This window comes from Hemiscyllium ocellatum, chromosome 23, assembly GCF_020745735.1.
Source record: "Hemiscyllium ocellatum isolate sHemOce1 chromosome 23, sHemOce1.pat.X.cur, whole genome shotgun sequence".
NCBI classification, from domain to species: Eukaryota; Metazoa; Chordata; class Chondrichthyes; order Orectolobiformes; family Hemiscylliidae; genus Hemiscyllium; species Hemiscyllium ocellatum.
In genome coordinates, this window is record NC_083423.1 from 46,502,832 (window position 1) to 46,647,010 (window position 144,179).

At 41.6% G+C, this 144,179-nt stretch overlaps 1 protein-coding gene across 5 annotated transcripts; it reads right to left on the bottom strand.

Moving 5' to 3' along the window:
- Positions 1 to 17,107: 17,107 nt before the first annotated feature.
- rerg (RAS-like, estrogen-regulated, growth inhibitor) lies at positions 17,108 to 100,293 on the bottom strand. Of its 5 annotated transcripts, none has more exons than XM_060843200.1 (5): positions 100,158 to 100,293; positions 99,314 to 99,495; positions 44,589 to 44,645; positions 30,223 to 30,296; positions 17,108 to 19,234 (listed from the first exon to the last, which is right to left on the bottom strand). In XM_060843200.1, exons 2-5 carry the CDS (start codon positions 99,372 to 99,374, stop codon positions 18,827 to 18,829), a joined length of 600 nt encoding a protein of 199 aa, XP_060699183.1. In that variant the 5' UTR covers positions 99,375 to 99,495; positions 100,158 to 100,293; the 3' UTR covers positions 17,108 to 18,826. The 5 variants fall into 5 exon arrangements, with proteins under 5 accessions (XP_060699183.1, XP_060699182.1, XP_060699185.1 ...); XM_060843199.1 differs by having other exon boundaries at positions 99,314 to 99,499; XM_060843202.1 differs by having other exon boundaries at positions 99,314 to 99,499; positions 100,150 to 100,293.
- Between the last annotated feature and the right edge of the window lie 43,886 nt (positions 100,294 to 144,179).

A 144,179-nucleotide genomic window follows, 5' to 3' on the forward strand; every position in this document is an offset into this window, starting at 1 on the left:
ATGGGTACGTGAATGAGAAGTATTAAGAAGGATATGGGCCAAATGCTGGTAAATGGGACTAGATTAATTTAGGATATCTGGTTGGCATGGAAGGGTTGGACCGTGCTGTACATCTCTATGACTGAGTGATTTCACAGGTCCCTAATATACTATTACAGTGCCCATTATCCCCTTCTCAGGCATCTTCGAGGTGATCATCCATCAACAAGCAGGGCAGCTTCAGAAAGCCATGGAATGTCTGGATGCATAGTTAAAAATCACACAACATCAAGTTATAGTCCAATGGGTTTAATTGGAAGCACTAGTTTTCACAGAGTTACACCTTCATCAGGTGGGTGTGGATGATGAAGGAGCAGCCCTCCGAAAGCTAGTGCTTCCAATTAAACCTGTTGGACTATAACCTGGTGTTGTGTGATTTTTAACTTTGTACATCCCAGTCCAGCACTGGTATCTCCAAATCAAAGATGCATAGTGTTTTTCCAAGCTGCTGCAGGAACTTGAGACATTGGTCTTTCAGCAGGTGTCCAATTTAGTGGTGATTCGATCTGGGAGAATGGGGCGTGTGCCAGTGGGAGAGACAGAGTAGATGGTTAATAAGTTTGCTAAGATGGGGCAATAGATCTCACATGCCCTTCATGGAGAGAAAGCTTGTGTGTAACTCAACAAAACTGACAGCCAGAAAAAGATTCAGCCCATTTTATTTGCAAATAGTTATTTTCCAACGAAATAGCTTGTACACTGGTATCTTCATTTGCTTTAGCAATGTGGATTCACAATCACATGTGACATGCCACAAATTATACCAGTTTTATTCAATTAGATGAAAATAAAAGCCCTCAGAATTTATTAAATTAAATAGGGTAATTGGTTTTGAGTTTATTTTACACAATGACTGGAACAGTATTGACACAGTTGACAACATATGAAAAATTCAGCTCATAACATAATAAACCACAACAGGAAATGTCCATTGATGTCTACACTGAGTTTAAACCCATGGCTTCAATCTCAAATAACCTCTTAGATGTTCTTCCCAGCTTTAAATACTTTTAATCACTTTCACAATTTGTGTCTCAGAGAAATTTAACCAAATATTGTAAGTTTGCTCTTCACAGTGAATTAGCCTTCAGATAATTTGGGGTAACTTTACGTCACTTAATTTTCTCTGGTTCAAGCTTTGGGATGCATTCTATCACTTTTCCTCTTCTATTTACTTATCTCGTGATTAACTTTATTTCTCCAGCATAATAAACAATCTAATACAGCTCTTATCAGAAAGTGTACACAAAGTAAACATTATAGGCGATGCTCTATACAGGGGTAAATGTTTTTGGTTGCGGTTTATGTTTCTTTTTTGCTCTTCATGCTACTTCATGAGAGGTTTTTATCTCCTAATAATATCACATTCATCTGTTCACAATGAAATTCTATGGTAGCGATTTGAAATGAGCAAAGAACAAAACTCATTAGACCGGACCCACCACTGATATTCTTAGTTTACTTTTTCTATCGCTATGACTTCTGAGAAAGAAATTTATTCTCATCTGTTCAAATAAGAAAGCAAATGCACTTTCCGTTCTATACCACCAGAACAAACTTTAAGCATTTTGTATCTGTCATGTACCTCTGAAGTGTTTCCCCTTTTGTAGTATAGGAGGCAAGGCAGCAATTTAGCAGTGTAGGAAGCTTCCACAAATAACAATGAAATAATTGCCCAAGTAAGCTCTTTACATCTTTGACGATGAATAAATGGATCGTGGGGGGATATCCCTTTTTGATTAGCACCATGGTGTCTTGAACATCCACCACAGAGTTAACAGGAGTTCAGATTAACATTATACCAAAAAAGCTGCACCTTTGACAATGCAGCTCATTTCCAGGGTCAAAGAAGTGACACCCTATCATGTTATCAAATCCTGAAGCTGGACTTGAAGAAATTATCTTTTGACAACAGTCAAACAAGAAACTAAATGAGTGTTTTGCATCAGTGTTTACTGTGGAAAAGAACATGGAAGATATAGACTGTAGGGAAATAGATTGTGACATCTTGACAAATGTCCATATTACAGTGGAGGAAGTGGTGGATTCTTGAAACACAAGTGGATAAATCCCCAGGACCTGATTAAGTTTACCCTGGAACTCTGTGCGAAGCCAGGGAAGTGATTGCTGGACCTCTTGCTGAGATATTTGAGGTGCCGGAAGACTGGAGGTTAGCTAATGGGGTACCACTATTTAAGAAGGATGGTAAGGACAAGCCAGGGAACAATAGACCAGTGAGCCTGATGTCAGTGGTGGGCAAGTTGTTGGGGGGATTCCTGAGAGGATGTACATGTAATTGGAAAGGCAAGGTCTGATTAGGAATAGTCAACATGGCTTTGTGCTTGGGAAATCATATCTCACAAACTTGACTGAGTTTTTTGAAGAAGTAACAAAGAGGATAGATGAGAACAGAGTGGTAGATGTGATCTATATGGACTTCAGTAAGGCATTCGACAAGGTTCCCCATGGGGGAATGGTGAGCAAGGTTAGATCTCATGGAATACAGCATGGTCAAGTGCTGTTTTTCAGATTGGAGACCTGTGACAAGTGGAGTGCCACAAGGTCTGGTGCTGGGTTCACTACTTTTCCCCATTTATATAAATGATCTTTGTGAGCATAAGAGGTATAGTTAATAAGTTTGCAGATGACACAAAATTGGAGCTGTAGTGGACAGCGAAGAAAGTTACCTCAGATTACAATTGACCCATCTGATCAAGATCCCATGGGCTGAGAAGAGGCAGACGGAGTTTAATTTAGATATATGCAAAGTGCTGCATTTTGGGAAAGCAAATCTTATCAGGACTTATACACTTAATAGTAAGGTCCTAGGGAGTGTTGCTGAACAAAGAGATCTAGGCATGCATGTTCATAGATCCTTGAAGGCAGAGTTACAGGTAGATGGGATAGTGAAGAAAGCCTTTATTGGTCAAAGTATTGAGTACAGGAGTTAGGAGGTCATATTGCGGTTGTACAGGACATTGGTTAGGCCACTTTTGGAATATTATGTGCAATTCAGGTCTCCTCCTTATTGGAAGGATGTTGCAAAACTTGTAAATCTTTTCTAAACCCTTTCAAGGATGTTGCCAGGGTTGGAGGGTTTGAGCTGCAGAGAGCGGTTGAATAGGCTAGAGTTGTTTTTCCTGGAGCATCAGAGGCTAAGGGGTGACCTCAGAGGTTTATAAAATCATGAGGGGCTAGGATAGGATAAATAGACAAAGTCTTTTCCCTGGGGTGGGGGAGTCCAGAACTAGAAGGCATAGGTTGAGGGTGAGAGGAGAAAGATATAAAAGAGACCTATGGGGCAATCTTTTCATACCACCTGGTGGGCAAGGGCTGGCTGAAAGGCAGTCGGAGGGACGGAGGGAGGGAATGAGCTGCCAGAGGAAATGGTGGAGGCTGGTACATCTTATTCAGCAATTTTAAATATTTTTGTTGAAGCTTGGAAGGGATGGGTAGGTGGGAATCTTGTCAGGGTGGGAGTTTTACGGGCAAGGAATCTGAAAATCCAGGTTATTTCAGGTCCTGTTTACATTTTTGAAAGATAATATTGGCAGCCTAGCTGCCCATTGAGCGGGAAAGTAATTTATAAACAGCTGCTGGTCTGTGGGGAGAAAGAATGAGAGTGCATTCAGATTAAGGGAGGGAGTGAGGAACTCAAGAACATGGGGAAGCAGGGAACAGAAGTTGGATGGTAGTTGTAATAGGCAGAATATCAAAAGATTGAATCATTGGGTGAGTAAAGTGAATCACTCATGTATCATAGGACAAGCATTCTGACTGTTCCTCGCCCACATCCAGTGCTGCATAGTTACTCTGCCTAATAGATAGATTTCTTGCATATTTTTACCTAAAGGAATTTCTGAATTCTAATACTTTGACATGAAGTTGTAAGTAAAGTGGAGACATGCTGCTTCCTTAACAGCCTTTCCTCACAGAGTCATCTATTTAAAACAAGAAGCAGGTTCTTTAGGTCCAGCTTTGAGAAATTTAACATTGTTCGCTGCAACCCACCTCTAACTCACCCATATTTCATGGAGCAAGGTCCTTCTCCGGCACATTTATAAAATCAGCATGGTGCTGTTCATTGCCAAATCTTCTCTGTAATCAAGTCAATTCAACAAAAAAGGCTTCTGATTGGGTGCATGAATAGGAAGGATTTAGAGGGATAAGGGCAAAATGCTGGTAAACGGGACTAGATTAGATTAGGATATATGGTTGCCATGGACAAGATGGACCAAAGGGTCTGTTTCTATGCTGTACAATCCTAACTCCAATTTGCATATTATTTTTTGACACCCTCATGTTCATGTTTTCAAGCTCTCACTCTCTTATATAACTTTGTAACATGATAGTATTTTTATTTCTCATTAGACAAATGTGCCAATAAAATCAGTATTAGCAACATTAACAATGTTATGTTGATAGAAATAATTTTAATAAAATGTGTAGTGACTGGTATTTCAGTTTTATTCAGCTTTTGAATAGCTAATAAAACACAGTCTGTTTACATCATTACATTTGTTGCAAGCTTTGTTACTATAGTTCTATCTGTTAGTCAGAACACATTAGTCAAGACTATTACAATTCCATGGTCTTGATTACTTACTTCTCGGAATAAAAACCTAGATTAAATTGATATATTTAAAACAGGTTTACTGCCAACTGAGTCATCAGCCTTGATTCCCATTCGGCTCACATCAATTAGATCACAACTTGATTGCAATGGAGGTTATTATCACAGTTTACAGCACCTTAAAACATTTAAACATTTAAGGAATCAGCCATAAAAGATCTACAAATAAAAGCTGGAAGTACCAAGACTCAATTGTTGTTGCAAATGCAACAATATCTATTTCTAGTGGATTTCAGGAACATGCAAGAAACAGCATATCCCCAGAAGACTTTTCTTATGAGGAACACTACAGCTAGAGTCATAGAGATGTACAGCATGGAAACAGCCTTCAGTCCAACTCGTCCATGCCAACCAGATATCCCAACCAAATCTAGTCCCATTTGCCAGTGCTTGGCCCATATCCCTCTAAACCTTTCCTATTCATATATCCATCCAAATGCTTTATAAATGCTGTAATTATACAAGCTTCCACTACTTCCTCTGGCAGCTCATTCCGTATACGCACCACACTCTGCATGAAAAAGTTGCCACTTAGGTCCCTTTTATATCTTTCTCCTCCCACCCTAAACCTATGCCATCTAGTTCCGGACTCCCCACCTGAGGGAAAATACCTTGTCTATTTACCCTATCCAAGCCCCTCATGATTTTGTAAACCTCTAAGTCACCCCTCAGCCTCTGACGCTCCAGGGAAAACAGCCCCAGTCTGTTCAGCCTCTCCCTGTAGCTCCCTTTGCTCCTTGAAAATAGCATTTCTGTCACAGGTTGTGAACATATTTTATTTTGTCATAGAAAAACAGCTGCATGTTACAATCACAACATAATGAAATGGTCTTTGCAGGTTAATGGGCTATTCCAAGAAAAGATTTCAAAGCAGCTAATGGCGTTCTGCACAGTAATCTAATCATTCGATCTCTCCTCTCAAGATATGCCAGATAGATCAATATCAAGAGTAAGTGTACAATTTCGCTTTTCACTCAAACATGAGTCAAAATCAGAATAACAAACTACAAGTTGCTCATGTACAAAAAGCCGGGGTGGGGTGGGGGGGGGGGGGGGGGGGGGGGGGGGGGTGGTGTTGTCTGAACACAAGGAAGGTGCATTATTGCAATTCAGACCATTTCCAAAATGAAGGTCTGTTGTTGAGTCCCATATTATGTCCATTCCCAGATCTTTGTTTCCTACCTCCTCAGGATTACAACTATCTGTAATCTTCTGAATGCTAACTTTATGAGACTTATAGGAGCAATCTAAGAGCAGACATGTTGTTTTTGTGCTTGGGCTTTTGATTGGCTGAAAAAAAACTAGAGCAGTCATCCAATGGCAGCCCAGTGTTTGTAAAAGCTGTTTTACCAACACTGGGAACTACAAAGGGTTTTACTTTCTGATTTTCACAGGAAACATGTTGAAAAATTTAATGGTGAAACAAAATGCAAGTTTTAAAACACACCAAAAGAGGACGAGAAAGAGAACAAAGGGAAAGCAGAACAAGGAGAATTAATTCCCTGAAACATGTGGGGCCAGAAAAAGAATAGGAGAAGGCTCTGCAGCTCTCTCTGGACCTGCTCTGCTGTTCAATATGATCATGGCTGATCCTCAGCTTCAACTACATTATCCCACCCACTCTCCCTATCCCTTGATGCCCCAAACATTCATCTCTCAACCTTAAATATGGAGGAGCAGGGAGCAAGCATAACTCCCTCTGAAGTAGAGAATTCCAAAGACTAACAATCCTTTGGGTGAAGAAGTTCCTCTTCATCTCCTTGCTAAATGATTGGCCCCTTGTCCTGAGAATGTTTCTTGTGTTCTAGATTCCCTGTTCAGATGAATTTTCATACTTACTCTGTCAAGCTTAATCATAAATATATATAATTTAATGAAATCACCTTTTATTCTTAACTCCAGAGAATACAGGCCCAATTTGTTTAACCTCTTATCATAGTACAGGATTCTTAATGCAGGGCCCAAACTAGTGAGCAATGCAAGTATTGTCCTTACCCATGGTAATAAAAACTGCACATAGTATTCCAGGTGTAGACTCACTAAAGGCCTATAATAGCCTAGCAAGACTTCCTTTTGTTGTACTTCAGTCCCTTTCTCATAAAGGCCAAAATGCCTTCTTAATTGCTTGGTACACCTATATGTTAACATTTTGTTTTGCTGCTTCTACAGTATACACAAGTTTGTCTGAACATAGCATCAACAGGTTTTGTGCCTTTTAAATAATCTGCATTTCAGCTCTTCGGACCAAAGATCCCCACTTTATATTCCAGACAAACTTGTTTCCCATTCACCTAATATGGTTATATCTTCTAACAACTTCTTTGCATCTTTATAACAGCTTGCATTCCTAGTTTGGCTATAACTTCTCAGTGTTAGGCGTGAAATCTTAGTGAATAATGAAGCAATATCTTCTCTCTCCTGCCAGATTTCATTTCTCCTCCATGTGGAATGAACTTAGCAATGATTCTGCCCAAATGTGTAACACAGCACTTATTTAGGTGAAGTAACATTTGGCAGAGTTTGACCCATTTCTCTAATGCATTAAAATCCACCTGTAGGGATTCTTGTCCAACATTATCCAAATATGTGCGCACACTTTTTGTATCACCCGTGAAGTTGAAATCTGGTCCCTCAGCATTGATCTCTAGGTTATTCATCAAGATACTAAAGAACTGCTGGTCAAATATCAATTTGTAAAAGGGGGCATTATTGTCAATATTTCTATTTATTCTCCAACAAGTATCAGAAAAACAGATAATCTGGTCATTCGTACATTGCCAGCTGTGGAAGTATGCTTTGTGCAAATTGGCTTGCTGCATTTAGAGTCATAAAGTCATAGAGATGTACAGCACGGAAACAGACCCTTTGGTCCAACCCGTCCATGCCGACCAGATAACCCAACCCAATCTAGTCCTACCTGCCAGCACCCGGCCCATATCCCTTCAAACCCTTCCTATTCATATACCCATCCAAATGCCTCTGAAATGTTGCAGTTGTACCAGCCTCCACCACTTCCTCTGGCAGCTCATTTCATACACGTACCACCCTCTGAGTGAAAATGTTGCCCTTTAGGTCTCTCTCTTATATCTTTTCCCCCTCGCCCTAAAACTGTGCCCTCTAGTTCTGGACTCCCAACCCCAGGGAAAAGACTTTGCCTATTTAGCCTATCCATGCCCCTCATAATTTTGTAAACCTCTAAGGTTACCCCTCAGTCTCCAATGCTCCAGGGAAAACAGCTCCAACCTGTTCAGCCTCTCCTTATAGCTCAAATCCTCCAACCCTGGCAACATCCTTGTGAATCTTTTCTGAACCCTTTCAAGTTTCACAACATCTTTCCGATAGGAAGGAGACCAGAATTGCATGCAATATTCCAACAGTGGCCTGACCAATGTCCTGCACAGCCACAACATGACCTCCTGACTCCTGTACTCAATACTCTGACCAATAAAGGAAAGCATGCCAAACACCGCCTTCACTGTCCTATCTACCTGCAACTCCACTTTCAAAATTTCTTGCATGTTATCAGGGACTGCCCTTTAAAATTGCCTCATTTGCTGTAAAGTGCTTTGAAACATCTCGTAGTTGGGACAAGCCCAACACAAAAAGCACGGTGTTTTTTTATATATATCGCCTTCAGGGTGACAAGCTTGAAGCAAACTCACAGGCATCAATAATGAACTTCTGCCCCATGTAGTCAACTCTATGCTTTTCGGTAACTCCCTCCTAATTCCACAATGTTCTATCTTGTTAAACAACCTGCTGGTCAGTACTTTATAAAAGGCTTTTTGGAAATTCCATTAGATAATATGCAAGGCACGCTCAGCACCTCAGCTAAACTGCAACAATGTGAAATGATTCAGATTTATCATTTATAACCTGCAGTTATAACATGCAAAATTTACTTCTTCTACAAGATAGATGGCAACCACACTGAGTGTTTCAACAATTTGTGATTAAATGTCTGACAAATAGCTAGGCTTTCCATTCTCGCAAAAGTGGCACTGGAATCTGAAAGCCCCTCCTCCAGACATGGTCCCTGGGAATTTCAGAGCTGGGGTACCAGGAGAATGTTGTAATTAACACAATTGTGATACACATGTTAGAGTGCAGCTGCCTCATCAAATCTTCCATTCAAAGCACGACTTGTACATTTTAACCTGGGGCTCATTGGAGAGGTAGCATACTATTTCAGAGACGTAATGCCTTTGAATGTCAAGGGCCAGTGGTTAGATTATCAATTGTTGGAGGGGATCTTTGCCTGGTATTTGTGTGGCGTGAATGTCATTTGTCACTTGTCAGTCCAAACCTGGATATTCTCCAGGTCTTGTTATATTTACACATGCGCTGCTTCAGTATGTGGGGAATCACAAATGGTGCTGAACATTGTGCAATCATCGGCGAACATCTTCACTTGTGAACATATGATGGGGGAAAGGTCATTGATGAAGCTGGTTGGGCCTAGGACACTGCCCTGAGGAACTTCTGCAACTTCTAGTTGTGTAATGTCAAAAGCTGTCACCCTTACCTCACCCTGGAATTCAGCTCCTTTGCCCAAAGCTGTAATGGGGTCAGGAACTGTGTGCATGTATTTGGATAATGTTGGACAAGAATCCCTGCATGTGGATTTTAAACCGGGCATTACTGAGCAAACCTCGAAGCAATGCTGCTTGATAGCACCTTCCATCATTTTACTGATGATCAAGAATCACCAGGTTTGGACTTGTCTTGATTTCCGTGTATAAGATATATCTGGGCAATTTTCCACATTGTCAGATAGATGCCAGTGTTGTAACAGCTTGTCTAGGGTGAAGCAAATTCTGGAGCAATTTGTAAATGTATGTTTAATTTCACTTTGTTCATATATGCTGTGATTTCAATGTGTTTCTAGTTTCTGCAATGATTGCATAGATTTAAGGGTTTTGCATTTTATTCCAGGTAAGTTTTGGACAATGTGGGCTTATGGATACTCCACTTATTGTGTCATTCATATCATCAGTACTGGGATCTCTGAGAATACTGACAGCTGTAGGCTTGAAACGTGCATTTTGTAAAGTCAGGAACTTAAAATGCAGCTGACAACCCAGTGGCTGGTGTTCACCTGATTATCATCTCCCTGAGGATGCTGTCTGAGCAGTGCTTGCAGCCATGCCAATGCATGTATTGCTGATGTCCATATGACAGAGTGCTTTGCAAGACATTGCCTCCATTAGGAGAATGTGTCAGTGAGCTCTCTGTGATTCCCTGCCAAATTCTCGTGTATGTGATTCTAATCTAGCTTGCTTACAATGCCAGACGCCTGCAGCATTTTTCCTTCCAGGTGCCTGAGATTGCAGGAATGTACAAGTGTTATGTTTTGCTTTATTTTTGTGTGGTATGTTGGCATCTCTGGCATTAAGTGTTTCCTATACTGAGTAGCCCTTGAGTTAAGTGACTGGCTAGTTCAGAGGCCAGTTAACTCAACCACACTGCTGTAGGTCTGGAGTCACTTGTAGTTCATACGAGGTGAGGATGATAGATTTCCTTTCCAAAGAGACATTAGTGGGGGTTTTTACAACAATCAGCAATGGCTATATGGTTGCCGTTCGGCTTGCTTTAAATTCCAAATTTTATTGAATTCAAATTTCACCATTTGCTATGGTAGGAAATGAATCCATGGGTCCAAAACATTAGCCTGGTGTATCGAATTGCCAATCTATGGACATCCCCTTTATACCACTGTCTCCTATATAGATAATGATTGGGCCCTCTGGGCTCTGATGCTGGAATTTTGTCTTAGCAGCACATCTAGCCCCATCAGGGTGGGGTTAGTTTCAAGACTGGCACTTACAATGGATCACAATACCAACAGTGTTAAGGTGAAGATATCAACATTGATGAAGCCATCAGAAGGAAAGCACAATGGAATGAAATAAAGATATCCATGTCCATGAGAAAATCCCAGGAGACAAGCCACCACAGATTGATAACCTGTAACGGAGGTAGGTGGTAATGAGGTGGTCTCAGGCCTGGCATTGCATTTTTCTATTGTCCCGGCACAACTTCAGACACACCACTCACAACAGAATCTCACCTTCCTTCTCAACCAAGGAGGTGATGACTCCTCCTGTTCCCCCTCCATTAAATTCTTCCAGTCCCACTGAATAAGGTTCTGTAGGATCCAAGGGCTCTGGCCCGAAACACCGAATTTCCTGTTCCTTGGATGCTGCCTAACCTGTTGTGCTTTAACCAGCAACACATTTTCAGCTCTGTCGGATCCCAGCAGATATTATAATCCTTGATATTCTCTCTCTCTTACAGGTTCTGCACTGGTGTCATGAGCCTTCTAGGTATTAGATTACTTACAGTGTGGAAACAGGCCCTTCGGCCCAACAAGTCCACACCGACCCGCTGAAGCGAATCCCACCCATACCCCTACATTTACCCCTTACCTAACACTACGGACAATTTAGCATGGCCAATTCACCTGACCCACACATCTTTGGACTGTGGGAGGAAACCGGAGCACCCGGAGGAAACCCACGCAGACACGGGGAGAACGTGCAAACTCCACACAGACTGTCGTCTGAGTCGGGAAATGAACCCGGGTCTCAGGCGCTGTGAGGCAGCAGTGCTAACCACTGTGCCACCGTGCCATATAGCCCATTGTTGCCAATATGCCTCTGATCAGTTAGTGGGGGAGAGCTGGCTGGTTGGTGAGGGGGAATGAGGAGTCAAGAGAGTTCCCTGGGTAGCAGGCACAGAACTGAAGGCCTGTTTCCAGCCATCATATCCCTTATTGATTCCAGGGAATGTTGACTCTCCCATTAATTGCCCCTCCCATCTGACAAATGCTATAATGGGCAGCTGGCCCTTAGGGTCTACTGTAACTCTCTCAAATGCATACACTCTGCTAAACAGGGCATTTGAAAACATCCCCAATACATTTGCAAGTGGCAGACTGTGATACTTCACCCATGGAGCTGCTGGAAAGGCATAACATTTCAATGCTGTGATTTTCAACACCACTGAAATTGAATTGTCTCTAAGTCCATGTGGAACACGTCCTCCTGGAAGAGTTGGCATAAATGAGTGACTCCAGGTCATAGTTTGCTCAGCCTCCTCCAACATTGCCTGTCTGACAATTGCAGAGAGCTGCAATGATTGTGATATGTCAGTCAATATTGCACTGGATGTTGGCACTGGCTAGCATCCGGCACTCCTTGACCCTCTACTATTGCTCCCTGGTGCTGTTCTGGCCATTGGTCTGTCTGGTCCTGGCCATTGTATGCTAGCTCCTTTGCAGCTACACCACAGTACAGGGTTGATTTGACCTGTCATCTTATCTGCATGGGGTGATCTGTGACCAAATTGTAGGGAACAATAGGGTCAGCTAATTCTTGGGCCCTTGCTCCATTCCATAGCATTTATGCCCATTGGGAAGTCCTTTATGTAGCACTGGACACAGTCCCTCTTCCACCCACAATCACTACCAACTTGGAGGATCACTGACTGATATCACTTTGTGCTGGTGCAGCCACGTGTGTGGATACTAAGTAGTAATCCCCAACACAGAAGTCATGATTGTGCACCTTTCCTTAGTTATTATTGTACCTCCCACCTCAGTCCAACATCCTTGTCTTCCCCTTAGGTAATTTCCACCCACCCCTTTGTCAGCCATGACCAGTCCTTGAGGACCTTTCAGTTTCCCCTGTCCCTCAACCCGCCATGCATCATCTTTGGTAGTCCCTCTATCGTCACCAAGAGTCCCACCGTTATCCTCAAATCTTGGGATTTCTGGACTAATCTTCCTGGTATGAGCTTTGCTCACCTTGCAATCATTCTGAATGTATTCTCTTCCCTGAATGATCCAGTATTGTCTCTCTGACCATCATGAGAGGGTGGACCACAGTCACCTACCTCTCTTCTTCCTTGAATTAGCAGAGGCTGTCCCTTGGTAAATCCTTCCTTTCTCCATCCTTGGTTGCATCTCAGTTGAATCTGGATCTCAGTTAAATGGGACTTGTGGGTCAGGCAGCCATGTTATTGAGTTTAGACAGTGATCAAAGCGATGTGAGGAGATTTGACCATGGCTCCCATCCATTCAACTCTTGATTATCAGCACACATCTTTAGTAGATCGATGGTGTTGATCACTTACTCCACCCATCCAAAATTACCATTTTCCTACTTCAAAGCAATGTATGTAAAGACAGACAGCTTTTCAAAGATGATATTTCAATAATGGTATATATTATATTTCGAGACCCACTCTACCACTGTGCACCAATGTTTCCTCTAAGTTGTGTAAGTCCACACATACTGATTGGTGAGTTGACAACACGCTGACACATTCACCTCCAGTTTCTCCAGCTGCTACGAACATGGACTTCAAAGCAGCTGGAGGAATTATAGTTGACGTGATCTTCCACACTCCCCCAGTGGTCCACCAACTTCCCCTTCACTCTTGATATATGCAGTATAACGAACATTTGTCCCTCCATTGTTACTGTACCTTCAAACCTCCCCGCTCATTAGCTTCGGCTCTAATCTACTCTTCGACCGTACAGATGTTCTCTCTTCCCTCTGAGTCCTCGCGCCTACTCTGATAACTGCTTTATCCATGCCATCTGTTGTTAGATTCTTTAACCAGCATCACTCCCCACCACCCCTGCAATGAGAACATTCAATACCGGAACGTAAGTTGGCCTGGCTCAAACGCTCAACCAAGGAGCAGAAATTCAGGCCAAGGTATCCTATCAAAAACTTTCCCAGTTCACGAAAGGCCTCAAAAATGAAGCAATCTGACGAAAGAGGCGCGAAGTTTAATACCATTTTGAGTTAAATTCATCCTCACTCTCAAAATATTTCCATTAGTGGGCGGCACGGTGGCACAGTGGTTAGCACTGCTGCCTCACAGCGCCTGTAGACACGGGTTCAATTCCCGACTCAGGCGACTGACTGTGTGGAGTTTGCACGTTCTCCCCGTGTCTGCGTGGGTTTCCTCCGGGTGCTCCGGTTTCCTCCCACAGTCCAAAGATGTGCGGGTCAGGTGAATTGGCCAAGCTAAATTGCCCGTAGTGTTAGGTAAGGGGTAAATGTAGGGGTATGGGTGGGTTGCGCTTCGGCGGGTCGGTGTGGACTTGTTGGGCCGAAGGGCCTGTTTCCACACTGTAAGTCTAATCTAATTTTATATTTTATAACTACCAATATAAAACCTTACAACATTTCTCTATTAGTTTGTAAGGGAGGGACGGACTCAGTTAATTAAAAGACAGCATTTTTTTTTGCAATTTATTCAAATGTATTTTTTCACTGGCATCGTTTGAATTTCTGTTCTGCTTGGTGTCATATTTCTTGAATTCATTTATCAACCTGTCTTTTCAGAATCTGTGATCTTGCCTCAAGTCTAAAGAGGGATTGTCAGGCCACAGATTCCAAACTGAGAAGACAGTAACCATTACATAGGAAATCACACTTACATTATAGTTTTATGGAGAAATCACAAGCAATTTTTTATTTCTTATTATTTTGTATCTGCTCAAATAGCTACTGATGCCCAATAATTGCTATAAAAATATAGACAAAACGTGCACAGGAATTCAGATCTGGCAGCATCTGCGCAGAGAGAAACAGTTAACGTTTTTAAGTCCAGTCTGATTCCCAGAATGTTCCTATGTTTGTGGGGTTATTTCTCCTTCTCCTTGACTCCAGACGTGCTTGACTTTCATGTTTGGTCCTGAACAAGGATTCTAAAGCAGAGTCATACCAGACTCGAAATGTTAACTCTGTTTCTCTCTCCACTGATGCTACCTGCTGAGACCCTTCAGCATTTTCTGTTTGTCTCAGATTTCCAGCATTTTAGAGTATTTTACTTTTATTGCTATAAAAACATGTCATGCCTGTACTTTTCCATTATTTAACTTAGCAGTTAAGATTTACATAACAGTCAAGTGGCATTATCCTACTTAGTCTCCTGCTTGCTTTCAAAACGTACTATGTGAGTATTCCAGTACTTGAACTAGGCTGAAGGGGGATCTTTGAGACTTCCTTGTGAATGCTGCAAATTTGTCCAGAGATCAGGACAAATGGAAACACTGAGAGAATTAAAGATTGCTTATAATAAAAGTATTCGGAGAACAAGTTTTAAAAAACACACAAACATAGAGTACATCCATTAGAGAGAAATTTTGAAGTCATTAGCTACAGACAGATTTTGAGCTAAATTCCACGGAAAACAGCAGACTGCTAGCCCACTACAGTGCTCCCTTCATAATATTGCAGTGGCTGGGAACTTTACATACAGTACTATGGGGAGCTTGTAGCATTGTGACATTGTATTGTTGGTAAAGGATACTGCCATTATCCATTTTGTGAAACTTTCTGAACGTGGAAAAACGGCCTTTGGCCAATCCTGCTCTTGATGACTCTTTGAAAGACTATTCCAATTAGTCCCAGTGTAGTGCACTTTCCCATAACCCTGCAATGTCTTTTCCTTCAGAGATTTATAGAATTTTGAAAAACTTCTTAAAAGTATTAGCAAATCCACACTTATCATCTTTTTAGGCAATGCATTCCAGATTGTAATAATTCTCTCTGCTAAAAAAAGTTCTCATCTCACCTCTTTTTCTCAACCTCATCAATAATCTCATTCGAATACAGTATTAAAACAGTTTTATTTGTGGGGAATGGTAATTAGCAAGTCAATTCTGTACAATAAAAAGGCTAAAAGCTTTACAGGGCTCTCGACCTTACACAGAACCGAAAATCCATTGTATAAGTTATACCAGAATCAAAATTGAAAACAACCTTCATGTCTACCACTTCAGTGAAACCTCCATCAATTTGCACTTCTTTTTATACTGAGTATGAACCTTTATGTTGGACAGAAAGTTATGCCCCAGATATCCTGGTGAGCTAAATGACACATTCTATTGGATTTGAAATTTCTGTCTATGGACTATTTCTGATGAATAAGTTAAAAATCTCACAACACCAGGCTATAGTCCAACAGGGTTATTTGGAAGCACTAGCTTTTGAAGTACCATTCCTTCAGTAGGTAACTGTGGAGCAGGATCATAAGACACAGAATTTATAGCAAAAGATTACAATGTCATGCAACTGAAATGATATATTGAACAAACCGAGATTGCTGTTGTCTTTCATCTTTTAGAATGGGTTGCAGGTTTTGGTTCATAAAATAAGTTCTGGGATTTACATTTTAAAGTTGCATTCTCCAGATAACTTAAGGTTTTATTTTTTAAAAAAGTGACATCTCAGCTCAGACAATGCATTATGTGTTAGGTTAGAGTCTGTCTGTATCCCCGTCTAGAGTTAGACTGGTTCTACTTCCAAAGTGGAATTTATAAAATATTACATGGATTAACTGCCTGCAGATTGTGCACTTTTTAAGCAAAACAGAATGTACCTGCAAATATTATTCTGCAAATGCAAATTCACCCAATAGACTTAGGTATGTGCGCGTGCATGAGAGAGAGTGAGTGTGTGTGAGAAAACGTTTGCATGTGTACATGTTTGGTAGAGTGTGTACCTGAATGTGATGGAGTTTAAGACACTGAGAGGGTGTACACATGGGTGAGAGTGTGTGGGGGGGGGGGGTGAAAGTGTGGGGACGGGTGCGCTGAACTTGGCTATCGTCGTTTGCTCGGCTACTCTGCATTGTTGCGCATCCCGAAATCCGCCTTGGAGGATAGTCATCCGAAGATCCGAGGCCGAATGTCCCTGACCGCTGAAGTGTTCCCCAAGTGGGTGGGAACACCCCTGTCTGGCGATTGTTGTGCGGTATCCATTCATCCATTGCCGTAGTGTCTGCTTGACCTCACCAATGTACCATGTATGACACTGTAATCCTTTGCTATAAATTCTGTGTCTTATGGTCCTGCTCCATAATTACCTGATGAAGGTGCAGCACTCCAAAAGCTAGTGCTTCTAAATAAACCTGGACTTTGGTATTGTGTGATTTTTAACTTTGTCCACCCCAGTCCAACACTAGCTCCACCACATCATGACTAATAAGTGACCTTGGGATTGATACAGACTTAATAGAGTCCATGTAGTCTGCCACAGAAATGATAAGATTCAAACCAAAGATCTGTATTGCCTGAATTTGATGATATTATCTGCTGTGCCACGGACAGAAATTACTATCACTGGTAGCAGACGGGAAACTCAGCAACCACTATCTCGAGCATAATGAAAAAGGACTTTTGTGCACATCCACAGCATTAAAACAAAGCACAGCTGTGATGAGTCACTGATAGAGATGTGAGAGACCATGAATAAATGCCCTCATCTTGCTGTATCACAACCCTACAGTGTAATCGCCTCCTCTCCTATCAATGCCCGTACATACCTGTCAAGTTGAGACAAATCAGGATGCAGAAATGTGAGTGCACTGATGTACACTGATGCAGTTAATCAAACATTTCAAAGAATAACAAATATTTCAAGATTTATTTTACATGGAAAAGCAAGTTACAACAGCAAAGTTACAGCAATTATATGAGGAGACCTCTTCAGTACATTTGCTCGGTTTTTCCAACATTCAGCATACTCTGAAAACCATCGGTTAATTGTATAGTTGAAGGAGTTACCTACAGGCAAATAAATCAGTCCCTTAACAAAGCATCTTAAATATTTCAGGGTTTAACAAAAATATCTCTCAAATTTGAATGCATTCATTTTGTATTTTCTGGCATTTAACAAGAGAATTATTCTTGCATTTTATATATAGAACTAAGTTGGTCCTTTTAAAAAATGAATTACAAGATAAATCATGAGATCATTAATTTAAAAAAGAACAAGCAACTTATTTACTTTTCATGGGAAAAAATCTACAATTGCAAACTTATACAGAACACAGAAACCTCTCCAAACTTCAAAAGGCTGTTTGATATTTTAGTAACTGATTTACAGATCTAATGAATTTAATTAATAGCTTAACAAATCACAACATTAATTAACCATTTACAGTCCCCAAAAATGACAACCTACTACAGGTTGTACAAAGTGCTGTGGAAACAATCAACAGGAGATAGCCAACCTTGGGTTTAATATTAAAAACACAACCTAAATGAAAGGGACCGACAGCTTTTCCAAGCACAGCATTGATTGTATCTATGAACAATCTCAATGATAAATGGTCAGCGGTACAATGGGTTCCAACTGCATAGTTTTCAAATAGATCCAATTTAACTTGGATATTTTAAAAGAGCATATTTATTTAGATATATGTATTTATATATATATACAATTTAGACATCTATCATATTTTCAAACATATAGTGGTAACAATGCACACTTACTTTTTTTGTTGTTGTGTCATACCCCGCTCTGATGATTTTAACTCCTTGCGAGGAGAATGAAGGTACTGTTCCATGGGAGGTAGTGCCTCTCCGTGATGTTACCCACCTCTCTATTTAAATAATGAGTTGGTGGCAGTCAGTTTGTAATGAAGGGGGTTTTCACAGGCACATCCCAGCCTGTGTTTTGCATGTGCAAATATGAGTACTTGCAGCATCAACTGCAAGATGGCCATTGGGAGCCAAAGCTTATCCTTTCTCCTTAACACAGAGGGTGCTGAGGTCAACTACAGAGGGTCTACTTTGCACCAAAGTGAGATCAGCTAACTTAGCCCAAATGATTCTGGGACTGTTCATTACCTTAACCAGTTAGGGCTCTGAAGATCTTACTCCCCTGAAAATTCAGGTTATTAGCTGCAGTCCAATATCCTGTTTATTTTACCTGCTCAAACATTGACTTCAAATGGAACGGATTCTTTTCTGAAACTTAAAAATTAGAACACCAGTTGAAGAGTTAAAACCCTGAAGCTGTTATTCTTTCACACTTTGACCCATTTCAACCTAAAATTAATTAAGTATTTGGGAATGGAAGGATTTAAAAATTAGTCTCATATACGTTTGCACAGTGAGAGTTGTCAGCCTGATTCACAATCTTAATTGTGGTACCTAATGCTATAGGACATCAATAGTTTCTGTCAGACTGGGATTTGTTCAAAAAACAGATCTGAAGCTACATGGAATTGGAAAGCTAACATCCTTAACTGTTTATTTCCTATTTTGTGTGATATAATTCAACTTTTTTTTGTTGTTTTCAGTTTCCAATTATTTCTCCACACCCCTCCCCCCTTCACAAACATTTAGCTACTGATTTTGGTCAGCATTTTGTTGATGGCTTGCTTGACATGGGTGGTGGAGCTTCTCCGTCTGGTCTTGCCTTGGATCATTTTACGCCGCCTCACCTCTCTGCACAGTTCATAGAAAGCTTCGTTGATATTGCCCTCTCCAGTACAGGCTGAACACTCGTAAAAAGCACAGGCCATTTCAGTAGCCATTTTCTCCCCTTCCTCAGTGCTGACCTGCCTGGAGTGGTCCAGATCAGCTTTGTTGCCCACAAGGATCAGCGTCACGTTTTTTGGCTTTTTGATTTCATCCAGGAAGTTCTTCAGTGAAATCACTTCCTCAAAGCTAACTCTGTCAGTGATGTCATAAACCAAGACAAAACCCTCTGCCCAACGCATGTGACTTTCTCTCTGAATGGCATCCTCCTGTAAAACAACATCGCATTACATACGGATTGAGCACATCTTACGAGATTACTTAGAGAAACACAAACTAATTCATAATCAAACCCAAACCTACATAAAGTACACTTCAGCCTTTTATGATATCTAGTTAATCTACACAAGTAGCATCAAAGCAAGAATTATGCATGTAGGTTTGCGCGCTGAGCTGGAAGGTTCATTTCCAGACACTTCGTCATCTACTAGGCAACATCTTCAGGCCTCAGGCAAAGCACTGCTGATAAGTCCTGCTTTCTATTTATATATTTGGGTTTCTTGGGGTTGGTGATGTCATTTCCTGTGGTGAGGCCACTTCCTGTTCTTTTTCTCAGCGGATGGTAGATGGGGGTCTAACTCGATGTGTTTGTTGATAGAGTTCCGGCTGGGATGTCATGCTTCTAGAAATTCTCGTGCGTGTCTTTGGCTTGTTCTAGGATGGCTGTGTTGTCATAGTAGAAGTGGTGTCCTTCCTCATCTGTATGTGAGGATATTAGTGAGAGAGGGTCATGTCTTTTTGCGGCTAGTTGGTGTTCATGTATCCTGGTGGCTAGTTTTCTGCCTGTATGTCCAATATAGTGTTTGTTACAATCCTTGCATGGTATTTTATAATTGAGATTAGATTAGATTAGATTAGATTCCTTACAGTGTGGAAACAGGCCCTTCGGCCCAACAAGTCCACACCGACCCGCCGAAGCGCAACCCACCCATACCCTACATTTACCCCTTACCTAACACTACGGGCAATTTAGCATGGCCAATTCACCTGACCCGCACATCTTGCTTGTTGCCTGTATAGGGTCTTTCAAGTTCATTAGCTGCTGTTTTAGTATGTTGATGGGTTTGTGGGCTACCATGACACCAAGGGGTCTGAATAGTCTGGCAGTCATTTCTGAGATGTCTTTGATGTAGGGAAGAATGGCTAGGGTTTCTGGACGTGTTTTGTCTGCATGTTTGGGTTTGTTGCTGAGAAATTGGTGAGCACAGACACATGAACACCAACTAGCCACAAAAAGACAAGACCCTCTCTCACTAATATCCTTACATATGAATGAGGAAGGACACTACTTCGACTGGGACAACACATCCATCCTAGGACAAGCCAAACAAAGACATGCATGAGAATTCCTAGAAGCATGGCATTCCAACCGGAACTCTGTTAACAAACACATTGAGTTAGATCCCATCTATCACCCCTGATAAAAGGAGCAGGAAGTGACCTCACCACAGGAAATGACATCACCAACTCAAAGAAACCCAAACATATAAATAGAAAGCAAGACTTATCTGCAGTGCTTCGTCTGAGGCCCACTGAAGATGTTGCCTAGTAGGGTGATGAAACATCTGGAAATAAACCTTCCAGCTCAGCGAGCAAACCTACATCCAGAATCTCAACCTGAGCTACAAATCTTCTCAAAACTTGCTAAGCAAGAGTTATCTGTCTTTAATGTTCCTTTAGTTATACACTTGCATATTGTCCTATTAGCTTCTTTAAGTTCCCAAAACTGAATGAACCGTCCACTGAGAAAATGGCAACTGTAGCAATAAGCAGTGACTGTAGTTAGTTAGTTATATATGAAATATGATTTTGTGCTACCAATGGAATTTCATCAAGAATTCCCTTCAACGCAATGGTTGTCACTGCAATGTGGAGGTGGTGGCATAATGGTAATGTCACTGGGCTAGATATCCAGAAGCCCAGGCTAATCCTCAAGGACATGGGCTCAAATTCCACCATGGGAGCTGGCAGAATTTCAGTTTAATTTATAAATCTGCAATATAAAGCTAATTTCAGTAATGGTGCCATAAAACTACCATCAATGGAGGTAAAAATCCATCTGTTTCACTAACGACCATCAGGGAAGGAGGTGTGCCATCCATGCCTGGTCTGGCCTACATATGTCTCCAGACCCAGAACAATATGGCTGACTCTTAACGGTCTGCTGAAATGGCCTAGCACGACATGACGTTTAAACTCAATTAGGGATGGGCAACAAATGCTGTAAGCTAAGCATGAGAAAAGAAAATATTGTGTAGAAGCTAAGAAACTGTAAGATGAGTTGTTCATCTACATAGCTCCATGGTTTTTCTTCAAATGCACTTGACCCTAAGACAACAGATGACCGTATGACCCTGGTGAATGCTTGTGGCAGACAGTGATATAATATTAGCTTTCTTTTCATTACTCAGGCTACAACGGTACCACAATAGAGGAGGGAAGCCTTAATATCTTCCATGTAACCAATTTAAAACAGGCCTTATAACCAATTTAAACTGCAGATGGAACCCTAACAAGGCTGTGTAAGTAACAGTGAAACATGAAAATGATGATTAACCCAGTCTCTCAAGTATGCATTGATAATAACAGAATATACTCTGCAGTTAATTTGAGAGATACTACTTTATCATGTTATCAGATACCTCACTTCTACATGTAACATATGTAATAGCTAGGATTTCCCTGAAACACCCAAGTTTAATGAATAAGAAAAACTATCAAGTTAGGCCAATTAAAAGGAGATGGATGCAGACTGTGAGTAGCGATCATAACAGGGGCCAACAAACCTCCCTCTTTCCCCACCCCAAAATGGAATAAAAATATGTGACTTCAGAGCATGAATAGGCCATTTCCTCCAGCAACTAATGCAACAAGAGCATAGTCAATCTGATCGTGGGCTGACTCTAAATTTCTACCCAACCCCAATAAACATTGGCTCCTTTGTTGTTCACAGTTGTGACAGATGAACAGGAGGGACTTGCATGAGTAAGAGTTAAGATAGCAGAGTTTCGAATGCCGTCAAGTTTATGAAGATTAGCATACATGGGACACATTGATCAAGTCTGAGATAATGAAGACATGAATAAGGATAGCAGCAAAATATGAATGGGGATAGGGGTGAAGTTGGACAATGGCACATAAATGGAAATTTGCAGCCCCAGCAATGGTGAAGACCTGTGGTCAGAAACATCTCCAAATTCTGAAGTAATGGGCAGTTTGGCTGTAGTGATTGGAACCAGGTGGATCTTCGCAGCAGGTCAGGCAGCATCCAAGGAGCAGGAGAATCGACGTTTCGGGCATGAGCCTTTCTTCAGAAAAGCCCTTCTTCAGCCCTTCTTCGGGTTCATGCCGAAACGTCGATTCTCCTGTTCCTTGGTTGCTGCCTGACCTGCTGCGCTTTTCCAGCAACACATTTTCAGCTCTGATCTCCAGTATCTTCAGTCCTCACTTTCTCCTACCAGGTGGATCTTGTTGACTACAAAGCCCTTGATTAGGATTGTTACCGAGACCAAGCAGGAAGCTCTGGCCAACCAATATAAATGGGGATTTAGAATCTACTCAGTTGAGAGGACTGACTCCAAGCTGGCTGAGAGTACACAGCCAGTGTAGTGCGTGCACAAGTGAATAAAGAGTAATTTGGTGACAGGATATCAGCCTCTGTGCAGTTATTTCACTGGCCCAGCACACTGGCTAGGCATTTGGAAGTTATTGGGCTAGTATAGGTTAGGTAGGATTCGGTCGGCGCAACATCGAGGGCCGAAGGGCCTGTACTGCGCTGTATCCTTCTATGTTCTATGTTCTATGTTCTATGTTCTAAACAAGGTGTTTCAAAGCAGTGCGTTTTAAGATTTCCACTGGACTTCATTCTATGACTTCAATTGTAAATGACCTAGTCCTGATTTGAAAATCTATGCTCCCTTTATTTTCGATGACCCCAATTACTCAATAAGAGCCAGGTGTTGCCCAACTCCAAACTGGGTATGCACTAATTGGGAAGGGAAAGGGCAAATGTTTCCAACCATAACAACCATTGCTTTTCAATATAAAACAAAAACTAGTTTGTGGATATCTCATGAGTGCTATAAAGAAACCCACCCACAGGCCCAACTGAGAATCCCTGGTATTTTTGTTGTTTTCTGGCCTATGCGGAACAAAGGAATGTTAGCATAACAGAGATTTGGAGAAGAGGAGACATCATACTCAAAACAGGAAATCTCATCGGATTATTCCCAAAACCTGATGTCCCACAATTACAATAAAAAGAGTACATCGTCTTAGCGTCCTGGCAAATATTAACCTTCAACCACATGAATGAACAAGTCTCTAGGGCATTTTGAGGTCAAGGAAGAAATGGTTTTGGATCTCTTGAACAACATTAAGGTGGATAAGTCACCAGGACCTGATGGGATCTAGCCCAAGTTATTGACAGATGGTTTTAAATAAGCACATGAATAAGCAAGAAATGGAGGGACATGAACTATGGGTAGGCAGAAGACATTAGTTTAATATGGAGTCATGTTTTGCACAGCACCAAGGGCCTGTTCCTGTGCTGGACTGTTCTATGCTGTCTGGTCATTGTCTCATTGCTGTTTGTGGGGCATTGCTGTGTGAAAATCAGCAACCATTGTTTACAACAGTGACTATATTCCAAAGTTCATCAGTTAACTGTTACACCATTTCAAACATCCTCAAGCAATGCTTCCCAAACAATTTCCCACTGTGATCCCCTCCCTGAAGATTGTCACAATCCCTCAGTCAGAACAGTGGTGGAGGGGAGGATCAACTTTTAGAGTTGATGGGAAGAGGAGAAGGGAGGACCTTGGAAAGAGAGAGTGTGGAAGGGAGCTCTGAGAGAGTGGACCATGTTAGCTCCACAAGAGTCATGAAGCTGGAGACTAGTCATCATCCCACTTGAGGTCCTGAACCCAGGTTTGGAGAGTCCTATTCTAAAGGCTGTAATCAAAGCAAAATAAACACACACCTTTCCTTCCTCTTCCAATGGGGAATGATTCCCCACTGAGCTCACAGCACAGCAATACACTAAAGGAAGGAAAATAAAATAACTCAGCACTTAGGAAGAGGATTTATCTCTCCTAAAACTCATTAAGCAACTGCAGTGTCCAACTCTGGATCCCACCTGAAAGTGACCAGGGGAGCTTGGAAACCTTCTCAATACTTGGGGGAATCTATTACACAGGTCCCATTGGGAGGAGGCCAAAAGGCAGCAGAATAAAATAACAAAGAGGCAATAAAGACTGGATGCGTTCCTGTGGTGAATGAGGCATTCCTGAAATGGTGAAGAATGTTCCTTACCCTGTCTAGTTCATTGTTTATGCTTTTTTTAACAACCATTAAAATGATATTTATGACACAGTAAGACAGAATTTGAGCACTGTCCAAACTGAAAGCCTCACAGTACACCAGAGTCTGAAGGATGTGCAATTACTCTTTTTCAATCAAACCCAAATTATAAGAGGCTTGAGGTATTCTGTTCTATTTGGAAGCTATGAATTTTCTGTTCTGCAATACGTCTGCTTTTTTTGTACAGCAAAATTTTAAAAGCTGCCAAGGAAATTCAGTAACTGATAGATTTGTTTCATACTTCTGCAGACATATTTTATTAATGTACTCAGTACTACACAGATGACAAGTACATACAGTCATGGTTCTGAACATTACAGTAAACTGTAATGATACAAGTCGTAAAATTGATACACTGTGGAAGCAGGCTATTTGGTCCATCGAGTCCACACCAAACATCTGAAGAGCATAAAGTCTGGTTGAAGATTTGTAGCTCGGGTGTCCGTTGTTGTGGTTCTGTTCGCCGAGCTGGAAGTTTTTGCTGCAAACGTTTCGTTCCCTGGCTAGGGAACATCATCAGTGCTATTGGAGCCTCCTGTGAAGCGCTGCTTTGATGTTTCTTCCGGTATTTATAGTGGTTTGTTCTTGCCGCTTCCGGGTGTCAGTTTCAGCTGTAGTAGTTTGTATGTGGGATCCAGGTTGATGTGTCTGTTGATGGATCTTCTTGCCGCTTCCGGGTGTCAGTTTCAGCTGTAGTGGTTTGTATATGGGGTCCAGGTCTATGTGTCTGTTAATGGAGTTTGTGGATGAATGCCATGCCTCTAGGAATTCCCTGGCTGTTCTCTGTCTGGCTTGTCCTATGATGGTAGTGTTTTCCCAGTCAAATTCATGATCCTGGTTGTCTGAGTGTATGGCTACTAGGGATAGCTGGTCGTGTCGTTTTGTGGCTAGCTGATGTTCCGCATCCACGAACATCAGCTAGCCACAAAACGACACGACCAGCTATCCCTAGTAGCCATACACTCAGACAACCAGGAACATGAATTTGACTGGGAAAACACTACCATCATAGGACAAGCCAGACAGAGAACAGTCATGGAATTCCTAGAGGCATGGCATTCATCCACAAACTCCATTAACAGACACATAGACCTGGACCCCATATACAAACCACTACAGCTGAAACTGACACCCAGAAACGGCAAGAAGATCCATCAACAGACACATCAACCTGGACCCCACATACAAACTACTACAGCTGAAACTGACACCCGGAAGCGGCAAGAACAAACCACTATAAATACCGGAAGAAACATCAAAGCAGCGCTTCACAGGAGGCTCCAATAGCACTGATGATGTTCCCTAGCCAGGGAACGAAACGTTTGCAGCAAAAACTTCCAGCTCGGCGAACAGAACCACAACATCTGAAGAGCATCCCAACCCAACCCACCCCCACTGCCCACCCCCTGCCCCTTCCATGGGACTCTGCATTTCCCATGGTTAATCCACCTAGACTGCACATCCCTGGAGACTATGGGAAATTTATAATGGCCAATCCACCTAACCTGCATATCTTTGGACTATGGAAGGAAACCTCTGGAGCACACAAAGGAAACCCATGCAGACATGGGGAGAATGTCCAGATTCTACACAGGCAGTTGCCAGCAGGTGGAATTGAACCCAGCTCCCTGGTGCTGTGAGGCAGCAGTACTAACCACTAAGCCACCATGCTGCCCACAGCCAGCACTGAGATTATTTATTTACTGCACAACTGTCTCACAATCCCAAAAACTAACATTAGATTATGCAAGGCTGAGAATGATTGAAGCGTGGCAAGTAAGTATGGTTAACACAACTTCAAAGATTTCAACATGACTCATTTTGTATTCATTTTCCTCCTTGGTTTAAAAGGCACTTTCATCAGCCCCAGGATTTGAACGCAGACTGACTCTACAATGTAGTATTTAGGCTGTGGTAAGTTGTCAGAGGGGACTCTGCCTACCCACCAGCAGTTCAGGTGGACGCCAAAGGTCCGACAATACAACTTAAAGAAGAACAGGGAATTCATCAGTTCTTCGCCCCCACCCCCACCCCGCCAACAATCCTCCGTTAAACAACATCATCAAAGACAGGTAGTTTTGAATCAATACTTATCTTTGATTGCTCTGTGTAAGCTGGCTGCTGCGTTTATCTACACACCAACTGACACTGGGTGAGCACAGGAACACGATTGGCTGTGACAATCAAACATTATACTTGTGCTGAGGGTAATACCCTCAAGGCGAAGAATATTACCTAACTTTCTTGTCTTCAATGTTCCTCTCCTCAGCAAATAGCAGAATATCAATTTCAAAGAACAGCAAGTAACATGCCTACCACTCTATTATGGTGGAAGACAATGTTCCACGGTGCCAGAACAAACTTGCTCAATTTGGGCTGTACTATGTTGAGTTTGGGAGTGATTTCTTGGGCAATGTAGCAGAGCCAGCTGATGGTGACTGTACTTTAGTCCAATGTTATTTAGGATTTGTAGAAGTGAGGAAAAGTGGAACAAGATAAATCATTTCAACATGTTAATCGAAAAGAATGTTAATATTCCATGTATCCAAACCTAAACATTTAAGTCCAAGAATACTTAGAAAATTAAGTTCCATTGTAGTTACTGTCAGTTGGCAGACCTGCATACATTTCTCACATGCTAATATAAATAACTTAACTGGTTTAAGATGAGGTTCCGGATTTAATTGAAGTTGCACGCACAAGAATTTAAAACTTATGACATTGGTTATTTTTACATCCAATAAACCACTTGAGAAATGGTAATAATGTGCAGTCATACAACAGCATGAGAGAGAGAGAGAACACTGAAGTGAATGTCTAACTTGGCTCTGAAATTCTCAGCTTTTCAGCCACTGAAAATGCTTGCTCCAATTTCTAGCTTTTCCCCCACACAAAGTGATATTCTTTCGAGGACATGTTAAAAAGGATAATTTTTAGACTCTTAGCTGACGGAACCATCGCTTCATGATTTAATATGGCCTTGAAGTTATTGAATGCACAAAATCACTCTTGCTTATGTGTGACTCCTCTGTGCATCAGGATTACAGTAATGGACAATAAATAATTAATGTGAACTTCCCATTCTGTACAGGAAAGTCATCACTCTTCATACAGGGCAGTAATGAATGTTAGTAATTTATGTGACAAGATAGAAAGATTAGATAATTAATTTAGAGTTGTGCATTTCCTATTAACAAAATGTTGATGTGTTCTCTTAATACTGAATTAAAAAAATCTACAAAAGATTCTGCCAATTTTCCTGAGAGTCCATGTACTTCCCAAAAAGGAATCATTTCCCAAATACTTCCCAAAAAGTCCATGTACTTCCCAAAAATCACGAATTAATCTCTGTGCCAGATTAACTTCCATCTCCACTGGGTTACCCATCCCTCTCCTGCCTTAACACCATTAAGTGCTGAAGCTCTCATTCATGTTTTTGTGACCTCCGTACTCAATGGGTTGGTGTGAGTGCCTTTCAAGCCAGGGAGGGAAATGAGCACAAACTGAATCATGCTGAACTCTTTAAAGTCATGATAACCATAAACACCTACCGTGCAGGATATGCTTCAGTCATTTTCAGCATGTGGTACTCACCTGGTCAACCTCCCATCTTTGCATTCCACAGATTTGAGCTAATCCAATACTCTGTTTCCAACATTTGTCTAAGTCCTGCTCACACACCATTCCCGCACTTGATACTTATTTTGATTCCTGGTCAATATTTTTCATGTCATATTTATATCTCATTAATTAATGCTTACATGTAATATCTTAATTCCTGTATTCAAATCCATCCACAGCCTCTGCTCTTCCCATTTCTGTCCTACACCCCTCTGAGAATTCTGCATTCCTCCAACAGCACCTTCTAACCCAGTGACCTTGGCCACATAGAAGGATAAGGGCAGCAGATGCAATGGGAATACTACCAACTTGTAAGTTTCTGTCCAAGCTACAAACTATCCTGTCTTGGAACCATACCATCATTCCTTCATTATTGCTGAATCAAAACCTGAACAGCACTGTGAATCTACCAATATGACATGGAATACTGTGATTCAAGAAGGCAGCTCACAACCACTTAAGGGCATCCAAGGTTGAGCAATAAATACTGGTGTAACCAGTGATGCCCACATCCAGTGAAAGTATAAATAAATATCCTCCAAAATGTGACCTCTTATTCATTCTCCACTCTCTCTCTATCCCAGCACTGGTACTTTGCAAATTGAGGCTCAGAAATTCCCTCCCTAGGCCTCTCCCTCTTAGATTAAGCTTTTACACCAAATTCCTAATATGTCCTTTACTGTTAGCAAGTTATTGATTGATAATAAAAACCAAAAGAATTGTGGATGCTGTAAATTAGAAACAAAAAAAAACAGACATTGCTGGAAAAACTCAGGTCTGGCAGCATCTATGGAGAGAAATCAGAGTTAACGTTTTGGGTCATAAAGTCATAGTCATAGAGATGTACAGCACAGAAACAGACCCTTCGGTCCAGCTCCTCTATACCATCCAGATATCCCAACCCAATCTAGTCCCACCTGCCAGGACCCGGCCCATATCCCTCCAAACCCTTCGTATTCATATACCCATCGAGATGCCTTTTAAATGTTGCAATTGTACCAGCCTCCACCACTTCCTCTGGCAGCTCATTCCATACACATACCACTCTCTGCGTAAGAGAGTTCCCCCTTAGGTGTCTTTTATATCTTTCCCCTCTCACCCTAAACCTGTGCCCTCTGGTTCTTGACTCCCCGATCCGAAGGAAAAGACTTTGTCCAATTATCCTATCCATGCCCCTTATGATTTTAAAAACCTCTATAAGGTCACCCCCTTAGCCTCTGATGCTCCAGGGAAAACAGCCCCAGCCTATTCAACCTCTCCCTATAGCTCAAATCCTCCAACCCTGGCAACATCCTTGTAAATCTTTTCTGAACCCTTTCAGTTTCACAACATCTTTCCGATAGGAAGGAGACCAGAATTGCATGCAATATTCCAAAAGTGGCCTAACCAATGTCCTGTTCAGCCGCAACATGACCTGCCAACCCCTGTACTCAATACTCTGACCAATAAAGGAAAGCATACCAAACACCTTCTTCACTATCCTATCCACCTGCGACTCCACTTTCAAGGAGCTATGAACCTGCACTCCAAGGTCTCTTTGTTCAGCAACACTCCCTAGGACCTAACCATTAAGGGTATAAAGTCCTGCCCTGAGTGACCCTTCCTCAGAACTGATTGATAATATTCTCTTGAAGTATCCTGGAATGTTATGCAATAGAGTGCAGATGTGTAATTTGGCCACACACACACACACACGCACACGCACACACACACGCGCACACACACACACTATGGAAAAGTGTGGAATACAAACCTTCACCCTGAAGAAAGTGACCCTGTGAATTAATCAGATGAATGAATCTATGGCTTAAAATGGTCAGATCTGTGAAGCTGGGTATATATTTCAAGCATTTATAACTGCACAGAAATTCTGTCTTAATGAAGGGTGTGCTAACATGTACGTATACACATGCGTAAGTTTCTGTGAGTACAACTACCAGTTCTGCAAAAGAAAATTTCAACATGTGGGGCTACTTTAGCAAATGAACTTTAGGATTACAAGGATATGCCAATCTTGAACAAATATTTTTATGATGAACGTTTCGAATTGGCACACCATGATAGTTACACAGTTCTTATATCTTTTTTAGGTGCATTTTCAAGTGTGCATGCAACGAGAATAAAGTAAAAGAGAAAATCAACAAAGAAATAAATAAACCGTGTACAATGATGAATATAACATGATCCAGGAGAGTGGTCTGCACCACTAACTCACCTGGCCAGCTGTATCTAAGATTTCCATAGAAACTGTTTCATCGTCAATGGTGGCTTGGTGGCGATAGGTCGACTCTGGCAATTTATATGAAAAAGAAATCTTTCATTAATGTTGGAATCCACATTACATTGGTTTGATTAAGCATTAAGTTGAATAGCAGTACTCATAAGCTGATCACAAACCTGCTAATCTCAAATACACACAATACTTCTCCTCGAATGCAATAGAAACCTGGAGCTCTTAATGATGGACTGACATAGGATTCTGGAATGTCAAGACTGACCAAGTTCACTCAACAAACAATTTGGAAGATCTTTGTTTCTAAGGTTGTGTTTGGGACACAGAAAAAAATGTAAATGCAAAAGGAATTAAGATGCAGAAAACATTATTTAGTTTGGCACCCAAAACTGCTGCTTATGAAAACAAAATCTTTTTATTAAATCATATAATTTAACTGGTTACTGGAGTCGTAGTGTCTCATAAAGAACATCTTGTTTGCTCTGTTTTTAAACACTGCACTGAGCACTCCGTTAGAGTTAATACATTAAGCTACAGATAGACTTGATGTAATTATAGTCTAACTTACCTTGTGGGAAACAAACAGGTAGAACACCGGAGACTTCATTGCATAGTAAAGCTGGATAGAATATAAAAATTGTGTTCACTGATTCCAGCTAGTTTTCCTGATGAGTGGTTTAAGTTAAAATTGCCCCCAACACTAAATCAATGCTGATGTACTCCTTAAAAGCAAAAGTCTCTGGGCTTGGCATTCTTCCTGAACTCATGCCAGTTATTAGACAGAATGATATGAAGATGTCATTACTAGAGATATTGCTTCCTGATATTTTATAAATCCAGGATGGTTTCACCGTGTTTCGTCAACTTTAAAATCCTCTTTGTGTCTCTCACACCTCACTTCACATGCACAGTTTTCTCAGCGGTCTGCCTATAGCGTCTGACTGAAAGACAGTAGCCCCAGCTTACCTCTCCTCACAGCTAGATCTAATGATGGCAGAACTCCACTCTTCTAATAACGCTTTCCCTTTTTCTTGCTGATTGCCCTGATTAATGTTTGTCCTTTCTGCCTGTTGGCACAACTAGCTTCATTTGGTTAGATTTTCTATCTTAGGATGGTAAATTCAAAATGACTGTGTTCCAGCCTGCAAACTCAACAGCATTAGCCGTGGAGGTCCATGTGTTCCTTCAGATTTCGATTACTGGAAAGTCTTGAACAAATCAGCGACACTGACTTCTTTTGCCTTCTCCTCAATCTGCATTCCCATCGACATTGGGTTTTAACTGTCTCACTGATGTTACACTTGTGATCTTAATAAGTTAAACTGTAATTACTCCAATGATAAACAATGACTTTCAAAAGTTCCGAAGTATATATTTCACAGTTTCAGAATCTATCCTGTGCATGAATGTGAACGTTTAGATTCTCTCAGAACATTTCCAAAATTTTAATGCTGCCCTTGTTTTGTCAGAGATCTGTGTCAATTCTTACCTAAGCTGATTCCATTTCCACACAAAATTTGTTTAACCATTTCCAGTAACAGTGTCCTTCTTTTAAGGGCCTTCTTACTGATTATTGTTTAAGAAATTTGAAGATTCTTTACTTCGAATTTTACTTCATCTCCTTTCTCTGCAAAGTTAATTTTGTTAGCAGAAGATTGGAGAGTGCCATCAGATACTATAACACAATGAATGAGACTGCATCTCCATAATCTGTACTATAAACACTGCACAATATAAAAGATACTTTTATTATCCTTTTATTACTTGAAGGAAATTTATGGCACAACTTTAATTAGCTCGAAGTAGGTAAAATGTGAGGTTCAAAGCTAACTCAAGAGAAAGTCGCAATTATATGTCTCCTATAAACATGATTTTCGAAAAAGTAATAACATTCATAGCAATTTTGCTTTTTTTCTTTCAACAATATTTGGAACTCACATTTGTACAATACTTTCAATGTACGAAATAAAATCCCCATCCAAATCAGAATTAATTTTCTGGACAATGGAAAGCAAATGCTAAAGGGTCACAATTCAGGCTGATTAAAAAGGTTTGTCAAAGAGATGTGTCAAGGACGTTTTTAAAGGGAAGGGTGGTGGCAAATTTATGGATGACGTTCCAGAGAGTAGGCTCCAAACATAATTGTACAACTATTAAGACTTGTCTGTCCATGAATAACATGTCAAAACCTTAATGAAAACCACTATCAGCGTCTGTTAATTCTGCTAATTATTGGGTGAGCTCTGAATTTGTGCTTCGGTATACAGGCAGGTTCATAAAACAGCTATAAAGTAAAGTGAAAGGCCAGACTGAGTTCAAACTGCCTTCATTCACAAATTGAGACCTGTTGAGATAGGTATAAAGGCAACATGATGATGTGCCAGGAACACTCTCATACAGAGTAAAGTGTAGATTTAATGAATTCACAAAGCTAGCTTGGAACTTGGTGCTGGGCAAGTGTGGAACAGAAGTCAGCAGACTCCACAGGGATTCTTGTCTGTTCATTTTAATTGACAGAAAACATTTCAGTGGTCACTGACCTTGATGGCCAGTGCACAGAGCTTTTGCAAAGACCTGGAACATCTGCATTTATCCTTACACTATAATAACAGAGAATAACAGCCGGAGAGCTCATCAAGAATGTGCCATTGACAGCTTTTCATCTCCAGCTATCTCTCTGTACCTTTAGGATGGTATAATGAAGTAAGTCAATAAGAGATATCTACCTCAATCAGGATACATTTTAATACCCACATTTTCATTCTATCCCTTTGCATAGGATTGCTGGTGAAAGTGGTAGGAAAGTTGAATCATATAAAGAAAGAACCTTAATTTCAACAACAGCTCTCAAGAAAGGAGTTGCTGGGAAATGAACAGTGAGCTTAATGCAGACACTATAATTACAGTAGTGTGTTTAAAAAAGAGTCAGCAATTTGTGGTGAAAAAAAATACACTGCACATTGAGATTGGCTACAAATTACAGTTTGATTTGTACTACTCCACTGGTGCTAAACTCTACCCCTCCACTATGCCCCCCAACCCACCCCAACCCCGACAGTTTGGAGAAACTGCTGCATTTGTGCTGCTTTGTCACATCACATTGAGCTGGCTGCAGAAAGACGGGGCTGACATGAGGACCATTGAAATGTTCTTGCAATGCCTCTTCAACTCCGAAAGGTAAACATTCAAACTCTGAACTTTCACCCCTGCTGATTGAAAATTCTGCGTTGAGGTTTATGAAAATTAAAGTACCAGATTTTTTTTTCTCTGTCTCTTTTCACTCTCCCTCTCATTCAATCTTTCCCTTCCTTTCTATCTTTTCCCTTCCTGCATCGGATTTGACTTTACCCTATTCCTTTCCCTCTCATTTTAGTTGTCTATCCTTGATGAAGTTGTTCCTGTCATTGAGTGAAGCTCCAGCTAACCACTGCCCTCACTCCTACCTACAGCAATTTGTGGCAGAATAAGTTTCATGCGGAAGTGAAAATTCAGGGTTAATGTAATAAGTATCCTGATAATCTGCTTCAGCGATGGACAACTCTTGCCTGGGACTTTGAGAGATTGCCCCTACTCTTCATGTAGTGTTCCAATGCCCTTTACACTGAGAGGGCACAAGGGACTTGAACCCATAACTCTCAGAATTAGACACAAAGAATGTTACCATTGAACTTGTAATTTTCAGCAGCCCATGGCCATGCTATTCATTCTTCATATATAGTCCCAGTCACAAAAGTACTCATCTTGCATTAAAAAGAAAAAAAAATGGGGAAACGAGGTGATTAGACATCAGCATTCAACTCCTGGGATTTGGGTTCAAATCTAACCATGCTGATGGTATAAAAGCCTTCTTTATTTGTCGCTGTTAACATCGTGTGAGAGATGAGTTTGCACCACAACAATACACTTCCTGATGGATCTCTACCTAGGTTTCAGAACAGTCCTCAAGCCCTGCGCCATAATCACTCATTTCAATTGCACAGAAACTATGCTCTAAGAAACTTTAAAAATGGAGGGATAATGACACACTGGTGGGTTAAGGAAAAGATAATTTTCTACAGTTGAGGGATGAAGCACATCATTAGGACAGAATAGACAGAGCCTTATACTTCATCTCATTGCATTATTCCTAACCTGTGAGGGTTTGATGTTGACACTGGATGCTAAAAACTGCAAATGTTCCTTTCCCCAAAACTGACATCTCTCCCTGCTGACAGCACTGAAAAAGGTGGAAGAAAGAATAAGCAACACGTGTACTTCCACACAGCATTCCTCTCCTGTCTCTCCAATACTACTCTGAAAATCATGTGTCCTCAAGTCTCAAGAACAAATTATCCAACTCGATTTCACTGGCAGAATATAGTCCAGAAGATGACACAATGTCAGCCCTGCCATGGTTTTGACTTGGAAAACTGCAAAGTTAACTATAACAAAGAAGTGTTGCATGTGTCCGTCCTGGCCAATATTGAGAACCAGATTATTGTACTGTAATTTTATTTGTGTGTGGGAACTTGCTATGTGCAAATTAATTCCCATGTTTCTAGTGGTTATATTCTAAAAGTACTTTACTAGTCAAATGGAACAGACTCAAAACAGCTCAAAGCTGGGCACACACTACACAATTCGAGCCATCAGCAACAGTAGAACAACATTTCACAACAATCTGTACTTTCATGGCCTACCATACATACACTATACCCACTCTGCTATTTCCATTAAACCACAGCATCAACCCAGTTTGAATCAGTCGAGTTGAACAGCATGCCAGGAACAGGAATAGCACCTGGCACACCTAAAAGATGTGGTGGCTAGTCTGGTAAAACTACAACATGAGACTACACGCATGCTAAATGACCAATTAATGTGACCTCGGGTTTCTCTCAATAGTAATGGAGGATATCACTGACTGTATTAATAAGCAGCACCTAATCACCATTAAGCTGTTCACCAACAATCAGCTAGGGTTTTGTCAGGGCCACTAACGCTCCAAAATTCATTATCACTTCAATTCAAATGTGGACAAAAGAGCTGAATTTCAGCGAAAGGGGACAGTTACTGCCTTGGATATAGAAGCAGTATTTGCCTGAGTGTGCTACCAAGAATCCCTTGGTCATTGAAAACTGGGGGTGGGGAGGGGCGGAGCGGGGGGGCGTTGGTGGGTGAACTCACTACTGGGTAGAGTCAAACCTCCCACAAAGAAAGATGGTCATGATTATTAGAGGCCTATTCATGGAGTAAAATCATTACAGTGTGGAAACAGGCCATTTAGCCCAACAAGTCCACAGTGACCCTCTGAAGAGTATCCCACCCAGACCCATTCCCCTACTACTCTACATTTACCTCTAACTAATGCACCTATCCTACACAACCCTGAACACTATGTGCAATTTAGCATGGCCAATTCACACAACCTGCACATCTCTGGATTGTGGGAGGAAACCGGAGCACCCAGAAGAAACCCACGCAGACACAGGGAGAATATGCAAACTCCACACAGACAGTTGCCTGAGGTGGGAATCAAACCTGGCTCCCTGGTGCTGTGAGGCAGCAGTGTTAACCACTGAGCCACTGTGCAGCTCCTTCATCAATGACCATTTCACCAATGCAATATTGGAAGTGGGGATGCTCATTGGTAATGGCAGCAACATTTATAACCCCTCTTAAAACGAAGCGCTTAGTGCCCACACACAGCAAGACCTGGATCACATTCAGGCTTGGGCTGGTAACTGGCAAGTAACATTCAGGTGACCCAAGTGCCAGGCAATGTCAGAATCCAACAAGAGAGAACCTGATGACCTCTCCTTGGCAAACAATGACATTAAATTACTAAATGCCCCACCAACCCACCAAAGTCCTGTAAGAGATAAGCACAAATTTTCTCAAATAAGATAGGGAAGACAAGCACCATTTCTGCCCACTATAAACTTCTGTTCCCTAGCCACCAATTCCATCCCTCTCCATGTAACTATTTGAGGCTGATCCAAACTGCAACTTTAGTGTCATAGTTAAATTCAGGATAAGCTTCTAATCATATTTCTGCACTAGGACCTCCTCTTGCCGCTTCCTTTACATCACTCGACTCTATTGCGCATCTGTTTGTCTGCAGCTGAGATTCACATTTCTGTTACCTACAGATTTGGCTATTTAATGCATGCTTGTCCAACTTCCTTGTTCTACCCTCCATCAGAGTGATGTCATTCAAAACTCAGCTTCCTGTCTAATCACTCATGCCAAGCCCCTTCTACCCATCCCAAAAATGCAATGCCTCAATTTTAAAATTTTCATCTTGCTTTCAAATTAATCCATTGCCTAGCCCTCCAATCTTTGTGTTTATCTTACTACTGAGCCACCGTGCCACCCAGTTTAATTGCTTAATGTTTTCTTTCCCTGTCCTATCCTAAATCCCACAATGTAAACAACTTCCATTAACACCCCAGGACCCACTGAGAGGATTATGCTGTCTTGATTCTGGTCCCTTTCACATTCTGATTCCAACCAGTCTCCATTGGTGGCCATACCTTGTAAACTCCTCTGAACCATGCTTTCCTCTTTTAAGGTAGCCTTTAAAACTCTGTCTTTGAGGAAGCTTTTGATCATCTAACCTTTATTTCCTTTCATGGCCTGGTGTCAACCTTTATAAAGTTAATGTGAAGCACCTTAGAATGTTCTATATGTTAAAAGGGCTATGTGTTGCTTTGTTACTTTTGGGAAGGTTACCATTTTTCAGAAACATCTCTAGACTACTCATTTAAATACTGTGGCTAGTAAAACTCCACTTCTAACAGCAGAGGTCTTTCCACCATCCACAAGGCACAAGTCTAGAAAGTGATGGAATACATCCCTATTGCCTGGATGAATTCAGCTCCAGCAACACTCAAGAAGCTTAACACTGACTGGAACAAGCAGGCTATTTGATAGGCACTCTATTACCCACATTAAGGATTAACTTTCTCTTCCATTAATGTAATTCAGTGTATACCTTTTGCAAGATTCATGGCAGCAAACTTCATTAGCAACTTCCAAATCCACAAACTTTACCAGCTAAAAGAATAAGGACAGCAGGCATTTGGGAACACTGTTCCTTGCAGGTCACTCCATTCTGACTTGAAACAATATCTTATTCCTCCATTGTCAGTTAGACAAGATACATGCAAGTTTTTTCATCCATTTAATAGTTAAACACATTTAACAAATTCAGAAGTCTGTGTGTTGACAATGTAAATTCGCATCTCTAAAATTAATCAAGATAGCTCTTTTAAATGTATTTATACTTTTTTCACATTTTATAGTTCATAATTTATTACAATTAAGTCCAGAGTCAAACCTCTCCCACTCCTACGTACTTTAATAATACCACTACATAATACACATCCACATCTATCAGAAACCATTAACCCGTCAGAAAAGTGATTTATGTATCAGCAAGGCAAATCTAAGTGTAAACAGACTTAATAAAGGAAGCGCTTCATCTCTTGCCTCAATTACACAACATTTCAATATAAAATTGGCTTCAAGTATCATACAATTCACAAAAATGTTCCCGACTGACAGACAATGATGATATTTTTGAGTTGATAAAAACTACACTGTAGTTATGCAAATACTGGACCAAAGCCTTTTTCATTCACCACTCATAAAGGGGTTTTAATTGGCTGAAAGTCTCTTCACTTTTCAACCGACAAGGGAACATGTTAACTTTTAAAAATAGATTTGGCCAGAGATCTAGCAAGGCAAACATTCATTGCCCATTCCTATTTACCCTTGAGAACATGGCAGGGGTGGGGAGGTTAACCTGCCTTATGAACCCCTGAAGCCTATCTGGTGTGGGTAAACCCAAAGAGCTAGTGATTTGATGCAACTAAGGAGCTTGATCAGACATTTCCTGAGGGTAGTCAAGAGTCAACCAAATTGCTGAGAGGATGGAGTTACATGTATGACAAATGAAGAAAAGGTTGCAAGTTTCCTTGATACAGGAGGAAATCAGTGAGCAGGAGGGGATTAATGAACACGAGAGGAGGTTTTCTGAAAGTTGATGTTAGTTTCATTCATTATTGAGATTGGCATTCAATTCCTGATTTATTATTTAATTGTAATTAAACTCCACCAGTTTTCATTGTGTACATTGAATGCAGGTCCAAAGAGGGCTGTCTGCAGCTCTTGATTAATCATCTTGTGACATTATTATCACTCCAACATCATAACAACAGCACCATCATCAACAATCCACCATCAATAAGACTCCGCCATCAACGACGCCACTCTGCTGTCGTCGCCATCACTCCACTATCAACACTACTCTGTCACACTACTCCACCATCACAATAAAATCAGACTGAAATTATTAACTCTGTTTTTCTCCCCACAGATGCAGTCACACCATAGAATCTCCGCAGCGCAGAAAGAGGCCATTCAACCCGAATCCTGAACAGACTCTCTGAAGGACCTCCCAGCTCCCACCCTATCCCCCTAATTACCAAAATCTAGCTCACCTGCACATCCCTACACACTTTGGCCAATTTACCATAGCCAATCCAACTAACCTACACATCTTTGGGCTATGGGCGGAAACCAGAGCACCCAGAGGGAACCCATGCAGACATGGGGACAATGTGCAAACTCCACACAGTCAACTAGGGCTGGAATCAAACCCAAGTCCCTGGTACTGTCAGGCAACAGTGCTAACCACTGAGCCACCATGTCACCCATAGTCTAACAACTGGCTGAATTTCACCAGCACGTTCTGTATTTATTTCCGAGTTCCAGCTTCCTCGGTATTTTGCTTTTATTTCAGCACCTTCACAGAGTTGATGCACATGTTGAGGCTGAAGCTGAATGAATGGTGGTTCATGATGTTGTGGTGCAGTATTACTCACCTTCTGGGGTAATGTGTGCGGCCGCCCTGCTTGCTGGGTACCCCGAGCAGTGTGGCTTTTGAGGCTGCTGTACCATTTCCTTGCTAATTAGTGGCAATGTCAAACTGCCTCCATTTGCTTAGGTCTTCCAAAGATGGTGTAGGTACAGGGAACGCCCATATGTCAGGAGATACCTACTGAGTGGTTTCTGGAACAGCATGCAGTAAGATGTGGCTGGAATCAGACCAAAGTTTCCATGGCGAGAGGTAGATAGTTAATGAGGCAAGTTGGGGCAAAAAGTCCCCCAAAAAGCCCAACGTAATTTGCACTTTGGCAAGAAAAGAAAGTAATAAGATTCAGCCAACAGGTGAAAATAATATGTCTTAGAACCTATGCTTGGATAGAGACAAAAAAAGCTGCAGATGCTGGAATCCAAAGTATACAGCTGGAAGAACACAGCAAGCCAGACAGCATCAGGAGGTGGAGAAGTCAACAGAACCTACACTGACACTCAGTGCAGCATTAAGGTGTTGCAAAGGTTCCGTCCTTCAGGTGAAGCAAGCTAACTTGTTCTATCCTTCTATTTCAGGTTGAACATGAATGCTATTAGGCAATGAAAAGCCAAGAATTTCCCCATTGTTCCAGTCAACACTCCCCATCAATTAACCAAAGGACAAAATGACTTTAGATTAACCTCTAACACAACTGCAAATATATGGTAATCTGACAGATCTGACAATGCACTACATTACACAGAATTACAAAGAAACAGGCCAACATTTAACCAGTCCGCACCACTCATTCTTCTTTATCTAATTTTATCAGTGTTACCTCTGTTCCCTTCTCCTTCACTTGCTTATTTATTATTACTGCCTCTACATCTTTTCATAATATGGCAAACAGATTACCGTACACAGTATTCAAAGTGCAGACTAATCAAGCTGCAGTATCAGACCAACATAACAATTTTCATTTTTTAAATTGATTCCTCCAGAAATAAATTCTGCAATATTGGTTTGCTTTCTGTTTGGCCTCATTTACATGCATCGCTACTTGTAGTGATTTGTGTACTTTTACTTTATGATTCTTCAATTCCTCTATCCCATTTAGATTCATATCTTCTAAGTAATATAAGACCTCCTTATTTTTCTTACCAAAATGCAATGCCTCAAACTTGACTGCATTGACATGGATCTTCAAATTACACACCAATTCTGCAAGTTTATTTTGGCCGCCTTATAATTCATCACTGGCATCCTTTGTATTCAGATCTCCCCCCATCTCCCAAACCCCACCATGCCTAAAATCGAGTGGTATTTGTGATTTCTGATGAGGAATTTTGATTTTGAAGTCGAAATCATTCACATAAACTGCTAAAACATTGCTCCACCGTCTGTTGTCTCCTTTCTGCTCTGTTACCAACTATCCATCCATTCTTCTACTTGGTCCCATATTCCATAAACTTTCATCTAATCTGTGCGGCACCTTGCAGAAGGCTGTTTGGGAAAAGGATTTCAGACATGGCAGCAGGAATAGGCCACTCAGCCCTTCAAATCTCTCTGTCATTTAGTCAGATCTGGTTGTGGTCTCAACTCCCAATAACACTTGATTTGCCTGTCTATGAAAAATCTACCTAAATGAGTCTTTGACTAAATTTTATGAACCCACCTTTTTATCAGGAGAATTTTACAGGCCAACGATCTTCATCCCTGACTTCCTCTCTTATTTTCACACTATCCCCTAATTCTAGTCTTTCCTCCAAGCAGAATGCTCCAACTATATGGTCAGGATCTTATATGTTTCAGTAAAGTCATCAACTATTCTTCTCAACTCCAATGAGTAAAGTACCAATCTGTTCAACTTACTTCATCAGAACAGATCTTCATCCCAGGAATGAGTCAAGTGAACCTTTTCTGAATGGCTTCAAATCTAGATAAATAGTATCTAATGCATTAAACTTTGCCTATACTCTCTGCAGCCACTCCAAATAATTCAATTATTGTCAGTCATGCAAGAATTCCCTCTAGAATCCATGCTGACTACTTTTTTCGTTAAAAAGTTTCTTTTTTCTTAAAACCATCTTCTTTAGATGGATTCCAACTATTTTTCATCCAAATGATCTTAAGTTGACTGGTCAAGTTCTGTCACTCTTAGTATAGATATTATGTTGGCTATCCACCAATCATCTGGCACTACACCTTTTCCCAACAAATTATTAAATATGTGTAGCAATGGCTCTGCTTTGTCTTTTCTAGATTCCTCAAGAATATTCAAATACAATCCATCCAGACCACAGGTTTTAGCCAAATATTTTACTTCATAGCTGCCTTCCTGATTGATTATTTGATGTAAGCGTGATTATATCACATTTTTCGTGTTCACTCACAGGATGATGGTATCACTGGCTCAGCGAGCCCAGAGGACACTTAAGGGTTACCACACTGTTACGGTGCTGGAGTCACACGTAGGCTAGACCAGGTAAGGACAGAAGCTTCCTTTGTGAAAACAAAATGAATGGGTTTTCTCTAACAGTCAGGCATTGGTTTCATGATCAGGAGACTTTAATTTTTAAAAACTGAATTCAAATTCCACCACCTGTTATGCCCAGGATTTGAACACAGGTCCCATCTTCTGAATTCATGCACATCTCATCTGTATTCCACTAAATAATGAAGTCAAGTCTATGATGTTATTTTCTTCATCTCTTAGTGCCCTACTCCCACCCCAACTTCTGTCTTTTATTTATGTGCCTGAAAAATATTTTTACAATATTGTTTTATGTTTCACAATAATTTACTTTCATAGATCATTGTTGTCTTCTTTATTTTTCTCCCGGTTATTTCACATTCTCCTCTGGCATCCTCTCTCCTGTCAGTGCGACACGGACTACATTCATTTCCTTTCCTTCAGTATGTGTTATATCTTTATGTACATCTATGGGAGCTGTTGTTTAGGAAAATCTGATTTCTTTATTTTCCTAAACTGTAGTATTTGATAATGTCTTTCATAGTTCTTTTGTGTCATTGTTTGCTAAAATCTTGGTCTATTTTATTCTTAAAAGTTCCAATCCCAAATCCTCAAAATCATATTTTCATATAATCTATTATCTTACATCTTGCTCATGTTCTTTTCAACTGATAATCTAAAAGTTTGTTATATTATGATTACTATTGCCTAAATATTCCCCATGTTTTCTTCTCTCATCCATCCTAATTCATTCTGCATTCCTAATTCTTCGTTGCCAGGCTCCTTAAATGCTGGGTTATAAGTAATCTTCTACAGATTGTTAGAAGCCTATTTCCTCAGCCCCTTATTTACTTTGGCAATTAACTCTATTGTAATTGAAAATTCCCATGATTAATCTTTTAGTATTTTTTAATAATTTCCTTAATTCAATTGGACATTTCTTCCTTCACCATTCTATAAACCATCCCTGCCAGTGTGATTGATCCTTTATTGTCTTTTATATGCACAATGCTTCTGCTGCCAATATGTTACCTTTAATAAGTACTGAGCTGTATTCGGTTACTCCACCTCCACGTTCTCTCTTCCTGTTCTTCCTAAATATGTTAAATATGAATTGTTTAATTCCCAATCTTATTTGTTTTCCTCCAGCAGTCATGTCTCAGTAGTCTCTATTATATCCAATGCCTCACAATAGATTATTGCCTCTAGTTCCCCTGGTATCATGAACATTGTGTTCAGTATTACACAGACAGAGGCCAATTCATTTTTAATAATAGCTCTTCTTACTTTGCATGTTTTTTTTATTTCCTGGCCATTCATTTCTTCCCTTAGGTTATTCTGTTCTACGCTTACATTTTCGTGCAAAAATAGACCCTCTTTAATTCCTGGAAATGGGCAGGTGTATATATCAAACATCTCAGATACTAAGCAGAAAGACAACAACCAGTTCCCACTGGAAATTCTGGACAGCACATCCCTCCAAGCTGGTGTATCATTCATACTAATAAAGAAATGACTCCTGCAAACCTCGAAATGAAAGAAACAATGTTGGCAACCTGTGACAAAAGATAGCTAATTCTGTCTGGAACCATTTTAGGATTGAATTAATACTGCTCAAATTAATTCATGTAGAATTGTTAAAGCTCATACGGAGAGATTCAGTCACAGTCTATCCATATTATAAAGCTAGGCATCCAAATTCCGAAAACAAAAGGAGAATGCATCAAGTCGTATACTCCTCAAAGCTGTCAGTACAATTCACCAAACAATGACACAGGGAGAATTTCATGTCAAGAGATCCAAATGCTTTGTGAAGGTTTGTAGCTCAGGTTGAGGTTTAGGGTATAGCTTTGGGGATTTTCTCTGGGGATAGGATAAACAACTAAAACTCCTGACCCAACATCAATCCAGCATCCTTCAATGCTGTCAGAAATGGTGGTTGCTCCTGGTAATGCACCCGCCAAAGGCCTAAGACCAGCAATGCACTCGGGTTACAAGTGAGTGAAGCCAGGATTGGGCACGGTGGGATGCAGGGAAGCGGTGGCTGGCTTGGACAAGGTGAGTGAAGGGAGTCTGAAGTACGAGAACTGATGATGGCCCCCTCTTAATGTTTGTTTCTTGACCAGACACTGCATTTGAGACATCTCCTGAAAGCCCAAAGCAAACCTGACACCGCTTGATTATTGCGCTCCTGCGTTGTGACGTCCCCATTTGCCGCTAGTCTTCAGCCAGTGGTGATGGGATCCATCTGTAAATAGGCCAGCTTCCAGTGATTAAATGATCTCCCCAACAAACTTGTCGCCAGGGTGATAGTAAAGTCTGTCCATTGGGTGTGATAGGGGATTTATGAGATGGGTCTGGGAAATTATAAGTTAAAATGTTTGAAGCTCAACCAGAACCCACATTCCAGACCAATCCCCAGGTTTTAATAGAGGTTGGGTGACCAACCAGCCCTCTTGAGGCAAGCCTGTAATTCGGATTCATTAATGGCATGCGTACCTCAACATTTTAACAGCCTTTCCTACTGAACAACCGCAGACCAGAATTCCCTAAGTTCAGGACAGCTAGATGCTAATGAGTGGTGGAAAAGGCCGGATTGAGCCTCTCTGACACTGTTTGAGGGTCAGGAAGAACAAAATTAGATCCACATGGCTCTCCCAAGATAACTTTCCCCTGATCTGTGCTCTAGTTTGTCCCATGATCTGTGCTTCTATCTGCATGTACACCTCCACCTCCCCTCTGCCCCCATCCTCTCAAAACCGCCAATCACTGCTTTCTCTCTATCTCCACCCCCTGCCGTTACTCAGCAAGCTGCTTGTCTGGGAAATGGAGAATGAACAATTCAAACATGCTCCAGCCATTTCTTACTAAGGTGAGGGGTCTCTGGCATCTCTTCCCCTCCCTGTTGTTTCAATCCCCCAAGCCTTTCACAAATATCAGGATCACCCTGTCCTTCAGGACACTTTGTCTATGTGAAATACCTCTGGAGTTCTTTTGTCACTATCTGTTAATATTAATATCGAAATCACTCACCCAATGTGGGATCATATTCCCAGATGAACCTCTTGGTCAGAAACCTGACTACGATAGCTGTAAATAATAAGGAAAGAATTAGTGCCTATTAAACATGACATTGTTACAAATCAGAAATAGTGCAACCTTCCACACCATTACATGCTTTAAAAGGACCGCGTGACCCACTGTATTCATGAAACAGAATCCAAAGGCCTTTTGAATTAACGGTAAGGTTTGTGCTCCACTACCCGATATGAAAGTTCAGTTGATGCATTAGTTGCTCTTTTCTATTCATATTTCTTTGATATTTAGGGTTAGGCACCTCTCCAATGAGGCCATTTCAGATCTTACCCACCACTAGTAAATCTAGCATGGTCTCTCAACAGGCTTGGGAGAAGAAACACATTACAATAGACAATAGATGCAGGAATAGGCCATTCTGCCCTTCGAGCCTGCACCACCATTCAATATGATCATGGCTGATCATCCTTAATCAGCATCCTGTTCCTGCCTTATCTCCATAACCCTTGATTCCACTATCCTTGAGAGCTCTATCCAACTCTTTCTTAAATGAATCCAGAGACTGGGCCTCCACTGCCCTCTGGGGCAGACCATTCCACACAGCCACCACTTTCTGGGTGAAGAAGTTTCTCCTCATCGCTGCCCTAAATGGTCTACCCCGTATTTTTAAGATGTGTCCTCTGGTTCGGCACTCACCCATCAGCGGAAACATGTTTCCTGCCTCCAGAGTGTCCAATCCTTTAATAATCTTATATGTCTCAATCAGATCCCCTCTCAGTCTTCTAAACTCAAGGGCATACAAGCCCAGTCGCTTCAGTCTTTCAGCGTAAAGTAGCCCCGCCATTCCAGGAATTGACCTCCTGAACCTACGGTGCACTCCCTCAATAGCCAGAATGTCTTTCCTCAAATTTGGAGACTAGAACTGCACACAATACTCCAGGTGTGGTCTCACCAGGGCCCTGTACAGCTGCAGAATAACCTCTTTGCTTCTATACTCAATCCCTCTTGTTATGAAGGCCAGCATGCTATTAGTCTTCTTCACTACCTGCTGTACCTGCATGCTTACCTTCATTGACTGGTATACAAGAACACCCAGATCTCTTTGTACTGCCCCTTTACCTAAATTGATTCCATTGAGGTAGTAATCTGCCTTCCTGTTCTTGCCACCAAAGTGGATAACCATACATTTATCCACATTAAACTGCATCTGCCATGCATCTGTCCACTCACCTAAACTGTCCAGGTCACCCTGTAATCTCCTAACATCCTCCTCACATTTCACCCTGCCACCCAGCTTAGTATCATCAGCAAATTTGCTAATGTTATTACTAATACCATCTTCTATATCATTAACATATATTGTAAAAAGCTGCGGTCCCAGCACTGATCCCTGCGGTACCCCACTGGTCACTGCCTGCCATTCCGAAATTGAGCCGTTTATCACTACCCTTTGTTTCCTGTCAGCCAACCAACTTTCAATCCAAGTTAGTACTTTGCCCCCAATACCATGTGCCCTAATTTTGCTCACTAACCTCCTATGTGCGACTTTATCAAAAGCAGTCTTTTCAAACCATGTAATATGTGAGATTATTCGCTTCAGCAGAAAGCACCAATCTGTTGGATCTTATTTCAATTTCCACATTCCTGGGGACAGAATGCCAATGGACATACTGATTATAGATCAGCGGAAATAGAACTCATCCTTTCAAAGAATAATGGGCAAGTGTCTACTTATTTGCTTATCAATAATCCTCTCCAAATTTGCAGGTATGTGCAGATTCAAAACTGCTGTTCATTAGCAACTCATTCTTTACTGAGAAATCTAGGCATCTTCCAGTCCACCTTTCCTATAGGGGGCATATTTCTGGTCTAGTGACTGTTTATCTATGGCTTAAATTAGGACGTTTGTTACAACAATGAATTCAATGGTTTATTATCTAAGTGCATTTTGATGATAATTCTGAGTTACAGTTTACAGTTATAAGGAAACAATTTGTTAGTAAAATACAACAGAAATTACCAGCACCACAAAGAATAATATGCTCTTAATGTACTTCAATAACAGTTCATTATTACTTTGACAGAAACATGGTAATATGTAAGCCGGACAATGCTAGTTATCCATCTTGACCTTCCAAAGCTCTCATCAGTTTGTTTTTCAAACTGTTAGACAAAATCAATTGTCCCCTAAGTGCTGTTGGGGTTTTACTGAATGTTTTATTGGAAACCAGTGGGTTATTGAGCTTCTCAAAGCTTGTTCTATTGTTTGCTTATCTCATGGGTAATTTGTGTCTCAATTCCATTTACACATTCTCGCTCTGTATCCAGCGATACTCTTTTCCAGGAAAAATCTGTTGACTAAAGTTGGGTAAATTCACATTAACCCAGAATCTCCAGGTATTTCTTTTTCTGGGGAATGAGTTCCAAAATTTCATTGCGTTTTGTATGAAACCGTGGCACCTGATTTAAATGGGTTAATTCTAGTTGTAATATTATCCTTTCTAGTTCTGGATTCCCTTCACAGATGGCAAAGCCCTCTGGCTCAAACCTGCTGAACCCCTTTATTGTCTGAAACATCACAGTTGCATCAACTTTTGACATTTCTTGACAAATTTCAAACCAAATCCTCAAACTGTAACCCTTTAAACCCTGGCATTATTTTGGTGAGTCTGTGGCATATCCCTTCTGTGTATATATTTCCTGATGTCATGTGTCCAATCCTGAAAAGATTACTCCTGGTTCTTCTCGACCAAGACATTATACAACCAAAAGCACCACCTTTTCATTCGTGAATTGTGATCCCTTTGAGATTAAATCTGATGCATCTTTCTCCTTAGTCTTCAGTTCAGTCTGAGCACAGTTCTGACCCACTGCATTTTGATCTTCACCACAGTTAGGGCAAAGTGACATTCACAGAATCCTTATAGTGTGCAAAAAAAGGCCATTTAGCCCAACAAGTTCACACCAACCCTCCAAATAGTAATCCACATGGACCCATTCCCCTACCCTATTACTCTACATTTACCCTTACTAGTACACCTAATCTACACATTCCTGAATACTATGGGCAATTTAGCATGGCCAATTCACCTGACCTGCACATCTTTGGATTGTGGGAGGAAACCAGAGCACCCGGAGGAAACCCACGCAAACACAGGGAGAACATGCAAACTCCATACAGTCGCCTGAGGCTGAAATCAAACCCAGGTCCCTGGTGCTGTGAGGCAGCAGTGCTAACCACTGAGCCAACGTGCTGCCCTAGTTATAACTAAAATGGGAACAAACCCAATGTTGCAGTACAAACACCCCTTTCTTGGCCATCAAGTCCTACAGTGGGAAATAGCCTACAGCTTTTAATAGAATCCTGACAGAAACAGGCCCTTCAGCCCAACAAGTCCACACAGACCCTCTGAAAAGTAACCCACCCAGACCCATTCCCTACCCTATATTTACTCCTGACTAATGAATCTAACCTTTACATCCCTAAACACTATGGGCAATTTCCCATGGCCAAATCACCTGACCTGCACACCTTCGGGCTGTGGGAGGAAACCGGAGCACCCGGAGAAAACCCACGCAAACACGGGGAGAATGTGCAAGCTTCATACAGACAAGGCTGGAATCAAATCTGGGTCCCAGGCGGGACAGCAGTGTGAACAACTGAGCCACCATGCTGCCCTTCCAACCACTGAGCCACTGTGCCATCCAAAAGTGAGCTGCTGACTCAGAGATTGAGACATTACCCACCGTGCCACAAGATCTCCAGCATACCATGAATTTCCTCAATAACATTTTGTACCTTTTCTGCTCGGTGAAATTGTCATTCACAGAGAGCAGTGAAGGCTGGGTTGTTAAGTATGTTCAAAGCTGAGTTAAACAGATCTTTGTTCAACCAGGCAGCCGAAGGTTTTGTGGGGGGGAGGTGGTGTTAGGTAGACAGTGTGGTTTGAGGTCACAATAATACCAGCCATGACTTATTCCTACAGTAAATTGTTGGGTTCCAAAGCTCTCAACATTACTAAAATACTCCCATGTGCCTTTTTTTACTTATCCAACAGTGGATAATGTCAAACTTCCATCACGTTGAACCTCATCTGAGTTTTGGTGACTCATTTAGTTAATTTATGTCTCTTATTCACACATCACACTTCATGTCACCTGCAAATTTAACTATACAAAGTTCTTCATCCTTTATAACTCAAGTGACTTTAGAGCAACAGGACCGCCATACAGCAAGACATATTTAGATTTACGATATACTAGAAGCACTCAGCATGCAAAAAAGCCAAGAATGATAGAATAAAATAGTTTGAATCAATGGTTTGGCAGAAGATCCAAGAAAAAGTAGAATTAGAATTCGGTTTATTATCACATGTACTCAATGAGTGCAGTGAAAAGTTTACAAAGTCACCACTTTTGGCACCATCTTAGATACAAAGGTACCAGGTACAGGATCTTAGCAATGAATTTAAAAAATAAAGAAATGAAATGTTCAGCATGACAGTCCTTTGCGCCATTTTAGGTACAAAGTTGTAGAACATGGAACAGTAGAACACAGTACAGGTCCTTCGGCCTCAATGTTGTGCCAGCTTTCTATCCTCCTCTAAGATCAGACTAATCTACATACCCTTCATTGTACTATCATCCATGTGCCTATCCAAGAGTCACTTAAATGTCCCTAATGTATCTGACTATTCAGAGAGTGGTGGGTGCATTGAATGCATTGCCAGAGGTGGGAGTAAAAAGCTGAAAATGTGTTGCTGGAAAAGCACAGCAGGTCAGGCAGCATCCAAGGAGCAGGAGAATCGACGTTTCAGGCATGAGCCCTTCTTCAGGAATGAGGAAACTGTGCCAAGCAGGCTAAGATAAAAGATAGTAAAGAACCTACCTCTGACATCTCCTCTAAACCTTCCTCCAATTAGCTCCCTTGTGATAGACATTTCCGCCATGGGAAAAGATCTCTGGCTATCCACACTATCTATGCCTCTCAACATTTTGTACACCTCTATCAAGTCACCTCTCATCCTTCTTCGCTCCAATGAGAGAAGTCCTAGCTCCCTCAAACTTTCTTCAACGGACACGCTCTCCAATCCAGTCAGCATCCTGGTAAATCTCCTCTGCAACTTCTCTAAAGCTTCCACATCCTTCCTACAATGAGGCGGCCAGACTTGAACACAAGAGTCCAAGTGTGGTCCAACTGGGTCTCTATAGAGCTGCAGCATAACCTCACAGTTCTTAAATCAAATCCCCCTGCAAATGAAAGCCAACACACCAAAAGCCTTCTTAACAACCCTATCAACCTGGGTGGCAACTTTGAGGGATAAATGGACAGGGACCCCAAGATCCCTCTATTCCTCCTCAGTGCCAAGAATCCTGCTTTTAACCCTGTAATCTGCATTCAACTTCAACCTTGCAAAGTGAATGACTTCACACTTTTCCAAGTTGAACTCCATCTGCCACTTATCAGCCCAGTTCTGCATCCTGTCTATGTCCTGTTGCAACCGACAACAGCCTTCCACACTATTCACAACTCCACCAATGAGTGTCATTGGCAAACTACTAATCTACCCTTTCGCTTCCTCATCCAAGTCATTTATAAAAATCACAAAGGGCACAGATCCCAGAACTGATCCCTACGGAACACCACTGGTCACCGAGCTCCAGGCTGAATACTTCCCATCTACAACTACCTTCTGTCTTCTATATGCTAGATTTCCCTGTATCCCATGCCTCCTTATTTTCTGAATTAGCCTACCACGGGGAACCTTAACAAACACCTTGCTGAAATCCACATACATCACATCCACTTAGAGTCAGAAAGTCATAGAGATGTACAGCATGGAAACAGACTCTTCGGTCCAACCTGTCCATGCCGACCAGTTATCCCAACCCAATCTAGTCCCACCTGCCAGCACCCAGCCCACATCCCTCCAAACCCTTCCTATTCATACATCCATCCATATGCATCTTAAATGTTTAAATTGTACCAGCCTCCACCACTTCCTCTGGCAGCTCATTCCATACACATACCACCCTCTGCGTGAAAAAGTTGCCCCTTAGGTCTCTTGTATATCTTTCCCCTCTGACCCTAAACCTATGCCCTCTAGTTCTGGATTCCCTGACCCCAGGGAAAAGACTTTGCCTATTTACCCTATCCATGCCCCTCATAATTTTGTAAACCTCTATAAGGTCACCCATCAGCCTCCAACACTCCGGGAAAACAGCCCCAGCCTCTCTCTATAGCTCAAATCCTCCAACCCTGGCAACATCCTTGTAAATCTTTTCTGAACCCTTTCAAGTTTCACATCTTTCCAATAGGAAGGAGACCAATTGCATGCAATATTCCAACAGTGGCCAAACCAATGTCCTGTACAGCCGCAACATGACCTCCAAACCCCTGTACTCAATACTCTGACCAATAAAGGAAAGCATACCAAACGCCTTCTTCACTATCCTATCCACCTGCAACTCCACTTTCAAGGAGCTATGAACCTGCACTCCAAGGTCTTTTTGTTCAGCAACACTCTCTAGGACCTTACCATTAAGTGTATAAGTCCTGCTAAGATTTGCTTTCCCAAAATGCAGCATCTCGCATTTATCTGATTTAAACTCCATCTGCCACTTCTCAGCCCATTGGCCCATCTGGTCCAGATCCTGTTGTAATCTGAGGTAACCCTCTTCGCTGTCCACTACACCTCCAATTTTGGTGTCATCTGCAAACTTACTAACTGTACCTCTTATGCTCGCATCCAAATCATTTATGTAAATAACAAAAAGTAGAGGACCCAGCACCGATCCTTGTGGCACTCCACTGGTCACAGGTCTCCAGTCTGAAAATCAACCCTCCACCACCACCCTCTGTCTTCTACCTTTGAGCCAGTTCTGTATCCAAATGGCTAGTTCTCCCTGCATTCTATGAGATCTAAACTTGCTCATCAGTCTCCCATGGGGAACCTTTTTGAACACCTTATTGAAGTCCATATAGATCACATCGACTGCTCTGCCCTCATCAATCCTCTTTGTTACTTCTTCAAAAAACTCAATCAAGATTGTGAGACATGATTTCCCAAGCACAAAGCCATGTTGACTATCCCTAATCAGTCCTTGGCTTTCCAAATACATGTACATCCTGTCCCTCAAGAAGGGCTTATGCCCAAAATGTCAATTCTCCTGCTCCTTGGATGCTGCCTGACCTGCTGTGCTTTTCCAGCACCACATTTTTCACTTCAGGATTCCCTCCAACAACTTGCCCACTACCGAGGTCAGGCTCACTGGTCTATTCCCTGGCTTGTCCTTACTGCCCTTCTTAAACAGTGGCACCACGTTTGCCAACCTCCAGTCTTCCAGCATCTCACCTGTGACTATCGAGATACAAATATCTCAGCAAGAGGCCCATCAATCACTTCTCTAGCTTCCCACAGAGTTTTCGGGTACACCTGATCAGGTCCTGCGGATTTATTCACCTTTACCCATTTCAAGACATCCAGCACTTCCTCCTCTGTAATCTGGACATTTTGCAAGATGTCACTATCTATTTCTCTACAGTCTATATCTTCCATATCCTTTTCCACAGCACATAATGATGCAAAATACTCATTTAGTATCTCCCCCATTTTCTGTGGCTTCACACAAAGGCCGCCTTGCTGATCTTTGAGGGGCCCTATTCCCTCCCTAGTTACCCTTTTGTCCTTAATATAGTTGTAAAAACCCTTTGTATTCTCCTTAATTCTATTTGCCAAAGCTATCTCATGTCCCCTCTTTGCCCCCCTGATTTCCCACTTAAGTATACTCCTACTTCCTTTATACTCTTCTAAGGATTCATTCGATCTATCCTGTCTATCCCTGACATATGCTTCCTTCTTTTTCTTAACAAAACCCTCAATTTCGTTTGAGCATTCCCTATACCTACCAGTCTTTCCTTTCACCCTGACAGGAATATACTTTCTCTGGATTTTTGTTATCTCATTTCTGAAGGCATCCCATTTTCCAATCAGCTTTCGAAAGTTCTTGCCTAATACCATCAAAATTGGCTTTTCTCCAATTTAGAACTTCAACTTTTAGATCTGGTCTATCCTTTTCCATCACTATTTTAAAATGAATAGAATTATGGTCAATGGCCCCAATATGCTCCACCACTGACACCTCAGTCACCGGTCCTGCCTTATTTCCCAAGAGGAGGTCAAGTTTTGCAGGTACATCCACATATTGAATCAGAAAATTGTCTTGTACGCATTTAACGAATTCCTCTCTATCTACATCTTTAACATTATGGCAGTCCCAGTCTATGTTTGGAAAGTTAAAATCCCCGACCATAATTACCCTATTATTCTTACAGATAGCTGAGATATCCTTACAAGTTTGCTTCTCAATTTCCCTCTGACTATTGGGGTGTTTATAATACAATCCCAATAAGGTGATCATCCCTTTCTTATTTCTCAGTTCCACCCAAATAACTTCCCTGGATGTATTTCCGGGAATATCCTCCCTCAGCACAGCTGTAATGCTATCCCTTATCAAAAATGCCACTCCCCCTCCTCTCCTCTCTTGCCTCACTATCTATCCTTCCTGTAACATTTGTATCCTGGAACATTAAGCTGCCAGTCCTGCCCATCCCTGAGCCATGTTTCGGTAATTGCTATGATATTCCAGAACCATGTTCCTAACCATGCCCTGAGTTCATCTGCCTTCCCTGTTAGACCCCTTGCATTGAAATAAATTCAGGGTTTTTTTAGATTAGATTACTTGCAGCGTGGAAACGGGCCCTTCAGCCCAACAAGTCCACACCGACCCGCCGAAGCGCAACCCACCCAGACCTATTCCCCTACATTTACCCTTGCACCGAACACCACGGGCAATTTAGCACGGCCAATTCACCTAACCTGCACATTTTTGGATTGTGGGAAGAAACCCACGCAGACACGGGGAGAATGTGCAAACTCCACACAGACAGTCACCTGAGGTGGGAATTGAACCCGGGTCTCTGGCACTGTGAGGCAGTAGTGCTAAACACTGTGCCACCGTGCTGCCCACTAAATTAATTTAATTTATTAGTCCTACCTTGTCCTTGCCTGCCCTGACTGTTTGACTCGCTTCTGTTCTCAACTGTACCAGTCTCAGATTGATCTCTTTCCTCACTATCTCCCTGGGTCCCACCCTCCACCTTACTAGTTTAAATCCTCCCGAGCAGCTCAAGCAAATTTCCCTGCCAGTATATGAGTCCCCTTCTAATTTAGTGCAATCCATCCTTCTTGTAGAGGTCACTTCTATCCCAAAAAAGATTCCAATGATCCAAAATGTGAATCCTTCTCCCATACACCAGCTCCTCAGCCATGCATTCATGTGCACTATCCTCCTATTCCTGCCCTCACTAGCTCGTAGCACTGGGAGTAATCCAGATATTACTACCCTTGAGGACCTCCTTTTTAAATTTTTGCCTAACTCTCTGTAATCTCCCTTCAGAGTCTCAACCTTTTCCCTTTCTATATCATTGGTTCCAATGTGGACAATGACCTTTTGCTGGCCCCACTCCCCCATGAGAACATTCTGCACCCTCTCTGAGACACCCTTGATCTTGGCACCAGGGAAGCAACACACCATTCTGCTTTTTAGCTGTTGGCCACAGAACTGTATGTCTGTATCTCGGACTACAGAATCCCCTAACACAATTGATCTCTTGGAAGCCGACCTACCCCTCGTTGCATTAGAGCCAGTCTCGATACCAGAAACGTAGCTGTTCTTGCTACGTTCCCCTAACAATCCATCACCCCCTACATTTTCCAAAACAGCATACCTATTTGAAATGGGTATATCCACAAAAGACTCCTGCCTAAGTGCCTATCTCTCTTACCTTTCCTGGAGTTAACCAATCTATGTGACTGTATCTGAGACTTTGCCACCTCTATCTTCATCAACATGTTTTGTCACATCCTCAAAGAATTCAGTGAGGTACAAAATCTAGGCATAAAATCTTCGGAACAAATTGGAAACGAAACAAACTGCTCAGCATTGCGATCCTTCAGTCAGACTGAGTCAAGACTCCAGAACACGCCGAAGGCTTGGGCATACTTCAAGAATGGAAGCAGCTAAAATACCTTGTCACCCTACACTCCGAGGTACACAGAACAGGAGCTAGAGAACACTAAGGAATTGCTGGATAGCAAGAAAGATAAATGACGAGAGTGAAGTGAATTCACTCAGCCCTATCATTGCTGCTGAACTCTTACAGAACAACCTCGGTTACCCAAATATCAATTTCAGATTATCCGAACAAGATCTCAAGATCCCATAAAAACGTTATTTGCTGTCTAAACAATTGGTTATCCAAACAAAATACTCTCTGCCCGTCTCGCTTGGATAATTGAAGTTGCTCTGTATATGGGAATTTACTTGCAGTAATAGAAGTAATTGTAATTAAAGCAGCCCTTCATCCAAGTTACTGTGGCACCAGCAAAGACCCTTAAGAACATCTACAAGTCATGTCCTGCCATTGCAAAAATTACCACAAGTTTGCTTCCAATTTAGCATGGCTCTTACTCATGTTCTTACAGTAATCTCATGAGTAGAACCTTCTCAAATGTCTTCTGGAAGTTCATATAGACGACATAAATTAACATTCCATTATACACCACAGGGTACACTGGAGAATGCTTCGAAAATTTCAGTTGGATGAGGCAGATATTCACCCTTCACAAATTCATTTTAACTCACTTTGTTCAGCCTATACCCTCAATCACTTTGGCTCTCTGACAATAGATTCCAGTAATCGCCATAAATTCACGTTAAACTGATAGGTCTGTAGAAACTTGATTTCTTTCTCAGCTCCTTCATGAATAACATGAGTGACAGTTACAATTTTCCAAGCCAGAGGCACAATTCCTAAATTTAGGGAGCTTTGAAAAATTATGACTAATACATCAGCTATTGCACCATCTTTTATTTTAATCATATCCTCGAGTAGAAACAATTAGTTTTGCTCGAAACTTTGAAATTCCTTTCTGATCTTCTTTTTCTGCCAATAATCCATTCTACAATTCTATACACTTCTTACGAAAAAAGAATGCATTGCCTTTGTTTCTTTTGAATACTTAACTTTAAAATCTATTGCCTATTCCTTGTACCCAAGTGCATGAGAAAAGAACTTTCCCAGAGCTAATTGCTCCACATTTTTCTTCTCGATGGGCGGCATGGTGGCATAGTGGTAAGCATTGCTGCCTCACAGCGCCAGAGACCCAGGTTCAATTCCCGCCTCAGGCTAGTGTCTGTGTGGAGTTTGCACGTTCTCCCTGTGTCTGCGTAGATTTCCTCCGGGTGCTCCAGTTTCCTCACACAGTCCAAAAACATGCTAAGTTGCCCGTAGTGTTAGGTGCAGGGGTAAATGTAGGGGAATGGGTCTGGATGGGTGCGCTTTGGGCGGGTTGGTGTGGACTTGTTGGGCCGAAGGGCCTGTTTCCACACTGTAAGTAATCTAATCTAATAACAAAGTCCCAGAATAAACAATATATTCTTAAATAACCTTTGTTGCAATGTGGCCAAACTGAACGCAGTGTTCCAGAGGCAGTTGGACAGTACAGCAGTTAGAGGCACCAGGTTCTTAACCAAAGCTTTAAGTTTGAAACTTTCTTTAACACTGGTATTTTCTGCGCGATGTCATCTGTCTTCCACTTTTGGTGTTTTAACAACTCGTTCAGAGAACTGTTGAGATTTCCTGGAGTGGTTTAACCATTACGTTGTCAATAAGGTTAGAATTTGCCAACGTTTTAGAAAAGGTTTGAAACATTTTTGACATAAATGACTGCATCAATCTGCTTGGAGTCAACAAGTTATGGCAACCAGCAAATTACCGCGCTAATGTTCCTTAAAGCAGACATTAGTTGATAAACTGCGTGTGTTTTACTGTAAGCCAATTGTAAGAAAGTTTTGTGAAAGAAAACCTGCATGTAAACAGTCTCAACTGAGATTCAATCTTTCTAATTCAGAATTAGATTTACCTAAGTAGTAGAGAAACAATTATTACTGGCTTTGCACAAAACCCAAGCCATTGAGAAGGTGAATGAATGAATAAAAAAGACAAGGATTTCTTGATTGCTCAATTCTTTATTTATTTAAACTTCAATCAGTGGCTTCCCTTCTTTGAGGGCACTGCAGGTCCATATGACTTTCACTGGTCACTCTCAAGTACACAAAGACTGGCTCATATTTAACTTCACATAAACATTTTCCAGGAGTTAGTTCCTTCTGTTGATATACCAAGTGGACATGATTCCTCAAAAGTGACATAAACTATTCACAAAGGTTGTGAATAGGTGAGATAGATACAACAGTGAAAAGGTAATGATGAACTAATATTTAACGCCAGTGACAGCACTGTCAGAGATATGATGCATAGTTTTGTGTAACCTATTAGAGAAAGGAAATCAAAGCCATAAAGAATGCACAACAGATGCATCAAGATAATTGGCAATTGCAAGGGAAGGCTTGAGATGGCACAACTAAATCTAATGGAGTAATGAAGGTCAATAGCAGATTTAATCATGAAATATAGAGTTTTCTGTTTGGGATGTCAGCATTAAGAAATTACAATTTTAAAATGTTTGCTAACGATTGAGAATACAAGGTACCTTAGCAATCTTGGAACTTAGCAAAGAAATTTATTTGAACACAGGGCTGTCCAAGCAGGGAATGTTTTATAACCAAGGGTTGTTGATGCAGGGCAAGTTTCATTTTAACTGAAAATTTAAGAAGTTCTTAAAGCAGAGGAAGATGCAAGACCAGTAGCAAAAAGCAAGGCGGTGGAATTAATGTTTATTACCCCAACATTGAGACAGCATGGACATGGTTGACATCCTGATCTCCTTCAGTCTTCTCATCAGCAAAGGGGCAAGAAAATCTGCTCAGAAAATTAACGTTTCCAGGTTCTTGAATCTTTCTCAAGAACTTAGATTTGATCTACCTCCTGGGAGGAATAAGTCAGAATTTAGAATTAGCAGTAATATGAATTTATGCCAAACAATTACTGAAAATTCACAACTTTGGAATTATACTTATGTCCAACATCATAAAAGAATTGGGTAAAAGCACACAATCTTCCTAAATTGTACATTGTCTACGTTTTTTATTCACCCATGGGATATGGGCATTGCTGGTTGGGCCAGTATTTATTAGGTAAAAACAATGACTGCAGATGCTGGAAACCAGATTCTGGATTAGAGTGGTGCTGGAAAAGCACAGCAGTTCAGGCAGCATCCGAAGGGATTTTCCTGCTCCTCAGATGCTGCCTGAACTGCTGTGCTTTTCCCGCACCACTCTAATCCCCAGGCCAGTACTTATTGTCACTCGCCAGTTTCCGTTAAGAAGGTAGTGGTGAGCTGCCTTAAACCAATGCAGTCCATGTGCTGTGGGTTAACACACAATGCCAATAGGGAGGAAATTCCAGGATTTTGACCCAGCAACAGTGAAAGAATGGTGAACCATTTCCAAGCCAAGATGATGATTAGCTTGGAGGAGAACTTGTGGGTGGTGGTGTTCCTACGTACTGGCTGTCCTTGTCCTTCTAGATGTAAGTGAACATGACTTCGGAAGATGTTGTCTAAGGATCTTGGGTGAATATCTGGAGTGAATGCATCCTGTAGATAGTACACATTGATGCTACTGAGCATTTGTGGTAGAGTAATTAAATGCTTGTTGATGTGGTGCCAAATAGGCTAATTTGTCCTGGATGGCATCAAACTTGAATGTTGTTGCGGCTGCAGTCATCTGGGCAACTGGAGGGTATTCCATCACACTCCTGAGTTGGCGATGTAGAAGGTGGATAGGCTTTAATGGGCCAGGAGATGAGTTACCCACCATGATATTCCGAGCCTCTGACTTCCTCTTGTAACCATTGTGTTTATGTGGTGAGCCCAGTTGAGTTTCTGGTCAATAATAACCCCTAGGGTGTTGATAGTTGAGGATTCAGTGATGGTAACACCATTAAGTGTAGCCGGGTGACTCAGTGGTTAGCACTGCTCCCTCACAGCACCAAGGACTCGAGTTCAATTCCAGCCTCGGGTGACTGTCTGTGTGGAGTTTGCGCATTCTCCCCGTGTCTGCATGGTTTTCCACCCACAGTCCAAAGATGTGCAAGTTAGGTGAATTGACCAGACTAAAATCCCCATAGTCTTCAGGGATGTGTCGGTTAGGTGCATTAGTCAGGGGTAAATATAGAGTGTTAGGGGGAATAGGTCTGGTTGGGTTACTCTCCAGAGGTTCGGCATGGACCTTTTGGGCAAAATGACCTGTTTCTACGCTGTAGGGATTCTATTATTCTATGATTGAATGCCAAGGGTAGTGATTAGATTGTCTCTTATTGGCGATGATCATTGCCTGGCATTTGTGTGCTGTATATGCTACTCGCCACTTGTCAGCCCTCGCCTGGATATTGTCCCGATCTTGTTGCAATGAACATGGACTGCTTCAGTATTTGAGGAGTCACAAATGGTACTAAACACTGTACAATCATTGGCGAGCATTCCCACTTCTGACCTTATGAATAAGGGAAAGTCATTGGTGAAGCAGTTGAAGATGGCTGGGCCTACAACGTTACCCGGAGGAGTTCCTGCAGAGATGTCCTAGAGCTGGGATGACTGGTTTCCAACAAACATAACTATCTTCCCATGTTCCAGGTATGACTCCAACCTGTGGAGAGTTTGCCCCCCAATACGCATTGACTCCAAGTTTGATGCCACAATCGGTTGAATGCAGCTTTGATGTCAAGGGCTGTTACTTTCACCTTCCCTCTGGAATTCACCTCTTTTGTCCATGGTTGAACAAAGGCTGTAATGAGGTCAGGAGCTGAGTGGCTCTGGTGGAACCCAAACTGGACATCACTGTGCAGGTTAGTGCTGAGCAGGTGCTGTTTGATAGCCAAGAGTCTGATGCTGGAAAAGCACAGCAGGGCAGGTAGCATCCGAGAAGCAGGAGAATCTATATTTTGGGCATCAGTCCTTCATCAGGAATAAGGTCATTCCTGATGAAAGGCTTATGCCCAAAACATCAACTCTCCTGCTCCTCGGATGCTGCCTGATCTGCTGTGCTTTTCCAGTACCACACTCTCGACTCTGATCTCCAGTACTGTAGTCCTCACTTTCTCCCAGGAGCTGCTTGATAGCACTCTTGATGACCCCTTCCAATACTTTACTGGTGATCGAGACTAGATTGATAGGGCAGTAACTGGCCATGTTGGATTTGCCCTGCTGTTGTGTACAAGACACACGTGGACAATTTTCCACATTGTCGGGTGAGTGCTTGTGTTGTAATTGTTCTGGGAGAGCTTGGCTAGGGGAGCAGCATGTTCTGGGGCTAGTCTTCAGTACAATTGCTGCAATGTTGTCAGGGCCCATAACTTTTGCAGTATCCAGTTCCTCCAATCATTTCTTGATATCGTGAGGAGTAAATTGAATTGAGTGAAGACTGGTATCTGTAATGCTGGGGACCACTGAAGGAAGCTGAGATAGATCATTCACTCGACACTTCTGCCTTAAGATTGCTTCAGCCTTGTCTTTTGCTAATGTGATAGGCTCTTCCATCACTGAGGATGGGGATATTTGTAGACCCTCTCCTTCCAGTGAATTGTTTAATTGTTCACCATCATTTGTAACTGGATGAGGCAGGACTATAGAGATTGGATCTGATCTATTGTTTGTTGAATCGCTTATTTCTGTCCGTCTATCACTTGCTACTTATGCTGTTTGACATGGAAGTAGTTCTGTTTGATAGTTTCAACAGGTTGACATTTCATTTTAGATTAGATTAGATTCCCTATAGTGTGGAAACAGGCCCTTCGGCCCAAGAAGTCCACACCGACCTTCCAAAGAGTAACCAACCCAGACCCATTCCCCTCTGACTAATGCATCGAACAGTATGGGCAATTAAACATGGCCAATTCACCTGACCTGCACCTCTTTGGACGGTTGGACGAAACGGGAACACCCAGAGGAAACCCATGCAGACACAGGGAGAATGTGAAATTCCACACAGACAGTCGCCTGAGGCTGGAATCGAACCTGGATTCCTGGCTCTGTAAGGCAGCAGTGAGATCCACTGAGCCACCATGTCACCACATTTTAAGATATGCCTGATACTCCTGTCATTCCCTCCTCTACTTTTCATTGAACCAGGATTGATCCCCTGGCTTGATGGTAATGGTTGAGTCGGGGATATGCCAGACCATGAGGTTAAAGATGGTGGAGTACAATTTTGCTGCTGTTGATGATCGACAGCATCTCATGATCTTGAATTGCTAGATCTGCTGGAAATCTGTTCCATTTAGCACAGGGATAGTGCCACGCAACATGATGGAGAGTGTTCTCAATGTGAAACAAGGCTTTGTATCCACAAGGCCTGTGTGCTGGTCACTCTTACTGATATGGTCATGGACAGATGCATCTGCAGCTGGCAAATTGATAAAAATGAGATCAAGTATGTTTTTCCCTCTGGTTGGTTTCTTGACCACCTGCTGCAGACCCAGTTGAACAGCTTTGTCCTTGAGAACCCAACCAAATCAATCGTCTGGTGCTGTCCCCAGTGTACCTCGCTAACTGGCTGCAAGCAAAAGGGTGTCGTCATTATAATCTCTTTGCTATAACACAACCCAAATGTCTCTAGTGTTATATTGTGCATGCAATTTGCCAATAGTAATGCAGCTGGAGATGCGGAGAGGCTATTTCCTTTCCTGAAGAGTTTGGAGCTCGAGGTGACAATCTCAAGATGGGGCTGTCCAATTTAGACTGAGATGAGCTAAAAGTGCTTCATTTCTAAATTCATTTTAAAAGAACCTCGGCCCTACTGATCTATGGCTCCTTAGTTCTTGAGTATATTCGTGACAAAAATCATGAATTTTTGAAGGCAAGGGATTCGAGTAATGTGACAATCAGATGGAAAAATAGAATTGAGGTGCATCAACCCCCATGACTTTCTTGACTTGTGGAACTGGCTCAAGGAATCATAAAGACAACAGCTACTCTTGTACTGTTTGTTCTTTTTACTTCCTACAAGATCTGCTGGCATGCTATAAATACAGAGAATAAAGATTATTTTCTTGACTACGCCACGGCTAGCAAAAATAGCTAACATAGTCCTACAATTGAGTTCTTATCTCATGTTATTACATTCTGAACACAAAATACCACCTTCATTACAATAGAACAAAAGGAGTTTCATGTCAACAGGTTAACTTGTCTGTTACATGTACTGCATGAGGTCCTGAGAGAATAAATAAAATAGATGAAGAAAATACGATTACAAATTCTAAGAAATACTCTAGAATTATTGGCATCAAGGTGACAAACTAAAGGAAAATAGTATTTGGAAAGCTCAAAGGAAAATATGACAGTTTCATCATATTTATCATCTTCTAGTAAGAACTCTCTAATCCAAATGCAACTAAACCAAAGGTTGAATTAGACCTCTCTGCTTTGTTGTATAGCTGTCCGAACCACTGCCAGAAAAGGAAAATATTTGGCATGCAGCTTTCTCTACTCCTACGTTAACAGAGATCTGGCAATTTTTTTATGATGGAGTAATAAGTTCTAACCACTTCCTGGGTCTATAGGGATTGTTACTGGATACATATATTTAATAAAGGTCGATGACAAAGTGTTTATGATTACATGGCATCACTGTTCAAAACAAGATTGACTCCAATACATTTGGCCTCACTCTGTCAAAGTGGTGTGAGGAGTCCCTCACTTACTGGTTCTTGGGGTTGTAATGTGGGCTACAAATGGTCTGTCTTCAATGTGGACTTAATGTCGCACAAGGGGAAAAAAAAATCAAACTGTCTCTGCCAATTGCGAAAATCCTTGCAACACAAGGATGGGAAAAAAAACATTGCATAGATTTTAGACAAGCAACAAGAAGAAAGAAAGAAAATGTAATGGAACATTATGAACAGTGTGACTGGAACAGAATGTAACAATACTAATTGTTTAATGGTGCTGTCAATAGTACTCTTCATCGAGAGTGGACGATGTTCCTACTTTTTATGTTGTTGTTATAAATACAGAAACATACACCATTCATTTTAGATTGAAAAAGACCACTGATTCTTAAGCAATCCTAATTCTATGTGCAGATATTCCAAACATGGATCGCTGATTTAACTGTCTATCCTATACTGCCTAATCCTGACCTGATTAATTTTTTTAAGTGATGTTTTAGTTACACTTATCTATCTTATTTAGTACTTTATCTACCTCAGAGCAATGCTTACTGCCACTCCTTATATCATTCTTTCAAAGCTTAATTTAAACCAACCATTCCTTAGATTGGGATCATTCCTATTACTTTATCCCTATCCCCACTAATCCATGAAGTTTCCTTTTGAAGCATACAAACTGATTGAACAGCAAGAATTGTTTGGCCACGGTGGTATTAAGTCTCACGATAGCTTTTTTCGACTCTGGTTAAGTAATCTAACGCACTCTTAACTTTCCAAATGATTCGTGACACTGTCTTACTAAATAAAAGATTTAAGTAATCTTCTTTAAAATTTAAAACAAAGCAATGCCTTAAATCTTTGCCAGCTCAATGGAAATAGCCAGAGACACATCTGGAATAATAACCGAAATCAAACATTCCCAAATTAATTTTGCAGGTGCTCTTGATGTGTGGCTGGATCATCACAACGGGAAAAATCCTCGCCTTGCTCAGAAGTCTGACAGCAACTCCACACATTTGCAACTTTCTCGTTTCACAGAAAGTGTGATTGATTTCATGATCTGTCTTTGGCACCATGCAGCGAGTGAATCTCTGAAAGTTACAGATGCTCAACACATATTTAATGGGGAGAAAACTAAGGAAATCAGAGTGTACTTTTCATTCAGATGGTGTGAGCTTTGCTGGCTGGGCCAGCATTTATTGAGACATGCTTAATTGCTCATCACCATTCACGATTGGATGTGTCAGGACTGCGGAGCTCAGATCTGATCCATTGATTGTGAAATGGCTTGGCTCGGTCTGTCTGTCTATCAATTGCTGCTTGTGCTGTTTGGCATGCAGCTAGTCTAATATTGTAGCTTCACTAGCTGATACCTTATTTTTAGGTGCGCCTGATGCTGCTCCCAACATGCCCTTCTTCATTCTTCACTGAACCAAGGTCGATCTCTGGCTTCAAGAGTGCGGTGCTGGAAAAGTACAGCAGGTCAGGCAGCATCCAGGGAACAGGAAAATCAATGTTTCAGGCACAAGTCCTTCATCAGGAATGAGGCTTGTGTGCTGAGGGGCTGAGAGGTAAATGGGAGGGGGGGTTGGGGTTGAGGTGAAGTAGCACTGAATCTGATAGGTAGATGAAGGTGGGGGAGAAGGTGTTGAGTGATAAAGGAGGGTGCAGCAGATAGATGGGAAAGGTGATGGACAGGTCAAGAGGGTGATACTGAGTTGGGGGCTTGTGACTGGGATAAAGTGGGGGGGGGGGGGCGGGGGGGGGAGGGGGGGAATGAGGAAACTGTTGAAATCCACATTGATCACGCGTGATTGGAGGATACCAAGGCAGAATATGAGGCATTCTTCCTCCAGGCATCAGGTGGTAAGGGTTTTGAACTCTGGCTTGACAGTAATAAAGTGGGGTTATGCCAGGAAATGGGAAGGCAGATTGTGATGGTGATTGTGATCCTGAGCTGATGATCTACACTGCCTCATGGATGCCCATTCCTGATTTGGAAGATATGTTCAAAATCTATCCCAAATACCACAGTGATATTACCACACAATATCATGGAGGACATCTGCAATGTGAAAACAGGACTTTGCCTCCACAAGGACTGTGCAACAGTCACTCCTATTGATACTTCTTGTTGGGTCCTTCACCACCTGCTGTAAACCAGTCTAGCAGTCCAACAGGACCTGACCAATTCAGTCAGTAGTTGCGTTGCTGAGCCACATTTCATGGTGAATATTGAATTTCTTCACACAGAGGACAACTACACTCTTGCCACCCTCAGACCCCTCCTCCAGCAGATGTTTAACTTGTACTAAATCATCAGCAAAGTCCACCTATGGAAATCAGTAGGAGGTTTCCTTGTCCATGTTTGACCTGATGAGTTGAGACTTCATGGGGGCTGGAGACAATACTGAGGAATCCTAGGGCACCTCCCTCTCAAATGCACACCACTATGCCGCAATGTCTGTTGGATTTGTCTTGCTGGTGGGACAAGACACGTTCAGGAATGGTGAAGGTGTTGTCTGGAATATTATCTTGAAGTTACAATTCCGTAAGTCAAGCTGTTGAGTAGCCTGTAAGACTGCTTGCCCTATTTTGGCGCGAACTCCAAATGTTAGTATGGCAGACTTTACAATGCCAACAAGGATGAGTTTGTCACAATCACTTCAGGTGTCCAGGTCAATGCCAGATAATCCATCTGGCTTCATTCTTTTCTAGCAATTGATATAACTGTGTAATTTGTAAGGTCACTTCAAAGAGCAGTTAAAAATCAGTAACATTGCTGTAGGTCTGGGTAAGTCAAACTGGGTAAAGAAGGCAGGAAGTATTTAGTTCACTAAAGGACATTTGTGAACAAGTTGGGTTTTTACAATAATTGACAATGGTTTAATGCTCATCAGCCTTTTAGTCCGAGACTTGGAAAAATTGGAATTCTACCCTCCACCATGATAGGATCCAAGCCCAGGTGTCCAGAGTATGGCCTGGGTGTCTGGATTAGTTGCCCAGTGACAAAGTTGCTCTGTCATCATCACCCCACAGCATCTGTAGATGGAAGATCAGGTGTGGTAACTGACCGATCATCCCTGACAAGGCAAAACACAAGTTGTCTGCTTCAAGAAAGGAATCATATGGCTATCTGTTCCTTTTTGAAATTCTCATGACTAGCCTCTGATAGTTAACCAAGAATGTGCTATTCTAAATAGTTTCACTGATTATTTACAGCCCTGAGCTGGGGATTCTTCCAATTTCATGATCCCATGAATGCCCGAGCCATAGACAGCACTGTTACCCAAATCACCAGACTACTTTGACTTTTGCAAAGAAAACAGGAGAGAGAAGACAGTTCCAACTGGTATCAAATGTTATGGTTAAAAAATAACCAGACGTCTCTGCAGGCATGAATACAGGTGAGTGCTAAATAAGGAGTTAGACTCCACCGTGGCCGAATTTGAAGACTTAATATATGAATATTACCACTCGGGTAAAGTACCGGGAATGCTCCCATGGAACTGCAACCTAGTGAAGATTCAATGCTTTGTGAAGCAAAAGCAGAAGAAAGAGAGGGCAGGAAAACAATTTGTGATCACATCGAGAAGAGGCCAGCCTTGAAAGAACCATTGGAATCAGTACAAAAATATCTCTTTGTGATGGAATAAGGATAAATAGGGATAGGTCATTTCAAACAGAACAATGCACTACTGGGGTTATGGCTCTGTTACACTTGGTGAAGCAGTGGATGAGTTCCAAAACCTTTGTTCAAATATGCTCAGAATAAAGTACTGAAAATAGGGCTGGACTCCAAAACAGCAAGACATGATAAAACATTTAAAATGCATGGTTGTTATCTTTCAACAAACCATGAGATGAAACTTCATGCTACCTAGAACTAATATTCAGTAGAAGATAAGTAATTTTAATTTGTAAGTATTATCCTAAATTTATCAAACGTGGGAGCATTAATGTAGAGAACATGGAACACTCAAAAGCTACTGCACTGACAGTACTGTTTACTGTGTTTTGTTCAATTATTGTTTTTACTCAAATATGTAAAGGAAAGCTTCCAAATATATTCCTACAGCAGACTTAGACATAGCCCAGTAAAATTGTGATTTGGATGTGCCTGTGTTGACAAGGGATGTTCAAAGTTAAAAATCACACCAGGTTATAGTCTAACAGGTTTATTTCGAAACACTAGCTTTCGGAGCGCTGCTCCTTCATCAGGTGGTTGTCTGAGTAAAAAGTGACGAGGTGATGGACAGGAGCAATACTGAGATCCAGACATCAGTATCCCTTCCAAAAGGATAGAAGCTTTAGTCAAGAACTATCACATGATACTTGTACGCGTCAATATTATGCACACAGAGATGCCTAAGGGATGCAACAGATGACAATAATGTTGATTGTGAATCATGAACACCAGGGCAGCAGCTTGGCTAGACTCCCCATCACTTCTTTAAATGTAATTAATCACCCACTTTCTCCGCTGACTTTGTCTTCCTTTATAATTAGTTTCATTACCATAATTGTGGATTCTGATTTCTTGTACAGCCACATGCAATTACTGAAGAAGCGTGTAGATTCAGAACAACAAGCTGTAGTTAATGATAGCTCGGATGCAGAATCCCCAAATTATTGACTTTTGGTCACTCATTCATCCATTCACCAAATCGCATTGATTACTGTTTGTTTTAACTCACAAAGAAGCTGCTTAATTAAAGGCAATTGGAACAGAAACATGTACAGCAGGATATTAATCAATCTTGGGATGAGCACAGCATTCCAAAGTACATCAAAGGAAAAGGTTTTGATAAGCTTATTGCGCATTGAGGAACTGGGTGCACTGCTCTCAAGGCATGGAAACATGTTTGTCTCCTTAGTTTTTGAAACACATCTTTGTGCAAAATGCTGCAATCATCAATATGCATGAGTCACAAAATCTATATTTATCAGGTGGCTTCATTCAGAAAAAGTTATTTCCCAGCAGTAAAGAAGGACTCTCACAAAAGACTGATGCCTTCAGTCAATGTAACATTCTTTGTTCAACCAGAATGCACTAGTATGTCCATTAGACAGAGGCAAAATTTCTGTCAGCCTTTAAAAATGGACATATGCTGTGCTGTAGAATATCTACTGAAACAGCTTGTCCATTGCTAACATGGCTCAGCAAAGAGATGTTTATTCGTGTACTATACATTCAGACCTTATTAGGGTTGCCATTAGCATTTGGACCAAGATATGGATTATCTGTGAATTTCTCCTCATTTAATTGGTTTTTGTTCTGGTGAATTTTTTTTTGCTATTAAAAAGGAAGACAACCTGGGAAAGGAATATCTTTCTACAGTGCTAAAAATAAGCACAGCAAGATGAGTCACCATCGAGTCAGACACACAGGAAAGGTCCATAACTTTGCCAATAATGATGAGTCTTTGATGCTTATTTTCTGAACAACAAGACACTGGGAGGAAATCTTTCCCACTGCCAACCTCTATTGGAACATTGCAGCCAAGAGGTACTGACACTAGGTGCAATGTGCCTCTTCAATTCAATTTCAAATGAATACTATTACTTTCCATGAAAGCAAAATAAGGTGGACAGGGGTAATCTGAAATAAAAGACAACTGGAGCACTATCATTGATAGCAGAATCTGAGGGCTCCATTTTACTGGGGGAAGTGGAATAGACAGAAGGAACCCAGAAGGAAAGTTGGAAGTTGAACTGTTCTGTGCCAATTGTGGCGAAACTGGTTAAGAGTGGGACTGCTACCCCTCAGTGAGAGGAATCGGATTAGGTTGCAGCCCCATCGGTCCGAGCAGCACCAGAGCCACGTAGTGGCGACTGCAGGAAGGGGCATGTGGGAGAACATGGCTACCCCAGAAAGGTATGTCTAATGGTTTGGGAGTACAGCCCAGAGAAGTGGGGAGAATGACCATGTTTTGCACTGCGGGCAGCACAGAAAGAAAGAGAGGCTGCTCTCCTGCATTACATAATGAGGTGCCCTATCCTTCTAACCCCACCTTTTCTCATGAAGGCTTCAAAAGGATTCTGCCAGCTCCACACCGATTGCCATAAGAAAATTGTGAACACAGCCCAGTCCTTCAAGCAAGCCAGTCTTCCATCCATTGACCCCACTGCCTCGGAAAGGCAACTAGATGTAATTAAAGACCTCCCAGGTATAATCTCTTCCACCTTCTTCCAACTGGCAGAAGATACATTTGCTTAAACCCACATACCAACAGATTCAAGACCAGCTTCTTCCCCAATGTTATTTGACTTCTGACTGGACCTCACAAACTTTTAAGTTAACGTTGACCTCACTCTTTTTGCACCTTTCTCTGCAGCTATAACATTGTTTTCCTCACTCTGTTCTATTACCCTCGTGCACTTTGTATGCCATGATCTGCCTATACTGCAGGCAAAATAAAACCTTTCCTATTACCTAGGTACATGAGACAGTAATAAATCAAATCAAACATATCATTTGTTTTTTGGCACTGACAGCATATCATTGAAGTCAACATGTTTTTTAACAAATTTTGATATATTTACATATGGCCGAGAGGTCTCACTGCCCATACACCTGGTGTGTTATAGGGGGCAGCTAGGGGCTGGGCAGGCAGGTAGTGGGTTAACCATGTGATCTATGTTACGTGCCTCCAGCACCCATTGCCCTGGGTGATACCAGAAAGAATCCAGCCCAGATTGAATTCTGGGATGTGTATTTCAGATAGCATAGCTCAAAAGATAACAGCGAAGTTCAGGGGCATCATCCAGGAAATTGGAATTGTGGTCTCAGGCATGTGTGTCCTGAAACAGGTCACACACCCGAGAAGTTAACTTTGCTCCCCTCTCTGACCGGTCTGATGAATTTCGCACCACCTTTGGTTAGTTTCTTTTGTTCTATTCTCGAGACATCTCCAGACATGAACACAAACATAAACGCAAGCTCAACATCACAATGCAATACATAGGAGACCATCAGCGCTTCCATTTGTCTTGAATCTTGAGCTCTTCAGGCTGTTTCACCCTACTGCCTGAGGTATGAATACAACAGATGCAGATCTAAAATAAAGAGACTAGCTAGTTATGACCCAAACAGAAAGTCGTAAGTATTATTACTATTAGTGTTCCTATTAACTACATCTGTTTCAGGGCTAAAGCCATATTCCAGGTCTCTCAGCCTCTCCAACTCCACTCATACTTCAAACATCCTCCTTCACACATACCTCTTCCCACAGATGGTTAGTGTGAAAACAACACACAATACATGCAGGACGAGGTACAGCAGATTTTCTTGGTTTTTGAGGAGGTGACTCATGAACAAAAATCGAGAAAGGCATGGAAAAAAGACATCCATGCCCTGTTGTGTATCTAAATAGTGTTGCAGCTGAATTTCCTGTGTGGCTTTTCGGATGGATTGGCATGGGGAAGGTGAAACAATGTAACCTGCTTGCAAATCCACTTCAGGATCAGTTTGCTGCAGGAGCAGCACTGGGTACAGTTCAGGGGCCAATTGCTCCATGAAGATTCTAATGCTGTTGGCCGAAAATCCAGGAGGAAAAGCACTAAGAAGCTTAAGACCATAAGATCTAGGAGAAGCCTTAGGCCATTCAGTCCACCAATTCAACAGTTCCGCTGTTCAATGAAATCATGGCTGATCTGAATCATCTTTAATTCCTCATTGCTGCTTTATCCTCATCATCTTCGATTACCTGACTGATTAAATATCTGGCTATCCCAGCCTTAAATATTCTTAATGACCCAGTCTCAAAAGCTTGCTGAACTAAAGAATTCCACAGATTCTCTCCCAATGAGAAGAAATAAAAATCCTCCTCATCTCTACCTTAAATGCATGACCCCTTATTCTGAGTCTCTGCCCTCTTATCCTAGACTCGCCTAGTAGGGGAATCAACCTTTTGGCATTTACCCTGTCAAGTCTCCCAAGTATCTTGTATGTTTCAATAAGGTCACCTCCCTTTCTTCTATATGCCAATGAGTACAAAATAGCGTGTGTCCATATCTGGGATCAGCTTGGTGAATCTTCTCTTGTCTCCTTCCAATGTCAGTACATCTTTGCTCAGAAAAAGGGCCCAAAACTGTTCATGATAGTTCAGCTGTGGTCTGACAAATACCTTGTATGGCTTTAACAAAACGTCCCTACTCCATTTCCTTTCAAATAAAGATTCCATTTGTCTTCCCTATTAGCTGTTAAACTTGGATGCTAGCTTTTTGTGATTCAAGCACGAGGACTCATAATTATTATATAATGTACAAACTTGTTTGCTTGCAATATCCTTGAGAAGTGGCCCCTTACTTTACAACATAAGAGCACATGTTTGCTCAGAACTAATAGTGAATGCTTGAAACGGCCCTCGTTCCAGGAGGTGAGAGAGGCTTGATCCCTCAGTACTAAAAAAAAAGGCTTCAACCCCAATCTCCTCAGGACTATTTGAAGACCTCCTGAATATTTACAACATTCATTTTCTGCATTTCAGTGCCAAGGTCACAGTAAAGCTCGGCTCAGTGGTTAGCACTGCTGCCTCACAGCACCAGGGTCCTAGGTTCAATTCCATGCTCGGGTGACTGTCTGTGTGGAGTTTGCACATTCTCCCCGTGTCTGCATGGTTTTGCTCCGGGTGCTCTGGTTTCCTCCCACAGTCCAAAGATGTGCAGACCAGGTGAATTGGCCATGTAAAATTGCCCAAGTGTTAGGTGCATTAGTCAGAGGTGGGTGGGTTGCTCTTCGGAGGGTCAGTGTGGACGTGTTGGGCTGAAGGGCCTATTTCCACAATGTAGGGAATCTAATCTAATCTAATACAATGACTATTCAATATCTTGGCCCAACTGGTCCTGACAGCCCACTAATTTCATACTGGATCCTCATGAATCCTGATATTGGGAGCTCCTACACCTTCCATCACCTTTTCAGCAGTCGGCAGAGATTCAAATCCAGTCAAAGCCAAACACAAACTCCAACCAGGATCAGGTATCGAGGGCCAACATCATTGCTGGCCCTCCTACCAGTTCTGATGCCAGCAAACCAGAAGGACAAAGCAGTTTTGGCCTCGTTCTGTATCAAAAGGCACAAGCTGCTCTCAACAAGAAATCTCTTTCTCTTCCTTCCCCAAAAGCCAAGGATAATGTTTTCCACCTTCAAAACGCACTGGAGAATACTGCAGCAGCTCTTTTTCACTCAGCGATAGGGGTTGCTTTGTACAAGGGTTTTTTTTTAAAATCCTCTTCGCCAAATGGATTATTCAAGTTTAACTGCAACAACCATTCTTGTCGGCTGCTGAAAATATCTGCCTGTCCCTCCCAAGGATCACTATCAACCACTTCACGGGCAAAGAGTGGGAATCTTCCTTCCATTTCCTGCTCCAACAGCCTAGAAGCACAACCAGGTCAAAGAGACTCTGACTGTTCAATCATCTGCCCTTTCCCAAATCACCAGTGAATATATCTTGCACTGCATCCTCCGTGTCACTATTGTAAAGTGAGACAGGAACGGTAACCAAGTTCCAATAAACTTTCATGGAAACACCTACACTTTCACACTACATCCTTCCTTCCTACTTACTTTTTTTCACCACTGTGTTGGGGCTTTATGCTCCTTCTAAGTGGAATGCCACTGACAGGACATTGGGGGATAGGACTAATTGCTACATGGAACAAGGAGAAAAGGTAGTTCCCAATCTTACCAAGTAAGAACCCCAGTTAGTTCTGGGAGGAAGCTGTGAGATTCCAATGGAGTCTAGCTCTTGAATGATCCCAGGGTGATGTGTGGCTCTCTATACTTATCTAAATGTTAGATGAGCAGCCCTAGGCATTGCTTCCAGTGAAACTTCCAATTCCATCATGGAAAGCCATCTCAATCACATTCCTTTGTTATGTCTTCAATAACTATAGTGAAACAGAAAGTCAGCATGGCAGCTGCTATTGTATCCTCTCTGGCAGGGGGAGCAAAGAGAAAGTTGACCCTGTAACTGATACTTTATCCAGGGATGTCCAGGGATTCTTTAAGCTGAACTTTAATAGTCCTTTCAGACAATCACTGGATTCTTCCAAATTTGTTAACAGTTTCTGACCAAATTCTCCTAACAACCTTTTCCATTCAGAGGGTACCCTTTACCTATGGAGATTTGGTTGGTCCCTGGATCTTAACAGCGGAGATGGGAGGTGAGCCTACAGTCCAGCGAGGGACACCCTGCAGAGGAGAGGTACAGCACTGTCCTTTAGCTCTCCACGATCTGTTCATCTCAAATCAAGCAACCCTGCTCTTTCCTCCTCACACTGCTGCCATTCTGGAGAAATGAATTAAAATCAAAGATTGGAACTTCAAAAACTGCAAGAGCACTTCAGGGTACGATTCAGCCATTATTAAATTAAAAGCATTTTATTGCAAACTTCTAGACAGACCCAAGCCAAAATAATCAACTATTTTCAGTCGTCCAAGGACCCCAAGGCTAGTTATGAGTCAGTCTTTTGAAGCAATTCTCTCTTATCTGAACAACCTGTCACCTCTGTGGTCTGCCCCAACTGCAAACCTCCATGAGTGCACAAAGGCTACACCATTAATGTGTACAAGACACGGAGGAATCCAGACATCTTGGAGCTCTCCACACAAAGAACACTCTGCTTGCTGTTCTCATTATAACCCCACAAACAGCACCCAGTCAGAGAACTGGCCATCTGAAACAGTCAATTGGCTCAGTTGTGATTCTTGCTTCAGAGCCTAAAGTTTAAGTTTAAGTCCCATTCTCGGGGTGAAGCATAATATTCAGGTTGGCACCTCAGCACAGAAATGGGCATACTTGCAGTGTCAGAAATGCCAATTTTTAGGTACAATGTTGAACAACAGAGAGAGTGTAATACAGCATGAAAACATGCCATTCAGCCCACACTGGTCCATGCTAACCACAGTGCCCACTCAGCTAGTTCCAATTGCCAGCATTTTGTCTGCATCCCTCCAAACCCTTCCCATCTATGAACCTGTCCAAATGTTTTTTTTCAAATGTTGCTATCGTACCTGCCTCAACCACTTCTCTGGCAGTCCATTCGATACCACTCTCTGCGTGAAGAAGAAGTTGCTCCTCAGGTCCTTCTTAAGTCTCGCCCATGGCCTTGCCTTTGTTTATTGAAACTAAAGAATTCACTGACCTTACTCAAAGGGCTGGAGGCAAGTAATTGTTTGGCCCACACTCCCCTGAACCTGGGGGTAGCACGGTGGCTAGCACTGCTGCCTCACAGCACTGGGATCCCAGGTTCGATTCCAGCCTCGGGTGACCCTCTGGGTAGAGTTTGCACATTCTCCCTGTGTCTGCATGGGACTCTGGTTTCCTCCCACAGTCCAAAGATATGAAGGTTAAGTGAATTGGCCATGCTAAATTGCCCTGTAGTGTTAGGTCCATCAGTCAGAGGAAAATGGGTCTGGGTGGGTTACTCTTTGGAGGGTTGGTGTGCACTGGTTGGGCCGAAGGGCCTGTTTCCACACTGTAGAGGATCTAATCTGTAGAATCAAAAAGGCAGCTACCAATTGGTCATTTATATTGCCATTGTTCGTGAGACCTTGCTGCGAACAAATTATCTACCTAAAAACAAAAAGGTGCTAAGTAATTATATGCAATTTTCTTTGAAACATGACATATGTTTACAATATAGCATATGGAATAAACTCAATGAAAAGACATAATATAATAGATAATTTGCACACCAGATCACACAAACAATGGTGATATAGCTGATCAATTGGTCTACCTTTTTGATTCTTTTGGTTCAAGGTAAATGTTAGCCAAGCAACTACTTGCCTGCTGAGCTTTGAGTAAGCTCAGGGAATTCTTTAGCTTCAATAAACAAAGACAAGGTCACGATACAAATTCTTACCTAAAGATGGCATTTCTGAATTCTAACCAGTCAAAACCATGTTTACAAATCTTTGATCTCCTGTCCTAACCAGGTTGGAACAACGCAGAGGAGAAGTCGATCCTGCCCTGGAAGGATCACTGCTATTTCCAACAATTAGAAATTCACGTGTTTAAAGATTGGGAAGCTCAGAATTTCTCCTCAAAACATTTCAATTAAAGTTGGGTCGAATTTAGAGATATCCCAAAGGTCTAACAGACTCCTCGTGAATCAGATTAAATGATGTAAATAGGTTTAGACTTTAGGTGTGGGATAAAAGTGAAGTTGTGCTAATGTCTTGAGGAAGCATTTTACACAGTTGTGGTGTTCACTAAGATAGCTGTGAATCCTGAGGAGCCTTCTTCACAGCTTGGTCAGATTGTCACCTTCCTGGTTGAAGAACAGGCTGATACAACAGAGTATCCAATGATTTGAGTTAGCTCAGAAGATGCGGTTAGAGGCTTCGGTGAAACTGGACAGGCCAGTCTACCCCAGTCGGAAAATCAAACCAGGAAACTAAATGTTCGACAAGCAGTTTGTTCACCAGAAACAATACAAAATCAGTAAAGAAGACATGATTCAACAATCACACCTTCTTTCTCTTGGCAGTTGGATCTGTTAAACACATGACTGATGATACCACGTGGCAGGGACTGAGGTTTAATTTTCTATTGATGTCCAATTAGCAGACAAAGGGAACAGTCTGAACACATGCTGGTTTATCCAGGCATCCTGCACTGCCAATGGAGAGTAGGTTGGAGGACTGGCAGTTGGCTGTTGCAGCCTTTTCTCTGCTGTACGCTTTTGTTGAATATTGCCCCTTCATGAGAATGTGGATTGTTGAATTTGGTCTTGTGCGTAAAATGTAAGTAACTTTATATGCCTAACATTGCTATGTAAAGCTGTGAGTTTGAACTGCAGCAATTCACTCCACATTCCTTACATACTCACAGGAACCCCAGCACCCCTACAATTGCTGATTTTTAATCAGCTCAATGTTGCCATTCCAACAGATGGTACTGGACAACAGACAGAACTAGCTTATGAAAATCCTTCCATTATTGCTTCAATCAGCTTCAATTTTAATAAATCTAAAAATACTTGATTCTTTAAATCACACCTGGTAAAACACTGCAAAGAGGATTAAATGAATATGAATCATTTACAATATCATCCTCATGTTACATTAATGATTTGGCAGCAAGTGTCTGAATGGAAATGCAGAAGGCAAATATTTAAGGACTATTGTTTCTCTTTTAAAATAAACCTGCAGTTAGCATCCTGTGTTAAAATAATTGCAAATTGCATCACGTCGCCACAATTTTATAAATATCCCTCATCCATTGAACAAACATGCAAACCCACACAGTTATGTTTAAATTAGCCACATGGATTTTCTATTTTGGTTTTTAAACTGTGGGGGAACAGCAGGAAAACCTGGGATTAAGAGGTTGGTGGTTTGCTTTAATTAAATGTTTTTTTCCTCTCGGGAAAGGTTATGATCACAACTTGGGTTCCTCTGTCCCTATGGCCCATGTTTAGAAACTCATCACTTAAACATTGCGTCAGAGTTAAGGAAAGAGTTTTCAGTCTGGTTTCCCAAATGTCATTTTCTTTTCAAAACAACATTGGACTGCAGAATACTTCATTGTGGAGGGTCACAGGTTTCAATGGAGGGAACTTCTAACCTCAATCTTGAAACACGAAGTAAAAGCAGGCAATAATAAGGCTGGTCAGCTTTAGATTCAGAACCTCTCCTCTTCTCTGGGTGAAGGTGGATGAGGTGAGTCAATTAAGAGCAAAACGTGATCAATACTTTTCCAGTTCTGGTCATCCAGTTATAAGAAGGATATTATTAAACTGGAGAGGGTTCAGATGAGATTTCCCAGGATGTTGCCCTGTACAGAAGGTTTGAGTTATAAAGAAAGGCTGGATAGGCTGAGACTTTGTTCACTGGAGTGTAGGAGACTGAGAGACGACCTGAAAGAAGGTTATAAAATAATGAGAAGTATAAATAGAATTAATGATAGTTGTCTTTTCCTTAGGATGGGGGATTTCAAAACTTGGGGGATATTTTTAAAGGTGAGAGAAAAGACATTTGAAAAAGACACAAGGGGCTAGTTTTTTTACACAGAGGCTGGTTCGCATGTGGAATGAAGTTCCAGAGGAAGTGGTAGATATGGGTACAATTACAGTATTTAACAGGCATTTGGCTAGTTATATGAAGCGGAAAAGTTTGGAGGGATATGGGCCAGGAGCATAGGTGGGACTGGTTTAGTTTGGGATTATGTTCGGCATGAACTGTTTGGAGCAAAGGGTCTGTTTCTGTGCTTTATGACTGTATGCATTTGAAGCTAAAATGCAGCAACAAGAATCTGCACTTATCTAATACTTTTGAATGTAAATGCCTTAAGGCACTTCTTAACAGTGCTTTCAAACAAAATGTGACATTTAACCACGTATTAGGACAGGTGAACAGAGCCTGGTCAACGAGGCAAGTTTTAAGGACGAAATTCAAGGAGCGAAGAAGAAATAAGAGGGGGAGGGAATTAGATCTTTCACAGTCAGAGGCATGGCTGCCCATGTGACAGGGAAGACAATTTGGGAATGGACGACCGATCCAAATCATCATTATTTTTTTAATCACAACTGTTCCTTTTAAGACATACCGTATTTGTCTGGAGCAAATACAATGAAAATAGCTGAACTTTGGACTACCTCTGGATCATTTTTCATTCCTTCATGTGACAAGCAGTGTCAAGAGAAAACATACAAACGCTCCACTTCACTAAAACCAGCTTGACACCTGGCAACATGCCAGCCCAGGGGGAAAAAAAAATGATTTGAACACATTGGTTCCAGGTTCGAATGTAGACTGTAAACTGCCACTGTGGTCTCCCACACAGCTGACATGGATTTGGTTTAACACTTCGCTTGCTGAACAGCGAGGATCTTATGAATATTCATCACAACTAAAAGGAACAACATAGATTTTAAATAAAGTTCATCAACAATGACTTACACTGATATAGCACCAGTAAAGTAGCAAATCCTCACAAGGTGCTTCACAGGAAAATGATCCCATAAACTACCACCACGCTGGTACTACAACTAGGGCCCGAATGCTTGGTCAGAGGGAGAGGTTTTTGAATATTTGCTAATGCCTCAGTTTTTGAGTATGGGTCTCCACAGAAGTGGCAGTTCATGTTGTCACTGTCAGTGATTCAGGGATCTAATGCCATCTCTGGTAGATTAGATGGTGCAGGTTTGACATAGACTATTCCAAACATATGGAACCAAATCTCATTTCTGGCCTCTACACAGTCAACTGCAGACTTTTCCCAAGGGGAGGTTGTCAGAAATGCAGCCTGTAAGGTTATTACTTTTTATAGTTGGTACTAACCCATCTTGATATCTTTTGGCTTGAGGTAATTGGTCACTGAAGATCAGCTTGAGGATTCTGGAATTTTCCATGTACAAAACATGGCCTGCCAATCTCAATTGAATTTTCTGAACAAGAAGTTGCTGGAAAAGCTCAGCAGATCTGGCAGCATTTTCGGACTGAGGTAAGGGTCACGGGACCCGAAACGTTAACGCTGATTCTCTGCACAGATGCTGTCAGAGTTGCTGAGTTTTTCCAGCAACTTCGGTCTTTGTTTCCAATTTACAGCATCCTCGGTTCTTTCAGTTTGAATTTTCTGAAGGCGGGTCCTCATGTTGTGGAGTTGAGCATGATGAAAGACTTCACTGTTTGTGACTTTCTTTCTGCCACTGAATTCTCATGGTGAATGCTGGGTGGCATGAGTGAAAAGCGTGCCAGAGCTCTGATGTAGTGCTTGTAGCAGACCCAGGATTTTACGCCAGACAACAGGATGATGAGGGCAATGGCCTGGCAGAGTGTTCACACAGTCCTCAAGAGACAAGGGGAGAAACAGAGAGCCTTAAAGGGATGGACTCCATGGCTCAGGTCACAGATACTGGAGGCACAGCTTCTTGTCATGGGGTCGGAATTGGGGCAGACACATGACACCAGTGGTTTTAGTAGACTATGGGGCTGAAGGAGTTTGCAGAGACAGAGGGGCAATGCAGGGATTAGGACAAGTGGAAATATGTAAAGAGATTGTTGCTTTTCCTAACTAATGCTTTCAGATTGATTTTACGGGTCTCTATGCTCTCATGAACTGGTCTTATGTGAATATGGAATTAATCATGCAGAAATATTCACCACATGTGTTGCCAACAAGTTGTGAAGTTGTTGAGATATATGGCTGTATTTTTATAGAACTGAATTCATTATTTTTGCGTTGGAGAATAAATAAACTCTAACACATTGCTTTGCACACAACTATACTAAGTTAGATTTATTTCCCTTTTGCTTTGTGGTGAATTTTAAGATCTTAATGACAGTCAAAGAAAGGTTTAACAATTGATCAACAGCAATTCTACTGAAGTTGATTAGTTACAAATTCTACGCTAAGCTTTATTACCATGGCACATATGTCTTATAGGTTAGCACTCCAGACACTAAGACCATGAAATGAGATAAAGTTTGAAAAAGGTCATGGGGATTGCAATGTGCAATTAATCCATGCCCCCCATTTTCCAAGAGACAATACAAATTTTGCCGTATCTATTGAGTTATATGATAGCAGCATGCAGCCAGTACTAAGTCTGCTGCAGAGTGGCTGCACACATGATCAAAGTGGAAAATTATGAAGCAATCATCGCTTAAAGCCTGCCTGTATCTCTTTCTGGAGTAGATACTGGAACTGGGTCTGAAAGGACACCAGGATAGAATGAAACAGATTGATAGCAGGGAGGGAGATCCAAGATTTTCTGACAATACACAGAAGGTCTTAGCCAAACTGTTAAGGAGGAGAAGGGATGTTGGCAACTACATTTTGAAGACCTCCAGCCAAACTCAGAGGTAGTTGGAGCAAGTTGTTGTGATGGTCATTCACCTAGATGCAGTGACAGAAAATGGTTAAGGTTGGTACTTGCATTTTCAAATGCCATGTCCCACCAACAAGCAATGCGTACTGTTGAATGCACTACACCCTATCACTCACCTAGCAACAGTCTTGATCATTCTGACCTCACAGTTCACCAACCACCATGTTGCACTGCTGAAAACTTCACCATCATGTCTCACAGTTGGTACACACTGCCAGGTGTTCAAACATAATCAGCACATTGATCCAATACATGGCACCACAGTCACACGTAGAGTCATAGAGATGTACAACATGGAAATAGACCCTTCGGTTCAACTTATCCATACCAACCAGCCATCCTAACCTAATCTGGTAGTACAGTAGTTAGCATTGCTGCCTCACAATGCCAGGGACCCAGGTTCAATTCCCCCCTCAGGTGACTGTCTGTGTGGAGTTTGCACATTCTCCCTGTGTCTGCGCGGGTTTCCTCCGGGTGCTCTGGTTTCTTCCCACTCCAAAGAGGTGCATTAGTCAGGGGTAAATTGAGAGTAGGGAATGGGTCTGGGTGGGTTACTCTTCAGAGGATCAGAGCAGACTTGTTGGGTCAAAAGGCCTGTTTCCATACTGTAGGGAATCTAAATCAAACCTGGCCCCAATGGCCCATATCCCTCTAAACCCTTTCTATTCACATACCCATCCAGACGCCTTTTAAATGTTGCAATTGTACCAGTCTCCATCACTTCCTCTCGCAGCTCATTCCATACACATACCACCCTCTGTGTGAAACAGTTGCCCCGTAGGTCCTTTTAATATCTTTCTCCTCTCACCCAAAACCTATGTCCTCTAGTTCTGGACTCCCCCACCCCAGGGAAAAGACCTTGTCTATTTATTGTCTATTTATCCTATTCATGCCCCTCAAGACTTTATAAACCTTTATAAGGTCACCCTTCAATCTTCGACGCTCCAGAGAAAACAGCCCCAGCCTATTCAGTCTCTCCCTGTAGCTCAAATCCTCCAACCCTGGCAACATCCTTGTAAATCTTTTCAGAACCCTTTCAGGTTTCACAACATCCTACCGATAGGAAGGAGACCAGAATTGCACGCAATATTCTAACAGTGCCCTAACCAATGTCCTGTATAGCTGCAACATGATCTCCCAACTCCTGTACTCAATACTCTGACCAATAAAAGAAAGCATACCAAATGCCTTCTTCACTATCCTATCTACCTGTGACTCTACTTTCAAGGAACTATGAACCTGCACTCCAAGTCTCTTTGTTCAGCTATTAGGTGTATAAGTCCTGCTCGGATTTGTTTTTCCAAACTGCAGTAGCTCGCATTTATCTAAACAAAACTCCAGCTACCAGTCCTCAGCCCATTGGCCCATTTGATCAGGATCCCGTTGTACTCTGAGGTAACCTTCTTCACTATTCAGTACGCCTCCAATTTTGATGTCATCTGCAAACCTACTAACTATACCTTCTATGTTCATACCCAAATCATTTCTATAAATGATGAAAAGTAGTGGAACAGCACTTATGCTTTTGGCACACCACTGGTACAGGCCTCCAGTCTGAAAAGCAACCCTCCACCACCACCGTCTCTCTTCTACCTTTGAGCCAATTCTGTATCCAAATGGCTAGTTCCCCCTGTATTCCACGAGATCTCTCATTTGCCGAACAAAGTAGTGCATAGCCGGAGACAGCAATTCCAAAACTGGGGGGTGAGGTGCACTCATACATTCTCGACATTGGAGACATTGCTCAATTTTCTCTTCAGCAAAAATGACCAAGCTCGTGGTTACATTGGGACAGGCTTTGGAAGTGGGTGGTACCAAATACTCCTTCTTATACTCTACCTTCTCTTCACCCCATGAGCTTCTCAAATTCACAAATTGCCAAAGCCTCTTGTTTTTCTCTCCTCCACCACCATGAGCCAAGCGTTTCACCTTTCCAGTTTGTCAGACAATGGGGTAAAAGCAGGAAGACAGTGATAAAGCATAACCACCTTCACACTCTCAGCCATCAACACACTGAAATACTTAATGCATTGGGAAGCCAGCCAGCAAGCCCATGGTTACTGTGATAACTGGCATAGGGCTTCTTTGCCACTAAGTGTCAAGCAATAACCATCTCTAACAAGAGAGAATCTAATCTTGCCCCTGTCACATTCTTCAGCATTATCATTTGGGTTCACCATCACCAATATCCTTGGGATAATCACTGGCTAGAAACCAGTAATGCACCAGCTGTAAAATACTGTTGGTTCAAAAGCAGGACAGATGATGGGAATTTTGTTGTGAATAACCCACTCTCTGTTTCCCCAAAGCCTGTCCACTTTCTACAAGGCACAAGTCTACAGTGTGATGGAATACTCCCCACTTGCTTGGATGGGTGCAGCTCCAACAACACTTAAGAAACTTGACACCTTCCAGGTCGATACAACCAACTCAGTTGGCTGATGTGCTGCGTAATGTTGGTCATGGTCATGCTCAACTGTGAATGGTACTTGGTGAAGGAAAGGTATCTGATACACTGTTCTGATATAAACTTGTGATAGAAATGTTGCTCCCTAAGAACCTGGATGATGTAACTTCCTGCTCAGAATCCTTCACTGTCCTCTCCTCTTCCCTCTTTGAGCTTGTTTCTCACGATGTTGTTTCTGCTGATTCACCACAAGCAAAGGGGGATATAAATTACAGCATGGAAATCAGAAGGCTAACCTTTGCCATGTATCTCACCATGTACATTATCCATTTTATATTGCCATACAAACTAGTGTACTTTCTATGCACAATCACAACAAAAACCAACAGAACTCAATTAATGACTTAGATGAAAGCAGTTGAAACAGCATAGATGGAGAGAATCCTTCCCACTGCTAAAATACCTGTGATTACTGAAGAAGAGTGAGTTAGGTGGAATGTTTAGGTTAAAAATAGGAGCCAGAACAGCAGGACGCACTGATTACGAAGCACGCTCAATGGGCCAAATGGCCGACACCTGCTCCTATTTTCTATGCCTCTATATTTCTCTAGATATTTTCGAAACAACCTGTTCGAAGATGTTATTATCCACTTCTGGTCAGATGGGACTTGAACCTGGGCTCTCTGGTTTACAATATTGCTACTGATTTTGACTGAAAAAAAACAACTTGGTCAGACATGCTGCTAGACACCTCTAGAGCAAGTGGGGCTTGTGCCTAGATCTCCTGGACCCCACTACACCACAAGAGCCCCACCCGTTATATTTCTACAGATATTTTCTAAGTGACTTGTTCAGATTTGTTATGACACACCTTTGGAGCACAGGGGCCTTGGTTCAAGTCCTCCACAACCCAGAGGTAAGAACACTACCACTGTACCAGCTGGGTCTGCTTTTTTTTTAAAACAAAATGTTCTCATCAAAGTGTTCGGAGATGTAATAACACATCTCTGGAGCACGTGGACTTGAACACGTGTCTCTTGGCTCAAAGGTAGGCATACTACTGCTGCACCCCACTTTATTTCTAAAAACTTACAGGATTGAAACTCACTGCATTCCCAGATTAAAGCTGCTTTGAAGGGATCCCGAGGACACACATTCTGTTCCCCCTCCCAATGATTAACGCTGACAATTAGCCTCTGTATGTTTGAGGTAGGCTGATGCCACTAACCATACTTTCTCGATAGTTTTTCCATCAAACTGTTCAAATATGTAGTGATACAGCCCTGGGGCAGGTAGAATTTGAACTCAGACCTACCGTTTTAGAGGTAGGGGCACTACCACTCAACCCTTGGACTCTTATAATATTTCTATAGATATTTTGAGTCAATCTGTTCAGAGTCACACATCTGAATTCAGAAGGGGCTTGAACCTTAGCCTTCAGCACCAGAGGAAGGGACACCATCACTGAACTATTGAAGTCTTATGATAGTTTTTTTTTCTCTTTTTACTCAGCAGTGCTATCTAACCACTGAGCGGCTTTCCCATCACCAAGATCACTGTGATTCTCTTCTTAACCACTAGCCACCACCAGTTATCAATTAAATATTTACAAGCAAAGCCCATTTACAGACAACTTTAGAGTCATAAAGATGTACAGCACGGAAACAGACCCTTCAGTCAAACTTGCCCATGCCAATCGATAGCCTAAATTAATCTAGTCCCATTTGCCAGCATTTGGCCCACATCTCTCTCAAAGCTTCCTATAAATACCCATCCAGATGCCTGTTAAATGTTGTAATTGTACCAGCCTCCACCACTTCCTCTGGCAGCTCATTCCATACACACACCACCCTCAGTGTGAAAAAGTTACCCCTTAGGTCTCTTTTAAATCTTTCCCCTCTCACCCTAAACTTATGCTCTCTAGTTCTAGACCCCCCAACCTCAGGTAAAAGGCCTTGTCTATTTACCCTATCTATGCCCCTCATGATTTTCTAAACTTCTATAACCATCACAAGTGAGGCAAGGGGTAGGGAGAAGGGGATAAATCAAAATGGAGTTTGATGGGGAAATAAAACCCTGTATCCCCCATGGTGCCCACCTCTCTCAAAAGGCATTGAAAGCATTGATGGACATTATGTGCTCCCTCTCCAAGGACTGCCAGACACAAATATAACCAGACTATGTTTCTATATGCCTCCCCAGCACATTGTTTCCACCTGAATTAATCCCATCACCAAAATGATATCTAATGTAGTCAGCAATTTAACTGAAACAGCACCTCCTCAATGGGATGGTAATCAGACACTTGGATCTCTCAGTTGTTTAAACAGCAGGAACATAGAGAGGGATAGACTAGAGTCTACTAACCTCTGGGCATAATTCATTGCCTTTCAAGTTTCTGATGGCTAATTTCCATGCCCAGCCAACCAAGCTACCAAATCACTCAGACCACAAATCGAAAGTCCTCAAACATACGCATGGAGAACAGCTGACCCATCTCCTTCTTCTGCATTGATCATGCCCAGGAGCACAGGTCAAGTTATTACACACAATGATGACCTCCATGAACTGGCCATTACTGGCATTGATAATTGATGGTTAATTAGTGGAAATAATATGATATATGTGGTACATTCCATATCAATACTTACTGAACAGTTATGTTTTCAGAATTCTCTGAATAAGAGAATCTAAAAACAGACATCAAATATGCACAGTACAAAAATGAAGATTCCATACTAGTTGAGTAATGTTGTAAATGCATTGGCAAACTAGCACAATTTGGTTCAGTATTACATAAATCTCAGTGATAGACACTATCTATATAAGGGTTTGCCATATCAGTTGCAAATCTTAATTTGAAAAGAAATATTGCCTCACTGCATTTGATTTACCAGGGTGCTGATATGATTTATTCATAGTATTAGTGAATGTACTGCAACCAGCACTATATATAAAGCATTTGGACTATTGTAACTCTCTGAAGACAAGTACAGATTTCTCACTGGCTACAAGAATTCTGATGCATGCTGTGAATGTGTGCAAGATTAGAAAGTAGAATTTTTATTTTGGAATCTTGTCAAAAATTTTGATAAAGCTCACAATTAAAATATCTGTCAACAATTAATTTTGTTGGTGTTCATAATAGTGTTAATGATCTACTGGTCCAATTTAAGCAAAAAATTCCACAAACAGCAATGTGATCATGCCAAGATAACTTGTCATACGGTGTTGGTCCAGGGAGAGATCATCTACTCTTCTTTATAACAATCTCAGATCCTTTACGCTCACCCAATAAATCCAAACAGAGCCTTGGATTGTGATAATGAAACTTCCAACTATGCAGTGCTCCCTCAGTAATCCATGTCTTCATTCAATTTTTGATTCATCACTGATATTAGGAGTTCCAGATTCAGGATAAAGTAAATACATATACTTTTTGTGTAAACATTGTGTACGTCTATGGATTCTGACAGGAACTGTTTAATTACCACAAGCACCAAGCCCTAAAGAAGTTCTATGTGGCTTCTGATACAGAGTAATTAGGAGCATTATATTTCCATAATAAATGGTTACTTCAGAGGAATAAAACTGGACAAGTGAGTGACAGAGAAACCAAGTGAACTGTTCTTGACAGGCTTACAGGTGACAGGGAACCCTCCAAGACGATAGTTACTCAATTCAGGCTTGGTTCACATTTCGTCATCCATGCTCCAACCGTCTCTGAAATTCATTTGTAATGAAACCCAACCGCCAATTTATAAATTGTAATGTCCAAAAAACAGCAATGTAACAATCACCAGATCATTTTCTTTCATGTCATACACAAGATAGCATGTGAGGCAGTGCAGTATTCCCTTGGTACATCATGATATGCTAATCGAGATTCTCTAGAGTAGGGCCTGAACTCATAACATCTGACTGACAGCTGTGAGTGCTCCACCTGAGCCAAGACTCACAAAGGTGATTCCCGACACACTCTCAAGGGCTTCTCCTTTGAAAGAAAGTCATAACTATTTTTGTTAAAACATTCCCTAAAGCATTCCCTTAGCATGCAATACAGCGAAATAAGATAACACCATTTTCATTCCCTCACAGTCGTGGCTTTACAGCAACTGTTTCTGACAACAATGTGGTGCTGAACTTCATTAAAGTGAAGAAACCTGAGCCCTTCTGAGCTCTCTGGTGCCCCAATAGTTCACCAAGGGCACCTTTCCCCAAACGTTTCTTTTTGATATTAGCAAATTGTGAGCTTTGTAATCCTCCAAACTGCAATAAACCTCCAGATATCCTGTTTCAGCGATGTAAATCTTTGTGCCATTAGCACTGTTAACACTCAATCTGAGCTACATTTCTGACTGTACAGATTTGGCAAAACTCACAGCGTTATCAAGCAAAATGTTGCAGTCTTTTCCAATTTGAAGTTTTCAAAGGAAATGCCAGGGAGTAGGGAAGAACATAAAATTACCCATCAGCTAATTATATAGGGATGTTTATTTCTTAAATTTCTCTTATTTAAAATAAATATCCTTATTGCTAAGGAGGAATGAATCAAACTTTCTGAACAGGACACTACAATGGGAAATACCGAAGAAAGATAGACTAATGCGGTAGGAGACTAAGAGAAGGTGATGAGCAGTGGACAAATCAGGGGCTATCACCAGGAAGGTGCTCACTGCCCAAGTAGCAAAGCTATGGTGTAACGGAGAGGAAACAAGTACAAATATTAAAGATGGTTCGCAACACTAGGCTTGCTCATTAGCGCTCAAACAGACACACCAAGGAAAATTAGAATAAAATGCACACTTTCCACACAAAAGCCACATAATATCCCCTTTGATTCCCACGTAAAATTGACAAACACCTATTGGAGGTAAAAACACTTGCAAATCTCCCCAATGGACACTGATGGGTAAACATCAGTACTGGAGAATCGTAGCAACTTTCTTGACAGTGCTAAATACCACACCGATTGCAAGATGAGCAAGATCCTTATAAACCTCACTAGTTACCAACATTGTTGAGGCAGAGTGAAATAATTGTTGTAAGATCATTCAGAAATCATTTTAAGAATTGGATATTTATATGGGGACTCAAGTGATAACTCAAAACAGGTTTTACTTATTCTACATCAGCTTGTGCTGTACTTGAGTCATGTACTTGCTGCCTGGAATGTGTACTCATTGGGTTCCTATTCCTAACATTATACAGTTTTACTGCCCCTCCACACCAGCTTCTAATTTCCACAATGCATTCCACAGGATAATGCTTGGAACTAGCCAAACTTCTGCATCCAAACTCTGGGAAGTCCCCACAGCCCACGCTCAAACCACAGGCTTTCCACAACACTTTATAAAATAAACAAGGGCATTTACTGCTGACAAAATCGAGCATGAGCGCTGCACCCCCTGGTTTTGATACAAAAACCAGTTGGTGGGATCACCCCTGTGGCTCTGAAACTTGTGACAGATCATAAACAGGTAACATTGGGGATTTGGGCAATTTTACCTGACTCACATTTTCAACATGTGTTGCTTTCCAATAGTTTTCATTCAAGACGGCATTGATTGATTACCTGTATAAAAATAATGTTCAGGTATATGGAGAAAGATGTGTTGCTTATTTGGAGAGCTGGTGCAGACAAAATGGAGCAAATTGCCTCCTTCCACAACAAATACAACTGTGATTCCCATTTCAACACACACCTCACAGTTCTCTGATGCTATTACCAGGGCAGTACAGTTTATTTGAGAAATATGACTGAAGCCTTGCATTCTGATCTTCTCTCACAACTAGTTTGGAAACTACAATGTTCTTTTCTGCATTCTCCTTCATGGCTTGCTCAATAATTCAGAACTCACTGTACAGGGAGCAGTAGGATCCCACATTCTAGCCGCTGAACTATAATGTGATTCCCACACAGAGAATAGAGTAAAGAAGTCTGAGGCCAATCGAAGGTAACAGGTTTCTCACCACCTGTGTCAATATCATTCTCATGCGCACAGTCAATGACCAATTATTTTGTTGCTATCATGACATTTTCTTGCATTATCTTTATTGAATGAGTGGTTACTATAATTACAAATCACTACTAAATCAACTCTGTTCATGAGCTGTAATGGCTGACACAAGAAAACAGCACAGACTAAACGTTCAAAGTGACCTCAGCATGGTTAGGTCCAGTGTAAGCAATGAAAGAACAAAAGAGAGACCACGATAAGGCTGTTAGACTGGAAAAAATGCAAAGTTCAGAAAGATAAGGACAGGCTTGGCTGAACGAATTGGACAAAAGCATTCGCAAACCAGTATGTATGATTTGCATGGACTAGCAAATAAAGTTGTTCAAATGGGCCCGAAAGCAAGCTGCTTCAAAGAATAGAATTTCATGGATAAATCAAGAAGCTAAAATCAAACAAAAAGTGATGCACAGAGTGAGGTGATCACCTCTGATTAGCTTCCCTGCCCATATACAGAATCCTGTTGTGCAACTTGACCCTGCCCTCCTGCTCTCAGAATTGGAAAAACTCACCAGTTTTGTTTCCAATTTCCACCCTTCTCTCACCTTCACCTGGTCCATCTCTGACTTTTCCTTTCCTTTTCTTGATTTCATTGTTTCATTGGGGACAGGCTGTCTGCCAGTACCCACTACAAACCCACTGACCCGCACTGTTACCTTGACTACACTTCCTCACACTCTGCTTCCTCCAAGGATTTCATTCCATTTTCCTGGTTTCTCCATCATACCTGTTTTGATGATGCCACCTTCCATAGGGATAGTTCCAATAGATCCTTTACTTTTCACAATCGGGGATTCCATCCCCAACATGATTGACATATCTGACCCATTTCCTGCATGCACCCCTTACCTTTAGTCCCAGAATAACACTGGAAATCCTTTGTCCTCACTTTCTATCTGCCTCTGCATTCAATGGATTATTCTCAGCCAATTCCACAGGATGTCATTACCACAAATACCCTCTATTACCCTCCCTTGTAGGTATACGAGAGTCCATTCCTTCCACTGCACCTTAGATGAATATTCCAAAACTCCCAACATCCCTATCTCTCTCATCCAGGGCACCCTCCCCTATAATCAGCATAAGATATAAAACCTACCCCACTACCTCCTCTCTCCTCACTGTCAAAGGCCCAAACACATATTCCAAGTGAATCAAAATTTTGCTTGACAAATCTTTCTACTGTATTTGTTGGTCACAGTGCACCTACATCGAAGAGGCCAAAGGCAGATTGGCTCATAGCTTTGCAGAACAAATCTGCCCAGGTGCTTGCCATTTCAATATACCATCCCAAGCGAACACTCCTGTCCACAGCCTGCTGCCATGTTCCAGTAAAGCCCAACACAAGCTGCACAAGCAGCATTTCATCTTCCGCTTCGACACGTTACAACCTTTAGGGCTCAACATTGAGTTTAACAATGTAAGGCCAGAAACACTGCCTTCCACTTTGTTTATGTTCCCTGCCCCAGCCCCATCTCTGTGCTGTGTGTGCATGAGTTTGCTCCCAGCAAGACCGACCTAATTCCTATTGTTCATACCCAGCAACAACCATTCTGCATCTACATCAGTCCTCTCCTACCATTAGCACTTAACACCCTCACCATCTGCTCCACTTCCTCCTCCTTTGTCAACAGGATAAAAACAACAACTTCCAGTTCCCTTCAGTTCCTAAGCAGGATCATACTGAATTTGAAACATTAATTTGGTTCCTTTCTCCACAGATGTTTCCAAAGGTTCTCCAGCACTTTCAGTTCCTTTTTGAGATCTCCAGCCACCACAGTATTTCGCCTTTTGTTCTCCCACCCTTGCCATTCAACTCTTGCCACACTCCCCCACCTTTCCCTAAATGGGACCTGCCAAGTTGACCCCAGTGAAATGCCACATTGGCAGCAGCCATAATAATTGGGGGGGGTTTGGCCAGAAGGCTTTAGAGTTGGGCCGTTCAGTTCCTAAGATACACAGATCCTGCCTCATTGTCCTATTCAGTGAGTGTGCCTGAGCTTTTAACCAGAGAATGGAGGAGGTAAGAACAGTATAAAATCCAGGCAAATTTGAGATAAATTTAATCAATGTTCCAAATTTCAAGCATAGGGTGGAAGAAATGTCAGTGACATTGGAGAAGAATTGGCTGACAAACTGGAAATCAGAGGTTAGTGTGAATGCTGTCACCAAACGGCAGTAGATTTAAGTGGTGCTCTGGTCTACTTTTATTCTAGGTATGTTGAAGACTTGAACAAGGATGGAGAGAACAGGATTTCCAAAATGGACTGACAATAGAAAGCTACCAGGTTTGGCAAACTTGGAAGGGAATTTAAAACACTTTAGGAAGGCACAGGAAGGTTAACAAAATGGACAAACAGAAAGCAGCACCAATTTAACTTGCATAAATGCAATGCAACGGAAAAGAGGACTGACATATAAACTTAATAGAAAGCTACACTTGAAGAGAGTAGAAGAACAGAGAAAACTCGATGATTTGATGCACAGGTCCTCAGAAAGGTAGATAAAGCTGTACACAAGGGAAAAACAATATTGAACTTTATATGTAGTGTGACATAGTATAAGTATAGGACAATACTTTGAGGTTTTGGAACCTCAAGGACTATGAGAAGGTTTAAAGTATTTGCACTTGAAAGACCTGTTTCCCTAATCACAGGACATTGCACAGTTCCTCAGTTGTTAGCACTGCTATCTCACAGTGCCATGGACCCAAGACCGATTCCACCCTTGGGCAACTGCCTGTGTAGGGTTTACATGTTCTCTCGATGACAGCATGGGTTCCCACCAAGTGCTCCAGTTTTCTCCCTCAGTCCAAAGATGTGCAAGATAAGTAGATTGGCCAATCTAAATTTTTTTTAAGATTAGATTACTTACAGTGTGGAAACAGGCCCTTCGGCCCAACAAGTCCACACCTACCCTCCGAAGAGCAACCCACCCAGACCCATCCCCTACATTTACCCCTTCACCTAACATTACAGGGCAATTCATCTAACCTGCACATTTTTAGACTGTGGGAGGAAACCGGAGCACCCGGAGGAAACCCACGCAGACACAAGGAGAATGTGCAAACTCCACAGACAGTTGCATGAGGCTGCCCGTAGTGTTCAGTGATGTGTAGTTTAGATGCATTAGATACCGGAAATGCAAGGTTACAAGGGTAGGTTTGAGGGATGGGTCCAGGTAGGATGCTCTTCAGAGGATCAGCGTAGACTTGTTGGGCCAAATGGCCTGTTTCCACACTGTGAGGATTCTATGATTCTATGTGGCAAAGGACTTTATAGATTGCAAATTATTTTGAAGTGCAGTTACTATTACAATGCAACGTCAATATCTTGCATTTACACAGTGTCCTAAAATGCTTCCAAGGACTATTATTAAACCAAGTTTGACATTCAGACATATCAGGCGTCATTAGCGCAGGTGACCAACAGCTTGCTCCAAGCGTAAGTTTAAAGGTGTATCCTGAAGGTGCAAAATGAAATGGAGAGAGACAGAAAGGGTTAGAGAGGGAATTTCAGAGTTATGGGACTTGGCAGCTGAATGGTGCCGCTACAGATGTTCAAGAATCCAGAACTGGTATCTCAGAGCTGGAGGAGATTATAGAGCGAGGAAAGTAAGGTAAGGAAATGACAGCAAATTTGCAAACAGATTGTGCCCACAAACAGCAATATAAAATGACGAGACAATCTGTTTGAGTGACACTAACTGCAGAGCAAACATTGACCAGGACATTAAGAGAACTGCCCTGGGCAGTCATTTCTGATGCCTGAGGCAGCTGACAGGGGCAAGGTTTAACAGATTATTTAAAAGGTCAAATCTTGAGCAGTGTACTGATATGGCAGTTTAAATTATTTGCTCAGGCCTCTCCTTAACTCCATTGCATTCTTCTGACTCAGAGGCAAGTATGGCACTCTTGTGCCAAGACGGACATAAATTAATGGAGGTTTTTAAAATCATGGTGCATTTTTATGGAACGAACAGGGAAAGGTTATTTCCTCTAGTTTGGAAGTCAATGATGAACAGTCATCAATTTAAAATTATGAGGGGAAAGGTTAGCAGTGTTTTCCTCACACAGTGCTGCTGGAACATAAAATATATGACCGTGGGGGAATGGTTCAGGCAGAAGAGGTTGCATATTTTAAGGGAAAACTGTTTAACTGTTTGAAGGAGAAGAAGATATGGGATAACAGGGAGATGATGAGAGCAGTCAGGTTAGTTTTGGATTGCTCAAAGAGCTCCAAGACATCTTCATAGTTCTGTGATTTACAAATGGAAATATACAAAGGCTAGGCGAAACAAGTTAACATGGGTTTGGGGACAGGAAAAACTATATGAGAAGTTTCTTTGCAGCCATTAAACTAATAGAAATATTGTCACTTTCTGTTCCATCCCAATAATACATTGTCACTGCTATCAAAATTTAGCAGATTTATTTTGAGAGCAGTTGGCAAAAAAATATGTAGATTCGTGGTGGATTTCTAGTGGGGGAAATTAATGTGGAATTCAAAAAACTACAATATTAACTCTCCATAAAAATTATGCAAGGATGTCACGTGATTAATGCAAAACGGTTCTGGTTTCAAGGTTAGGGAAATAGCTATAACATTTCTTGTATTGGTTACCATGGCTGCATTGTTTTGAAAAGACAAGTTATTCTCAGCTTGAAGTCTAAGCATGGTAACTAGCTATAGCTAGCACAAATTGAGTTATTTTGTATGATTACTGAAAATATTATACTCTTGCAGAATTCCCATGTTATGAAGCAAACAGTGAAGACAGCACGCTGGAGTGCTATTCCAAAGTGCTGAACAGCCAATGAATTATTTTTCAATTATTGACACAGTTGCAATTCAAGAAAAATGGCAGCCAATATACACTCAGCAAGGCCAATAACTGTAATGTCATCAATAATAGTGATGTTGGTTGAGGAATAGCTATTGGCCAGAACTCCATTGCTCTTCCTTGAAAAAGGTTAATTTCATCCAACAATTAATATCCCATTCAGAAGTCAGAACTTTCATCAACACTGCACCGAAGTGTCAGCAAGGGCCATGTGCTCATGTCTCAAGTGGGATTTGAAGCTCTGACCTCTGGACTCAGAGGCAAATGTGCAATCTCTGAATGAAGGAAGTCATCAATTACCACAAGTGGTCAATAATACACCTCATGAACAGGAGCATACTTTAGATACAAGATAGCCTAGGCAAGTAGCCTCTTGTGGTACTGTGGTAGTGTCACTATCTCTGGCCCAGAAGGTCGGTGTTCAATTCCCACCTGCTCCAGAGGTGTATGTCATAACCAGTCTGAACAGTTTTACTAAAATAAGTGGAAGACTAAACTGCCACTTTCTCCATATTACAAATCTATTCAACTAATCAATATATTTTGACATTTATCAAATGTATTGATATTTTTACACATCCCAACTACCTTCATAAATATCTCATGATCTAATTTTCATCCATTAAGTCAGATAACCTTTGGGTCAGTATTATACTTCCTTATCTGATACAACTTATCACCTTTCTCTTGGCCCATGGGTTGGATTTTGAGTTCATTATGTGCTGTAAATTAGGATGGTGTTGGACTGGAGATTAAAATCCAAAGGTTATCACAGTATGTCTATTGCTTGCTTTTTAAACCCAGCAACACTGAGTATTCAGTACTTAACACAGGAATATAAGAAATGGGAGTAAGGGTAGGACACAAACCCTCAAGGCTGTTCCACCATTCAGTAAATTATAGCCTGTCTGATCTTGACCTTTAAGTCGCTTTCCTGCCTACTTCCCATAATCCTCGATGCCCAGCTAGTTTGAGAATCTGCTTATCTCAGCCTCCACTGCTCCAGGAGTACAAAATTCCATAGATTAATGACCCCCTGAAAGAAGAAATTTCTCCTCATCTCAGCCTTAAAGGTCCCATTTTAAATCTATGCCTTTTTGTTCTAGATACCCACACAAAGGGCATCACCTTCCCAGCATCTACCCTGTCATAGCATTCCTTCCATCTCCTCCCCACCACCCTACATCCCCAATCAGAATCTTTTATGGTCCCACACAGTTACATCACATTTTTCAAAATTCCAATGAGTATAGGTTGAACCTGTTTAACATTTCATATCCGTTGGCAGTCATGCTCTGTTATTGGATTATGAAACCAACATTACAAAAGTCACCATCAGATTAGAGCTGGGCTTACATGTTTTCCTTTTATTTCATTTCAGCTGATGGTTACGTTTTAATTTAATAGTTTCTGTGCACTTCATAAATCAGGTCACGTTTAATAGTTGACCAAATTATACTCCAAAGGAGTGATACCATCGAACTACAATAAGGTCAACATGTCCAATCTCAACATTTTGAAATAATGTCATCAAAGCCAGTTTATGGGAAAAGTGGGAACATGATGTGAGATCACAGCTAATACTTCCCCCCCCCCCCCCCCCCCCAATATGGAGCTCCAAATATGTTGAAGGCAGGACACAAAGGCTGCGACTCTGCCAAATGTTTAGAAGCAAAAATCTTGAGGAAGTGGCCAAATGACGATGGTCCGGTCTTTTGTTCCTTCAGTGATGTGCACACAAACTGAAAATGCATCAATCAAAACACAACACAGAGACTGAAGAGAATTAAATCTTTCACAGATTTCGCATTCAAAAGGTAGTCATGGTTGACGAGTTGCCTCTTGAAATCGGGGATGCTGCAGTTCACCCTCTGACTCTTATTTTGTACTGACAAAGGACTCTGTCCTCTTATCTAATTTGTTCCATTTGCCTTATTCTGAATGTGCTGCTGAATGTTCCATCTTGTCCTTTGTAAATTCCTGATTTTCTTCTCTTCTCCCTTCATAAATCATTTACTCCATCATCCAACACTAATTTAGTGTGCTGATAATTTGGCTCTACTCTCTCAAGCTTTCATCACAGTTTTGAAAACCAACACCCTGCTCACAATCTAATGTTTAAATTAATGCACCTTATTTCTATCCTTACAGTTTAATATGGCAATAATTAGCTGCTATCCTTCATTCATTTAAAGATCCTTACTATCTCACAAGGTTATCTAAAACCTTCATTTTTGATGGCTCTACCTTTGGCCCCACTTCACTTTTTGAGGTTATCAGTCAATCTCCAGTGATCTCTCGTGGAACTCCCACATCACCTCCATATTTAAAGCTGGTTCCATAATTTGTCTTTTTAGTTCACTTTTTCCTATAACAACTTTTATGAACGATAATTCTGCCCAAGACTTGAATATCGCCTACATGCTGGAAAAGACTTGTCTGTCACCTCTCTGTGCATAGAACACAAATAAAAGCTAGCTATCTGTCAAGTGATGAGTAGTGCTGGAAAAGAACAGCAGGTGAGGCAGCATCCGAGGAACAGGAAAATCGGTGTTTTGGGCAAAAGCCCTTCATCAGGAATGAGGCCTTATTCTGAATGTGCTCCTGAATGTTCCATCTTGTCCTTTGTAAATTCCGGATTTTCTTCTCCTGTCCCTCCATCTATGCCCTATACTTTATCTTAACCTCTTGAATATGGTCTACATCAATAGTACTTCAAATTGTCCACTTTTTGACTTGATTTGATTCATTATTGTCACATAGAGTCATAGAGATGTACAGCATGGAAACAGACCCTTTGGTCCTACTTGTCCATGCTGACGAGATACCCTAACCTTCTCTAGTCCCATTTGCGAGCATTTGGCCCATGTCCCTCTAAACCCTTCCTCTTCATATACCTATGCGGATGCCTTTTAAATGTTGTAACTGTATCAGCTTCCACCACTTCCTCTGGCAGCTCAGTCCATATATGTACCACCCTCTGCGTAAAAAAGCTGCTCCTTACGTTCCTTTTAAATCTTTGCCCTCTCGCCTTATACCTGCACCCTCTAGTTTTGGACTCCCTGACCCTGGGGAAAAGACCTTGGTGCAGTAAAAAGTTTTGTTTCCCACGCATTACAGGCAGATCATACAATGCAAAGTGCATTAGGGTAATAGAATAGAGCGAAGAATACAATGTTACGGCTGCAGAGAAGGTGAACAAAGAGCGAGAAATTCCTAATGTAAAAGTTATTTAAAAGAAAACAAAGAAATGCTACTGGCGAAAGGGACTTACCCAGCTTTCATGTCACTAGTGACAAGAAGCTTCTAACAACACAGCATCTTGCTTTTGCTGGACTAAACACTCTCTTACCCAAGCAATTGCTCTTTGAATTCACTGGATACAGGCTGAGCTAGTATTTATTGTCCTAGAAATGAGTGACCTGTTAGTAGCCATTTCAGCAGGCAGTTAAGGGTCAATCAGGTTTAGAGTCACATGTAAGCCATACCTTTATAGTAAAGTTGACAAGTTTCCTTCCCTAAAGGTCATTAATGAACCAGGTAGGTTTTATAACTATCCAGGGCTAGCTTACAATTCCAGAATTTTATTAAATTCAAACCTGCCATGGTGTATATTTGAAGCTATTTTCCCAAATCAGTAATGAGGGATGCTGGAATTGTAATCTGGTGACATTACCCTATCTTCCCTTATTTTCACTCACTGGATAAGGATGGAAAAGGGGTGACAACACTGAACTTGTGATATTGGTAGCAGAGTTATCATGGAAACCACAAGCAGGCTCACACCAGCACTCAGCATGAGGTGAAGAATATGGGAGAATTGCCAAGTCACTCTGGCGATTGATGAGGTTACATGATACAGCAGGCACTGGCGATAAAAAGGTAGCCTGTTGGGCAATATGGGGGATTTGATAGGGCCAAAGGAAGGGGAAATGGAAGCTTTATGAATGCGCATCGCAGCAGACAGATACAATAGATGCTTGGGAAAAGGTCCAACACCCAAACTCTACACAGAAAATGGTGGAAAAGGTGACGAACAACTTTAAAAACAGAAATGAGAAAGAAAAGGAGCCTATTAAAAGTGTGCCATTTGGAAAATATATTCCACTTACTTCTGTTAACTAACTCTCAGGACCTGCTCCCAGGCATTAATGTAAATCAACAGCAGAGTGCTTATTCACCTCCTGTCAGTTCAGTGGAGCATTTGGCTTACTCAGTTTGTAGGCTACAGGGGCTTCTGCTCCAGTTGCCTTACAGTGTGATATTTCTTCAAGGATCTGTGTGACAGATGTTATTCTGGTTGTAGCCCAGATCCTTCAATATTTTTGTTTGTACTTTTAATTAAGAACACTGAAGCCAAAGTAAAAATATTCAACCTGATGAGTCAAGTCACGATTGTGGGTTCTACCATTTCACCTTTGCAATCATCTTCTCACTTTTACCATGGCAACAATGTTTCATTGAGGGTTCATAAAGTTTCAAAAGATTTGACTCTATGTTTAAGCAGTGATTTCACTAACAAAACATTGATCCTTGAAGACTAACAGTACACACTGTTGGATTCCTAAACTCAACAGTGGAACAAATTGGAATTAGAAGTTGGTTTTATTATCACATGTACTCAGGTGCAGGGGTACGGAGTACAGTGAAATGTGTACAAGGTCACCATTTTCTGGTGTCATCTTACTTACAAAGGTGCCTAGGTACAAAATCCTAAGTGGAAAATAAATAAGCAAAGTTAAAAGTTTAGCATTACACTTGTACTCCTCCCCCTACCCCCAGTATCCGTGGGTGATACATTCCAAGACCTACCTCGAATGCCCAAAGCCACGGATAGTAGCAAATCCGATCACTTAAACAGGAAATTTACCTCCCCAGCAGCCCCTGGAATTAATTCTGGAATATTCCACATAATACCTTCAGGCTGCAGTAAACCGCGGATAACTGGAACCACAGAAACCGAATCCATGGATATGGGGGTTCTACTGTATATATAAAATTATGAAGAGAATAGATAAGATGGAAGTAGAGAGGATGTTTCCACTGTCCTAGGTGAAACTAGGACAAGAAGGCATCAAGATTAGGAGGAGCAGATCTAGGACTGAATTGAGAAGGAACTTCTTCACCCAGAAGGTTGTAAATTTATGGAATTCCTTGCCCAGTGAAGTAGTTGACGCTCTTTCTGTAAACACTTTTAAAGCTAAGGTAGATACTTTTTGAACAATAAAGTAATAAGGGATACAGTGAGAGGGCGAGCAAGTGGAGCTGAGTCCATGAAAAGATCAGCCATGAAGGGCCAGATGACTTACTCCTGCTCCTAGTTCTCATGTTCCTGTTAAGTGCTTAGCTGTGGATCTGGATCTAGGATCTTCCACACCAATGCTGAGACCATCACCAGCGTGAGTCCCCTTACCGCAGAACTGTGTCACCACATCGTCGCCATGAGACTGCGCTGGGCTGATCTCGACAATGCAGCCACTGCTTAAGCTGCTGGGTGCTTTCCACAGAAGGTGAATAAGTTTAAATTTTTAAAAAAAGAGAAAGAAAAAGAAGTAAAAGCAGATGAGTCCACGATGGGATTCGACTCAAATCGACCTTGTCAAATTGACCAGGCTACTGGTCTCTAGATGAGCTTCACTTGCCTGTAGCCCAGGGGAGAAGTAGATCAACTGTGAGTCAAGAGTGTGGTGCTGGTAAAGCACAGCAGGTCAGGCAGCATCTGAGGAGCAGGAACATCGACGTTTCGGGCAAAAGCCCTTCATCTGCAGTACTTCCTTTCGCCTAGAACAGCTGTGAGACCAGTTGTGATGGGGTCTATCATCTGAGACAGCCCAGCCTCCTTGGCTGATGCAGAACACAAAACTAGGACGGATGGGAAAGTTAGTCAACTGAACAACTCCCATCTTTCCACCACGTTTTAAAACACTTAATTAGAGCATGGGGACCCGTGAAAGGAATTTGATCACAAGGGATGCAGTCTAAAGTATTTTTGATATGATTTGATACATCATAACAGCAGCTTGATGCCAGGCAATGGGGGAACCCAATCTTTCATGAACTGGAAACGATTAATTAAATCTCAATTCAGATTTGCCTCACAGAATAGTGGTGACTGAAAAATGGCTAAATTGGCAAAATATCTCAATCAGGTTTTAAAAACTTGTTGGGTACCTGCACAAAGCCTCACTAAAATACCATGTAGCTGAGAGCTTGAACTGATGTGGAAATTACCCATACTGTTGTAGGAGAGCCCTGAATGAGTCCAGCCAAACGACCCAACCCCCCTGCACACCCCATCCCCAAATCTCTCCTCCCCTCCTCATGACTACAGCTGTGCATACAATTCAACAAGACCTCCGCATTTTGGGGGGGGGGGGAAGAGTGGTCAGCTCCGGTACCAACTGGCAACACTGGCCCACAGATGGCACTCTCTGAGCCGGCTGCATGCATTCGGGAGCTGGCATGCGTTCTCAATGTGGAGCGCGGTCTGTTCACACTGCCGTGCAGCCAGGGGAAACAAAAAACAGGCGCGGGCGGCTCAAGGGCAACGGTATGGTTTACCGAAGGCAGTCTGAGTGAACAGACAACAAACAGCAAACCGCCAGACAATCGGCCTCCACTAACAATGAACATTTGCAGCTGACTTCCACTGACCCTTGGAAATGAATTGGGGGTTTTCAAAAGAGAGAAATTGTCAATTCAACATTTCAATCGCAACCCATTGGTATGAATGGACACTTTTTTTTTAACATTGTTAGTCAGTCTCAGTCAGTGATTCACAACACAACTTATACCAAAGGAGCTGAGGAGTGAAAGGGGAAAGAAATTTATTTTTGTTTATTTAAAAAAGAAAAAGAAAGCACTTGGTCGTCTCCCGAAATTCAGGATTTATTTTGTCTTTTTTTTTCCTTACCTGACTTGCCCACGCCAGCTCTCCCGAAGACGGCGAGTTTCACTTCAGCACTCTTTGCCATGGTCCAGGGAACAGGAAGGGGACCTGTTCAATCTTCAGTCCAGGAGCGGAGATCAACACCGAGCGACCCTGTCCGATCCAGAGTCAAACTTCATTCCCTTTCAGCTGAAAACCGACCCTCTCTGCCTGGGGGAAAGAAAGGGGAGGGAGGGGGGGGGAGAGGAATATTAAAGTGGAAGGTAAAACGGGTCTGTTACTTTCACAAACCAACAAGAATATGACAGCTCGACAAGGCTATGAAACAACTGCAGTCATTCCACCGGCTCCAGGCTTCTACAGTTCTTGTATCTGTGACCGGTATGATACCTCAGGAAGCAGTGAGATTGCTTCACATTCCCCCATCAAGGCGGACACTGACTAACGGTATCACCATCACTGGGCCAGTTAACAACCAATGGCTTTTCCATCTGTATCAGGTTTGTACCAAATGGCTCAAACCTCTTCATCCCACCATTCCAAAAGGTGACAAGGGTAGGCATCCTTTTAAGAGCTGGGGGGGGGGGGGGGGAGGGAGGACTGAGGGTTGTGTATTCCACTCTGCATTCACCGATCCAGCATATCATGAATTGGGGAGACACTTTGGGGGTTTGTGTTTGCATTGGGGGTAAAAAAAAGGACAATTCTCACTTAGTCCCCATTACCTCAGTTCTCAGTGAACCGATCGCACTCAACTCCGTTTCCGCAGTGCCAGTGGTATTAACTTTCCACCTCTCCCTTTAAATAATCATCCTTGGTAAAACACACACAAAAAAACTGCATGAAGTATAAACACACACACACACACCGGCGGCTGCTGCTGCTCCCATTTGTTTAAACTCCTATTGCTTCTCGGATCCGCTGCAATACTCCAGGTCGGGACAAGACTGAGGCTGCAACATGGAAAATGGGTTGTCCTGGTTGGGTTGCAAACGGAGAAGGGTTTTTTTTTGGGGGGGGGGGGCGGTGGGAGGGAAGAGGTGGGGACTGGTATTGCTGCCAGCGACTCCGCCAGTCAGGAGAGGAACCTCTGCTTGCCTGGGAGACTGGATGTGCCATTGACAGAGAGTGCCTCCTCCTCCGCTATATCGGCCACAACATGCGGACTGGATCACAGCAGAATCAGCACGGGATTGACATTTCCGATTGTCCAGGTCAGGGGCAGCGGAATACAGAGGCAAAAGTAGAAATCGCTGGAAAAGCACAGCAGGTCTGGCAGTCTCTATGGACAGAAATCAGAGTTAATGTTTTGGGTGGAGTGATCCTTCCTCAGAGCTGGGACAGCTCACTCCACCCGAAAGGTAAACGCTGATTTCTCTCCACAGATGTTGCCAGATCTGCTGAGCTTTTCCAGCCATTTCTACTCTCGACTCTGATTTACGGCATTCACAGTTTTTATTGACTAAGGAATAAACTGGGTGGGTGGAAGGGGACAGAACGGAGAGTCATACAGCACAGAAACAGACCCTTCAGTCCATGCTGAACATAATCCCAAATTAAGCTAGTCTTACCTGCCTGCTCAGGGCCTCTATCCCTCCAAAGCTTTCCTATTCATGTACTTATCTAAGTGTCTTTTAAATGTTGTAGCTGTGCCCACATCCACCACTTCTTCAGGAAGTTCCTTCCACATGTAAACCACCCACTGTGTAAACTATTTACCCCTGAAGTCTTTTTTAAATCTGTCTCTGCTCATCTGCCTCCTGGTCTTAAAATCCCCTGTTGTAGGGAAAAGACACCGACCATTAACTCTATCTATAGACCTCATGATTTTATAAGGTCATTTCGCAACCTCCTAAGCTCCAGTGGAAAAACTCTCCCAGCCTATTGGATCACAACAGCAATGATTAAAGAAAGTCAGGGATCCTATGTATCCCTTTTTTGTTACATAATCAGATGCACTTACTGCAGATGTAAAGTGAAATGTGAATTTCCGCAGGATTGATTTTTTTTAACTTACTGATTGTTTCTCTGTAAATTCCTAGCAGTGACAGTTGTTTTACATTGCAAATTTGGCCAAGAACGCATTTCTGCCTTCTGCAGCAAAAAGCTGTGTGTTGACGTCTCTCTCCAGAAATCTAATATCTCGGGATACTTCACATAAGCATTGAGGGAATACTACAGTGTTGGAGGTGCCCACTTTGAGACGGTAGACTGTAGAACATAGAACATAGAACATAGAAGGATACAGCGTAGTACAGGCCCTTCGGCCCTCGATGTTGCGCCGACCGAGTCCTACCTAACCTATACTAGCCCAATAACTTCCAAATGCCTATCCAATGCCCGCTTAAATGAACATAAAGAAGGAGAGTTCACCACTGATACGGGCAGGGCATTCCATGAACTCACAACCCGCTGTGTGAAGAATCTACCCCTAACATCTGTCCTATACCTACCACCCCTTAATTTAAAGCTATGTCCCCTAGTAACACCTGACTCCATTAGCGGTAAAAGGTTCTTAGTATCTACCCTATCTAAACCCCTAATCATCTTATACACTTCTATCAGATCTCCCCTAAACCTTCTCTTCTCCAATGAGAACAGCCCCAAGTGCCTCAGCCTTTCCTCATAAGATTTTCCTACCATTCCAGGCAACATCCTGGTAAACCTCCTCTGCACTCGTTCTAAAGCTTCCACATCATTCCTATAGTATGGCGACCAAAACTGCACACAATACTCCAGATGAGGCCTCACCAGAGTCTTATACAACTGCAACATGACCTCAGGACTCCGGAACTCAATTCCTCTGCCAATAAAGCCCAGTACACCATATGCCTTCCTCACAGCACTATTTACCTGGGTGGCAACTTTCAGAGATCTGTGTACATAGACACCAAGATCCCTCTGCTCATCCACACTACCAAGTAGCCTACCATTAGCCCAGTAATCCATCATCTTGTTATTCCTACCAAAGTGAACGACTTCGCACTTAGCTACATTGAATTCCATCTGCATTCTCTGATAAATATATAAGATGCTATACTAGTAGATTTTTACAAAGCACAGAAAAGTGCTCCCCAGTGTCTTGGCCAGACATGAATATTTGAACTAGCATTACATTTTCTTCGACACTGTTACTTCTGGGGACTTGCCATGCACAATTTGTGCAAAAAAAAATGGGTGCTAGGGATCAGAAGTAATTTGCTAATGGCAATATTCAGTCTTGTTTCAAAAAGTGAGATCTTTGCTCTTTGCTAAAAAGAAAGACCTTCCCAAATGCATGTACAAGTTAAAACAATAAAGTAAGTTAATGGCTCATCATAAATAAAGTGGAGTATTTATTGATACTTCTGCTAGATATTGTCTGGACTCTATGGTGCTGCTAAACCACTATCGGAGTTATTCTCTGAATCCTGTGCATAGAATTATAGAATCCCTACAGTGTGGAAGCAGGCCACTCAGCCCAATGAGTCCATACTTACCCTCCAAAGAGCATCCCAACCGGACTCACGCCACTACCCTATCCTTCCGCATCCCATGGCTAACCCACCTAGCCTGCACATCCCTTGACACTATGGGGCAATTTAACGTGGCAATCCACCTAATGTTTAGACTATGGGAGGAAACCAGAACACTCAGAGGAAACCCACACAGTCACAAGGAGAATGTGCACACTCCACATAGACAATCACCCGAGGCTGGAATCGAACCCAGTCCCTGGTGCTGTGAGGAAGCCACACTTACGCAGAGTGCAGGGCAGAGCGTAGTTTATACCCTGTGCATTTGCAAATGTTGCTCTAGAGTGAAAACGTTGAAGTTGCCCTTAGTAATAACCCATGGTTTAGTGCATGAGACAGAGCTTGCACTTTTGATACTAATTTAAAGAATTGACAATTCGATGCTAGACTTGTGAGCATGCACAGTGGCTGACACCTAGTACTGAGGGAGATCTGTAACTAGAGCGTTGCAACTTTTAGGTGAAATGTGAAACTGAAGCCCTGACTACATGATTGGATGAGCAAGGGAATTGTATCCCTCAATCAATCTCTTGGAAACAGAATTACTACTGGTTTATTTATTGCAGTTGGTAGAACCTTTTTATTCACAAACTGACTGCTGCGTTACCCTGAATAACAACAGCAATGGCACTTGAGAAACTATTTCATTAATCATGCAGTACATAGGAACATCCTGAGAATTCAAAAGACTCTGTGTGAAAGCAAATTCATCTCTTTCCTCTTCCTTTCTTAGCTTTCTTTATATCACCACAGGTTACCTTAGATTTTCTACTTTACTGGAAACGCACACAGTCAGTAGGACTTCAGTTTATGTGCTGAATGTTCAGTTCTGGTCACCACACTTTAGAAAGATAGGAACTTCCTTGAGCAGATGCAGAGGAGATTTACCAGAATGGTTACAGGATAGAGGCTTTGGGTGGAGTAGGATCATGTTCACTTACAAGATTAGGTTGGAAGGGCTGAGGTTAGTTTGCCTGGATAAAAGAAGATTGAGAGGAAATTTAATAGAATTGTGCAAGATTATGACTGGCTTAGACCAAATAGCGAAAGTAAATCTCTTCCCACAAATTGATGGTACAAGGAATTAAGGGACAGAATTTAAGATTTTACAAAGAGAATTTAAGTAAGATCATTTTCCTTCAGAAAGTAGTACTCACCTGGGATTTACTGCCTACGAAGGTGGAAGCAAAAACAATCAATGATTTCAAAAAGAAATTGGATGGATTCTTGGGCAGCATGGTGGTTCGGTGGTTAGCACTGCTGTCTTACAGCACCAGGGTCGTGGGTTCAATTCCATCCTCGGGTGTCTGGCTGTGTGGAGTTTGTACATTCTCCCCGTGTCTGTGTGGTTTCCCTCTGGATTCTCTGCTTTCCTCCACAGTCCAAGGATGTGTAGATTTGATTGGGGTGGTCATGTTAAAACACCTCATAGTGTCCAGGATGCATAGGTTAGGTGGATTGGCCATGGAAATGCAGGTTTACAGCGATGGGGTGTGTTTGGGTGGGATGCTTTTCAGAGGTGTGGACTCTATGGCCTGCTTGCACACTGTAGGGATTCTATGATTCTTTGAAATAAAGCTGCATGCATCAAATGGGAGAGTGGGACTGACTGGATCCTTCTGCAGGGAGCCACCAATAGGCTGAATGGTCTTATTCTGCTCCATAAAAGACTTTATGATAATGACTAATACTTGGCTTAACATAAAAAGATTGCTTAAAGCCTGAGGTCTCAAAATGAAAAAAAAATAAATACCATCATTTATCAGGAAAAGGAAATGTATAAGTTTGCCGAAGGCTGTTTCAGTCTATCTGCTCAATCCTAGAGAAGCATAGACTGCTTATAACACTTTTAACATTCATTCTTTTCCTAATTGTCTGACAGGCAAAGGAACAATTTAATGTTTTAGTTTCATTTGTATTCTGAAACTTGCACGCTCCTGATTAATGGTAAAAGCAGCAGCAGCCGTGGACACTTAAACTAATAGTAAATTGGAAAATATCTGAATTTGTTCAATGTTTTATAATTTATACTGTACTCCCTTTTGTCTGTCTGATCACACAGATAGGGCATGGCAAATTCTTAAGTTACAATTTCAAACAGAAATCTGCTGTTGTCAGTTAGGACCCATTAATATTTAATTGATGAGCTTTTAGGGAGAAAATGCAGCCATTTTCCATTGGTGGACATTAAAACTACCATGCAGCAATTAGCTCACCCACTCAGCAATAGCTAATTCAGTGACAGAGCAAATAACTGCAATGGCAGTGTGTTTGTTTAGCATAGATTTTCACTGGGTCTTCACTACTGTGGTGAGGGGCAATTGTCCACAGATGTAGCTCTATGCAGTAAATATCATTAGCTAATAAACATCAGTCTCACTGAAGACCATTAGAGAGTATGCACTGGGCCCAGACTAAATACTAATCATAGAATCATACAGCATGGAAACAGACCATTTGGTCCAACTAGTTCATATCAACCAAACTAAACTAGATTCACTTGCCTGTACTTGGCCTATATGCATCCAAACCTTTCCTATTCATCAACTTATGCAAATGTCTTTCAAATATAACTGTGCCCAGATTCACCACTTTCTCTGGCAGTTCATTGTACACACGACCCACTCTGTGTAAAATAGTTGCCCCTCTTTAACCTCAACTTTCTGCATGGGAAGCCATTTGTGTATCAAGGGAGTAGCATTAATATGGCAAATGAGAGCACAGGTCCTTTCAGGTAACTGTAATTTGCATGTTAGTGTTTGGGAGGAAGTAATCAAGGGGTGTCCCAGAGGGTGCATTGTAATTTGGACAAAGAGATGAAAGTGATGGGTCTGTTTCATTCTCCACTACCGTCCTATGTAATTTTAGTTAACAAACATTGCAGAGTGAATTCCATCTCAAAAGCTCTCATGTGCAATGCTATTATAATTCAAATGATGGATGAATAACAAAATGGCCACATTGGTTAATCAGACGGCATAATTTTTCTGCTGTACAGTTGACATCACTCCAGAGATAGAGCAACGACGTTTAATCTTATTTGCTGAATTTGAACTAAATTAAAACATGCATGATCAGTGAAAGGAGTTTCCATAGTACTTGCATACATTCTGGTTTCATCAGGTCCAGCAGCAGATGCCCAAAGAGATTGCCCAATGGGCTGGGATATTAAAAGCTTGAGACAAAGCTCCCCCCCACCCCCTTTCCCCACCAACCCCCACCTCCTTCCAATCAGTTTAAATTGTCATGCAACAACAATGTATGACCCAAAGTTGAGATTGCTACAATAGTATTATTGTCAGTAACCCACAATACTATTACTTTGAATCTTTCCATTTCTAATTTGATATTTTTAAAAACCCTGTAGTGTATAAAGACTGGTTAGTGTTTAATATCCAGCATTTCACAGTAAGCTTGGTCATGTAGCTGAAGATTATGTTTCGTCCGGAAAACAGGTTGCGGAAAGTAAAGTATCTGGTTAATCCTCGAGATATGTCGTTCTCGCAATGGCAAATTACAGAAAAGCCAGAGTTTCCAGATGGTAAAGGACAATTCTACCAAATTGTATCAAATAGCCAATGTTGGAGTGGGAAATAGTTAAATCATTGCAGAAGTGGGGAATGCTACATAACCAACCACACAGCCTGCATAAATCAATGATTTATACCAAAACTAAATATCATTATACATTTACAGTCTTCAGGATACATGTTACTGTCTTCTCTTGGGAAACAATGTCACTTACGAAACCGATTTTGCCATTTACAGTAAGAAAGCGAGTATCAATGGGATTGAAAAATTAAGCACTTTCAATCTGAAATTGGAATTGATACGAATTATCCTTCACTTTTGAAAGGTCTTCCTCTCTTAAGTAAATACTACTAAAGCTTTCTGAATGTGTTGTCATCTGTTCTACCACCTTAATTATTCCCAGTTGACTCGTCGTCACAGAAAACAAAACACACCAATTGATGCTACCTAGATGATAAAGCAAGCATTCTGCTCCTCAAATGAGGCATGCTTTTCTTCCTATGCAGTCACTGTGAGCTGAGGAACTATGGAAGTTAGCTTCATTCTACAATGATATCTAATCACAGAAGTTAAACCTGGAATGACTTTATTTTCCACCCCATTGCTGATCTCTCCTTCTTCTTCACACAATCCATCCATGTATAAACACAGAGGTGCATTGGATAAATGGTCCTGGGTCAGTTTCCGCCACCTCCAAACAGACCCAACCACCAAGGATATATTTCCCTCCCCACCCCTATCAGTGTTCCGGAAAGACCACTCCCTCCGCGACTCCCTCGTCAGACCCACATCCCCCCACCAACCCAACCCCCACTCCCGGCACCTTCCCCTGCAACTGCAAGAAATGCAAAACTTGCGCCCACACCGCCCCCTCTCACTTCCCTCCAAGGCCCCAAGGGATCCTGCCATATCCATCAGAAATTCACCTGCACCTCCAAACACATCATTTACTGCATCTGCTGCACCTGATGTAGCTTCCTCTATATTGGGGAGACAGGCCGGCTATTTGCGGAACATTTCAGAGAACACCTCTGGGACACCCGCACCAACCAACCCAACTGCCCCGTGGCTGAACACTTTAACCTCCCCTCCCACTCCACCAAGGACATGCAGGTCCTTGGCCTGCTCCATCGCCAGACCATAGCAACACTACGCCTGGAGGACGAGTGCCTCATCTTCTGCCTAGGAACCCTCCAGCCACAAGGGATGAATGCAGATTTCTCCAGCTTTCTCATTTCCCCTCCCCACACCTTTTCTCAGTCCCAACCCTCTGACTCAGCACCGCCTTCTTGACCTGCAATCATCTTCCTGACCTCTCCGCCCCCACCCCCTCTCCGGCCTATCACCCTCACCTTCACCTCCTTCCACCTGTCGTATTTCCAACGCCCCTCTCCCAAGTCCCTCCTCCCTACCTTTTATCTTAGCCTGCTTGGCACACCCTCCTCATTCCTGAAGAAGGGCTTATGCCCGAAACGTCGATTCTCCTGCTCCTTTGATGCTGCCTGACCTGCTGCGCTTTACCAGCAACACATTTTTAAGCTCAGTTTCCAGGGTCAAACATAAACAACGGTTCATTCTAGGATTCATTTATAATGTTACATTAGTGAGAGACTGCAATACACACAAGTTTAACTAATTGCTTAAATTATATAAGATTGGATTAGGTTAGATTAGATTAGATTTATTGTCACATATACCCAAGTACAAGAATATAGAGTCACCTCTCTGTGGCGCCAACTTAGAATGCAATAGTTAGAATTAAAAACAAGCAGAAATTTAAAAAAGAGAAATGACAGGAAAGCAGAAAGTCGAGATCACCCTAGCCACCACCATGACCATGAGTCTTGAGCCAGGCTCACTAACATCACCTGCAGTGAACCCACCAATGCCGCGATTCCACCATCACTGCCACTGTCTCTTGGCCATCTCCTGTGCCTCTGCCAAGTCCCTGCCTGCACCGGATCCACCAATATCATAATTGCCACTGTCCAATGTCATCATTCACTGCTGGATCCACCTCGGCGTCATCTTGGAATCAATTTGAGTATCAGAGTCCGCAATCTTCCTGAACTAAATATAAGAGTGTAACCCTTTGAGCCAGCGATGACACCAGAACCACCGTCAATGTTGGTGTCCTGAGCTGGGCCAATCAATGTCATGGTTACCATGCTCCAATGCCATCTCTCACCGGTGGACCACAGCTGAGCTCCCCAGGGGCAAAAGATAAGAGAGAACTGTAGAGAAAAGAAAAGTATAAAGAAAAGAAGGAAAAAAGAATAAAAGAAATGGACGGAAGAAAGCAGTTGATGACCAGGAGCCTGAAAGCTGCTACTTCACTACCGCCATCTTGGTCTGGGGTTAATATAGGATAATGAACTAAACAATTGCTAATACAAAATAAACACAAATGGTTGGGCACATTAAAATTGTTAAATAGATTCAAAACACATGATTCAAAAATAATTTCATCATTTGTCATGCAATCATCTGAAATCCTCATAAATTATACTGTTTAGTATATTTCACAAACTATATTTTGTTAACAAAAGTTGGAATAATTTAAATGAAAGAGCATCAACACTTAATCAAATCCTAATGGATTATCTGAAAACATGTTTTCTCATATGCACAGATTAGCTATCATCTGAAGAGTTGAGAATATGTACTTTACTAGCCAGTAAAAAATACCTATTAAAGATTTTAACAAAATAAAATCAATAGGATTGATAATGTTAAGAGCACTTTAGAAAGTAAAACTGGCTTAGAAACTAAGGGGCAGAAATATCCAGTTTTTTGTTGCATTGTGTTCCTTCCTAGTTATTTTTACACTGCTACTGCTATGTTATTTTCAAACAAATCCTTCCCCAGTTCTGACACTCATTCTCTATTCATCTAAATTTTTCAATTTTATTCAATATTTATTTTGTGTGAATTCTGTTCTATAGTAAAAACAAATGTCCCTTAACAGCCATTTAACTCAGATTTAATTTTAATTTTAAAAGAAATGAAGGTCAAATTATTAATTCAACCTTCACAGAATTTGCAATCCAGCAGTAAATGCGAAAGCATGCCCAATAGAAACTAAGCATCTATCAGCAAAATAAAACACTGAAAGACAACATCTCCCTCCACAAGTAGCAGAAATTTCTTCATCAACACCAACCTCAATAGGGCAATAAATTTTCATACTCCCTGCAGTATGTGTGTGTGTTGGAGATACATCTCCCAACATGATGAAAATTAAACCAGCACAAGCTCTTACGGGTAAGAGGTTGATTCACAAGTTATTCTCCCATCGAGGGCTGTCTCCCTGCAATTCCACAACACATATTAAATACCCAACCAAAACATTGATTTTATACGGGGCGGTTGAGCGATTTAATTCACTTTGAGCATAACATGAAAGAATCACGCTTTTACCATTGATTACATTTTTGATCCACACACAGAGGATTTAAAACACTGATCCATTTCCAGCACGTAAGCTTCAAAATCTCAGAATAAATCTGATGTAAATCTATATCTGACACTTTACATGCAACCAAATCCTCCTCACTACAGGTTAGCAATTTTCTATATTAAATTGACCCTAATCTGTGTCAAAAATATTGATCCATAGCAATCTAGCACGGACATAAAGCAGTTTCCCTATTCAGAAGAAATCAGTCTGCACTCTTCATGTTTTACTTGTTTTGCCTTCCCTTTAAATCCTGGTGTCAGCTGAGGCAACAAGTGGCCACTTTGATCAGCCATTTGGTTGATCTGTATTAGTGATTTTTCTGGCGCAGTTGGTTTATAATGTCATCTGATAAAATCTACATTGTACTGGTTAAACTCAATTAAAGCAAAATTAGAATGTGTGCAATGACCTGTCTAAACTATTCGTCAATCAGTTACTATTCGGTTCAATTTACAACTTTTTTTTGCTGAGAATTAGCTTGCTAACAAAGCAACTTTCTCTGGTGTAGCTGAGCCACTGGCTTTCTGTAAATGTATCTGGCAAAAACAATTTAAAACAGTTCTTATATAGCTCAAATTTCCATGCTGTGTTGTTGTACTATTCCACCAAACACTAACTTGGTTCAATTTCACGTGGAGAAGGTACATGCACGGATGAATCAAATGTGCAAGCCACGAGTATGATTCATGTAACTGTAATGTTAATTATAATTATAATAAGCTAGTTCACTAAATGCAACAAAACACAACATTGTTGGTGCAAGGATAAAATCTCTTGACAATGATCAAATGAGACAATTATGTAATACATCACTCACTGTAAACCTTTTATACTGATATTTTACATTAGATTTGGCATTGTGCTATGTCCAGTAAGTGAAATATGTCAGATGAAATTTAGCATTCAATTGTGTGTGTATATTCACCAAAGGAAATTAAAGTTCATAGTTCTTTTCAATAGAAGATTTCTTGGTAAGTCTAATGATTTTTTTGTAATTGATTTTCTCCAAAATATGAAGAGCTGTATAGTGTCAGATTTTAATTCATTGAAGGGGTCTTCTTTCAGGAAGAATATACAAAACATTTTAAACAAGCTTGGATTTAGATAGGATCCAAAGTAGTTGTTCCAATACAGCTACAACACTGGCATCTACCTGGCAGGATGGAATGTTGCCTCGTTGTGTCCTGTCCATGAAAAACAAGACAAATCCAACTTGGTTTCCCTATTCAGAAGAAATCAGTCTGCACTATTCATGGTTTTTTTCTGCTTTGTCTTCAGATCCTTTATTTTACCATCAATCTATTCTCCATCATCAGCAACACGATGGAAGATGTCATTAACAATGTTATCAAGCAGCATTTACTCATGGACAAAGCAGCCGAGGTTCAGAGGTCGGCTGAGAGTGCCTGCCATTGACATTAGGGCCAGTGGGAGAGCAGGGCAATACCTGTGAGAGTAATGTGAAAACCTGTGACGCTGAGGTGGTTGGAACTTGTGGGAATGGATGGGGAGATTTAGACTGTTTGAACTGCAGGTTTTTTAATTGAATAACATCAACCTCTTCACTGGGCAGAACTCAAGTCTCAGATATCAGTAAATTAGGCTATGCTTACTACTACAGAAAAATGGAAGGTTTAAAGGGGTGACAGAGCTGTTAACACTCAATGGGAGCTCTACTGCAACCATTGCTGCCTCATTGTTAATGACTCCATATTTTCAACTCATAACAGGACTAAGGGTTGTGTCTCACAGTTTGGGAGCTCCTGATGTAAAAGATTAATAGGCAGTACTTTACAAAGTGTTCTTTTAGCCTCTATCTAGTATATGTTATCACAGTAGCTTTCTTAAGATTTAACATCAGACTTAATTTTATCCGTTTGGCTAATAAATTGCTTTGAGATTCCTGAGGTCATAAAATGCCAATTAATGCATGCATTCATTTCTCTCTGTTATCTGTTTCCCAGACCTATAAGACTAACCTCTATCTGGAATGCAGTACTCTGACTAGTCTGACTTCAATATGATTATTAAGTAACTCTCAGATTAAATAAAACCAGTTTTCCTACTGCTATAATAAAGTGGTGAGATTGGAGAATCTTCAATCCCTGTATATTGTGCCTGGCAAAAAGTTTCCAGATGCAGTACTCCTTATGGATGTCATCCTCATTGACCTTCTCCTGCAAGAGGTTGGATCGGAGAAGGGGAGCTTGCTGTCATCCATAGTGATGCTTTTGTTTCTGGGGAGAAACTGCAAAGAGCACTTCCATTTACAGACCTTGTTCCACTTAATTAGCAAGAGTGCCAAGTAGAAATTGCAAAGCGTTGATGCTAAATGTGCAGTGTAACACATCAGAGAGGTGGCTGTCTGTGTTCAGTCTTGGAGCAGAATTCTAAGCCACTGTGTCACTTAATCCCCCACTGTGTATTTAATTTCAACTCAAACCATCTTTTGCTTATTGCTAGACAGGTTTCACAAAGTCCCTTTGAAAACAAAACATATAACCCATGTTCTAAGGTAGGAAAAGCGAAAAAGTAATAGGAAACACATACAAAGTTGCACAAAGCCACTTTACTTTCTGCTGACAAAGTTGACCAGAAATAGTATCCTGAGCTGTAATCTCAGACCTTTCAGCAGTCAAAAACCGTACAAATAACATTTGTAGGCTCTATGTGCCAATGAACTCAATAAGCTGACTACATGTTCTCACAAGCTGCACATTGAAATGAGTGACAAAGAAAAAATATTATCCAAACTAAAGGAGAAACAGTCACAATCAAGTACAAAGAACAGGATACCTGCATCAACTCTCAAAGACTTTGTAAGGGTAAAAAAGAAAGTCATTGAAAACTAAAATCAAAGAGCATTAGAAAAAAATTGAGATGTCAAGAAATAACTTTGGATTACTCCAAACAAATGTTTCCCTTTCATTGTTCCCCTTCATCTCATTTTTCATACCCTCTCACTCACTTTTTAAAAGTCCTCCTGTTCTTCTGGTCCATGAAACAAAACCAAAATACAGGGGATATCTGAAATAAAAAGATAAAATTCTGATAGTGTGTTACAGATCTGACAACAACTGTGGAGAGAGAAACAGATTTAACTGTTCAGGTTGGAGACTTCTATTTTCAGAACTGGATCAAGAATGAAATGTAATTGTTTTACTTGTATCAAATGAGGGAGAATCTTTGCTGGCACATAAAATACAAGAAGTTAATGAAAGAAGAGGTGTGGATCAGAGTCAAAAGGGAAGCTAGTGGGACAAGAAATGAAACAAAAGATGTGTCGAGAGGTGGGAATGACAGAATAATGAACAGTTGTCCAAAAGCAAGACTAAGACTGAAATTTGCAAATCAAAAGAACCAAATTGAATCCAGAGTGCAGAAGTAATCCTATCACATTCAGTCTCTCAAATATGATCCATCATTCAACAGGATAGCAGCTAATCTATATTGTGATTCCATTGAAATGTCTTGCTCTAATATCCTTTCATACCTTCTTCAAATAAGATGGTATCAATTCCAGTTATGAAAGTATTAATCAACTTCCTGGGTCCAAATCTCAATAGCTTTTTGTGAGAAACATTTTCACCACCCTGTATGCATAGAACCTGAATGGCCACGTTAAAAATCACACAACACCAGGTTATAGCCCAACAGGTTTATTTGGAAGCACTAGCTTTCGGAGCACTGCTCCTTCATCAGATGGTTGAATGGCCCAGTTCTAATCAAGCACAATGGTATGATTATTCATAGAAAAATGCAAACTAGCGCAATGGTTGCAAAGATTGTCAGCATTGAGTATTCTAACTGGAAATAGAACAGTTACTCCTGTATTCACACAAACCCAGAGAGCCTGGTGAACATGTGAAGAACAAACATCTATCTCCCCCTTGTGGATTATATACAGGATTGCATAAAGTCAAGCTTTACATCTAGGTTGTAACATCACTGGATAACAATAGATACTGCGTTTTATATTTGTTAGAATTGATTTATTCTGCATTAGTGGAATAATTAATTCTCTCGTTATCTTTTCAAATGGTGTTTACAGCTCTAAGTTTTCTGACTTCAATCTTTTTGCTGGAGATCAAAGACATGTTAGTGACTTTCCCACAGCCAGTAAATCAAATGATTCTTCATTACTGGAGTAAGTCCCTGCATGCATAAAAACTATAAAACATTATGGAAGCCTTTTTCTTTCAAGTGAAACTAATTACATTGCAACAAACTCAGAGCTGTGAAGGTTAAAATATGTTTGTGAAATTGTTAAGTAATCATAAAAGGCTTTGATGTGCACTGGTGGAGCTTCACATGCATTACCACCTAGCTACAGTTTGACCTCCTTTTGTATCATTCCCCTTAACTCTTTCAGTGCTTCCGGTTTCCTTTGCATCTTTGCAGAGTTCTCCCTGGGATCTCTAAACTTTCTCATTTGCAAGTGCCCCCACTGCGCGGATAAAGTAATTCATGACTGTGTGGTATAACATGGCCTCACAGTGTACTGTGCAGATACATAGCAGGGCATTGCCTTAGAGTACGTTGGAGACAAGCAAGACTAGAGAGACCCTGTTTTACATGCATGACTCCTGTCTGTGGATAGAAAGATGGTGCCATCAATCCTAAGTCTAAGGGCATATTTGGCTACAATATCAAAGAAGCAACAACTAATATGTCTACAAGAAGAGGATCTTGACTTATTAATTTCATGATAGCACTTAGGTGGAAGTTACATTAGCTGGTTAGGCATTGTTATTAAGACTTTGGGGGTCACAAAATGAGACATCTAACCCCTTCAAATTCAGAACTAAGTCCTCTGTTTCCCCATCTGTGTGACATCATCAGATTAGGTGGTGCTTCATTGCAGTCTTCAACATTAACCCTTTCTTTAGACAATAATACCACCCCACAATGTTTTTGATGATACAATTTGTATACTTATGCATAAAATTATATTTACCATGATCCCATGTCAATCCACCCCTGAAGTCTCTGATTTCACAAATTCAGACTGGAGGTATTGCTATTCTTCAAGAAATGATCTCTTGACACCCGAATGTCCTTCATAAGGAACATTGTTCCTTCTAAAACAAGTGGTTGATCCATCTTTTGCAGAAGACCTCTTGCCTGCTGAATCAGACAGTTGCTCAACACCACAGCAACATCGAGAGGACTTTTAATCTCAAGAATTTCCATCACACAAAATGGCTGCTTCGTGGAAAATGGTACTTTCTTTTTTGAAGTATCCTGCTGTTTGGGGCTGGATAAGTTCTTCTTCTTTTTGACCATGTCCTGAATTTCCAGATGATGCTTTGGCTTCCATGGTCTTGTATGCAGGTAATCTTCAATCCTTATTTTCAATCTCCTGAGAGATCCGTGCTGAGTATGCAAACTCTTTACTCCCTTTCATTGGTTAGGTTGTACATCTTCATTCACCTCCTGTTGTTGTTGTAACAGTGTATCTGCAATTTTGCCTTCCTCAGTCTTGGAACGAGAAGAATGTTTCTTATCTAGCATCACATCTGTTCCTAATATTACAACTTGAAATGTTCTTCATTAACTGGTGTCATTTCATCATCTGACAACAAACACAAGTTTTCTGCAATATGTTGTTCCGTGGACAGCTTTGTTATCTGAATGACTTCACTTAAGAATTCCTCGTTGATCTTAATTAGATTTCTGTTCTCCATATTTGCTTCTGTTTACAAACATTGTTGATTTCTATCATCGGAAATTTCTTCATTGAGGATAGACATTTCCACTATTCTTGTATAGACACAGATTTCCTTTCTGTTGACATTTCTCTTCTGCCAACATTGGTATTCCCTACAGATTTTCTGTTTTGGGGTTCTGCCATGAGTCTAGGAAGCAAAACCCTTTTACTGGTTGGCACTTGACATGTTGGACGACAAGATGGATGACTTGTTCTCTGATTGCCTTTTCTTTGAATAAACTTGGCACAACATGGTTTCTCTTGACCGGTTGGTTGTCGATTGGAATTAGCTGAACGTCTTCAGTTACCTCACAGTTGCTGACTTCCAGATAAGTGTGCAGGCACAAAAGTGGGAAATGGTGATTATAAGTCCCGTACACATTCTCAACTTTCTTACACGTCTTGGCTTGCAAAGATGGCTGGCATACCTTCAACCTTGACAGTTATGGCCACTTGGGCAAGTCTGTAGAATGTTACATGATACTCACCTCTGTATCAATCTTAAAATAAGATGTCCTTTGACATAATCAGGTTCTGAAACCTGAGTAATCTGGATTGCCAGTTTCCCCGAGAAATGCAATGGGTATCCTTTCCTGTGCTGGTGGTTCTACCATATCAACATCTTTGTATGAGCAGGCATTTAATTTTTTGCTGCTCTGAAATGACGTATTACTTCTGCATGTCTTCTGGGAGTGACATATAGTTTTACAGATGCAACGTTTTTATTTTGTCCTAGCTGGGCACAACTCATGCCTGTGAGGCTTTTTAGTTCCATTCAGTCATCATGCTGGCTTTCCCCAAAAATCGGCTACATCTCAGTTTCAGGGAGTCTCACGCAGCATTTCCCTCCGTGAGCCCTAGCAAGCTTTCTCATGCAATGGTACACTGTTCGCCTCATTGCACCATGACCCAGTGGGACCCCACAGGTGGTCTCACATGCAGCAGATATCCTTGTTACTGCCAGTACCTTCCTGGTAACCTGCTGCCAGTGCCATGTTTAAATCCCAGCAGTGCACCAGAGCAATCACCATTCACCAGGAGCTGCCCTTCACAGCTGCAGCGTGGGGAGAATTGCCCCGGGGATGGCCATTGGAGGGAGATTGCTGACAGGGATGTGGTAGAGAGAAGGGTTGTCCTCCTTTCTCAGCACTACTGAAGGAGACCACAGTACCTGCCAACCTGCTCTGAAGTTGCCATACAGGTCAGTACGGTGTTTACAGCTCCATAGGGATAGGTGGCCATGCAGGAAGAGGTTTCATGACCTTCTGCACTCCACCAAGTTAAGAGCTGCCATCTGCTTTCTCCTACCTCACATTTGCACAGGCTTTGCCCCTGCAGCCACCTCCCATCGCCTCATGATTTATACTCTCACTATTGCAAACTACATCCTCCCTTGCCTGCTGTCAAACACCATAAAACTCACAAACTATTGACCCCCGACCTGCCCTCTATTCTACCTGTTCACTCAGGCAACCTCACCATCTTCTTCCACCAGCTGTGGCAGCCTCACCCAGTCCTTCCCTTTGCCTTATTCCAGGAGATACTATCCTACAATAAGGCAGAGAGAGCCAACAGCTCTGGTGGAGTGCCTATTATCTGCCTCCTTAACCCATATGATCCTTTCCCCAGTACAAGAGGACCATGATCGCTAACATGGTGATGCTGTTACTGTAGATCCTGTAAATGTAGTATTAACAAGATCAAACTTCTACCACTATTTCATAATCTCATTCTCTCCTTAACCACCTGCAGGCACCAGTAGTAGCATCTATACAGAGAGCAGCCCCTCACGACATCATCGCCTCCTCTACCTCTCAGGAAGCACTAGCAGCACTGCATCCGATACCCTCTTCTAGCTCAGGCACTGCCCCCTCAGTGGGTACTTGCACTGGGGGACAGCCAAGACCACACAAAACTGCCATGCCTCCATGGATAGCTGGCACTTAGAGCACTTCCAAGGACCAGGCACCTGCTCAACCTGAGGCAGGAGAACATCCAGTGGTGTTGGCCACTAATTTATTGGAATGCATAGGCTGACACTGGAATAGCAGACAAGTCTGTCAGAGGCATAGGGAAATCTAGCTTGAAGGGTCAAAGAGTCTACCATTGCTATCTGCTCAATACCATTGGCAAGGTGACAAGGGAATTAGAGACCTTGACGTCTCACAAGGAGAAAGGATGGTGCTAATAAGTGCCCAATGAGAGGAGGAACCACATATCATCCCATCAGAGGATCAACCCAATTTTCCCTTTCAAGCATCTATTTGATTCTCTTATTGAAAGCGCACAGCACTCTTTCATGGTGGATTGTATCAGGGATTGTAACAATTTACTGTATAAAATATCCTCCTATCTTTTTCTCTGACTCTATGATTCTGTAATTTGTTTCAAATATTTGCTCTTTTGCTAATGCTGACCTGCTCATTCCAACTGGAAACAGCTTCTGCATATGTATATCCTACTGGAAACCTTCATGAATTTTGCCAGAGGGATTACCGGTGTTACGACATGGAGTAAACCCTCCTGCTTAATTTAAACCAGCAACATAGAAAAGATTTATCCCGTGCAGTAATCTGTGAAAATTCGAGAGGCCAAGAACTAGTTAAAGTACAAATAACAACTTTATTTCTTAAAGTATAACAGAGAATAATTAACTAACAACTATTTACAACTCCTTTGTCTAACCTACCTTTTACTTTCCCTTCTGTAATACTAGTCCAATGAAACCCCCCAATTAAGATTTACTAAAATTCAACTTTTCAAAAACCAGCCAGATGTCGAATCTTCTTTTCTTCTTCTTGGGGATTTTTGCTTCATAGGTTACTGATCAATAAAGGTACATTTGAGAGAGCTATTTTTTGGGCAGCCTTCACTTGCCAGGGGTTGGCAGTTCTCCTTTCAACTGTTCAATTTTCCCTGGTCTTATGCCCCAAAGCATCAGATTGTGGCATTGACTTTTAAGATTGTCAATATACTAAATTCAAACTGGATTAGAGTTTGGTAGTCTTTGGAGTATAATTTAAACTGATTGGCCTAATTCAAATCTGTTTTGTCTTTTCCAGGCAACCAGCTACCCTAGCTACCCCTGTAGCTGGAGCACATGTTACATTGTGTCTTATTTAAAACCCCATAGTGCTGCCATGGCTAGCTTTTAACTCTTAAAGGTAGAGTACATCTTCATTACACTGGAAACAACATTCTAGAACAACTAATCATGCTTTTTTTTAAAAAAAGAAAATTCATAAACATTCTTCTCGATAAACAATCAAATTATAGTAAATGGTAAGTTCTTGTTACTGTGCAAAGCCTAAAGTTCAGAAGCTAACCAGGAAGAAGGGCAAGACTGAGACTTTTACTGCTGAAATCTGACAAAAATAGTAAACAACGTATAATAAAGGTGTTTATTAACATTTAAGTAAAAAATGAGGTCTGCAGATGCTGGAGATCACAGCTGAAACTGTGTTGCTGGTCAAAGCACAGCAGGCCAGGCAGCATCTCAGGAATAGAGAATTCGACGTTTCGAGCATAAGCCCTTCATCAGGAATGAGAGAGAGTAGCCAAGCAGGCTAAGATAAAAGGTAGGGAGGAGGGACTTGGGGGAGGGGCGATGGAGGTGGGATAGGTGGAAGGAGGTCAAGGTGAGGGTGATAGGCCGGAGTGGGGTGGGGGCGGAGAGGTCAGGAAGAAGATTGCAGGTCAGCACCGCCCTCCTAACCTGCAATCCTCTTCCTGACCTCTCCACCCCACCCCACTCCGGCCTATCACCCTCACCTTGACCTCCTTCCACCTATCCCACCTCCATCGCCCCTCCCCCAAGTCCCTCCTCCCTACCTTTTATCTTAGCCTGCTTGGCTACTCTCTCTCATTCCTGATGAAGGGCTTATGCTCGAAACGTCAAATTCTCTATTCCTGGGATGCTGCCTGGCCTGCTGTGCTTTGACCAGCAACACATTTTCAGCTTTATTAACATTTACTCTTTTTTGGTGTTCCATTACAATCTGTGAAGCACCTTGGAATATTCTTACAATGTTAAAGGGGCTGTATAAATGCAAATCTTGGCCGAAACAGTGAGATGCTTTTGACATCGAAACCTTCTGTAGGCCTTAGCCCTGCTGTAACATTGCACTGGGCACACTTATCTTACCAAGACATGATTCAATCAGTGGTGACAGAGGTGCAAGTCCAGCAGACCTAATGCCTTTATTTAAGAGCAAACATTCACTTGTCTGATCAGAACCGAAATAACTCCCTTGATTATTAATTGCTCAGCAAATACTAGTCTTGTATAGTTAGTGTCATAGTTAGAAAGCACATTAAAATACTGTACCAAGGCAATGAATGTAATGGGCTCATGTTGATTTCACATGAAGGATTTCAACATCATTAAGTTTGAAAATATAAATGCATTTTGACATTAGTGATTCAGAAAGGAGAAGAGCTTGCCAATGCATTCAAATTGTGCTGGTTATTGCTAATATAGTGTATTATCACTCGTCTGCATAATTAAAGGTCTTCCTGTTAGCCTGTTTCTGTTGTGTCAACCTTTTTACAGGAGACTCACTGCACAAGTGCCAGGCTTCAGCACATCACACCTCCAGCAACACAGATCAAACATGAGTAATCTGTTCTAATAACTATGATCTGTTCAATTGAACAAATTAGTTGATTTGAAAGAACTAAAGAGGATCAAAAAGCATCAGTCAGGAATGAATAACTAGCAAAATACTGAGCACTCAAAATCCATCAATTTAATTTCCATGACGCAGTCATGAGTTTGCAATAAAATCACTCAGGTAGTTTTTTCACATCTGTTCAGATTCCACTTTGCTCAGATCCACCATTAGGTTAAGAATGAGGAAAACAATCGATCATTTTGAAGAAAAATGTTATCACTAATTGTTGCTCATAAAATTGGTTGAATGTTGAAAGTGCTATGCACCAGTCTTCCCCAGAGAGGCTTCAACTTCAATCAGAGCACCAGGCCAGAGCCAGAAAACTTACCTGTGTGCTGCCCTTTCTAGCATCTATGAAGACATTGGTTCATGTACAGTAAGCTACAGCAAGGTTGGAATACAGATTGAGAAAGCAACTGGTTGTTAGCTCAAGCCGTGAAGAGGGAATGATCAGAGATTGGGTGGTATGAATATTAGACTCTGGGGAGATATGGGGAGGAGGAAGGGTGATTGCAATGGGCAACATGCCCCCATAATCTCTTCCATCAGGAGGAAGGACGAGAGGGATTCCAGTTGCTTCTCAGGCAGCTTCTCCAGTATCAGCTTGGAGGCTCTGTTAATACCTGATGATGCTTCACAACTGAGAATCCATCAGGCAATCCATCATTTGTATTCATGCCTTGCAATCCTTTCCTCATCAAGAACACAACCAAAACAAATTATCAGATTACACAATTACTATAATGAATTCTACTGTACAGTAAAAGCAAACACTGAAAACATGACATAGCTAATAGCTTGTTAAATCTTAAACAATGCTATCTCATGCTTACCCATGAGGATCTGAAATCTGAAACACAGGCTGAAGTAACTAGTTGTAGTCAGGAACTAACATAAGCAGCAATAAAATGGTTTCTTTCTGCACATGACATGATAAAATGGCTTCTAAGCTTCAAATTGACAATTCTGCTCAGAGCTACATAAAATGGCTTTTAACCCTGCTAAAAGCTGAACTAACCATAGTCTGTCTCAACAAAGATTAGCAGACAATGCTTCCTTTACAGCATCAAATAACTAGACTAGATAAGACATTACTAGCCATCCTAACTGACCTTGCAAGTGCAGGTGCAGAGACTAGATCCGTGAGATAGGAGTACTTGAATGTTGGAAAAAAAGGTTGGTTCCCAGGAAATATCATTGGGCTATGTTGCTGTCAATAAAGTCATTTCATTAAAATTGATTGGTAATTGTTTGAATGTGTTCTGTGATTATGGTCTGTACTTCTCTAAAACAAAAATAATGTCTTTGTCTTAAACCATGTGCGCAGTTTCTCTGAGGAGAAACCTCTGTGTTTAACTCTGTGTTGCTGGACAACCTGTGCACAGCCAAGATTGAATAAAGTGTGCAATCTTACAGAGCCAGACCAAATTGCTAGAAATAAATTGACTAATCACAGAACTGAGAGACCCCTCCCATGGGTCGAGATCTTCACTCATACCAACCATCCAATAAGCATTCTTGCTCATTCTGGTGTTTCTATTAAGGTATTAAGGGATGTGAGATAAACACAGATATGGAGTTATGTCACAGAACAGCTCCTATCACGTCGAATGGTGGAAACAGCCAAAGTGACTAAATGGTCTGCACTTTGCTACAATGCCCCTACGGCAAACTAAATAGGAGCCGCAGGTGAGGTGAATAGTGAGTGTGATTCTGAAGATAGTATTTCCATAATATCATCAAATATTGTGAACTGTAATTGTCCTGTCTCATGCTGCACTGTCTCAGTATAGCCTTGAGCAGTCTGGTCTGCGTGTCTGGTTATGGACAACTACAGGGGCCATGAAGAGATGGCAGGTGTGGGAGCTGGGTTGCTGTCATCTGGAGGCAGGCCGATAGGTTCCTTTTCCACTACCGCAGGGCCTTTGTTCTGACAGCCTAGTGACCTGCTGAAGGACAGGGGTAGGGGCAATTCAGGATGTTTATCAACCTCTTCCAACCAAGGACCCTAGAACCCCCACTATATTGTCTGCAAGCTGCCATTTTGTTTCTCCATGGAAGATGCAGGTAGTACAATGGAAGCTACAATTACAGAGGAGTAATGACCTCTGAAACAAAACACTTGATAATGTTCGGTCCGACAGGCCACTGAATGGAATTGGAGATGAATTAGGTTCCAGGATGTGCAGTCAACCATGGACGAAGCTGAGATAGGCTTAAAAGGAGGAAATGCATAACAAAATGCACGGTAATCCCCTAGGAGTTATATCCAACAATGAGCATAGTCGGAGAAAACAAGATACATAGTCTAAACAAGATACATATATTTTATCTCTCCCCATCAAGAATATATATGAACAGGGATTAAATGCCAGATTAGCCCTAGTGGAAGAAAGCATATTTGCAAGCTTATGTGCTTGTGACAGTGGGCTGAGATATTTAGCTCGGGTTTGAGTGCAAGTGTATTGTGTAGGTCACAGTTATGAAACCATCCCATGTTCACCCATGTATTGCAGGTAAATTGCACTCTTAATTGTGAGGGCTAGCCGCCTGCCAGGCAGCAACCAGTGAGAAGGAAACAGGACAAGAGAAGGACTCCCTTGCTCTGAGCACTACCAGCCAGGCATCATTAAAGGTAATAGGATAAAGATATTTCAACCAACCTGCAAAGCCAAGAATCCGAAAATTGACTGTTCAATTATCAATGCTCCACTGTCTACTCTTCACAACAACCCACAGAAACAGAGCCATGTGTCTGTTAACCTTTATTCTTTTTTGGAAGCATTTCTCTTTTCTTTCTGTGTGCATTTATGTTGATTTATTATCTCTTCTCACATTAAGTATCTGCCTTTGCGCCACTCCTGGCAATGTGTTCCAGAATTTACTGCTCCTCGGATGCTGCCTGAACTGCTGTGCTCTTCCAGCACCACTAATCCAGAATCTGGTTTCCAGCATCTGCAGTCATTGGTAAAAACAATGTGTTCCAGATTCTTAACACTCTCCGTGTAAAAAACCTGGCCGTCAAATCTCCTTTGAACTTTCCACTCTCACGTGGCCCCTAATATTAGACACTTCAACTCTGGGAAAAAGATTCTGACTGTCAACCCTATCTATGCATCTCAAAATTTATATATTTTGTGGGGTGAATTTGTATTTGCAGAGTTACATTGTACTTTGCTCAAAAACTGCATGCATTCATTAGAACTCTGAGCTCAAAAACTGCATGAATTTATGTAAAACTCTGTTACCTCATTTTTTAGATTAGAATCAATCTAAACATTATGGCATAGACAGAGAACACAGGGGGTGAACACCTTTAACATATTGTCTAGCTAACACCATTGTTAACAGCTAACCCGAGAATGCAACTTTTAAAAAAAGGTTTTGTGATTTACACATGAAAGAAGTGAAACTATCACTGTATTCTAACAGATGAAAGGCTTAACAGACAATCAATTTTTCAATGTATAATTTCATTTACATCACACTGTAAATTTTTGCTATAAATTCTGTGTTAGGATTGAGCCCTCCACTATCACCTGATGAAGGAGCGTCACTCCAAAAGCTAGTGTGCTTCCAATTAAACCTGTTGGACTAAAACCTGGTGTTGTGTGATTTTTATCTTTGTACACCCCGGTCTAACACCGGCATCTCCAAATCATGAGTTTTCTAGCCTCTCTGTACAGCTCATACCCTCTGATCGAGGCAGCGTCCTGGTAAAACATTTCTAAACCCTCTCCAAAGCCTTCACATCCTTCCTGCAAAATGGCAACCTGAATCAAATGAAATATTCTAAGTATGGGGTAAAAACAATGACTGCAGATGCTGGAAACCAGATTTTGTATTAGTGGTGCTGGAAGAGCGCAGCAGTTCAGGCTTCCAGCACCACTAATCCACACTCTAAGTATGGCCTAAACAAAGTCTTGTAAAACTGTAACATAACATCCTGACTCTTGTACTCAACTCCCTGACCAATAAAGGCAAGCATGCCAGATGCCTTCTTTATGTGTTCACTTTCAGGGAGCAATGGACTTAAACCTCAAGATCCCTCTGTACATCAACACTGTTCAGGGCACTGCTATTACCTGTACACTTTCCCTTAACATTTGATCTTCCAAAGTGCAGCACCTCACTCTTACTCAGATTAAACTCCATATGTCATTTCTCCACCCAGATCTGCAACTGATCTATATCTGACTTTATCCTTGACAATCTACTACACTATCCACAACTCCTCCAATCTTTGCATCGTCTGCAAACTTACTAAACTACCTATCTACATTTTCATCCAAGTCATCTTTATATATATCACAAACATGAAGAGTTTCTCTTTATAGTTCTAATATATTTTCGTGCAGAATTTCACAGTGCCCACTTTATTAAGCATGTACTGCACTTTCATCATAACACGCTCATCCTATCTTTCACTCGCAGTAGTGGAAGTGCTCACTGGTATCAGGATCTTCTGGCATTCATGCCACTGACGCCATATTTAAAAATCAAATGCAAACACTGTCAGGTAGGGTGAATCCTTCACAGTCCCATTGTGCAAGGGCCTCCAAGGGATACTGCCAAGAGAAGCAAGTTGATATCCAGTGCACACCCAGGGCTCCGGTCAATCGGCTGGCAAAGAAAGAACTGTCTTCTTTTCTCAGGACCACCAGAGGAGTACCAGACCCTGTCAGTATGAAGCAAGGTGATTGTCTGGATCTGTGCCATTTCCATAGACCTGACGAATATTCAGCAATGCAGGAAGAAGGATATTGACCTATGTTTAACAAGGATAAGAGCCACCATCTTCTCTCTGCTACCCCACATTCATCCAAGAAGTATCATACCAGACATAAAGTCTATTCTTATAGATGAGATTACTATAAGAATATTCAGCAATGCAGGAAGAAGGATATTGACCTATGTTTAGCAAGGATAAGAGCCACCATCTTCTCTCTGCTACCCCACATTCATCCAAGAAGTATCATACCAGACATAAAGTCTATTCTTCTCTCCACTGAAATCTTGGAAGTCTGTGCAGGTACTCTGATGCCTATATCCTTGCTGTCATGTTCTTGGTTCATGAAGATGGTTCATAGGAAACAAGGATTACTCTTGATGACCCCATTATGGAGCTCCTGGATTGAGGCAGAGCATAGGTACAATGCAGGAGAAAGTGACAACTGCAGATGCTAGAGATCAGAGTTAAGATTGTGGTGCTGGAATTCCTGATGAAGGGCTTATGCCTGAAACATCAATTCTCCTGCTCCTCAGATGTTGCCTGACCTGCTGTGCTTTACCAGCACCACACTCTTGACCCCATAGGTACAATGAAGTCTATTCTTGATAAAACAGACGATAGGCCTCCTGAAGGTGAGGTTTCAATGTTTGGATCAGTCTGGAGTTGGGGGTGGGGATGGGGAGGGGCAGACATAATGCGCTGCATAATGCAATACTCTGGAGGAAGCAAAGAAGGAATGTGATGGGAGCTGAAGAGCTGAGGGAGTAATAGCAGTGAGGAGGATGACATGAACATTGCAGAGGAGGGAGATCAACGGCAGCATGAGAGAGGTGTGTCACCTGGAACACAACAAGCCAGACTGGACTTGGCTAGACACTCAGTTCCAGTAGATGTGAGCAGGGTGAGGTCATTACTCATTGCATAAAAGGCAAGTAGTCCCTGTTTGTTTCCAGAAACCGTGGTTTTTTTTTTGTGCTTTGCAGTTTCAATAAAAATTAACCTTTCTAGCCATATGAAGGCTTTCCAGCATGTGACAGTCCCACATTGAACATTGGCAAGATGTTATGCCATCCTGGGCATTCGGAAAACAGCAGCACATGTTACATAGTAGATCACTAAGGAAGGGTTGTTAAGCCCAGTTTGGTTCTTCCAGCTACATTGACACTAACTACTGATTCGATGAATGTGAGCTTGTATTTGCAATGAAGTGTTGCCCATGTCACCTCTGAGCCCTCAGAAGGTGATCTTTTGTGTTGCACTGTGAAGGGTGGCTCTTGGCTGGAATCATTCAATCTGGTGCATAGTTGGACTTTACTAGTTGAAATGGCATGGGTCCCAGCAATGTCAGACAAGCCCAGGCACAATGAGTCGTCCACCATTGTTGAGACTACAATTGTATGAGCTAGGTGCCATAGAAAGCTGGTGCTAGCATAATAAGGTGAGCAGTGTAAACTTGTTTGTGTCCAAACTCACTAAAGCTCCATGCAACTCCCTGAAATTAAACAGCCAATACTTGAGAGCAATCAGCCCTCAGTGCCCAGGGGAGATGTTGGATAGTTTTACCAATATATAGCCAGGAACTGAAACCATTTTGTAATAAATGTAATGCAGTGTCATGTGAACAAAGCTGCATCCTATGGAATCTCAGCATTGTAGCATATCAGGTGGCATCGCTTTAAGAGAAAATACGCTAATGAACAATTAACCAGAATGTAGAACCTGTGACTCACGGCTATTGTGAGATCAAGTTTGTAGCTTTTAGGGTGAGGGAGTTGTTGCTGTTTTTTTTCAATAATAATTACTGAATCCGTTTGTTGAACAGTTCTGTGAAGTAGCTTTTAATAAACACAGTTTTGTTTCGGTTATCCTAATGCAAGATTGGTAAGTTCATTTTTTGCAAACATAGAAGCTCAAAAATATCTAATTTTTGCAGAGATAAGATTTTGATAGTATTTCATATTTAACACATGAAGAATTGGTATGAAATTTGTAGCAATGGAGTTGTTTATTAGCCTGGCTTGGGCAATGATATAGAATCAATGGCAAGAAATGGACTATCTGTCAGAATACTCAATATTTTAGGGTTTGACAGAGGGAGTGGGATCACATTACTCTTAGTTGCGAAGAAGGATGGAATACAATTGGTAGCCTATGCAGTGGCATAGAAAAAACTCCATCTGATGGTACAATAACAGAAAAACAAGACAAGTTAATGTTGCTCATAGCAATTGTGCTGATAACCTTAGAGTGCCCTAAAACTAAATTAGGTACATTGATTGGTATCAAAGAAAGGCAATGATACTATGATCAAAAAGGTGAAAATAAATCATTACATTGAAGATGTGACACCAAATATGCTACAAAAAATGCTGCTACAGAATTATCAGTCTGACACCCATACAAGACAGAGCATACAGATCTACAATACTGGCCCAACATTCCCAAAGGCATTCAGAGATTGCACAATACATCAAGATAACTGGAAATCATAAATAACATAAATTGCAGAGACTGCAGAAGATAAAGTCCAAAGCAATCTGTTGAGGAAATCTTTAGTTAAACACAAAATACAGACACAAAAAACGCACCATCTCAGAACTAGTTGGAAGATTTGGATTTATACAGGACTTTCTAAGATCCTCAGGATGTTTTGAGGTACTGTACATGCAATGGATTACTTTTTGACATTTAGTCTCTATTGTCAATGCAGGCAAATGCATTCTTAATATTTGTATAGTTGGAAATGCAACATGAAATTAATATTTTGGATTCTGTCAGTTTCATGTTGTAACCTTGATAATTGGAAACTAGTTTTGTTTGGGTTAAAGCCAGTCACTGTGATATTTTATGTTGTCAATCTTTTCAAGACTACTAGCCATTATTTTTACAGTGTTCATTCATATTTAAATTTCAGATGTTGTGATTTTAATACTCGACTGAGGTTGAATAAATCTGGGTCTTCTATCATGTTGGTAAGATGCTCCAAATTTACTAAGGGTCATGTACAAATTTGTGTAGAACTCCATTTTCTTCTAATTAAATAACGGTTATGATAGTTTCTTTGTGAATTAGTTCACATATGATTACCCCATGATGGCACCAAATGTAAATGTCGAGGCATAATTTAAAAATTATACTTTCCATTTCCAGTACTCTGCATTAAATTTTCAATTTAATTCTTCAGAGAAAATATAAAACAAAATTCACACTATTTGAAGCCTCACCCTATTCTTCCCAGTGTCAAATTGATTTTAACCCTCACTGGGATTAACATTCTGGGGGTTGCCATTGACCAGAAAGTAATCAGCTCTGGTTATTTAAATATAGCGGTGGCAAGAGCAAGTAACTCCTCTCCTGACTCCCCAAAGCCTGTCCACCATCTACAAGGCCCAAATCAGGAATGTGATGGAATACTTCCCACTTGTGTGGATGAGTTCAGCTCCAACAAAACTCGAGAAGCTTGACTCTATCTTGGACAAAGTAAGCCATTTGCTTGACACTTTATCTATACCATCCTTTACAAATGCTCAGTTGCAGCAGTGTGTTCTATTTACAAGATGCACGGCAAACATTTTCAAAACCTCTTTAGACAACTCCTTCCAAACACAGAATCTAGAAGGTTTATGTCTATCTAGAAGGACATGGGAAGCACAGATATGGAAACATCACTCTCTGTAAATTCACCTCCAAGCCACTCACCATCCTGAAATACATTGCCGTGCTTTCACTGTCGCTGGGTCAAAATTGTGGAAATCCACCTGCCCCTCTCAATGGTATCGTAAGTTTACCAACAGCACATAACGGTTCAAGACGGTGCCTCACTGCCATCGTCTCAAGGGTAACCAGAGAGGGGCGATAAATGCTGGCTGAGCCTACATCTCACAACTGAATTGCTATTATGCAGCTAAACTGTATTTACAGCAGAACACAGCATTCAATTACGTTGAGCTTTGGAAATATACTACATAGAATGGGCCATTCAGGCTATCTGGCTTGTGCTCCATGTGAGTTTACTACCCCACAGAACCCATGTCTAAATCATTTAGCTCTCTTTTCATTATCTTTTATTGTTTTCCCCCCAGTGCGTTCATCCACTTCCCCTTAAATGTAAATATACTGTTCATCTCATCTACTTTGGAAGTGAATTCCATATTTTATCCACTGACAGAATAAATCTGAAAATGACAAAGCTGTCTAAACCAGTCACTGGGTCTTGTATAATAAATGGTAGCTGTAAATTTGAAATGATATTGTGATAGAATTTTATCAAACCTGGAGTACAGTGCAAAATACTGGACAGCAATTTGCTCAAACCTCTCTAATAGTGCAAACCAGTGAAATCTCATATTTATATATGTTTTGTATTTTTTATTCCACTTGACATTCTTTTATGTACAGCCAGTAGCTAATGCATACAGACTATATTTTTCTTTCATTCTTCTGCATGCCAACCATTTAAAAAGACAGCAATTTAATTTGACTTTGCCATCTCATCAGATTGTGGAAGACCTATTTTGTCGGCATCATCACTCCATTTTGAAAACAGTACATTTTTCAAAGATGAAGCCTTATCTTCAATGGCACACAAAATGAATTTTTAATACAGTTGAAGGATAGCCATAAATAAGAAAACTACCACTGTACTGCTGTCCCATAAAAGCAGAAATATTAATAGGCAATACTTTAGCCACTATTATCTTTCATCGGGGTCTTGCACAATGCTGTGACTTTGGAAAGCTTTATTCTTGTGTGTAATGCAGTAACAGAAAAAAAATGATAAAAAGGTTTCTGAATTTCTCCAAGAATGCAAGCAATATGTTTTATAGGCACATGCATGGAGCTGTCAGCTACATTAAAGCAGAGCACAGTGGCATCCTGCAGAACTGCACTGACGGAAAGTAAAAGCCTACATTGCATGCAAAGTTTGCTCAGAAACAGTGAAAGCATTGCATACAGGAGATTCAAGGGAATTGTGAATGGAGGCAGCAACATCTTAGAGTGGTCTATAAGGATTTACTAAGAGGCTATCCTTTCTATCAGAATGAGAATGGCACGGATGTTAGAAATTAGCAGCAAGTCTCACATCCATCTATTGTAAACAGATTAAATTTGTCCTGTTTGACCTTTTTTTGAATAGACAGCTTACTTATTTTGTGACTATTCTTTTTCTGAATGAAGAACATTCAAATGTTCAGATATAATGTACTTTTCCTTGCGCTTTAAGCCAATATTGCTACCAACACATTGAGGTACCAATGAGGAGTTTTTCTGGATTGTGGGAATCTGCACATGCTCTATCCCTGACGCCGTTTGCTCTTTATCATTACGTTTCTTCAACTCCTTATGTACAGTACCACTTTTATACACATCAGTAAATTAGCAAATACAGCTCACTATTGTAGTGTCTAAGACCCCTCTCTCCACATACTCATTATAAACTGGTTTCTTTCTTACTGATATCAGAGTCATGTGATCAGTTACATCACTACAATTCACATCAATCTCATTCTACCCAAAAAAAAGCAATTCTTCTGTAGAGCTGCACTATGGGAGCTAAAACTCCTATTTCAACAAAATGATGGAAATGGAAGTGACAAAATTATGTCAGAAATCAGGTAACTTTCCTGGCTTTAAAAAGCATTAAGTTTAATACGTTTTCACTCCTAACTAACTCAAAGCTATACAACTAGTTTATAAGAAGGTTTGCATTGATTAATGGGTGTACAATGAAGACAAAGGTTACTTTTTTGTTGCTGTTGTCTGGCTTGAGGAAGTCCTTAACAAAGGATAAAACCAATGATCCTGTGCTGTAACTAGGAGGTATGTTTGAAGAATGAGAGAGTGGGAAACCAAGACACAACATTTTGAGCATCTGATTGGGAGTAAAAGACTGCTGAATATCCTCTCATATGGTGACTGGTCATGAGGTATCTCATGTTCGTCTTTTACCACGATTACCATTGCCTCATAATATCATGGGTTTGTCAGTCTCAACAATTCAATGTATGACTAAGATGGCATTATCAGTTTACTTGACATTTGTCCCATTTACTTAGCACAGAATGGCATATTATAATGGTTCAGTTTAGAAGGATTGAATAACCTATTTTAATTAAATAAACTAGCCGGTATGGTTCATGAGTGTCAGGCCGTCTGGTGATCACAAAGGAAGTAGTGTCCCAAAAAAAAGAGGCTCTACCTTCAGCAGAGTCATTGTGTAGAAGATGTTGAAACTGTACTTAACATGGAACTTATTCAGGGAGAGTCATCATCATTCCTCCTTCACTTGTTAATCATTAACCGCTAACCATTACATATATTTAATAAATTAGCAGTATGCTTCTGAGATGTTGGAATCTGATAACAACATTTTAATGTGATCAGTACTGGACTGCTAAACATACCTGAGTGTTTGAAGCCAAATTTACCAGATTTGAGAAGTTATTCTATCCAACCATTCCCTTACTTTTGAACTAACTACCTGTGTCAAACAGACTGCAGACAAAATAGCAGCGTAGAAACAGAAACAGCCGCAAGCAGTAAGGGAGGACAGGACTAGTAACCAACCAAAGACAGCAATGGCAAGCTGGGGCAGTGCTTAAGTTGCCTTGCATTTAATCAAGATGTTTATTTTACTCCTTTAGCATTTGGAAGAGGAACATATCAGTCCCTTGGTCATCTTTTTTTTTGCTCTGTCCTCACTTAATACAAAATCAAAAAGCTTTGGCTTTTGTGTTTGCTGGTGCTTGGAGTCAGTTTTTGGAGGCTATACAATTGCAATGTTTAAGAGGCATCTGGATGGGTATATGAATAGAAAGGGTTTGGAGAGATATGGGCCGGGTGCTGGCAGATGGGACTAGATTGGATTGGGATATTGGTCGGCATGGATGGGTTGGACTGAACGGTCTGTTTCTATGCTGTACATCTCGATGACTCTATACAAAAATGTCTTTCGTCAGAGAATGGTAGAAATTGCAGCAGAAAGCTATTTGGCCCATTGTGTCTGTCTCAACGTTAACGGTTTCTTTGAAACAGCTGTAATATTATTTCTCTGGAATTCCCTCATGCGATCTCCCTTTCCAAATAATTAGCTAATTAAGTGTCATATTAAATACTAAAATCAAAAAGATTTTTAAAGCCATTGATCTTGCATCAGTGCTGCTGATATGCTGTTAGTAACTCAGGAGTTGAACACAGTTCAGTATGGCTCACCAGGCAACAAGCAGGACCTCTTTTGAACATTTCAGAGACTGCATTCACCTGTAACAAGGTACCAGAGGAGAGGAGGTTATCACCTAGGGAGATTTTTGGATATTGATCAGAAAATTTAATACTGCAAGAACCCAAAATTATTTGACCACCAACCTATAGTAGAATGTGTAGTAATTTCACTAAACACAATATCTGTTAGCTTAACAAATTTAATTGTGATTCTTCTTTAACAGTAAAAATTATAACAAAGCATGTCAGTTTATTTATATATTTCAGTTGTTTAGAATAAAAATTTGTGTCAATGTATGCTACTGGTTTTGTTATGTATGGCTTCTGTTGATAAAAATTTAATGCAAAAGCCATTGGCACAGCAGATGACAAAGTTATCCTTCAGTTCTCATTGGCAATGTGCCTCATGAAAATGGAGAACAATGTATTATTCCATTTTCATCAATGTAAATACTTACATAAATATAACAAGTAACTGGTAAATTCTGCTACCAGCATGTTAAGTATTAGCTTTAACATTTACATACACAAACTCGGGTTCCACTGAAAGGGTTTCTTGTGCACCAGAACCAAACAAGATCACAACAGCAAGGTATGCCAATGTTATGAATCACAGTCATTTTGTAATTTAAATCATTAAAAGAATCCATGTGCTGCTCAAGTCAAGCAACCTTTTTGATGAAAAGTATTTAGTGAAATACAAGTAAAAACTGCAGATGATACAGCCACTCCGATTCATTGTGCTGTGTCAGAAAATCTCAGCATAATGGTCACACTTCAGCAGAATTTTACAACGCTGCACTAAATAAAAAGTCAGGGCCCGTTACGGTTGGGGCGATCTGTTGACTTAAGATAAGTTCTTATCCAATCTTGAGTTCTCACACTTCCTTTAAATACATTTTTTTAACATCCATTTTTAAACCTGTTGCTCCATCTCTCCAGCTATCGCCCATTCTCAAGCTGTGTCCATGCCATTGGGCATTGTCAGGATTAGCAACAATAGAACATAATCTGATAACGTGCCATGACAGAGTGGAACAATAACTGGGATGTGCTGATGCTATTAAGATAGAAAATGTAATGGAGAAATTTGACGTGTGACCAAACATAAAATTAGTTTTTCAGAGTCAGTGTGCTCTAACTTAAACATTAAGAATCTAATTTCACATGGTGCAACGTCTTACAAATGTGTTTGCTGAGGGACTAACAGCATAAAAATGGGAGTTTTCCATCACAATTTAAATGCAAGCTGTGGAGATTTTAACTATACATTCATTGGAGAAACAATTAGAAACTCTGATAGCAACTTCTCGATTTCTGTAGAAGCAAATTACTGCAGATGCTGGAATCTGTATTAAAAAACAAAAATAACACACTGAAAATCACAGTGGGTCATCTATGGAGAGAGAGCAAGGTAATGTTTCGAGTGACTGTTCAACAGGAGCTTGATTTCTATGTTTAGCTGTACTTAGTTTTGGAGGAATAACCATGGCAAGCATTGTTTTGTCATTATTAACAATGCAAAGTCTAGGCCATTAACATTTGGATCAAAACGAATTACCATGGGAAAAGCAGGAAAATATTTCGCAATTGGACGTGCTTTGGATGAAGTGTTAAACTGAGGTCCTGTCTATCTTCACAGGTGGATGTAAAAGATCTCATAGCAGCACTTTGAAGAAGAACAGGAGAGTTACCCTCCATTATTTGAACAATATTTAACTCTCAATCAACACCTCAGATTTTTCTGATCATTATTACACTGCTTACAGGTCCTGTTCACCAATTAATTGCCAAATGTGCTACACTACAGTAGTGATTACACTCCAAAAGTCCATAATTGGCAATAACCTACTTTTAGACATCATGAGATGATGAAAGGCATTTCACAAAAGGGACATCTTTTTGTTTCTTTCATGCACAGTGTATCTGTCATGATCAGAAACGATATGGTACTATTCTGGATGGTCTTATTTTGAGCTTCTCTGCTGCCTGGAGGAATGAGAATTGGAAAATTCACTAGCTTATTGTTTCACACGAACAACAAATGTCTTCTTTATATTTCACATCGTGTGTCTGAGGAAGAGATAGCTAAAGTAATATTTTCCAAAGCACACTTGCAGAACATGAAGTAATTACAAAAAAAATTCCAACAGTTCATTTTACAGCACTCAGCTCAGTAGGAGGAAAAATAAATCATGTGGAAAGATTCAAGTCTATGGCATTTTCCTAGTTAATGAATGAATACTTTTGGGTTATTGACATTTCCATGGGAAGAGTGGGAATTACTACTGGGAAAGAAAGAAAAGAATGTGGAAGGAGGGACTTGAAGTTAATTTTTTGCCTACTAAATCTTTAGAGTATGAATGAATGTGCAGCCAAGAAACACCATTGGAGAGATGAGCATTCAACATTGACTTTGATTTATTGATTACATTTTAAATGAGACTCGCAGGAGCTTGTGGAATCAGAAAGGCTACTTGGCCAATGCGAGGAAAGTAAGGCTGGATGGGGAGACGTCAAAAGAAGTCTATACAGCAGAAAGAAGGATTCAGTATCTCATGGATGAAGTTTGAAATATTTGCCAGTTTAACCCTCGAACAGTTAGCAAGTGAAATTTGATGTTCAAAAGCCAGGTTGGAATAGTTGTCAGGAAAGCTGGATGTATTAACGCTGGGGAATCTTATAGCACTGGTTTGAAGACAATCGAAGCATTTGTTTATCAGTGTCTGGCATGTCAATAGGCTGAATTTATCCACTGGATAAATTCCGAATATTAATTGTGTTCCCTACAGCTCCTTAGGAATGGAAAAGATGAAAAACAGAACAGGACTGAAGCAAAACCTGCCAAAATAAAATTCCATATTCAAGAAAGCATACTCTGAAAACCTATTGACAAAGGAGCAGTATTGGTTATGATTATAAGAAATACTATTGGAATTTGACATGCACTAAATTAAGCACAGCATAACAGATTTAGGTTTATACTTTGTCCCAGCAATGGTACTAAGAATGTAACTAAAGACCAGGGTCAGTGCAAGATTTTAGGTGCACGAGGAAGCCTTCAGCTTGGCAAACCCTCTCCCATTCTCATAATTAACTCTGAAAAATGAATATTGTACATTAGTAGGAATGAAATTTCTACAGTCATAATTATAGATTTATTGTACATCAAACAGAAGAATATTATGACACTGATTATACATTCTCACCCTTCTGTGTTTTTTCACAGGATTCACAATGGAAGTGCCATGCTCATTGTAACCTGTATTATGGCTCACATGATGTGACATTGTGGGCAGAATCTGAGAGGGGCCTGAACAATATGGGCTATGTGTTGGAATTATGTGAGAGGTCTGACAAAGTCTACCTTGACATCGAGACTAATTTGCTGCATCTTTTAACAATGTTCCAGGAATCAACACAGAATTTTCCCAAAGGAGCAGAATGTTGCCTGGGGATTAGTGCATGTTAATGATCTTATTTCATGTTAATGATCTTAATCACTGCACATCTTGCCGAGAAATGTACAGTTTCCCATTTTACTACCTGCCGCTGTGAGCAAACTAGACATTGAGAACCTTTTCATATAGAAGTCAGAGCAGGCTCATGATGACTTCAGCTTGCTGCTGGCTCTGGATGGCCTCCAGTCTTGGCCAGTGGGAACCTACATCTCAGGGCATGGTTCATGGACACTCACCACAAACACACACACCCTCCTGTCCAAGGACATTGGCATCCAATTTATGCCAAACTCTAACAACCCTCATTGCACATCTCTGATCCACTTGCAATAAACTTCTGTACTTTAATGTTGCACCACAGGGTGAAGTGACAACTCCCTCATTATGTCCCTGTGCACACTCTGGGACATAGCACTGAGCTCATGGGCTAAACCAGGTTGCATTTCACTTGTTCTCGTAGCGCTTACTCACTCCGGACCAACCTGGATACTCACAGCATTTCTGCCTTGCCTTGCCTTTTGACACATTGCTTCCTCAGCCAGAGAGACTAGCTTCATAGTATGGCTGTATTACCTTGCTGTTTAGATTAGACTAGTTTATTTACAATATGGAAACAGGCCCAACAGGTCCACTTTGACCTGCCAAAGCGCAACCCACCCAAACCCATTCCCCTATATTTACCCCCTCATCAATTTAGCATGGCCAGTTCACCTAACCTGCACATTTTTGGACTGTGGGAGGAAACCGGAGCACCCGGACAAAACCCACGCAGACGCAGGGCAAATGTGCAAACTCCACACAGTCATTGTGGGAATTGAACCCGGGTCTCTGGCGCTGTGAGGCAGCAGTGTTAACCACTTTGCCACTGCGCCGCCCATTTAGCAAAGACACAAAGTTAGGACCTTGCCTGCCAAGGTTGCCCAGCGGTCCTCTGGCGGTCCCATCACAGCAAGTCCAGTCCAGGTGCTTGGACACAGTCCTCAGTGCTTGGAGCAGTCAACATCCTAATCCTCTCTTTGGAAAGGCTGAATGGGAGGCAGCCCACCACTGGTCTGAACTCTTACTGCCCTATTGTGGGCTGTTTTCCTCCAGGAATGAAAGGCAGGCATTAATGGAGGTGAGAGTGGGTGGCACAGCTATCACTTATGGTGCACTGGAGAGGTGTTCCGAAGACTTGAATAGGTAGTGCTGAGGGTATGCAGGGTTAGTGGTGTCAGGTGTTAGGCTAGGAGATAGCAAGTGTGGGAAGGTGTGGCAGGCAATACTGAGATTATTCGAGCATAAGTCATGGTTGGAGATGGGTGCAGTAGCGAAGTTAGAAGATAGAAGAAGATATCAGAAATATGATTGCAGCACTTTCCCTGTAAGGAAGGTCATTGATTTTCTTCCTACAACTACGATACTGATTCAAGTAGCAACCTCTGAACAGGCTGGCATGATGTGGTGTCATTGCCTCCAGTGCCAGGCTTAGGGGAAGAGGACCTCTCATCTCCACAGCACCTTGTCTAGCAGGGCCTCAGTTTTCCCTCATACAGCACACCTGGGGCAAATAACAGGAACTGTGCAGGGCAGCTCTGGACTAACAGTGCTTCCCTGGGTGCACAACAGCCTTTTAAAGATGGTGCCAGTGTCAAGGATGCCAGTCTGTTCTGGAATGTCCTGGCAGTGACTTGTTCTTCCAGGAATAACATGGAGGAAATGAGAGTTAGAATCAGGAGAGAGCAAAGCCATAGAGGAGGGCTGAATGGTTAATGAAACAAGATTAGTAAGATTAGGAGTGAAACCTCACTCAACCTTTTGACAAGAAATATCCAGAAGATAGAAGATTCAGCCCAATATGTTCCTGAAAGAGTTATCAGATGTTTTTATGTTCAATGCACATAACCAATAATCAGAATAATAGCGTGGGCAACATTCATAGAACACAGAATAATACAGCGCCAACAGGCCCTTCGGCCCTCAATGTTGTGCTGACCTGTGAAGTAATCTAAGCCAATCACCCTTCACTATCCCATCATCATCCATATGATTATCCAAGGACTATTTAAATGGTCCTAATGTGGCTGAGTTAACTACATTGGCAGGTAGTGCATTCCACACCTTTACCACTCTCTGTGTAAAGAAGCTGCTTCTGACATCTGTCTTAAATTTAGTCACCCCTCAATTTGCAGCTAGCCCATTAGCTAATCATGGTCACTCTAACAGATAAGAGACTTAACAAACAATCAAGGTATTTTTCAATGTATAATTTCAGTTACATCACACTTTTGTTATAAATTCTGTGTCTTACAAATGTGTTCTCCACAACCACCTGATGAAGGAGCAGCGCTCTGAAAACTAATGCTTCCAATTAAACCTGCTGGACTATAGCCTGGTGCTGCGTCATTTTTAACTTTGTAATTCTCTGATCATCTGATCATCTCAATTAAATCCCCTCTTAGCCATCTTTTCTCCAATGAGAACAAACCCAAGTCCCTCCACCTTTCCTCATAAGACCTTTGCTCCAGACCAGGCAACATCCTGGTAAATCTCCTCTGCACCTTTTCCAAAGCTTCCACATCCTTCCTGTAATGAGGCGACCAGAACTGCACACAATACTCCAAGTAAGGCCACACTAGCGTTTTGTACAGTTGCAGCATGACATCACGGTTTCGGAATTCAATCCCTCTACCAATAAAACCTAACACAACGTATGTCTTCTGAACAGCATTATCAACCTGGGTTCTCACTGTCTACCCTATCTAAACCCCTAATCATCTTGTACTCCTCTATCAAATCTCCCCTAAACCTTCTTTTCACCAATGAGAACAGCCCCAAGTGCCTCAGCCTTTCCTCATACGATCTTCCTACCATGCCAGGCAACATCCTGGTAAACCTCCTCTGCACTCGTTCCAATGCCTCCACATCCTTCCTATAGTATGGCGACCAAAACTGCACACAATACTCCAGATGAGGCCGCACCAGAGTCTTATACAACTGCAACATGACCTCAGGACTCTAGAACTCAATTCCTCTACCAATAAAGCCCAGTACACCATATGCCTTCTTCACAGCACTATTTACCTGGGTGGCAACTTTCAGAGGTCTGTGTACATGGACACCAAGATCCCTCTGCTCATCCACACTAGCAAGTAGCCTACCATTAGCCCAGTAGTCCATCTTCTTGTTACTCCTACCAAAGTGAATGACTTCACACTTAGCTACATTGAACTCCATTTGCCACCTTTCTGCCCAGCTCTGCAACTTATCTATATCCCGCTGTAACCTGCCACATCCTTCTTTGCTGTCCACAACTCCACCGACTTTCATGTCATCCGCAAACTTGCTCACCCAGCTTTCAAGCCCCTCCTCTGGATCATTTATAAAGATGACAAACAGCAATGGTCCCAAAACAGATCCTTGTGGAACACCGCTAGTAACTGCACTCCAAGATGAACCTATTCCATCAACTACTACCCTCTGTCTCCTTCCAGCCAGCCAATTCCTAATCCAAACCTCTAATGCACCCTCAATGCCATACCTCCGTAGTTTTTGCATTAGCCTACCATGGGGTACCTTATCAAACGCCTTGCTAAAATCCATATACACCACATCTACTGCTTTACCCTCGTCCACCTCCTTAGTCACCTTCTCAAAGAATTCAATAAGGTTTGTGAGGCACGACCTGCCCTTCACAAAACCATGCTGACTATCCTCGATCACATTATTCCTATCCAGATGTTCATAAATCCTATCCCTTACAATTCTCTCTAAGACTTTGCCCACAACAGAAGTGAGACTCACTGGCCTATAGTTACTCGGGCTATCTCTACTCTCCTTCTTGAACAAGGGGACCACATTCGCTATCCTCCAGTCTTCTGGCACTATTCCCGTAGACAATGACGACATAAAAATCAAGGCCAATGGCTCTGCTATCTCCTCCCTAGCTTCCCAGAGGATTCTAGGATAAATGCCATCAGGCCCAGGGGACTTATCTATTTTCATCCTCTCCAGTATTCCCCAGACCTCTTCCCTACATACCTCAAGGCCATCCATTCTAATCACTTGTGACTCAATATTCACATCAGCAATAGTGTCCTGTTCCTGAGTGAATACTGACGAATAGTATTGATTTAGTGTCTCTCCAATCTCCTCCGCCTCCACGCACAACTTCCCACTACTATCCTTGACTGGACCGATACCTACCCTAGTCATCCTTTTATTCCTGACATACCTTTAGAAAGCCTTTGGGTTTTCCCTAATCCTACCAACTAAAGACTTTTCATGTCCCCTTCTCGCTGCTCTTAGCTCTCTCTTTAGATCCTTCCTGGCTACCTTATAACTCTCAATCGCCCCAACTGAACCTTCACGCCTCATCTTTACATAGGCCGCCCTCTTCCCTTTCACAAGGGATTCCAATTCCTTATTAAACCACGGCTCCCTCACAAGACCCTTTACTCCCTGCCTGACTGGTACATACTTATCAAGGACACCCAATAGCTGTTCCTTGAACAATCTCCACATATCATTTGTGTTCTTCCCTTGAAGCCTATTTTTCCAATCCACGCATCCTAAGTCATGCCTCACCGCATCATAATTTCCCTGCCCCCAGCTATAACTCTTGCCCTGCAGTGCACACTTATCCCTCTCCATCACTAAAGTAAAAGTCACCAAGTGGCGATCACTGTCCCCGAAGTGCTCACCTACGTCCAAGTCTAACACCTGGCCTGGTTCATTACCTAGAACCAAATCCAGTATGGCCTCACCTCTTGTTGGCCTGTCTACATATTGTGTCAGGAAACCCTCCTGCACACATTGGACAAACACCGACCCATCTAACGAACTCGAGCTATAGCTTTCCCAGTCAATATCTGGGAAGTTAAAGTCCCCCATAACAACCACCCTGCTACTTTCACTCTTCTCCTGAATCATCCTCGCAATACTTTCCTCTACTTCTCTCGGACTATTGGGAGGCCTGTAGAAAACTCCTAACAGGGTGACCTCACCTTTCCTATTTCTAACCTCAGCCCAAACTACCTCACATGGCAAGTTTTCCTCCATCGTCCTTTCCACCACTGTAATACTATCCTTGACAAGCAATGCCACACCACCCCCTCTTTTACCCCCATCTCTGACCCTGCTAAAACATTTAAACCCTGGAACCTGCAACAGCCATTCCTGTCCCTGTTCTACCCACGTCTCTGTAATGGCCATAACATCGAAGTCCCAGGCACCAACCCACGCTGCAAGTTCACCTACCTTATTTCTTATACTTCTGGCATTGAAGTATACACACTTCAAGCCACCTTTCTGTTTACAGGCACCCTCCTTCGAGATCGATGCCTTGTTCCTAACCTCCCTACACTCAAGGTCCTGTACCATAAAGCTACAGTCCAGGTTCCCATGCCCCAGCAGAGTTAGTTTAAACCCTCCCAAAGAGCATTAGCAAACCTCCCCCCAAGGATACTGGTGCCCCTCAAGTTCAGGTGGAGACCATCCTGTTTATAGAGGTCCCACCTTCCCCAGAAAGAACCCCAGTTGTCCAGAAACCGGAATCCCTCCCTCCTGCACCATCCCTGTAGCCACGCATTTAACTGTTCTCTCTCCCTATTCCTCGACTCTCTATCACGTGGCACGGGTAACAAACCAGAGACAACAACTCTGTTCGTTCTAGCTCTGAGCTTCCAACCTAGCTCCCTGAAAACCTGCGTGACATCCTCACCCCTCTTCCTACCTATGTCGTTGGTGCCAACGTGGACCACGATCTGGGGCTGCTCCCCCTCCCCCTTAAGGACCCGGAAAACACGATCAGACACACCACGTACCCTACTTTCACACCTTCTAGAATTGATAACACCGCATTGCTAACTTCAATCTTTTCAAGTCTAATAACCCGTATCTCACTCTTTCCTCTACAATATTCTCATTTTCCTGAATGAAACAGATGAGAAATATTTGTTTAGCACTTTTCCGATCTCCCCAGGGTCCACACACAACTTCCCACTTCTGTCTTTGACTGGTCCTATACCTATCCTCATCAATCTTTTATTCATCCATATCTATAGAAAGCTTTCGGGTTCTCCATTATTCTACCTGCTAAAGACTGCTCATTTCCCCTCCATGCTCTTCTTAACTCTCTCTTTAAATGTTTCCTAGCTATTCTAACTCTCCATTGCCTCATTGAACCATCTCACCTCAACGTCACATATGCCTCCCATTTCCGCTTAACAAGAGATATAATTTCTTTAGTAAACCATGGTTCCCTTACCTTATCACTATTTCCTCCCTGCTTGACCGGGACATAGTTGTTCAGTACACACAATATCCGTTCCTTAAACCAGCACCACATTTCGATTGTCCCCATCCCCTACCTTTTGCTGCCCCATTTTATGCCTCCTAAGTCTTGTCTAATCACATTATAATTGCCTTCCTCCATCTATAACTCTTGCCCTGTGGCATGTACCTATCCCTTTCCATCCTAAACTAAACATAACTGAATTATGGCCACTCTCTCCAAGTGCTCACCTATCACTAAATCAAACACCTGGCTTGGTTCATTAGCAAGTACCAGATCCAGTGTGACCTCCCCTTTTGTCGGCCCTTTGACATACTGTATCAGGAAACCCTCCTGCACGCATTGGACAAAATCTGATCCATTTGGCGCACTCGAGTTATAGCATTTCCAGCCAATGTTGGGGAAGTTAAAGTCCCCCATAATGACCACCCTGTTCCTTTCAAACCTGCCCAGAATTGATTTGGCAATCCTCTCCTCCACATCCCTGGAACTTTGTGGAAGCCTATTAAAAACTCCCAACAGTGCGACTTTTCCTCTCCTTTTTTACCTCAGCCCATACCACCTCAGTCGATGAGTCCTTGTCCTTGACTTACAAAGTCACACCTAGAGTCATAGAGTCATCGAGATGTACAGAACGGAAACAGATCTTTCGGTCCAACCCGTCCAGGCCGACCAGATATCCCAACCCAATCTAGTCCCACCTGCCAGTACCTGGCTTGTATCCCTCCAAACCCTTCCTATTCATATACCCATCCAAATGCCTCTTAAATGTTGCAATTGTACCAGCCTCCACCATTTCGTCTGGCAGCTCATTCCATACACATACCACCCTCTGCGTGAAAATGTTGCCCCTTAGGTCTCTTTTATATCTTTCCCCTCTCAACTTAAACCTATGGCCTCTAGTTCTAGACTCCATCACCCCAGGGAAAAGACTTTGTCTATTTATCCTATCCATGTCCCTCATAATTTTATAAACCTCCATAAGGTCACCCCTCAGCTCTGACACTCCAGGGAAAACAGCCCCAGCCTGTTCGGCCTCTCCCTATAGCTGAAATCCTCCAACCCTGGCAACACCCTTGTAATTCTTTTCTGACACCTCCCTCTCCTTTACCGCCTTGCCTGATCTTAATGAAAGATCTAAACCCTGGAACCTGCAACATCCATTCCTGACCCTGCTCTATCCATGTCTCAGTAATGGCGACAACATCAAAGTCCTAGGTACCAATCCATTCTGCAAGCTCACCTACCTTATTCCGGATACTCCTGGTGTTGAAGTAGACACACTTCAAACCACCTGCACATTCCTGTGATCATGAAATCCTGTCTATGTCCTCCCTACGCTCATCCCCAGTGCACTGCAACTACACCTCAGGTTCCCATCCCCCTGCTGAGTCGTTTAAATCCATCCGAATAGCACGAGAAAATTTCCCACCTAAGATATTAGTATCCCTTTGGTTCAAGTGAAGACTGTCCTGTTTGTAAAGGTCCCACCTTCCCCAGAATGAGCCCCAATTGTCCAAGTACCTGAAACCCTCCCTCCTGCACCATCCTTGCAGCCACGTGTTCAGCTGATGTCTCTCCCTATTCCTTGCCTCACTGTCATGTGGCATGGGTAACAAACCAGAGATAACAACTCTGTTTATTCTCACTCTCAGCTTCCACCCTAGCTCCCTGAAATCCTGTCTTACATCCTATCCCTCTTTCTGCCTGTGTCATTGGTACCTCTGTGGACCATGACTTGGGGCTGGTCACACATTCCCTTCAGGACTCCAAAAACACGACCCGAGACAACACGGAACCCACCAACTAGGAGGCAACACACCAACCATGAGTCATCTTCGTTCCCAACAAACCTTCTATCTGACCCTCTAATAATTGAGTATCCAATGATTAATACTCTCCTCCTTTCCCTCCTTCCCTTCTGTGCAACAGGAACAGATTCTGTGCCACAGACCTGCATCCCAGTTCATGGCCCTGGTAAGTTATCCACACACATCCACCCCCCGCCCCGCGCCCCCGCGCCCCCCCCCCGCCCCAACCGCCAACAGTATCCAAAACGGTACACTTGTTTTTCAGCAGATCGACCACAGGGGATCCCTGCACTGACTGTGTTTTTTTTCCCCTTCTAACAATTACCCAGCATTTTTCGTGCCTAAGAGTAACTACTTCCCTGTAACTCTTATCTATCACAGACTCAGTTATGTTCTTTGATATTATTTACTGCTTTGACATTTTGCAATTAGTCATGTAGGTGTATAAATTTGGAAAACTGTCACAGAAACAATGTAGAACATAAAATGATAATTTGGGGTG

What these genes read in the sequence shown, in the direction of transcription:
- rerg (XM_060843200.1), bottom strand. Translation starts at nt 99,374, where the DNA reads ATGGCAAAGAGTGCTGAAGTGAAACTCGCCGTCTTCGGGAGAGCTGGC. An exon ending in AGCTGGCGTGGGCAAGTCAG is followed by an intron (nt 44,646 to 99,313) that starts GTAAGGAAAAAA and finishes TATTATTTACAG; the next exon opens with CTATCGTAGTCAGGTTTCTG. An exon ending in TCTTAGATACAGCTGGCCAG is followed by an intron (nt 19,235 to 30,222) that starts GTGAGTTAGTGG and finishes GTTGTTTTACAG; the next exon opens with GAGGATGCCATTCAGAGAGA.